Here is a 116,370-nt window from a genome sequence, read left to right as displayed (position 1 = left end):
CATAAGAGTCTGTCAATGTTATGAGCATCTGTGTGTGTAAGGATACAACCGTCCAGACAAGCATCATTCTTTAACATCATTCGTCCTTGAAAACTAACAGCAAGTAATTTTAGGTTTTTTTTAATGCAGTAGTTATCCTAACTTGAGCAACAAAGCAATCAAAGCTTTGTTACCATTTGGATCTTCTTATCTTTGCCAACTTGGACTTTCAGCTCTAACAAAAATTCAGTCCCCCCCAAAAAAAAAAAAAAATTGCAAATGGTAGATGATGAAATGCATGATTGCTTGTCAACTATCGAGACACGTTTTGAGTTAATTTGCACTCAAAAACAAGCACATCCATCGCATTGATTAGCAAGTCTATCTACTTTAGTTTCACTGTTGTTACAATTATGCATACATAGCTTAAAGAACTTTAAATAAGTAACTCAAATTTAATTTTGGTTTTGCAATTTTATAATCTCAATTATAGTGTGCCACGAAAAAACATTTGCTGTTTAGTGTGTTGGAGCTAAAGACACTGCAATAGACAGATTTTGTGATCATTTGATATACCATATCATTTGAGTTCCCCCTCCCCCCCCATTACTTTTGATTAACATCCTGCCTCTACCTCAACTAGTAGTTGGTCTGAACAACTATCTCTGCTCCATTTATTTTAAGTATTTATATACCACTTAAAGCCTAAGTGGTTTACATTCAGGTACTCAAGCATTTTTCCCTTTATGTCCTGGTGAGACAGGAAGGAGATAATGGTTACTGTGGATGGGCCATTTGGCCTTTATCTGCCATCATGTTTCTAGGTGACTTGCTCAGGGTCACAAAGAGCAGCATGGCTTTGAACCCACAACTTCAGGGTGCTGAGGCTATAGTTAATAACGACTGCGCCACACACTGCCAATCATTCTCCTTTCCACATCTCTGTTCCTCTATTATGCTAAGGTTAATTTATCTTCATGTCCTGTTAATGCATATTTTATTTTATATTATTATATATTATACAAATTGGTATCTGGGAGGGAGGGATGGGTTTCTTATATAATTATTTATTTGAAGTAAAACAAATAAGAATGTCAAGTGATGAATTAGGTATTTCTGAATGAATGTTGTACACTTGTTGTAATTTTTGAAAATGAATAAAGATATATAAAAAAAAATTTTTATATTATTTCCAAAGATTGTAACTTTTCCTTCCTTGTTCCTCCCTGGTCATGTCTTGTCTGTTATTCTTTTGTGTTAGTCTCCCTTTTTCCCCCACTTGTATTGTAAACTAGATGTATTTTATGACTTTGCAGTATATTGAAGAAGGATAATGATGACGATCCCTTGCTTTGTGTGATACTGTGGAGAGAAAGCGCTGATCACCTAGGGTGTGGTCTCTGTGATACAGAGAAAAGAAGCCTGCGCTACGCTATGGCCAAGATTTTTGCTCCACAGCAGCAACTAGGCAGTTCGGAGGGCACAGAAAGAAATTGTGTGTGTTTCTTACATTTATTTTATATATTTAATTGTTTTGCCCCTGGATAAAAGGGATTGAAACAACTGGGAATGGTTCTTGGTGCTTGTGTCATGTGATGCAGGGAGACACAAAGGGCTGCATTGCCCGGGGCTGTTTTTTGCCTGCAGAGTGTATCATTTGCTTCCAGCACAGAATCAGTTTGTCTCCGATACATCAACCCTGTTGATACATGAAAAATAAAACAGTCTGATTGTTGTGTTAGTCAACTTGAATGCAGACCTAAAGGTTAAAGTCTAATGTGATCTCTTTGTTTTGCACTAAATATATTTCTTGGCAAGTGTGTTCATTCTGCTACCCCTCAATATCTCGCCTTGTTTCTCTCTCCTTATACACCTCCCAGAGAACTCCATTCCTCAGATAAGCCACTCTTAGCTGTACCCAGTGGCATAGTAAAGGGGATAATGGGAGGGGCACAGTCATCCTTGGGGCGCTGGCACCCCTCCTGTTCTCCACCCCCCTGCCACATGCAAGTCCCCCTTCCCTGTACCTTTTTATCTTTGGCGTGAGCAGCCATGAGCTGCTCGTGTCGGCTTCGGCGCTCTCTGACATCACTTCCGGGACCAGCACCTAGGAAGTGACATCAGAGAGCGAGCCAAAGCTGACACGAGCAGCAACTTCATAGCTGCTCGCACCGAAGATAAAAAGGTATGGGGAAGGGGTGTCTGTGGGGCAGGGGGGTGGGGAAGACGACTTGCGCTGGGAAAATTAAAGAGGTATGCGGTAAGAGAAAGGGGGCATGTGCACAGCAGGGGGGCAGGAAGGAGCAGGCAGAGGTGGAGGAGGGGGTGCCACTGTCCCAGACACCACTCATTATGCCACGGTTGGCAGGACAAATGCTCCCCTCATGCAATCGGCAGCCCCCCTCCAAATATCTTGCATGCAAGAGGCAACCTAAGCTTTGACACACAGGTGAGATGCGCCTTCAATGCATGCGCAGCCACATTTGTAACGCTACTGGCACTCGCGGACTAGCTGGTAATTTTGGAGTGTCAAAAGTCGGTGCTTCATTTTGTGCATCACCAGGCGATGTCAAGAGCATTGCTCAGAGCGCTAGTTTGAATATTAATTACCTCATTGTTCCACATGTACATAGCAGAGTCAGAGGCTGCTAGGACGCATGGAAAAGGCTGTGGTGAGCCATTATGTGCAGCAGAAGGTACTTGAATGCTAAACCTGTAAGATCTGGTTGAGCGTTGATCATTAAAGGCACAGTGAATTTAGAGCATTTGGGCCTGGGAGTTTGGAGATCCTGTGTCAGCTGTTCCTACATATCCCAGCCACCCTGCCTTCCCCTCCCCCCTGCCTTTGGACATTGCCCAAGGCACACTAAACAATTCAGTGCTGCCTCTGCAGTGCAAAAATGGAGAGAGAAAAAAAATCTTCATCCCTGAGCTGCTGAGCTGGCAGGACAGTCTGCACAGCTTCAGGCCTAAATCAGGCTAAAGACAGAATGCTTGGTATTTCTATGAGAAGTGTAAATCTCCCTTTTTATTACCTCTATTCTACTGTATATTTATTTGTGTTTTGGGCAACGCTGTCTCTTTGGAACAGTTGAAATGCAACATACATTAAGCAGGAGCTAATGGGGGCAGGGGCTAGATTATTTCCACTCTTTCTCTGCCCTAGAGGTGTTGGAATTTAAAAACTGTGAAACAATGCAGTTACCTGGCATAGTGGAGTTCCCTCCCCCCCTCCCCCCTCCCCCCCGGGCCTACCGATAAACACATTTCTCATCCTTCTGCCCTCGGTCATGAAGATTTTGCATTATAACTTCGCTTCTGGAAAATTCTGTCAATCCAATAAAGAAGATTAGAGTCTGCAGAGGACTGTCCAAGGAATACTCTCAGTTAAAAACGAGATATAAGAGCATCCTCAGCAGTGGCTGGAGAAAAGCAGAGCTGCCAACTTACACAGCTCCAAGAGGGAGATTTTAGGCCACTCCTTGATGTTTCTCGATCCTAACCTGAGGCTTTATGGGACTGGCATCAGGGCCTACAAACACCACACAGTTTTGGGAATAGTAGATAGTGTGGAATAAAAATATTTTAAATAAAAATAAAGATGAGGTTAAAACTAGGACTAGCCAAAAAAAGTCTCTCTCCTGGAACTGGGTAACTGGGCAGCTCTGGAAAAGAGTAAAACCTAGGATGGGCACGAAGGATTAGGGTTGTCAATTAGCTCCAGATTCGCCTGACAGTTTTGATTTTTTTAGGAAATCCAGTTTGGATAGCACAACTACGAGGCCCTGTATGCAGGGCCGCCATCAGAAATTTCTGGGCCCCTTACTGAGCAATCCTATTGGGCCCCCCACGCACCCCTTCCCCCCCCGACCCCCCCTTCTTCCATGGGCCGAATACACACATACTTTTCTCTGTCGCCGCACTCTTTGACCAAAAGATTTGTAAGCCTGCAACCACGTCAAGGTAGACTCTTTCAGCAGGGCCCTAACCTAACCTAAACTAAACTAATCTATACCTATCTATTCTAAACTAACATATGTCTAATACTGAACTAATAACAAACTAACAAACATCTGCATAATAAATAACTAATAAATAATAGTGCTAGTAGCTATAATTCACTTTTGAATGTAAAATCTCAGTTAAGGATTTCTTTTGACCTTTGTAGGCCAGAAGTAGATCACAATTGCACAATATTTTTTGTAACAAGTATTAAATGTGTTTTTATAAATACTGTAAGCTTAATAAATATATCAGAAAAAACTACACATCTGAGCGCATATCTGAACATACACATCTGTATGATCCCATCCTCCTCTGCGCATTGCTATAGCTGCATCATGCATGTTAAAAATGTACGATATGTTGATATGTGCACCTTCCTTCCTTCCCATCCATCCTCCTCAGCCTGTCCTTACACATCCACAGTTGCATGTTAATGATGATGTATATGTTATGATGATAAATAAGTGCATATGAGCACATCATTAACATGCAGCTATGGATGAATATAAAAAAGAAACAATATTCTGTACAATTGTCAATTTATAAATCAGCGTCTTCTCCCCATTCTCTCTTCCCCATTTCCCTTCAGCGTCCTCAGCCCACTCTCTCTCCACTTTCCTTCAGCACACGCACATAAAAACAAGCAAGTAATTTATATCATTTTCATTCTATTCATTCATAGAAATTAAAGTCTAAATAATGCCAGTCACATAACAAAACATGATTAAATTCCCTGCACAGTCAAGCCTTCAAGGATTACTAGATGTCTTTCAGCAGTTTCCCTCCCTCCCTCCCCCTTACCTTTGTGGCCAAGTCAAAATGATCTACCAACAATAAAATTTTAAAAACACAAAGCACGCTGTACGCAGAGAAAATGTTAATTATCATTTATATTCCGCAGGTTTTAAAGAGGTCAAGGCAGATGACTTTATGCAATGTCACCTCAGTAACAACTATACAAAAATAGACAAATATGCCCCCTCCCTTTTTACTAAAACGCGACAGCGGTTTTTAGCGCAGGGAGCTGCGTTGAATGCCCCACGCTGCTCTCAACGCTCATAGGCTCCCTGCGCTAAAAAACGCTATTGCGGTTTAGTAAAAGGGGACCATAGTGCAAAATATAGACAGCATATATAAATTCTCAAAGCAGACACATTTTGATCACTAAATTGAAAATAAAACCATTTTTCCTACCTTTGGTAATTTCATCAGTCTCTGGTTGCACTTTATTCTTCTGACTGTGCATCCAATATTTCTTCCCTTCTTTCAGCCTCCTGTATGCTTCCTCTCCTCCAGACCTCATTCCCTCCCCAAACTTTTTCTTTGTTTCACCCTGCCCCTTCTTTCTTTTTCTCTCTCTCCATACCCCCTTTCTTTCTGTATGTCTGTTTTTCTCTCTCTCACCCTGCCCCCTTCTTTCTCTCTCCACACCCTCTTTCGTTCTGTATGTCTGTCTTTCTCTCTCTCTTTCCGTGCCCCATTTTTCTTTGTTTCACCCTGCCCCCTTTCTTTCTTTCTTTCTGGCTTCCTGTCCCCCCCTTTCTTTCTTTCTCCCTGCCCTCCCCTATGCCACCACCATTGGGAAAATGCTGCCACCGCCACTGGGGAATAGTCTGCCACTGCCGCCATCGGGAACAGGCCAGCGCCGAGATCGCCCTGCTTCTCTTCCCCATGGGGCCGACCAACTCTCGCCACCCGACGTCAATTCTAACGTCAGAGACGACGTTCTAAGCCAGCCAGGCAGCGATTGGCTGGCCCAGAACGTCCTCTCCGACGTCAGAATTGACGCGAGTGGCGAGAGTTGGCCGGCCCCACAGGGAAAAGCAGGGAGAACTTGGCGCCGGCCTGTTCCCGATGGCGGCAGTGGCACTCAAGTGACTAAAGAGCCGCAGTTTGCCGGCCTAGGGAGAACACTGGAGGGTGGCCAGCTGTGCACCCCCTTGGGACGTAAACCCAGGGCGGGGCGGACCGCCCCCCTACCCTGGTATGCCACTTTCTGTACCTCACTCCCTCCCTATGACCAAAAATTCTCCTTTCTTCTATTCCCCGTGTACACAACCATCTCTTTCCCTCCCTTCCTCTCTCCCAAGTCCATGCCTTCTGTGTCCAAAAACCCATTCCCTCCCCCACCTCAGCATCTCTTTCCCTCCCTTCCTCTCTCCCAAGTCCATGCCTTCTGTGTCCAAAAACCCATTCTCTCCCCACCTCAGCATCTCTTTCCCTCCCTTCCTCTCTCCCAAGTTCATGCCTTGTGTCCAAAACGCACTCCCTCCCCCCTTTTGTGTTCCGCGTTTGCCTCCCAGCCCATCTTTGCAACTTTCTCAGCAAAACGAAGCTCAAGCCGCGAGGCTTGTCTTCTGTTTCCTGCCCGGAGCTGACAGGGGGCCCGGGCTCCCCCAGGGTCCTAGGCCACAGTCTAGGGGGAGGGAAGGTCCGCCCCACGTGGACAGGAGAGAGCTGGACGGGGGACCGGCAGAGTTCAATACATCTCGAGCCGCGAGGCTCGTCTTCTGTTCCTGCCTGCCCTGCCGCGCACAAATAGCCGACCGGAAGTATTCTCCGACGTCAGCACTGACGTCGGAGGGCAGGCTTTGCTTAAGCCCTCCCTCCGATGTCAGCGCTGACATCGGGGAACACTTGCGATCGGCTATATGTGAGCGGCAGGGCAGGCAGGAACAGAAGACGAGCCTCGCGGCTCGAGATGTATTGAACTCCGCGGGTCCCCCGTCCAGCTCTCTCCTGTCCACGTGGGGCGGACCTCCCCTCCCCCTAGACTGTGGCCTAGGACCCTGGGGGAGCCCGGGCCCCCTGTCAGCTCCGGGCCCCTGAATGCAGGACTGGTGGTACTGCCCTGATGGCGGCCCTGCCTGTATGCAGTGGGGTAAAACCTGGACTGAATCAAACCCGGCAGGCATATATGAGCCAGTATCACAACTGTACAAAGGATACCCCAGTGCTGGGGAGCAAGGACTAAAGCTGGAAATGTGGAAGGGGCTGTTATACTGCAGGAAGGAGAAAAAAAGGGACACAATCTGGATAAGGAAAGACTAAAAAGGTTAGGGCTCTTTAGCTTGGAAAAGAGACAGTTGAAGGGAGATATGATTGAAGTCTACAAAATCCTGAATGGAGTAGAACGGGTACAAGTGGATCGATTTTTCACTCTGTCAAAAATTATAAAGACTAGGGGACACTCGAAGTTACACGGAAATACATTTAAAAACCAATAGGAGGAATTTTTTTTTCACTCAGATAATAGTTAAGCTCTGGAATGAGTTGCCAGAGGTTGTGGTAAGAGTGGATAGTGTAGCTGGTTTTAAGAAAGGTTTGGATAATTTCCTGGAGGAAAAGTCCATAGTCTGTTATTGAGACAGTCGTGGGGGAAACCACTGCTTGCCCTGGATCAGTACCATGGAATGTTGCTACTCCTTGGGTTTTGGTCAGGTACTAGGGACCTGGATTGGCCACCATGAGAACAGGCTACTGGGCTTGATGGACCATTGGTCTGACCCAGTAAGGCTATTCTTATGTTCTTATAAGCCTTTTTGAGACCTCTATCTGTCCTCAGATTGGAAGTCTTCATAGATAGCAAATATCACACTGCATTGCAGATGTAAGATGAAAACTAGGACTGGCTTAAAAAGTTCCAACTGGAACTGGGTAAGCTGGTAGCTACTGGAGTAATTCTATAAATGGTCACCTAGAAGTACTGTATGTGCCACTTACATGTTTCTTTGGTTCCAATAATCAGCAGTAATGCACCTATATATACTATGCAGTATTCTATAAGGTAGTGCCGATCTGGTATAATAATAATAATTTTATTTCTTATATACCGCTATACCATAAGTTCAAAGTGGTTTACAACAAGTTACATACAATGAAAGTAAGAGATGTTTACAACGAGATACATACAATGAGTGTATGAGATGTAAGGGGAACAGAAAAAGTACTTTTTGGGATACAAATTGCAAATGGAAGAGAACCAAGATGGTTTGAATCAAAAGGAAGTATCTAGTCAGAGATTGGGGTGCAGGGAAAAACAATTTGGGTGGAATACCTTTACAAATGGGAAGAAGGATGTTAATCTAAAATCAAGAGAATTGAGGATTGGGCAAGAATTGGGAATTAGAATTTGTTAAAGAGACGGGTCTTCAGTGATTTTCTGAAGACCTGCAAGGAGGACACTCTTACACATGGGTGGACCAAACAACATGCACAATTTATAGAATGTAATGTTATTAGTTGCACACATTGATTGGCACACCTAGCCATGCCCAACTTACACCAGCCATTGACCTGGTATAAGCAATTGTGCCTTACCTTTGGCATGCCAAAGTAGGATTGCATTAGTATTCTATAATGACATAGGCACACCTAAGAGCTGTTATAGAATTGGCGCTAAGCCAATATAGAAAATTCTTGCTTGTTTTTCCAAGGGCATATGGAGTAGCCCAATGGACAGACCATCAGGCTAAGAGTCAAGGAAACCAGGCTGAAAAACAACTGTAGCTCCTCATGATCCTAGGCAAGTCACTTAACCCTCCCTTGCCCTCAGGCAGAAATTCAGATTGTGAGTCCTCTGAAATTTGGCAGCTAAGATTTAATGCAAAGAAATCCAAAGTCTTGCATTTGGGCTGCAAAAATACAAGGGAACAGTACAATTTAGGAGGATAAGAACTTTTGTGCATGAAAGAGGAGCAGGACTTGGGTGTGATTGTATGTGATGATCTTAAGGTAGCCAAACAGGTTGAAAAGGTGATGACAAAAGCTAGAAGGATGCTAGAGTGCATAGGAAGAGGTATGACCAGTAGGAAAAAGACTCTGTTGAGACCTCATTTAGAATATTGTGTACAATTCTGGAGACCACACCTTCAAAAAGATATAAAAAGGTTGAAAGGCTACTAAAATGGTCAGTGGTCTTCATCATAAGGCATACGGGGGCAGACTTAAATATCTCAGTATGTATACTTTGGAAGAAAGGGGGAGATCTGATAGAGACATTTAAATACTTACATGGTATAAATGTGCATGAGGCAAATCTCTTTCATTTGAAAGGAAGTTCCAGAATGAGAGGGCATATGATGAAGTTAAGAGGTGTAATCTAAGGAAATACTTTTGTTTTTTACAGAAAAGGTGGTAGATACATTGTATAGGCTCAGAGTAGAGGTAGTGAAGACAAAGACTGTGTCTTTAAGGAAGAGGAGGAGATTGTTATTTTTAGGGAAAAGACCTTGGAACAAGTGTTTATGCGAAACATGAGTCTTGTCTGTTGATACATCCCCGATCCGAGTTCGATTCATTGAAGATTTTTTTTCAACGCAATTGAACATAAGTGAGATAACATTTCTAACACCAAGCTACATGTCAACTAAGCTTCCTTCATATGTGCCAAACAGACCACTCCACTCCCAGGAGGAAACATGCCTCCAAACACCCCCTGGTTGTGCCCTTGAACTACAGCGTGTCAGACGATGATCCTACTCCCATTTCATACCAATCTACTGGAATTAACTGCCCCCTCAGATCAGATCCCTCAAAGGACTCCTGAACTTTAGGAAAGCAATAAAAATTTACCTTTTCACCTAATCCTCTTCCTATTGCAATATGACTGAAAGGAAAATATTTGGAATTATGTGAAGTTAGGATGGACCCACTGTATTGTAAATAGTAAGTTGCAATTCCATTTTAACTGTATATTATGTATGTTACACTGTAACCCGTTCTGAGCTTATTGGGGAGAGCGGGGTAGAAAACAAAAAAAAAAAAAAGTAGATGCTGTGGATGGGCCACATTCGGCTTTTATCTGCCTTCATGTTTCTATGATAGAAAACATACCTGAAGATACACTGCTTCAGTTAGGCTTTGGATTTACAGGCAATACATTAATAAAAAATTAGAAGAATTAAAGATCACTCCATCTCTTCCTCATTAAGGGCCCTTTTCACTGCCGGGGTGGGGGTGGGGGGTTGCTTAACTTCGGTGACGGGAGGGAGTGGGTATCTCTCCTGCTGTCGTGTGTGTGTGTGTGTGTGTACATGGAGGGGGGAGTAGTGGGAGTAGGCATCTCTCCCACTGCTGTGGGGGGGGGGGGAGAGGGAAGCGGGCAGCCCTCCTGCCAATCTTTGATTTATGTTTTTAATATTTGCATTTATTCTGCACATGTGCCCATTGTTATCACCAGCACATGCAAATTTAGCGAATCTTCACTACTCTCCGCTAACCTCATTTGCATGTGAGGTTTTTGGAGAAGGTCTTGCCTTTTTGCAATCCTTACAATAACAGCTGCAGCAACGGTCCATTAGATTTTACAGTGAAGTTTTAAGAATCCAGGCCCAAAGTGTTTCATTTTATAGACACAAACTGGAGCAGTCTTTAGTGAACCAGATCATGTAATTCCTTCTTTAACGTTCAGTGTTGCTCCTTCATTTAGACTAGAGTTTGCATCACTAACCCATTGCCCTATAAAACTGCGCCAGACAAACTACAACTCCCAGCATCCCTCGTGCCGCGCCCTAATACTAAAGGGTTTTTTTTCATCTCTCTCCTCGTTGTGCAGGTCCTGTCGACCAATCAGCGATCGCCTGCAGGGCCTTTGTGGTAAAAAAAGGGAAGGGGGGAGCGGCTAGCTCGCTCTTATCTCTCGCGCGGTACTCGTGCTCCTTCCATTGTCCTCCACGTTGGTAGAGGAAACGTTCGCTGCCTCGCGCTCCAGGGAACGTTCTACTCCGTGCCAGGACCTTCCTTGTATCAGCCGCCGGCCGCTGCAGTAGCCCAGAATGAGGGAGATTGTGCACATCCAGGCCGGCCAGTGTGGCAACCAGATCGGGGCTAAGGTCAGCCAGCGCCCCTGCAGACCTTTCAGGCTTATATTGTTTTAAGTTTATCGCTTCTTAAAGACTCTGTCGCTTGGTATCTTTTGTATATACTGGTGCTGTCTATATAAGTGTTTATCCAATGTTGTTAAACCTGTAGAGAATGAATGTTGACTTGTATTTCTCACGTAACTTATTTTGCTTATAGGAGGTCACTGCATCTTAAATCCAAGACTTGACCGCTAAAAATATAAGCTATTGATTTTTTATTTATTTATTTATTTTTTTTGCGGGGAGGGGGCTCAAAATGTTTGGAGACGTTTTCAAACATTTCGATTTGAAAGAATGCAGAGGTTTCCGGTTACGTCTCAAGGTATTTGGGTTAAGGCGATAGGTAGAAAATGCCTTTAACTTATGGGGGGGGGGGAAGAGGGGTATAAAATAATTCTCCGATCTTGATCTACGTAGTGTAAAAGCGGATCTGAAAAGGAGGAAGATGTTAAAAGACGAAAAAGTTTACTGTAAAGAGGGACGTGGTGAATTTAATTTTTTTAATAGCGCCCCCCCTCCTAAAGTAAGATCAGCCCGCTTATTTTCTAACGCTAGGTTTTGTCATTGGATAACATGCGCTTAAATCGCTAACGTCTACACGTTTAGCGCCAAATGACCCCCTTTGCCGCATGGGAGGGATTTGAAAGTATAAAGATCTGTTGATTAATCTGATGTACCTTTTTTCTCCTTAACTATATAATTAGTTGGGTTGTTGTTTTTTTTCCTACAATATATACTTTATTTTTTTGCTATTTTAACTGGGGATATCAATTTTAACTAGGATCTGGTTTGCTGAACACATACTTAATAAAAAGTGAAAGGGCTGGAAATACAGGGGGGGGGGAATGCTCCGTATTTGTACATTTTTAGCGCCTTTGTATTTAAGGGAGTGGTACCGGAATGGCGTGGCATGAGCTCAAGGCATTATTTATTTATTTATATATATATATATATATTTTTTTTTTTTTTTTTGGGGGGGGGGGTAAAAAAGAATGTGAAAACATGGCAAGGGAGAAAATGCCTAAGCTCCCCCTTCCTAGAATTAATAATTGACAGATTGTAGCAAAGGTCTTTGGCCCGGGTGGGCAGGGGCTACAGAGTTGCAAAATGGAGAATTTCATTGTAACAAAAGAGGGCGGAGGGAGGCGAGATCAGCTTGTAGCAACTCCTATTCTGACATCTCGGGATAATGATCCCGTTTTCCACACCCTCTTGAAATCTATTATTAGTGACTGCAAACTGTTAATTGCGTTTGGATGTCGTATTTTTTTATTTTTTTAAAATCCTAATCGCTTCTCCAGATCACGCAGGAACCAAGGACCCGAGTGTGAAATGTGAAAACAAAATAAATTATGCAGCGTCTAATTGAGTTTAACTGACTAATTTGAGGAGGGTGGAAGACGGTATTTTAAAATAGGATGTATTAAAAAAAAAATAAAACTTGGCTGATGAAGGGTAGGAAGTTGAATCAGAAATGGCGGCAGTGTGAGAAGACGAGTCAGCCACGTCCCCCTCCCCCCCCCCTCCTGCCTCTCCCTTCCCTCCTCCTCCTTCCCCTCTTTCTCTTTTGTCTGCATAGAAAGCTCTGCAGAGCAGATTCACTTTTCTTTCATTAAAATGTTCATGAATTCTCTCCCAAGCCATCTATTTCCACTTCATTGCGACTTGATCCCCTTTCAGACTGACTATTCTAAGAGGTCCAAGCTGATTGTCTAGGATTGTGACTTGCTCCTAATCCATTATGGGCGTGGAAGGGGGGAAGTGAAATCTAGTAGAGCTAGAGGATGGAGAAGTTTTATCCAAAGAAATCACTCTATTAATAGATAATTACTATTTGTATTTTCTTTAAGCCTGTGGCTAGATGCCCTTATTTCAATTATAATTCAAATATATGCATTTTTAAAAGCTTGAAGGAAATAGATCCTTTGTAAAGGGGCTGTCTTTTGTTACCTTTCTGCCAAATTTTGATGCAATATGTAAATCCATCCCAGTTTAAACTTAAGTAAATTAAAATGTTTAGGTGGCTAATAAAACGCTGAGAGTGCATTTTTCTTAATTTAAATATGTATATATTTTTTTAAATATCCTTGATTCATGCAAGGATGTAGCTTGCAAAAAGACCTTAAGATACAGGGTGCAGAATAGATGCAGTTTGGAAGCTATGGTTTTTGAGGCAGGCTCTGCCTGGGACAAATTTTCTTTAAACCATGCTTTGGTTTACAAAGGTAGAAAATGTTTTGCAAAACGTATTGCCCGTGAAGTCCAAGATTGGCCCTTTCTGTGTTATGGGGATTCTGTTATTTCTCTTAATTTTTTCAAGTACTTCAAGTCATGGAGCTTCTGCTTAGAGGTTTAACCCAATGGCTGCAGTGATCCAAAGATGCCACCCTTGTTCTGACTCCTTTGGGGGTTGGAGAGTGTCATAATAGGTTTTGCCCCCTTAAATTAATTTTTCTGCAGATTCCTGGTACCTGAATAGGAGGGGCCCTTTCCTGTTTTGAGCTTTGGGACTCATTTGCATTAATGGATACTCATCTGCCCAGGATGGAGCATATGATAAAGGCACCTCCCACAAAACTCCCCTTTTCTTTTTTTTGTGGGGAGAGGTTCCAGAGTCCTGGTGAGACTCCTAACCCAGGCTGAGCCCAGGCATGTCTGGCTTTGATTAGAAATCTAAAATGTTCCCATACCATAGAGCTAAATGTTTTTACACTAGAAAAGGAGGAATACTAGCCCATGCACTGGGCATTTAAATACATTTTCAATCCTTTTATTCCTATATTGTCAAGAAATGACCACATTACCCATCCTTCTTAAAACTGCTCACTGGCTACCCATTACCCATCAAATCACATTCAAACTCTTGCTGCTTGTATTCAAGACAATTCATCGGTTACCCTCTTATCTAGACCAACTTTTAACACCTTACTGTACATACCCTCATGTAGACTGCTTATAAGAAAAAAAACAACCCTTAATTAGTTTTTCAGTCACTGGTCCTTCATTATAGAACGCTCTACCTCTCCAACTTAGGTTAGAAATGTCTCTTTGAAAAATTTAAAGCTAATCTAGAAACCTTTTCTTCAATAATGCTAACAATTCCTGATATCATTATCATCCCTCATTTATAGAGCTGAGACTCTGAACGCAGGATACAAATAGGTGCTTAACTAGTTAATTTTTTCTCTTCTCCTTTTTTCTTATTAAATATTGTAGTTCCCTCTTAAAATTATAATTCTATGTATTCTTTTGTCCTTTCTATCATTACAATATTGTATTCCACATTGATATCTCCCTTGAATTGTGCTATATTAAGTATATAAAATTTGGATGCACTTATCATGGATGCTAAAAATGCATCTTACCAGACAGGATTAAAACAAAAAAATTCAGCCCAGTAAATTCACTGGTTAAGAATAGGCATACATTCATATTTATATTTATAATTGGTAAGCTAAGGAGAAATTCCCCCCTGGGAGTGGCCAACTTTGGGAAAAGACCTAGAATGTGTACTGATTATTCCCTGCTGAGCTTTGTGACATCACAGCTGCTTTAAGCCAATAGGATGGGAGGGAAAGCGGGATCTAACACAAGCATGGTCTCGCCAGTTTGTAGAAAGACAAGGCGTTGGATCCATAAATGAAAATGGACTGATTTGGGGGGGGGGGGGTTGTTGATCATAGCCCCTATGGTTCAAGATAGGAGGCTGTGACATTTCTGGCTGCTGGGGGACGCATGTTTATGTATTTTCATCCTACCCCCAACTCCTTGACTTTGCTGATAGCCCAAGAGTAACCTAGTGCTAACTAGGTTTGATTGCACTCTGGAGGCTTGCATCAGCCCTGGGGGAGGATTGCAACTGGAGTGATGTGTGCAGGGTGGGATCTACTGTTTTTTCTGTCTTCATTGACACACTTATACAGTCTAATATGGTGAGTATACAGACATTACACCTCCACCCCCTCTTCCATGCTGACTTAAGCACAACCCATCCCTTTTTCACTGACTCATTCCTCCTCCCAGATGGGCTGCCCTTTTTGCTTGTGTAATGTTTTTGGACTCACCCTGTAGTGTTGGCAATGTGTAAGTTTGGGCTGTCGGGTTCATCTTCTGTTGATGAGACTTTGTATCCTGTAAAAAAAAAAAAAAAAAGTATAAACTGAGCAGATCAGAGCTGCAGTACATGCCTCTTTCAAATTTTAAATATGTCACTAAGTGGTTTACAATACTAAAATTAAAACTTTTAAATTAGAGGGAGAGGATAAACTGAATAAAGATAACAATGAGCATATTTACCCAATAGGAAAAAGATGCACAATGGGGAAGGTTACAATTGCAACAAATGGGAGAGGCAAGGACACAGGCCTAGGAGTGTTAATAGTAATTCCTCACAAGGAGGGAAATAGTAGGATCATACTCTGAAATACTAATCAGTGCAGCTCTTAAGAAAATTTTTTTTTGAAGGGACAAATTTTTCAAAGACCTTTCTGATCTACGAGTATAAACAATCAGAACAGAACATTGTGAATAAAGCATTCACAAATATCAACAGGAAATTCTGATAGTATATTAAGTAAACATTACCAAATGTTCCTTTCTTTCCCTTGTTTAAAAGTAGACTGAAAACCCACCTTTTGATATAGCTTTTAATCCTTAACCCGAATATTCCTCTGCCCTCCAACCCAGCCCACTGATTAAACGTTCCCCTTAACTGTATCCATGACATCCTGTTTGTCTTGGCTGTTTAGATTGTAAGCTCTTTCGAGCGGGGACTGGTAGCGCTATAGAAATAATTAATAAAATGAAGGGGTTGTAAGAAGATGCTGAGTGAAGTGTCCTTGCAGGGACATGGGAGATTTAGAGTGCTGGCTAGGAACAAAGGAAGACCAGAGAATTAGATGACAAAGGATATTAATGCCCCACAAGTTCCTGCTCAACCCTCTGCTCCACATTATAGAGGAAGTGATGCCAGAACAAACTAAATTGTCCCAAGGTTTTGCCACTTCCCCCTTTTCTTTTAAGGCAAAAGGGGGGTGTCGCCATAGTAAAGAAACTTAAAAATCCTCAGCTCTAGTTCCTCTGGCTTCCTGTTTCCTGGACAGCCCCACACTTGTAAAATTTGACTGATAGGGCAGAGGACAAAGAACTTGGAGCTAGATTTGCCACAATACTGTCCCTCACTTCCCACAGTCCTCTGCAGGAGCCAGTTGGGAGGGGGAAGAGAATGAGAATAGACTCATTGTCTGGCCAGGGCTGGATCTTGGCCCAGTGAGCTGTTTCCTGGCATCTTGTGACCATGCTGTGTGGGAAGATTATCACCCCCCCCCCCCCCCCCCAACAGCTGAAGTTGGGTGTTCTATAGAGGGCAGCTTGAGCTCTTTAAAAGTGTCAGGGAAGATGAGGGAAGGGGATGCCCATTAGAATTCTATAACACACTTAGTCATGGCTTTTGTTCATTCAGCTCAGGCCCTGTGTTCCTCTCCTCCCACGTATCTGCTTAAAATTCCTCCCAGCCTAAACTCGGCTTTTGTCTTGCTTCCTTTAAATTCCTGTCTGTGGAACTTTGGCCCTGGCCCTGCCTCGAAACTTTTTCAGATGTCTTCCACTGATGTCATTACATGCGCCTTAGCTTCAGAGCCACTGCAGCTGCCCTCGCCCCTTCTGTTATTCCACTGTCTCTAGTCTGCATCCATTTCTCCAATATTTTCAGGATAGGGATGCCTGTAACAGACTATGTGTGTGGTGGTGGGCTGACACCCCCTTCTTAAAGGGGGAGAAGATGCATGCTGGACATGAAGGGAGAGAAAGATGCCTAATGTGTAACATCACTGTGTGTTCTGACCTTTTGACCACCCCTTTTTTTTATTTTAAATACACTAGTTCTGGGAAGTGATCAGCGATGAACACGGTATCGACCCCACTGGCACCTATCATGGGGACAGTGACTTGCAGCTGGACAGAATCAGCGTGTATTACAATGAGGCCACAGGTAGGGTGCTGGCCTTGCTATTAAGGGTTGGGTGAAGAAGGGAGTTTCTGAGGACAGCCTAGGCAAGTAACACTTAAGTGAGCCCTGGGGCCCAACTCACTGGGTGGAGCTCAGGGCTGCCATTACTCCCAATTTTTGGGTAGTTTACTGGCTGCTATTGCTCATATATTAAATTACTACTGTGACAACTTCTAAATTATGGGATGTCTCTTCTGTAGCCATTACTGAACATGTTTGGCATATGTTGAAGGGTGTCTTAGTGGACAGGCATATGTACATCCTTCAATTGCATCACTCTATGAAATCCATTTTACTATGTGGGAAAACAAACAAACCATCTAGCAGGATGAGAAGTGGATTTTAAGCTTTTAACAATGACTGTGCAATTTGGTCTTTATAAGAGTGCTTTACTTTTTTCATGCTTTTTGTAGGTGGAAAATATGTCCCCCGTGCCATCCTGGTGGATTTGGAACCCGGAACCATGGATTCTGTCCGATCTGGACCCTTTGGACAGATCTTCAGACCTGACAACTTTGTCTTTGGTAAGACTTGGAGATGTGGCACTAGTGGGGAAAGGGGAGGTGGGGGGAGAGATTCTTTTGGATGGCAAAGCTATGTTGGTAACTTGAAAGAAAGTTCCCCCTATACACACACTTAATTCCATACAAGGAAAGAAAATTTAAGTTTATTAAAGCTGATGTGAAGAGATTTGGACAGAATCTAGAATTGGACCATGCCTTGGAAGGGTTGCTTATCTTTGTGGGTGGTTCTTATCCTGTGTTGAGAGGACTGAATAATCCCAGACATTTCAACTTAAAATTCAAAAACAACAAGAAACTGCTTGATCATAAAATGGGTTTGCTGGGTAGGAAACATATTAGTCTTGGATGTCTTCAGAACCACCACCTTATTAGAAATGGAGAAATCAAATGCATTTGGTAACATGGGAGGCAAAGGAGGCTCACTGTCTTTTTAAAAGATAAATGTATGGGTTTTTTTTTTTTTTTTCTTTTAATATGGGAATCCTGTTTTATAGACATTGTCCCTAGGTGTGAGAAGCCTTATTCTGTATAAGCTGCGTACTTAATTGGGAAAAGGCAGTAGTGACATAAGAAAGTATATTCTCTTGGGTGAAGCAGGGTGAATTTAGGAACAGGGAAGTTAAAAGAAACCAGACTTCTGTTTTTCCTGGAGTTCATAGTTAAACCTGAAGTGGGTGGGATAGGGGTTGGAGATTCTGTATTGTTGCTATGAAACAAGTGTACTGATAGTAATATTATGGTAGGGTGGTGAAAATTAAAAACAAAAAACCCTTCTCTTCCCAGCTTCTGGAGCCTGAGCATTTTTCTGAATTATAGTTAATCTGCAGTCACCTCTCTGGGTGTAATAATCCAGCATGTGACCATATTCATCTAACCTTAATTATCCTGCTCTGATTTCACTGGTCTTGTTTTCTACAGGCCAAAGTGGAGCAGGTAACAACTGGGCCAAGGGCCACTACACCGAGGGGGCTGAGCTGGTTGATTCTGTGCTGGATGTGGTGAGGAAAGAGGCAGAGAGCTGTGACTGTCTTCAAGGATTCCAGCTCACCCACTCGCTGGGTGGGGGTACAGGCTCTGGCATGGGCACGCTGCTGATCAGCAAAATCCGGGAAGAATATCCAGACCGCATCATGAACACCTTTAGTGTTGTGCCTTCGCCAAAGGTCTCGGACACTGTGGTGGAGCCCTACAATGCCACCTTGTCAGTCCATCAGTTGGTAGAAAACACAGACGAGACCTACTGTATAGACAACGAAGCTCTGTATGACATCTGCTTCCGTACCCTCAAGCTGACCACACCTACCTATGGTGACCTCAACCACCTGGTCTCTGCCACCATGAGCGGCGTAACTACCTGCCTTCGTTTCCCTGGCCAACTCAATGCTGATCTTCGCAAGTTGGCAGTAAACATGGTTCCCTTCCCCCGTCTCCACTTCTTCATGCCTGGCTTTGCTCCACTGACAAGCCGGGGCAGCCAGCAGTACCGAGCCCTGACAGTACCTGAGCTGACACAACAGGTCTTTGATGCAAAGAATATGATGGCAGCTTGTGATCCACGCCATGGCCGTTACCTCACGGTGGCAGCTGTCTTCCGTGGCCGGATGTCCATGAAGGAGGTGGATGAGCAGATGCTGAATGTGCAGAACAAGAACAGCAGCTACTTCGTGGAATGGATCCCCAACAATGTGAAGACCGCTGTTTGTGACATCCCACCCCGGGGGCTTAAGATGGCAGTCACCTTCATTGGCAACAGCACAGCCATCCAGGAGCTCTTCAAGCGCATCTCTGAGCAGTTCACAGCCATGTTCCGCCGTAAGGCTTTCCTCCACTGGTACACAGGTGAGGGCATGGATGAGATGGAGTTCACCGAAGCTGAGAGCAACATGAATGACCTGGTCTCGGAGTACCAGCAGTACCAGGATGCCACTGCTGAAGAAGAGGAAGACTTTGGGGAGGAAGCAGAGGAAGAAGCTTAAGCCAATGTTAAAATACATCAGCCATTTTTTTTATTTTATTTTTTTTAATTTTCTAAATTTTTGTTTTTCCTTTGCTTCAGTGTGACATCTGAAGTTTGTCTCCTTCTGAGCTTTTGTCCTTGGAGGGTGGGACAGGGATGGTTGGTTGAGTGGTCCAAAGATCAGTATTGTCAACGTGTGGGTTGGACTTTTTTCCTTATTTGTGTTTACCAATCTTAAATTATTGTTCAGAAATACCATTAAAGAGCTTTTTTTTGCACCCTGTTTCTCTTGCTTTTTAAACTTTAATCTTCTACTTCCTCTTGTTTGTCCATGTGACTAAAGGTGTACATGGGGGTGAGGTTTTTGTGCAGACACAGTAAAATTTCCCACTGTAGCCCTCACTTTAGGAAACTTAACCTTAAAGTTAAGTTCATAGGGGGAATTGTTCAGACAGGGTGGGAAAACACGTCACTTCCCCCACAAGTAGCTTATACATTCAGCCAACAGGTAACAAACTTGAAAACCTTGAGGTGATTGGACCCCAACGTGACTTTAGGACCTGCTCTGACTCTCAGCTGCATTTATCTATTTCATTTTGAAGTTGTTCATAGAACAATTCTACGTCCTCATCTTCTGCATCTGTCATTGGAGCATATACTTGGGTCAAGATGACCATTGATCTCATCAGCTTTCCTTGAAGATGGATTGACATGACTATCGCTGATAACATGAGAGCTTGTCGAGAATGGAATGCCACACCATTGTTCTGTGTTCATGACCAGAGTAGCAGATCCAATGCTCATTTGATTGAAAATGATCTTGTCCTGCCCATCGGAATTCACTGATCCCTATCAAATCAAAATTTTTTTATTTTTTTTTGCATTTGATCTTTAACAATTTCCAATTTTCCTTGATTTATGCTTCATATGTTCATGCTCCTATGTTGAGAATATATTTACAGCTTCTGATCTCCCTTTTCTGGCCAGCAACATGAGCATCCTGGAGGCTTTGATTTGTCAGCTTCACAATTACATATCTAAAAAAATAGGTTTTGGGCTAGTCAAGCAAGATCTTCCATCATCATCCCCATAGTTTTCAACATGTTTGGCCATATGATTGCAGGTCGCCTTCTTTACCTGGTTCCTTTTCGTCTTCCCAAACATGATGCCCTTCTACAATGATCTCTCTTCTGACTACTGCAACTATCCATTGTTGTGTCCAAACCTTGGATACTCTGTAGGCTATTCCTCACCATACTTCCCTCTTTTCCATAGCTGCTTTCAATTGCTTGCTGTTCATTCCCATATCATTCTTGATGGTATCCAGCCAATGGTGCTTTGGTCTCCCCTGCTTCCTTTTACCACTGATCAATCTGAATAGCACCTCCCAAATTGGTCAGTAGCTGTCTGGTAATCTTGCCTTCAAGGGACAACTCAGGGTTTATATAATCAATGCTTGATCTCTATTGAACCACTGATCAGTGAGTGACCCAAGAAAAATGAAGCTGTCAACCACTATTTCTTCATTGTTGATCTTTATGTGGACTTTCTTGTTGGTGCTAGTCATGATTTTGGTTGTCTTGATATTCATAAAAAGTCCCATCTTGTTTTTTTGTTTTTTTTTAGCTTCAGGATCAACTTCTTGAGGTAATCACTCTGCCAGCAGGGTAGTATTTGTGTATCTCAGATTCCTGATGGTTCTTAAGCCTATTTTCAGCCCAACACTCAAATCATCTAAGTTCAGCTTCTGTATCACCATACCTGGTTCTCATTGTAGTGTAGCTTCTTGATTATAGTAGAGCAATCTGATTAACTTAATCAGGTACTATCTCACTCTGTGCTTCTCAAAGCTTGTCATGCTGAACACAGTCAAGATTGTGTATAATAAATGAAACACAGAGAGCTTCTTCTGATACACCCTTGCCTTTTCTATAATCCACCAAGTTTGCAATGTGATCATGGGGTCCCTCTGCCCTTACAAATTCCAGCTTGGGCATCGGAGTTCTCAATCAAGGATGTTGCCCCAGTACATCTGGATGATCGTTAGAAGCATCTTGCTGGCATGGGGGGATCAGGGCAATTGTTTTATAGTTGGTACAGTCCTTTCTTCAGCAATGGGATAAAAACTGATCTTTTCCAGTCTTGGCCATGTGCAAGTCCTCCAGATCTTCTGCCATAGTGCTATCAGTGTGGCTGTTAGAGTGGTTTGAGCATCTCTGCAGGGATTACATCAGTGCCAGGTGCTTTGTTTGGCAGCTGCCTCTGTGCCCAATACTTCACTTTCCACTAGGTCTGGTTCAGCTTCTGCTTGACCACCAAACACTTCAGGGTAGTTGGTGCTGATTATATAATTCCTCTGTATTCTTTACATTCCTGCTTGATATCCTGGTCGCTAATTTCATTATCCATCAGAGTGGTTGACTGGCATGCTGAAAAGCTTTTTCACTTGTTTCACCATGTGAATAATTCTCTGGTGTAGCTCTTATAGGCTTTGAGGTTCATGTATCGAGCATTTAGGAAGCTCTTGTCTTTCTGGCTGCTTTTTTGAAATTGGCATTGTCGCTTCACCTCATTTAACCTGCCCTTGGCTTTTGCCTCTCTCCTCTTAGTGATTTGGAGGGTGGTTGCTACCCCATACTAGCTTCTTGTATGGCAGATGCTTTTGAGTAGTTTCAGTGCTGATTCCTTTGATCTCTGCCCACAGTTTGTCTGGGCCCCTCCTTCCTGCCTGAGCATGTTGAACCTGTTACTCACTTCAATTGCATGCTGCACAGGGATCTCACTGACATCAAAACTTCCTCTGTATATCTGGATGCTTGATCTTGTATAGTCTGACCCTGACTTTGGCTACAGAGCCATAGGCTGCACCCAGTAATCGTTTTCGCAGAGAAAATTGATCCCTTCCATTTTTGCTGGCAGATATAGTCAATTTGGTTGCGATGCTGCCCATTAGGGGATGTCCAGGTATTTGATTCTAAGCTTGTTATCTTGGCAGAACTGCACAAGGTGGTTCCCCTGACCACTCCTACATTTTCTCAAACATTTGGCACTGAAGTTGCCCATAATGTAGATGTCCTTTCTTGGGGTTCTATCGAGTGCACTTTGGACCTAGGTATAGAAGTCATGTTCTGTTCTTGACACGTCTGACTTGGATTATGGTTGTATTCAAAAGTTTCCCTCTGCTTTAGATGAACATGACCCTATTGTTGATTTTATAGAGGTATATGCATCTTGAGATCCTTTTGTGGGCCCCAATGACAACTCGCTCTCTCTTCTTTGACTCATTGCTTGAGTAATAAATGGTGTACCGTAGTCATCTGAGCTGAAGTGCCCAGATTCAATCCAGTGCAATTTACTGACTCCCACTAGGCCTATGCTGCTTCTTTCCATTTCCCTTTTAATGGTACCCAGCTTTCCAATGTTCATCCCTCTCACATTCTATGTTCCAATGGTATATTATTATTTGCAGCGCAGGTGCCCCTTTCATCATGGACTACATCAGCAATCAGGCCCCCATCTCACATCATCCTTGTCCTGATTACTTAAGGTCCCCCTTTACTCTTCCTCATTTGCTTGAACGATACTCTCCAGGCTGCAGGGTCCACATTCAAGCACCATATTTGAAGCATATTTATTCTGATCCATAGAGTTTCATGGTGAAGGTTTTATGGGGTAGAGGTCACCAGGACTTTCCCTAACCCATAGCACTTAGCCATATGACTGCCACAGTTGGTATGTCATATGTTGCCACGTCCACCATAATAGATCAAAAACTGAAACGAGAATTTGTTAACATTTTGAAGTTGTTTGTAGAACACTTCTACATCCTCATCTTCTGTGTCTGTTGTTGGAGTATATACTTAGCTCAAGATGAGTGATCACCTTTTCCTGTAGATGGATTGACATGACTATATCACTGATAAGATTGAGGATAATTGCTACACTGTTGTTCCTGTGTGCTTCATGACCAGAGTAGCAGAGCCAATGCTCCTTTGATTGAAAATGGTTTTGTCCTCTTCATTTAAGTTTCTTGATCATATCAAATCAATTTGTTTTTTTCTATTTACTTTTTAACAATTTCCAATTTTTCTTTACTTATGCCATGTAACATAGTAACATAGTAGATGACGGCAGATAAAGACCCGAATGGTCCATCCAGTCTGCCCAACCTGATTCAATTTAAAAAATTTTTTTTTTTTCTTCTTAGCTATTTCTGGGCGAGAATCCAAAGCTTTACCCGGTACTGTGCTTGGGTTCCAACTGCCGAAATCTCTGTTAAGACTTACTCCAGCCCATCTACACCCTCCCAGCCATTGAAGCCCTCCCCTGCCCATCCTCCTCCAAACGGCCATACACAGACACAGACCGTACAAGTCTGCCCAGTAACTGGCCTAGTTCAATCTTTAATATTATTTTCTGATTCTAAATCTTCTGTGTTCATCCCACGCTTCTTTGAACTCAGTCACAGTTTTACTCTCCACCACCTCTCCCGGGAGCGCATTCCAGGCATCCACCACCCTCTCCGTAAAGTAGAATTTCCTAACATTGCCCCTGAATCTACCACCCCTCAACCTCAAATTATGTCCTCTGGTTTTACCATTTTCCTTTCTCTGGAAAAGATTTTGTTCTACGTTAATACCCTTTAAGTATTTGAACGTCTGAATCATATCTCCCCTGTCTCTCCTTTCCTCTAGGGTATACATATTCAGGGCTTCCAGTCTCTCCTCATATGTCTTCTGGTGCAAGCCTCCTATCATTTTCGTCGCCCTCCTCTGGACCGCCTCAAGTCTTCTTACGTCTTTCGCCAGATACGGTCTCCAAAACTGAACACAATACTCCAAGTGGGGCCTCACCAATGACCTGTACAGGGGCATCAACACCTTCTTTCTTCTACTGACTACGCCTCTCTTTATACAGCCCAGAATCCTTCTGGCAGCAGCCACTGCCTTGTCACACTGTTTTTTCGCCTTTAGATCTTCGGACACTATCACCCCGAGGTCCCTCTCCCCGTCCGTGCATATCAGCTTCTCTCCTCCCAGCATATACGGTTCCTTCCTATTATTAATCCCCAAATGCATTACTCTGCATTTCTTTGCATTGAATTTTAGTTGCCAGGCATTAGACCATTCCTCTAACTTTTGCAGATCCTTTTTCATATTTTCCACTCCCTCTTCGGTGTCTACTCTGTTACAAATCTTGGTATCATCTGCAAAAAGGCACACTTTTCCTTCTAACCCTTCAGCAATGTCACTTACATACATATTGAACAGGATTGGCCCCAGCACCGAACCCTGAGGGACTCCACTAGTCACCTTTCCTTCCTCCATGTACGTTCCATGTGACTTTTGTTGATATCTTTACCGCTTCTGATTGTCCTTTTTCTGTCCAGCACCTTTGATCATCGGCTTCATAGACATTGGGTACATGCTGGCTGACAGCGCTTCCTTAGTAGCATAGTGAGTGTCCCTCAAGTTTTCTTGGCAAAATACAGAAGTAGATTGCTGGGCTCTTCTGTACACCATAAATGTAGTGTTGGTATTGTCACATCAAACGCATTCTTCCACCTACAACACTGCCCATTGGCTGCTGCCTCAATCTGACATCTCTACTATAACCTGTCTCCCTTGGGCAGCCATGCTGGTAGTGAAACTACTTGACAGCTTAATTTTTAGCTTCTCAGATGCACACAAGCCCATGTACTATGACTGGACTTTCCTTCTGTACTACCCTTTTAATAAAGGTCCAAAACTCTGCAGGCTCTTAATACTAGACTACGTTGCTCCTCAACTTTAGGTATTGGGGCCAGGTTGATCTTACAGGGTTATATACCGTAGGACTGTGAAGTTCTATGCGGTTTACAATGATTAGAAATGTTACAGATTGAGTAGAATTAAAATAGTTAAGGAACAGGGTCTATAAAGTTGATATAAATAGGATGGGTAAACAGAGCTAGCCTAAGCTTGGTTTGCCCCAATCTGAAGATGGGGGGCAAAGATTCAATGACTAGATCATTTCATTATCAGCTCTAGTGAAAGGCTGAATGTCATACAGCTTATTGGTGGTGCCAGCATATGGAATTATCTTTAGTGGGGGGAGAGGAGGAGGGGGGGGGTTGTGCCCTCATTTTTGTAATCTCTAACTACCCTAGCATAAAGGTCATCCTAGAAGGAGACATTTAAGGAAATTAAAGCAAGGATCTAGACTTCTTTTCTTGTTACTCCAACCCATACTCAATTCTTGCCACCATTTGGACATCTCTTTGGAGGGAGGAGTGTGGTTGTGCAGTACTGCTACACCTCCTTGGAGGGCCTGAGTTTGCCAAGCTTGTTGTGGAGGGAGGGAGCAGCACTTTAAAACTGCTGTTGATATCCCACCTTCTGACGTTAAGTTGAGCTTTTCAGTTTGTGTTCTTTATGTTTATCATTGTCTTGCTGCTTTTTTCTTTGTTTTACTACCTGCTTTTTTTCATATTGAAAATGACAACCTGTGATGGAATAAACTTTTTTTTAATAAATTTGTTTTGCCCTTTTTATTTTGGGAGGGAGGATGTTTTTAATAATAAACAGGTATAAAGTTTGGGGCACCCTCTGATGTATACTGGTGGACAAATACAGGCTCCATTTTGGTTTTCAGGCTAGAATGGGAGGAGTTAGTTTTGAGCTTGGTCATATCCCTCTTAACTGCCCTGGTAGAAGTTATATTAGCCTATAGTCACACAGCAAGAGCAGGCTTTTTTAAATGCTATCTGTGCCAAAAGTGGCATTTGGTTAACATAGAAGAGGTAAGTTAAATGTAACTCATGATGCCCAGTGAGTTACATTAAGACAAAAATTGAGCAATCGACCCTCCAGAGACAACCACTACTCCTTCACAAATTGGTGAACCTGGGATTGTCCTACTGGATGAGAGGAAATGTGGTTCCTGAAATCACTGCATCTGTACTCAAGGGTAAGAGTAAAAATTAGCCTGCTGCAGACATGAAGTGGGCAGACTTGACCAAAACTACACTGCGCTCTTAAGTCAGGTTCTGGAATCTTAAAGCCTTTATAATTAAACTTTTACCTTATAACATTGCTACTTTCCATTCAAAAATAAAACATCTAAATAAACCTGTAAAATTGGATAAGGGAAAGTTTCATGGTAAAGGTTACAATTATTACCGCATACCTCTTTTCCTAAAGTGTTGCGTGTGGCCTTAATTCCAATAAATCAAGAAAAAAGTGACATCTAAATAATCCATTACTATATATCCTTAATGAATATGCAGGAGATAAATTAGCATACAGCTCTATTTTACACATAATCATTGTTGATATACTGAAAACTTGATTAGCTGGGTTTGCCCCTAAGGATAGTATGGAGAACCAGTGGAGTAGAGACATCAGCTCTTACTTCACCAGGTAAGAGGTTCTCATCTCGTTTCTCAGACCCATAGATTTCTAAACTTGTCCTGCTAGAACAGCAGCTAGTCAGGTTTTCAGGACAGCAATGATGAAAATACATGAAATCAAACTTACATGGTATAAGAATCAGGGCTGTGGAGTCGGTAGATAAATGTTCCGACTCCTCAGTTTTTTGTACTTCTGACTCCGACTCCGTGTGAAACAAGATCTTCATCCGCGTAAAAAGATGTGCGTATGGTGGGAGAGCTTGGTTGGATGAATTTTTTGAGTCTACACCAGGTGATTTCTACCAACGAGGTATTGAAAACCTTGTTGAACATTGGAAATAAGTTGTAAACAACAACAAGGGAGAATACATTTATAAGTATTGGTGCTCCGAATTGTGCATTGCGTGCCATATAGTGAAGCACGTGTTCGTTTTGCGGTTACGTGAGGCACTGCATGCATTGGTCTTTATTCTTACAGTAGAGAAGTCATTAATTATAACTTTTTGTGAATTGGGACATTTAAACTTGCTTTTTTTTAATTCCAATCTAAATTTAATCGGAGTCTGAGTCGGTGCATTGTTTGGCAACTCCGACTCCAGGTACCCGAAATTTCCTCTGACTCCGACTCCACAGCTCTGATAAGAATCTCATGCACAATCATTGAGGATATCCTAAAAACTTGACTAGCTGCCTTCAGGACAGATTTGGAAATTAAAATTGACCCAGCCAGTGAGATTTTCAAGAAATTAAATTTGTGTGCATTGTAATATCTACATTAATTGTGGATATCCTGACTCAGACCTCTTGTCTAGGTCAACTTAGCCAACCTCATCCTTGAGATATACCCAGCCAGTCACATTTTCAAGCTATCCATAAGGAATATGCATCTAAGTTTGCATGCATTACCTCCATTCTCTGCAAACCTGACTGAGAAGTTGCATATTCATTGTGGAAATCTTGAAAAGCTGACTAGGTTGAGGCCCTTGTGGACTGAGATTGCCTAACCCTGATCTAGATCAGATCTCAACAAGGTGACTCCAAACAAAATGTGGGCTGGCCACCGTCACCCAGGATATAAAGGTAACCACAATGGCCTTGGCATAGGTTCTCATCCCTAACCTTAGGATATACCTTGCCAGTTAGGGTTTCAGGATATCCACACATTGACTATATATAAAATGAATTTGCATACACAATTGAGGTACTGCATGCATATTCATTGTAGATATTCTGAAACCCTGACTGGCTGAGTATGGAGTGGACTGAGAACTCCTGCACTCTAAGGCTGTGCAGTGGTGACAGTGTAATAGTCAAGTATATGTGTATGGGCCATAGTGAACCAGTTTATGAAATCATTGTAGCAGGAGACAATCTGCAAAAGCTAATGCAAAAACAAGATAGTTACTTTTCCAAAAACTACAGAAATAATCCTAAGTATATCCTGAACATATTATAACCCCCCCCTTTATTGGTACAATGCAACTATTAAGCACAAGAACATAAAAATTGCTGCTGCTGGGTCAAACCATCATGCCCAGCTGTCTGCTCCTGCGGCGGCCCATAGGTCAAAGACCAGTACCCCGACTGAGTCTAGCCTTACCTGCATATTTTCCGGTTCAGCAGGAACTTGTCAAATTTTATCTTGAATCCCTGGAGGGTGTTTCCCCCTATAACAGCCTCCGGCAGAGTGTTCCAGTTTTCCACCACTCTCTGGGTGAAGAACTTCCTTACGTCTGAACGGAATCTATCCCATTTCAACGTGAGAGAGTGCCCTAGTTCTCCTACCTTGGAGAGGGTGAACCACCTGTCTTTATCTACTAAGTCTATTCCCTTCATTATCTTGAACGTTTCAATCATGTCCCCTCTGTCTCTTTTCAAGGGAGAAGAGACCCTGTTTCTCTAATCTTTCACTGTACGGTAACTCCTCCAGCCCCTTAACCATTTTAGTGGCTCGTCTCTGGACCCTTTCGAGTAGTTCCTTGTCCTTCTTCAAGTATGGCGACCAGTGCTGGACGCAGTATCCCAGGTGGATGCGTACCATGGCCCGGTACAGCGGCATGATAACCTCTTCTGATCTGTTCATGATCCCCCTTCTTAATCATTCCTAGCATTCTGTTCATCCTTTTTGCCGCCGCCACACATTGTGCGGATGGCTTCATCGACTTATCGAACAGTACTCCCAAGTCTCTTTCCTGGGGGGTCTCTCCGAGTACTGCACCAAACATCCTGTATTCGTGCATAAGATTCTTGTTACTGATATGCATCACCTTACACTTATCCACGTTAAACCTCATTTGCCATGTCGCAGCCCATTTCTCAAGCGTGGTTATGTCACGTTGCAGGTCTTTGCAATCCTTCTGTGTCTTCACTACTCTGAATAACTTCGTATCGTCTGCAAATTTAATCACCTCGCTCGTCGTTCCAATTTCCAGGTCATTTATAAATATGTTGAAGAGCACGGGTCCAAACATCGAACCCTGCGGCACTCCACTCATGACGCTTTTCCAGTCCGAGTATTGTCCATTTATCCACCCTCTGTTTCCAATCTGCTAACCAGTTTTTAATCCATGCGAGTATTTCACCCTCGATTTCATGGCTCGCATGTGGGACCTTGTCGAACGCCTTCTGAAAGTCCAGATATACAATGTCTATCTGCCTGTTTACTCCCTCGAAGAAGTGCAGCAAGTTTGTCAAGCAAGATCTTCCTTTACTGAAGCCGTGCTGGCTGGTCCTCATCAGATAATGTCCGTCAAGGTGGTCAACGATGCGGTCCTTTATTAGCGCCTCTACCATCTTTCCCAGTACCAAGATCAGACTTACGGGTCTGTAGTTTCCCGTATCTCCCCTCAAACCTTTCTTGAAGACTGGTGTAACATTCACCACTTTCCAGTCTTCCGGAATCCTTCCCGGTTTGATCGACAGATTGGTTATCAGTTCCTCGACTACCCTCAGATGGATGCCACCCGGTCCAGGAGATTTATCATTTTTAAGCCTATCAATCTGCCTGTATACCTCTTCTAGACTGACCGTCAACTCAGTCAGTTTCCCATCTTTGTTTCCTGCATATAGTCTGTCTGCTTCCGGTATGTTGTGGATATCCTCTTCGGTAAATATAGACGCAAAAAATGTGTTCAGTTTGCCAGCGATGATTTTGTCCTCCTTTAGCACTCCAAAAACTTCATTGGCTACCCCTGGAAGCAAGAGCAAATTTGCTTGTCTTTGTTTCAAATCTATTCTAGATTTGGCCCCCTTATACCTGGTTTCCCATTTTAACTTGGATTGTTCCATCAGGCCTACATGCAGAGTACATATGTTTAGCCACCCAACAATAAAAGCCTGCCGATACAAAAGATACTGGGACAGAACTCTTGCTTTCCAAGCAGGTCAACAGAACGGTTGGCTAACATCATTAAGCACTCCTCATCCTATCTTAGCTTTAGAAAACTAGTTAAAACAAACTTGTTTAACCGATTTGTAACCAAGAACTCTTAAAGCTTTATCTCTGTATTCTACTTACATGTACTCTATGACCACACACTGACTATTACTCTGACTTTCTCCCTTTCTCTGATTACCTCTTTAACCTACCTACATGTATTCGACAACTTTCATTGTAATTATTTCACTGATTGTCCAGCTCTTCTTATTTATTCCATGGTCATCCAACGGCCCCACCGCTTCCTTCGTGGGTTGTTTCCCCTTAATATATCGAAAAAACAGCTTGAAGTTTTTTTGCCTCCAACGGGCTATTTTTTCCTCGTCTCTTTTGGCCCCTCTCACTGCCTTATGGCACCTGCCTTGATGTTGCTTGTGCTTTTTCCAGTTTTCATTCCTTAAATGAAGCCTTCTTGTCTCTGATAGCTTCTTTTACCGCTACAGTGAGCCACGCCGGTTCCTTGTTCGTTTTTCCTCTTGGATCCCTTGTTGATACGCGGTATATATAGATTTTGCACATCGGTGACTGTGTCCTTAAAAAGGGACCATGCTTGCTCCAGTAGTTTTACAGTGCTTATCCTCTTCTTAATCTTCTTCCCCACCATAAGTCTCATCCCTTCATAATTTCCTTTTCGGAAGTTCAAGGCCGGGGCCGTCGTTCTGGATTGATGTTTCACCCCCGTGTCCAGCTTGAAGCAAATCATATTGTGATCACTGCTTCCCAGCGTCCCTTCTACACTTTGTGCCGGTCCTCGTAGTCCATTTAGAATTAAGTCCAGAATTGCATTTCCTCTTGTATTTTCCTTGACAGATTGTTCCAGGAAGTAATCGCCTACAACTTCTAGGAACTTGGTCTCCCTACTGCAGCCAGAGGTGCCTAGGTTCCAGTCTATCACCAGATAATTGAAGTCATGATAATGGCGTTGCCTCCCTTGCAGTTGTGTTTAATCTCATCCGTTTCTTCGGACTGCCCTGGGGGTCGGCAGTAGATGCCGATCTTGGTTTCCGTTACATTTGTTCCTGGAATTTTGGCCCATAGAGACTCTATCTTATTTTTCGCTTCCGGCATCATAGGTGTTAACTCTGTGGGTACTTGGGACACCCCCAATATTATTATGTACTGTAATTTTAAATTTGGAGCTGAAATCTCCATGCTGCAGAGTAGTGCTGCCCGATTTAGGGAAAAATTGGCTCCTATGCTAGAAGTAAATATGAGACATTGAGATCATGCATAGTAGACCCTAGCTTGGAAATAATGTTTATTCTTGCCCTATGTGCAGGCTGAAAAACATACCCCACCCCAGGCTCAGAACTTAGAGGAACAAGAGAGAAGTTCACATTCCCCTTCTCCCCCCACAGCAATCTAGGAACATTGCATTAGATGCACACCTATTCAAATCTATTAATAGGACAGAATCTTTCTCCTATGTTAAAGTTCACCTAAGCCAAATGGATTTCTGTGGTCAAATCAACCATCACTGGACATGCCCTAGATACAGTCACATGATGCTTCATCACCTGGACCTCAAGGTAATAATACCCTTGCACCTCACCCATTAACCACTAAGGACCCCTGGTTCCTCTCACAACCATGATCACTCCATCACTGCCCTTCCCAGAATAATCTGGATATATGTTATTTGAAAACTGCCCATCCACCAGCTGTACTTTGTGTGACTGTCAGGATCTATTTTGCTGATTTAACACCAGCTGCTCTATGAGAACCCCCCCCCCCCCCAATAAGTTACTGCTGCTACGCTGGGTGGTTGCCTTATCCTGCCTAACGGTTGCGCCTGCCCTGTAGTTTCTACTTCTATAATCAGCTGAAAAGCCTGGCCCATGTGCTGTGACCATTATCCATCCACTTTACAAAAATGAGCAAACTAAGGCATTTTTTCATATCCTTGGTTAGGATACTTCTGTTCAAAATCAACCCACGCTGCATATCACATAACAGATTGGGCAATAGAATTGTACAGCTCTAACCAGCAGCACCCTAAGACACTCAAGGTATGAACACCACATGGACAGCTGTAGAGAAACCTCAGGAATGGAGAAAATAGCACCAATCCATCAAAATCTGAAGGAGCAAATACAGCATGAAGAGCTGCAGAAAGATTTCAGTGAAGTAGACATGCAAAGCATGAACACAGCACAAATAACATTTAAGGATCTCAAGGGAGGAGCGAGAGCCTTTTGCATAAATACAGTATAAATAAGTAAAGAGATTGGGTCAAAATAAAAAGAGAGAAAATGGAGAATAAGAATTAATGTTATTAAAAAAAGGAAGCAATATGGGCAACAGAAAAATCCTACACAAGAAAGGTTAATTGTAAATCTGAGGCGTAAGACAGTGTATAGGCCAAAATGTCTCTGGCACCCTTTCATTATTGTTAAAACACAAAGCTACGCTTCCTCGCTGCAGAGTCCGCTTCCTAATTTGGTTATACAGAATGTTGGCTTTATTTATTTTCCTAAGGTATAATTAGGTTTAAACTGACATGGCGCCCTCCCCCTCCTCACACCCCCTTGCAAGGTGAGACTATGCTAATGTTATTCCAACACCATCCTGCCTGACAGAGACAATGATGCTAGCATTGTGAAAATGCCTCTGCAGCTGCAAAATTTTTAGAACTGGTGGGGCGCAGCCACGAAGATACGTTATAAAAGAAAAACAGCTATAACAGCAAGATGGCTGGATAAAGAAATCTGCTCCCCTCACCTTCCCCCCTCTATGGCATCCAAACCAAGTTCCCAAAAATATTTGCAGCTTCTGAGGAAATCCAGACCATAAGAGCTGCTTTTATCCAAGAAAGAAATCTGATGCTCCCACAGATATAATTCACTTTCTTAGCAACAAATCTTAGCTCTTGTTGCTGAATATATTTATCTTCCTGAATCTTTTGGTATCTGATGCTCTAAGTGAAACTGAGCAAAATCGGTGAAGACCTTAAACGAGTGTTCAAAAAACCAAAATCCTTAGATTGACAAACAATGGTGTATAATACATAATAATATCAAAACAGGAAAAAGATCTCAAAAAACACCTGGGGGTCTAATCAATAGGACATCAATTTGGGGTTAGGGTATCATCATCGATCAAAATATGGATTTGTACAGAGAGGAAGGAGAAAGGGCAGTGGCGACTATGTAACATATAACTGGACAACTGTTTATTAATCGAAACTGGCATTAAAACAAGCTTCAGTATTTCTCCTGAAAAAGCCTGTTGGTGTGAAATGGATTTGGCCTCCGTCGGGTCTAAAAGATAAGTGCCTGTTGTCAGTTCAATTACAGCATGCCAGATTTATTGTTCTTTGTTACATTTTGATGGTTGCCAGCTCTTCATTTTCCATTTATATATGGGAGAAATTGGAATCTGATTTAAAATATTTATTCTTTAATCAGATAAGTGCATTATATTTTTACACACCGAGTGCTTTATAAAGAAAAATTGATAAATATACCAGAAAAGTAAATTTGGTAATCGGTGTGTAGAGGGTTTTGTGACCGATGATAGAGAACCTGTCCTGCGGAGTTAAACCTTCACAAGAATTGAATATTCTGTGTATGGTGCAGGCTTCTGAGGTCTTTCCCTCGTGATATATTCAAAACCAATTGCATAAGGAACCTAGTACTGTGTGTTGTGTGTTAAAATATTTATCAACAAAAAATATTTATAAATATAAGATATTGAAAAAGTATTTAAAAACAGATTAAATCATTTAATGAATCTTAACAGAGGTTCTTTCCCTCGCCCCCCCCCCACACACATAGTTCAGCATTCTCCCCCCCCCCCAAGGTGGCCAATAACCTCCATCTCCTTTCTACCCCCCACTCCCAAAGCTGTCTCATGGCCATTTCACCCTTTCCACCAGTCTAGTATCTCCTCTTTCCCCTTCACATTTCTACTCACTCCAGGTGGCCTGCATCTTCCTTTCCTTTTCCTACCCTACTTCCAGTTCAGCATCTCCCCTTCCCGAGTCCATATCTGTTCCCTCCCCCACAAATTCAACACCAAAGTACCTGCTTATGTGTACATCTGGTAGCGCTATATACATTTCCCCTTCCCTCCTCCAGTTATGTTCTACATCTCCCCACTTTTCCCCTCCCAGCCACCAATGCTATTGCTTTACATCTTTCTTGGACTGCTTCAAAAGTGGAGTTTCCAGTACATTCCCACACTCAAGTGCTTCTGGGCCTTGTCCTCTCAATGCATTTTCTTAGGGAGGGCAGAACATAGCTCTACTGGAAATCCTGGGCAATAAGAGCAGCAAAGGGAAGGGAGGGTGCTGGTTATGGGACTGAGGTAAGGAAGGAGAGACGAGGGGATGCTTTCTTGGTGCTGACTTCCTCCCATCCCCCCAAATGCTGCCAACCTAGGCAATACAGGTTCTGATTCTGGGGAGCAGTCTCACATGGAATAGGGCTGCACTTTAGGTAGTCATTGCAGCAACGATCCTCAGCCAGGGGCCCGCACTAGAGCTCCTTCCAGAACTCTGTAATCTGGCTCCTTAAATCCAGCCACTAGGGATTGCTATTGTACAATGACCAACCATCACATCTCCACTCAAGGACTTTGCATGCTTGCCTCCCAGGGCCAGTCTAAGGGCTATATGAGCAGGTCAACTGCATGGGGGAGCAAGGGAGATAGGGGCACAAAAACAGCTCATCCATTGTCTCCTCTGCTCGGCTTTGCTGCAGTGGGCAGGGTGTGGGGATACAAGGGGGTATGTTACAAAGTGTACACTTCCAGCTCAGGACGCAGCGATCCCTCAAGGATCAATCTGATTCTGTGTGTTTCTTCCCTCAAACTGAGCAGGAAAGGAAAGCTGGAAGAATTCACCAGCAGAGAGTTCCACCCTTGCTGGATCCCTTCATGCAGCACAACTACTTTAAAAAGTATCAAATTAATCCTTGGCTGTGTAGGGCAAGAGTAAATCTGAAATGTAACTGGATGAAACCAGAAAAACAACTGCTCAGAAAAAGGAAGTGAATGAGCAACTACATTGCTATGCAGTCAGACAGCATTAGAGCTATATTCAACCCTGATCCAGTCTTTTCATGGCATTTCAATACTACCACTTATAATTTCTGTAACACTACTACCATGTTTCCCCGAAAATAAGACCTACCCCTAGCTTGATTTTCGGGGTAGGTCTTAATATAATCCCTACCCCTGAAAATAAGCCCTAGTTACCAGCAGCAGCGCTTCCCCTGCCCCTTCCATCTATCCCTCCCATGCGAACCCCGACAGCGAGCTGAAATATATGAAAACAAATGGCAGTGTTGGCAGCACAGGCTGGATTGCGGCCTGCCCTTCTCACGCCCGGCTGTTCTGTGCCGCGTTGCTGATGATATCATCAGTGATGCGGCAGAGGAACAGCCGGACATGAGAAGGGCAGGCTGTTTCCAGGTATTTTGGCTCCCAGTCAGGGTTTGCATGGGAGGGAGAGATGGAAGGGTCAGCAGGGGGGGATAGAAAGATGCTGCAAAGGGGGATGGGAGGAAGGGAGGGATAGAAAGATACTGCACAAGGGGATTGGTGAGAGGGGAGGACAGATGCTGCACATGTGGGGGAGAGAAAGGAAATAGGAAGAATTGAGGTGGGGGAGATGATTATTGTATATGAAAAAAAAAAAAGACCTACCTGAAAATAAGACCTAGTGCCTTTTTTGGGCCCAAAATTAATATAAGACCGTGTCTTATAAATTCTGAAGGCACAAAAGACAATCTTGTTCCCAAACCCCCTCCTCCCCTTTTCAGGCACAATCCTACCACCACCACCCACAAACTTCAGAGGGACCCACAGTGTTATGCTAATTAGACTTTCTATTCCGCCTTTAACTATTCAGTTCAAGGTCAAATTACATTACTAGAGGTTCAGTCAGTTACCTAGGAAGTTTGACACGGACATTCAATAGAGTTGCTAGTACAGGTAGATCAGTATAAATATTAATACAGTTAGGTCATAGTTACAAGTAGGTCATTGTTGGCTCATTGTTATGTCCCAGGATTTGCAAATTACAGGCAGTCCCTGAGTTACAGACACCCGACTTAAGTACGACTCATACTTAAGAACACAGTTGTGGCTTCATTTGATTTCACTGAGTAGTTTTTTCAGGGGCATAGATTCCTACACTTCTCCTGTAGCAGATTCAGGCATTCCTTCAAAGCTAAGAGTGTCGCAAAGAAAAATACTTGCAAATCTGGTTTTTAGAACTAGTTGCTCACATGAAGAAAAAAAAAAGTTTTAGAACTGGTTGCTCAAATAAAGAAAAATCAAATTTGCACGTGCCCAGCCAGTCCTCAGATGGAGTATTGGTTCCCCACCACCACCTTAAAGGGAACCAACTACCACGGGCTGGAGTGCTCCTTGTGTGCTGGGGGGGGGGGGGGGCACTGAGTTTTGGGATAATCTGTATCCAATGCCCTTGACTAACAACTTTACTTTTCAAGATTTTTGATTGGCTGTAATTGGAATACCACAAATAATAAAACAATTCTGCAGGTGCACATAACAACATCACAATTAGAGGTCCACCGTGAACCAATGACAGTGTTACAGACCAGAAGGAACCCCCCAAAGGCCCAAACCACATCTTACTTCAGGAACAGAGATCAACGAACCGAGCCGGCCATGAAGAAGAACGCGCTTCCCGCCACCCCCTACGCCGCATGCGCAGCAACCGCCCGCCCAGGGGATGCCAGGAGCGTTGGTTGGTTCCCGGACTGTGACGTTCAACTATCTCGCCGCGGCGGTTGGTTAGCCGTCTGTGACGTTTTCGTGTTTGTTGCGCCTACGCGCGCGAGCGTGTTCGCCCCGGGAGCCGAATGCGGAAGTGGGGGCGGGGGTGGAAGGAGAGGGACGTTGGGGGCTTTACCGTCAACGGCGGCGTGCTGCAGGTATCCGTCTGTTTCTTTAAACCTGTTTTGGGGCGGCGTAGCGGGAAAGTTGGCGGACAAAGTTGAGTTCGGCCCGCGTGGCGCACCTTCCTGTTTTGCGCCTGCGCCGTTGCGATCGCACCCCAATCCTCGGGATACACTCAGCCAGACAGGTTTCCAGGATACCCATAATATATATATGCATAAAAAGAGATGTGCATGCAATAGAGGTAGTGCATGCAAATTTAGTTCATGCAGTCACTGAGGATATCTTGAAAACCAGACTTTCTTGGTGCATCTCGAGGACTAGATTGAGAACCTTCTGGTCTAAAGAAGTGATGGTCAGAGATGCCAAGTTACCATTTTTCAGGCCAGAGACCCTTTGGCTAGGCCTGGTTTTGAGCTCGTATCCCAAAGCAGGATGGGACTTGTAGTGCCTGATCCCTTCCATAGGTTGCAAAAATCCCATAATGCAACAGTTGGGGGGGGGGGTCAGAAATCCAGGACTATCCCAAATCTCCAGCCTGGGACTGGATAACTTGACATCTCTGGACAATGGTGTGCTTTGCAGTTAAAATTCTCCCTAACCCTAAAATGCAAGTTTTGCATTTGGTGTTCAGAAATCCAAGGCAACAATGGGAGTTTTCCAAGAACTCTTGGGGGGTGGAGGGTGTGTGTGCATAGCATGAATAGCGCCCTTCCATTTCATGTGCTGTCATTTTCTGTGTTTCTATATGTGTAGGGCTACCCCAAGCAAACAAATTTTGGCCAATCCCTTTGAAATTTTAAGATTTTGCTTAGCCCATGCATAGGGTTGGTTTCCTTAAAAAGTCTTAATTCCTCTGTTAAGGTGCAGTAAATCAATTTAGTTTTGGGTGCTAACCTTACTTGCCAGCTGGCGCCAGATTTGTCTGGTAGGTTGGACCCATCTATGGGTTTACCTCAGTGCAAGTAGGGACTTCTAGTATTTTTTTTTTTAAAGAACTTGCAAAAGGGAAATAACATACAAGTTTGTGCATACACAAGGGTCAGCATAGGACTGGATCAACCAGTTGTCAACTACATGACAAGGACCCTGGTGTTGAAGGACTGTGAATCCAAGATTAGTTGATACTAGCAAAAAGACCTTTTGCTGTGCAGGAGTTCAGAACTGGAACTCTCTGGTAGGACAGCTACGGATTTGTTGTGAGAGAGGTAGGTTTAGAAAATGATTGAAAACACAGTTATTTGTTGATGCTTTCTTTTAGACATATCTTTTTTTCTCTTTTTGTAAACCTGATGAACTGTTCATGATTTATAATTATGTTTTTATTTCGTGTCTATGATATGCTATTAACTATGCTGTTCAAACTTATTTTAGTATTTTTTAGCTATGAATTTTAAGGTTTGTTCATTGGGTTTTAAGATTATGTATGTATATTTTGTTAACCGTTGAGTTGTAAACGGTATAGAAATTTTTAAAATAGCTAAATAAATAAACCTGTGAGAGAATGGGGCAGGGAAGGAGTAAGGGGGATAATGGTGCACTACATTGTTTTCCCCCTTCTTTTAAATATCTTATGTCTTCCTAAGTATATGAATCAGATTTCTTTTCTAGACTATTGTCAGATTGAAAAACAAGAGAAATGTACACTTTAGAAGGATATACGAAAACTTTCTTGTGTAACGCAGAACAAGACATGACAGCTCCAGAAGTTGGTTGTAGGGTTGGAATTACAATCTTAGAGATAGTGTCAGAAGTGGATATACTGTATGCTTGGGCCCTGTGCCCCATCCACTGCAACAACAACAAATGTTCATTTTCTTGTTGACTAGAACAGTGGTTCCCAACCCTGTTCTGGAGGACCACCAGGCTAGTCAGGTTTTCAGGATAGCCCCAGGGATCTCAAAGTCCCTCCTTGAGGGTCGCAATCCAGTCGGGTTTTCAAGATTTCCCCAATGAATATGCATTGAAAGCAGTGCATGCGCATAGATCTCATGCATATTCATTGGGGAAATCCTGAAAACCCGACTGGATTGCGGCCCTCAAGGAGGGACTTTGAGAACCCTGATTTACATCCTTCGTTTTCTAATTAGAGATCCTCTATGTTTATGAATTCCATCACCATTTTCCTCTGCACCACTTCTCTCGTTGCTGCCTCGGCTATACCTGGATCACAGGAACTTTATGTTCTCTATATTGTGAAGGGACCCTGTGGTTCAGGGGTCTCAAAGTCCCTCCTTAAGGGCCGCAATCCAGTCGGGTTTTCAGGATTTCCCTAATGAATATGCATGAGATCTACGTGCATGCACTGCTTTCAGTGCATATTCATTGGGGAAATCCTGAAAACCCAACAGGATTGCGGCCCTCAAGGAGGGACTTTTAGACCCCTGCCCTAATGAATATGCCTGAGAGAGATCTGCATATAATAGGCATGTAAATCTGCACCATGCATATTCATTAGGGCTATCCTGAAAACTCGACTGGCCTGGTGGTCCTCCAGGACAGGGTTGGGAACCACTGGACTAGAATAGCCCTAAGTTATTCATACCTGATATCTCGCCTTTTCTCTTCCTTCTTTGTCCAGCTGAGATGGATCAGACACAGCTGCTGGACTGGGATGAAGAAAGCCTGACATGTGAGACTCTGGAGGGCAAAGATGGTAACAAGGAGCCTGTGGGAAGACTTCATGTCTTCAGCAACAATTATGGTCCAGAGAAAGGTGAGGAGTCTTAAGCTTATGGCAGCAGAGGAGTGCTTGATAAAATACATCATTTTCAGGATTTTCGTTCCTTTTATTATATTTGCTGGTCTAGTGGGTTACTAGGTTGCAGTGATAATTGCAGCTGAGGAAAACAGAAGGCTTATAGTTTGTTTTTAGTTTTATAAATCTTTATTCATTTTCTTATGTTACAACAAGTGTTTCAAATAAACTCATTAGAAACTTGAATATACACACTTGATTAACTCACATATTAACATCAAATTTAACATTTCTTTAGAAAAATTAATATTATATAAAGTTATAATATTATGCAAGAAATCTAAATTTATATAATTCTTATTGAATATAATAATCCCACACCCCTCTCTCCCTCCCAATTAATATATAATTATAGTTTGAAAAAGTACCTTTAGATCTATTTTAACCAGAAAGGAGAAACGTTGTATATACTGCTGCAAGACAAAATTTGCTTCAGTAACATTTAAGGAAACCGACACTTCCATTAGGTTCATAGACAACGGCGCGAAAGACAAAGGCGCGCGCCGAAGAAAATTAGGGGCTCCGACGGGGGTTTTTGTTGGGGAACCCCCCCACTTTACTTAATAGACATTGCGCCGGCGTTATGGAGTGTTTGGGGGGTTGTAACCCTCCACATTTTACTGTAAACTTAACTTTTTCCCTAAAAACAGGGAAAAAGTGAAGTTTTCATTAAAATGGGGGTTAAAACCCCCCACAACGCGGCGCAATGTCTATTAAGTAAAGTGGGGGGGTTCCCCCCATGCCCCCCCCGTCGGAGCCCTAAAAACAGTAATTTTGAGCGGCGCACACCTCCGCGCTATGCTCAATTGTCTGGGCGCGCCTTTGTCCCGGCGCGCTTTTGACCTGACACCCTTCCATTAAGATCTGGCAGTGACTGATCTTCCATAAGGGAAAAAGGGTTTTCTTACTATATATAGAAGATCTTGACTGGGGATTGGGGAATAAGCTTCCAAACAAGCTAAGGGAGGACTTAAGCTATTTAAAGATTAGGACAGAATGAAAAAGTCTGAAGTTTGTGCAAGATTTTGGAAATAAGAGCCGCAAGGAGTTGCACAAGAAAGCAATAGGGGAGTATTCCAATGGCTTCAATTACACGTGTTAAATTTTAATATCTCTATTGGATGATGTGTCATTTTATTACAGCTTGCCATGCTTTATTTTACAAAACATTATTTTTTGCCTTCACAAAAACCTTGAGGCACATTACAACTATTAAACCCTTATTTATCGCAGTACATTTAATCCACAGGCCCCCTTCCTTCCCCCTATTTTCCTATATTACTATTAAATAATGTTTAATTATCTTAAACTATGTTGATATTATAGACATTTTAGCATTACTATCTAGCCATTTTTGCACATTAAAATTGTTTGAGCGAAAACACAATAAAATATTGTTCAAATGATGCAATGAACACTGTGTCAGAACTTCACAGTCCTTGTGAATACTCAAGAGTGTCCAGCCCCAGCTTTAATACAGAGAAATTCTTAGCAGCCTTGTCGGTCGTTCCATGGGGGATTTGGGGATTAATAATAGGAAGGAACCGTATATGCTGGGAGGAGAGAAGCTGATATGCACGGACGGGGAGAGGGACCTTGGGGTGATAGTGTCCGAAGATCTAAAGGCGAAAAAACAGTGTGACAAGGCAGTGGCTGCTGCCAGAAGGATTCTGGGCTGTATAAAGAGAGGCGTAGTCAGTAGAAGGAAGAAGGTGTTGATGCCCCTGTACAGGTCATTGGTGAGGCCCCACTTGGAGTATTGTGTTCAGTTTTGGAGACCGTATCTAGCGAAAGACGTAAGAAGACTTGAGGCGATCCAGAGGAGGGCGACGAAAATGATAGGAGGCTTGCGCCAGAAGACGTATGAGGAGAGACTGGAAGCCCTGAATATGTATACCCTAGAGGAAAGGAGAGACAGGGGAGATATGATTCAGACGTTCAAATACTTAAAGGGTATTAACGTAGAACAAAATCTTTTCCAGAGAAAGGAAAATGGTAAAACCAGAGGACATAATTTGAGGTTGAGGGGTGGTAGATTCAGGGGCAATGTTAGGAAATTCTACTTTACGGAGAGGGTGGTGGATGCCTGGAATGCGCTCCCGAGAGAGGTGGTGGAGAGTAAAACTGTGACTGAGTTCAAAGAAGCGTGGGATGAACACAGAAGATTTAGAATCAGAAAATAATATTAAATATTGAACTAGGCCAGTTACTGGGCAGACTTGTACGGTCTGCGTCTGTGTATGGCCGTTTGGAGGAGGATGGGCAGGGGAGGGCTTCAATGGCTGGGAGGGTGTAGATGGGCTGGAGTAAGTCTTAACAGTGATTTCGGCAGTTGGAACCCAAGCACAGTACCGGGTAAAGCTTTGGATTCTCGCCCAGAAATAGCTAAGAAGAAAAAAAAAAAAAAATTTAAATTGAATCAGGTTGGGCAGACTGGATGGACCATTCGGGTCTTTATCTGCCGTCATCTACTATGTTACTATGTTACTATGTAACAGACTATCCCAGATCATCTACAGTGCTTTCTCAAGTCTGGCAGTTGCCTGTGGCTTTGGGTGGAGCTTGTGATAGGCCTCCAACATTGTTCCGCAGACATGGTAGTCCAGGGGGTTTAGGTTTGGCGATTTTGGAGGCCACTAGTCCTTTGTACAAAAATCGACCTCACTGTGACATCATTAAGTTTTTAAGTTTCAAGTTTTTATTGGTATTTAATGGATCGCTTATTTAATTTACTAAGCGATGTACAATTTAATAAATCAAAACAGACAAACAAAATAACTTCAAAGCTATTGGGTAAAACTTACATGAGTCGTGTGGAAAAGGGGGGAAAAGTTACAATTCTGTGATAGAGAAGAAGAAAAACACTGATGGGAAGAACAAAAGGAAGGGTGAATTTGATGTAAAACTTGAGACGTCATATTATTGGATGGAAGGTAAAAGATTGAATGCGTCTTTAAAAAGGTGAGTTTTAAAAATTTTTTTAAACGATGATAAGTCTTTTTCTTCTCTGATATACTGTGGTAAAAAGTTCCACAGTTGGCCATAACCGAGAACATGTCATGTCTTCTGGTGCCTATGATTTTCAGGGAAGGAATGGAAAGAAGGTTATGGGAAGTCGAACGGAGAAGCCGAGAGGAGTTGTACGGAATTAGCATCCTGGTGATAAATTGAGGCTCATTAAATCTCAGAGATTTAAAAACTAAGAATAATATTTCAAAAGTGATGCGATGGCTGATTGGGAGCCAATGGGAATTAATCAATAATGGCGTAACGTGATCATATTTTTTAGCATTGTAGATCAGTTTGACGGCCGTATTTTGTGTTAATTGGAGCCTTCTTTTTTCTTTTTGTGAAACGTTAAGTAGAAGAGAATTACAATAGTCAATTACCAGAGAATGAATAAAAATGTTTATGGATTTAGGCTCAAGGAATTTAGATATCGAGCGAATCAGGCGTAATTTTAAAAAACATGATTTAACTACAGTAATCTGGTATCCCTGGGGGGGGGGTTTCCCCTTCAAATAATCATAGTTTTATGTTCAGGAGCACCGTTTATTTGTTTTGTATTTACCATTAGTGTTAGCAAGTGTATTTACCATTAGTGCTAGCATTAGTGTTGTATTTACGATTAGTGTTAACAAGGAACTGGTGCTCCTCTCAGATACCTGATAGACAAAACCTCCTGTGCAAGTTGGACTATGTGCAATTGATGTTTAATTTGACAGCTTTACGTCGATGGGCCTTACTCCCGTAACATAAAGTCTGGGACATTTATGAGGCTTGGAGATCTGGTAACAGAGCTTAATTCTTCCCACCTTACTTGCTGCTCCTACTTATGTTGTATTTTTTTTGGAGGGTGGGGGTTTACTCTACATTGTTATTCTGTTTTGGTTTTTTTTCTGGGGGTGAAGGGGATGTGGAGAACTTGGGATGTTTCTTTTTTGTAATGCTGTTTGAAATTACTTTGTCTGAGCATATGGCTTTGTTATTGAAAATTCTAATAAAAGAAATTTGGAAAAAAAGGTAGTTTTACGGCGCAAATATTTTGGAACATGCAAGTCTGTAACTTTGCCGTGTTTCAAGATAATCTCATTCCACTTGACTCATAAACATAGTAACAACAAAGCTGTAAAATTTCACATTAAAATTCCAATCTGTTGCCGAGAAAACAGCAAAAAAACTAGGGGTTACTTTTTTTTTGTCTCACCCTGTAGATGTAGAATTATCTGCTCATAGAATCTTGTCCAGTTCAGTCTTTGTCAGAATCTATGGATTTCTGTCCATTTTGGTTGGTAAACCTTTATCTTTTATAAAGCTTTTTCTTGGGGGGGGGGGGGTGTGAGGTGGTTTCTGATGTTTTCTGGCTGTGGCAGTTCTATTCTAATGTTTCAGGCCTGTTCATTTTTTGAGCCCCAGGCACTACTTTATCCCGTGGTTTTACTTGATTGGCTACTTTTGTGGTGCCTTTATGACTTAGCTTGCAACCGATTGGTCATGCTTTTTGTTGCATCAAAGTGTTCCGAGTTCCAGAATAGCTTTGGCACACTTTGGGAATTGCATAGGCGCTCACACTATGACATTTTCAACAAGCAGAAGCATCAAAAGAGAAGTGTGAGGTGTGATTTTTTTTTTTTTTTTCCCCCATTATCTGGAAGCTTTACTGTGTTCCTTGTCTCTTAGATTTCCTGATCCACTGTGGGGAGAACATCATTGGGCGGCAGACCACTTGCCACATTCCTATCCCAGCCTCCTCCATTTCCAAGCGGCATGCAGTGATAGAGGCTGAGGCAGAGGGCTCTCACTTCATCTTTGACTGTGGCAGCTTGAACCGTACACGGTGGCGGAAAAGCACCTTAAAGCCCCAGGTTCGCTACGCCCTGGAAGACGGAGACCTGCTGCTGTTTGCAGATGTAGCCTGTCAGTACTTCATCCTTCCCCAACCAAATGAGAATGGGACGTGCCAAGCTGATGCCGCCAGGCAGGGGTTGAGTGGGAGCCCGCATGCAAAGGACAGCGATTCAGATGATTCACTGCTGGTGCCAGGAACACAAGGTGGCCCAGCCCGACTGCTGGCACTCGAGAAGACGCCTGCAGTAGGAGCAGTGAAGATGGGATATGGAGGTATATTAGCCAAGGACTCGGATGATGACACTGAAGAAAGTGACAGGAGCAGAAGTTATCCACAGCAGGAAGAGAGGGCAAGCCAAGGTGAGAGGAACTGTAGGCATATCAGGAAAATTGTATATCCTGGTGCTGGAATAGTGAGTGGTGATTTATGGCAGGATTGAGGTGTATTAGCAAAACTGTGTGTGTGTGGAGGGGGGGGATGCTCGGTGAAGAAATGAGGGGGAGCAAAGAAGGCAGGTATTGGATGTATGAATTATTATGGACCTTAGTTTCAGAAGAGGTCAGCTACAAGGGATGCATAGTGACTAGCATTGTTCCACAATGGTTGAGGTTTTTTTCTCCCCCACTAGGCCGATTTTTCTATACTGAAGCCTATTCTATGTTTGTCTGGCAGTTATTCTTTCTGCTGCTTTGGTGTTGGTCAGAACCAGCCACAGCCTGTGTTCATAACTGCCAAAGGGATCACCCATTTTAAACCCTCTGGAAGCCACTATCTCCTTTGAGAACCTGGTTTCTGCACATCCTGACTCTGACCACAAGGTGTCACTGCTGCCCATCAGCTAAGACTTTCACCTCAAGGTCTGTGAGTGCCTCAGCTGCCTCACCACAAATCTTTCTTCCTACTTTTTGTTGTTGTTTTTGTTTTGTTTTGTTTTAGTATTAAAAAAAAGATGAAATTGGAGGGCCTCCAGTGTGAAATATTGACTGACGGAGATTGGTTCTCCAGCGGATCCTGTGCTAACACCTTTGGCCAGTTGTGATGCTGATAGTTTGTCCCCTCTCTCTAGAATCCACTGTGTCAGCAGAAGGCAGGCATGTGCTCAACTCCAGTGCAGTGTTCACTCCCACCACCTCCACCATAGTACCTGAGAGGTAAGCTCTGCCTTGCCTTCACCATGTTGCTTTTAGACCAAAATGATGCAAGGCTTGAACGATGAGCTAAAAATATTCTGTCTAAAAGAAAGAAAGGAAAAGGGAGGGAAGACCAGTTCAAGGACATAGTGTGAAGGGATGGAGGCTTGAAAGGAATGCATTGAAAAGGCATCTTCCACTTAGATGGGGTGGGAAATTTCAGCAAACTTCCAGAGCAGGTGCTAGGAGCCATAACTCTAACTAGAATTCAACCATGCAGGGGTCAGACACAAAGTTGTAGATTGAACAAGATGTGTGATACATTCCTGTAGGCAATTTGAAATGGCAGACTGTAATCTAACTGGGGTCCAAAATGCTCTAAGTAACAAAAAGAACCAAGTTTGTCTCATAGATGCAGACACTGTACATCTCATTCTCCAAGACCAAATTCGTGGCCATTGAGATGCAGAAATTTGATGGTTAATCTCAATTCTCCAAATGTCTCTAAGACCAGTCCTTGGTTTTTTATTTATAAATACAGATATCAATTTATACCACTGTGCGGCCTGGTGTCCCAAGAAATCTGCCTGAAAGCATAAGGATTCCAGACTATACTGATTGTTAAGATTTTTCCATTCAGGGAACCCCTCCTGAATAGCCTGCTTCAGCTGCAACCATTTAAAGCTTTGTGATTTGTTTAGACAAATTTATGTTGCAACTGTGAAAAATCAAGCAGTTTACCATTTAAAATAACATCACCTAGAGTCCGTATACCTGCAATAATCCAATGCTTCCAAATGATTTTAAAACCGCCAATTTGAATCTTGGAGTTAAGCCATAAAGATTGATTTGTGTATTGGGTTTGGAGTTAAATTACTGACATAACACAATGTTTTCCATGTATCCATCAATATTCTGTTCTCTTTATATTTTCTAGTGATGTGTATGATTCAATTGATGTAATATTGTGTACTTGACGTAAGATGAAAAATGAATAAAGAATTGGAAAAAAAAAAGAAATGGCAGACTGATTGGCATCTTTACCTTTTAAGATCTTGTATGACTCTCTCCTTCTCTCTCTCTCATATCTCAGTGATACAGAGGAAGGGCAAGAGAACACCACTGAAAAGGACCAGCTGGAGCAGCAGAGAGGGGCAGCCAGACCAGAACAAAGACCCCAGGATCTCTTCCACCTGGACAGTGACACCGACGTGGAAGATGAAGACGTCAACAGCAAACATGAACAGAGACCATTTAGGAAGGGGGGCCCCAGCACAAGCCAAAACAATGACGTGGAGGAGAAAGGCGCAGAGCAGCCTGCCGCAGGACTCGAGAAACGCAGGATGCTCAGTTCAGGCCTGGATAGCGACACCGATACCGAAGGTGGCGAGACAGAAAGATCATCTTTGGAGCTGGGAGATAGCAGCGACACTGATGTGGAGGGAGAGAGAGAAAGAAGACCGGGTATAGGAGAGGGGGACAGCAGACATGCCAACACAAATCAGGACAGTGACACTGATATGGAAGGAGAAGGGACGGAGAGACCAGGTGCAGGGGAGGGTGACAGCAGACAGATCAACACAGACCAGGATAGTGACACAGATGAAGGGATAGAGAGACCAGGTGGAGGGGAAGTGGGCATCAGACAGACCACTGAATACCAAGATAGTGATACAGACATGGAGGGAGAAGGAATGCATAGACCAGGTGCAGCCGAAGGTTACAGCAGACAGGTCAGCACAGACCAGGACAGCGACACAGATGAAGGGATAGTGGGCATTAGACAGGCCACTGCACACCATCAGGACAGTGACACAGATGTAGAGGAAGAAGGGACTGAAAAATTGAGTACAGGAAAGGAGGACATCAGACAGACCACCGCAGATTTGGATACAGGTGTGGAAGGAGAAGGGATGGAGAGATTGAACACAGGGAAGGGGGGCATCGGGCAGATTGCTTCAGATTTGACCAGTGATACAAACGTGAAAGGAGACAGGACGGAAAGATTGAGCACAGGAGAGGGATGCATCAGACAAATTGCTGCAGATTTGGACAGTGATGCAGATGTGGAAGAAGATGGGACGGAGAGACTGAGCACAGAAAATGGTAGTCTCAGAAATGCCACCGCAGATTTGGACAATGATACAAACATGGAGGGAGAAGGGTCAAGAAGACTAGGCACAGGGGGAGAGGGCACCATAAAGCTCTGTGCCCAGCAGAACAGCGATACTGATGTGGAGGGAGCAGGGTTAAAAAGATTAAGTACGGAGGAGGAGCGCATCAGACAGCTGTGCATGCTCCACGACACAGATATGGAACAGGAGCTGGGCATTGGTGTGGCAGACCACTCTACTCCTGTGGAGCAGCGGCACATCCAGAGGAGACCCGGGCACCGTGATGCCAAAACAGAGAGCGAGGAAGAAACCAGCACAGACGGTAACATGAAGAGGGGTGCGACCTTACCTTAGCAGGGAAGGTGGTATGCGGGTCATCTGTGTGTACTAATGCTCTGAGGAATGGCTGAGGGCTGCTAATGTGTTAACCCTCATCGATCCTGGTACTGCTGGAAAGTGCCACCGGTATTTAGGATTGATAGGGGTGGGGGTATTTCTTATAAGAGATGCATTCTCTTATCTTCCAAAGATGTGGGCGGGAGGAAGGATGGCTAGGCATCCCTGTGGGATTTTCCCCTGCTGTTAAAAGGAACTCAGCATTCTTGATGATGATTCTTGGGTGTCGGGTCAAAAGCGCGCCGGGACAAAGGCGCACCCAGACAATTGAGCGCAGCGCGGGGGTGCGCGCCGCACAAAATTACTGTTTTTAGGGCTCCGACGGGGGGGCGGGGGGAACCCCCCCACTTTACTTAATAGAGATCGCGCCGTGGTGTGGGGGGTTGTAACCCCCCACATTTTACTGAAAACTTCACTTTTTCCCTGTTTTTAGGGAAAAAGTGAAGTTTACAGTAAAATGTGGACGGTTACAACCCCCCACACCACGGCGCGATCTCTATTAAGTAAAGTGGGGGGGCTCCCCAACAAAAACCCCCGTCGGATCCCCTAAAAACTGTAATTTTCTTCGGCGGGCGCCTCCGTCTTGCGCTCAGTTGTCGGCGCGCGCCTTTGTCTTTCGCAGGGTTCTCTATGAACCGGTTCTTGCTGTCCTGCACTGTGGGAAACTTGGTGAGTGTTGTGTGTGTGTGTGTGGAGGGGGTGCAACAGAAGGTGCTGTTTTTCAGATCTAAATGCTGTGATTTTCTTTTCTCCTTGCTTGTGCAGATGGCTCCAGCTTTGCTATGCTGGACACACAATGCTACCTCAATCCTGCTTCTAAGATTTGGGAGGAAGAGAGGGAGGCCTGCATAGGTCAGTCTCATGGAGAGGGGGAGGAATATGGTCATTATATGATTTTTATGGTGATTATTTTTTTAAAAAAAATTTTATTATTTTTTTCCCATAACAATAACAACCAATATGACAATATACCGTCAATTCAATCAACAAAACAGGAAGAGACCAATCGTATTGTTCCTTCACGGTAGTCCAAATGTACAAAGCAAACAGGAAAAATAAAACCCCCCTACCCAAAAGGAGCTCCATTATCGGGAATTCAAAATAAGACTATGGGCTCGAGGCGACATAGTATCCCAAGCAGGAGACCAGGTGTCTTGATACAATCGCCATCTTTTAGGGGAGTCCCACCTAGCATTCAAATATTCCATTTTCAACATGGAAAACATTTCATTTCTCCATAATGTAATCGAGAGGGCCTCCGATTTCCAGCCTGAACTTATACATTTTGTGGCTATCAAATTATTTATTTTATTTTTTTTTTAATTCTTTATTCATTTTATATTTTACATCAAGTGCACAGAAAATATCAACAATTAAAATAACACATCACTTGAAAGTCTACAACTTCTCTCGAAAATAAGATTTAAGCCCATCCCCCCACCAGATTAATATTAAATTATATATATAACTAGTCTTTAAGCCCGTTACATTAACGGGTGCTAGAATAGATGTGTCTGTCTGTCTGTTTCTTTATCTCTCTCTCTCTCCTTGGCCGCTGTCTATATCCTTCTGTTTCCCTCCCCCCCCCCCCTCCCCCCGGAGCAAAGCTGTCTGCCCCCAGGACACACCTCCCCCCTAAAGCAGCCATCTTTCCCTCTCCCTAACTGTCTCTCCATGGCCCTCTTCTGTCTCCTCCCCCCCCAGCAAAGCTGTCTGTCCCCAGCACACCTCCCCCCCAAGCAGCCCTCTTTCCCTCTCCCTATCTCTCCATGGCCCCTTCTGTCTCCCCCCAGCACACCCCTCCCCCCAAAGCAGCCCTCTTTCCCTCTCCCTATCTCTCCATGGCCCCTTCTGTCTCCCCCCCAGCACACCCCCTCCCTCCAAAGCAGCTCCCTTTCCCTTTCCCCTTCCCCCTGGCTCCCGGTATTGATTCCCTTCTTACCCTCCCAACATCCAGGTGTCTTCTGGCCTGCTCCTCTTCACCAAAGCAGCCTGCGATCGTGGTGGACGGCTTTAGCGAACCTCGCAGGCTGCTATCCAACTCGGTAGCATGTTCCCTCTGACGCGATCCCGTGCGTCAGAGGGAGCGTGCTACTGAAGCTGGAGAGCGGCCTGCGAGGTTCTTTAAAGCCGGCCACGATCGCAGGCTGCTCTGAAGAGGAGGATCAGTGGCGGCAGCGGCGAGTGAGGGCAGGAGGTGACACGGCGCCTCCTTCTGCAGGTGGAGAGCAGCTTGCGAGGTTTGCTACAGCGGCTGGCGAACCTCAGCAGGCCGCTTTGAAGAGGAGCGGGAGGGAGGAGTCGCTGGTGTCTTTGGCGCAGGCGCCCTGAGGACTGGCACAGAAGCACACCTCAGGGCGCCAGCGCTCACGAATTTTTAAGAGCGCATGCGCCTCTAGCATTTTATTATTATTGATATCAAATATACCTTATAACATTCCCATCACAACCAATAATGAAATTCTAAAAACCCACCCCCCATCCCACATTAATATTTATGTTAAATAGGGAAAAGAGATCTTTTATGGTGATATGTTTATCGGCTCTACTTCCTCCCCATCTGGTTCTCATCAAAAATCATCGTGCCTCGCCCTTTTCCTCCCTCTCTCCTTTACAAGACAACTGCTACTTCCCAGCCTATTGCTAAAGATGTTCTGGGTCTTCCCCAGGCTTCTGAAGATTTGAGGTAGCATTAGGGATTGCTTTGATTTGGCACCGGTAGTGCAGTTTTCTTTTCCCATTTACTGATACTTTCTCTCTTCCCAACAGACACAGAGGAGGAGGAAGCTACACAAATCTTCACCTCCAGAGCCTCCACTTCAGAGCTTTTCAAAAGTAAGCAACAGGGATCTTTAGATGCCACATTTTCCACAGATTCAAATGTATTTGCTGCTTTTAAATAGAGAAGTCAGCTGGTGGATAGACACGTAGAGAAGAACCAGAGACCCCCACCCTCCTTCAGCTTATCCATCCGAGATTTATTCTTGGCAGACAGAATTATCCCTTTACCAGTGCTGCATTTGGCCTCTATTTCTTCTCAGTGAGGGGGGAAAAGCCTATTCTGCAGCTGAGTCATTCCCATAATGCTTTTCTTTCCCTGACTTTCTCAACAGTCCTAATGTGCTCTCCTTACTGCTACTACTTTATAACATTTCTATAGTGCCGAAAGGCATACGCAGCACGTACGACAACATATTTGAGAGACGGTCCCCGCTCAGTATGAGTACCGTATTTTCACGTAGATAACGCGCGCCCGTGTGAAACGCGCACACGGGTATAGCGCGCAGGAAACCGAAATATATGTAAAAAAAAATTTGTATAATGCGCACACCCGTATACCGCGCATGCTGCCCCGACTCTCCCGTCGCCGCCCGACTCTCCTCTGGCCACCCCGACTCTCCTTTTGCCCGCCCCGACTCTCCTTTCGCCCAACGTCGGAGAAAGGGCGGGACCGCCGGAAGAGGAAGCAGCACAGGCGCAGGGCTCACAGAAGGGCCGGGACCGCCAAGAGGAAGCAGCAGGACACCGGTAGGAGCTTCTACATGATGGGGGGGGGGGGGTTTGGGAGGCTGTGGGGGTGCGAGCGGTCCTTCAGGGTGAGGGTGTGGGTGGGAGTGCGTGCAAGCGGTCCTTCAGGGTGGGGGTGCGAGCAGTCCTGCGGGGGGGGGGGGGGTGAATCGGACGTCGGGGGGGAGGGAACTATGTAAAAAAAAAATTGTAAAACGCGCTCAGGCGTATAACGCGCAAGGTTATGCACGGTTTGTAAAAATTGTGTATAACGCACGCGTTATATGCGTGAAAATACGGTAATGTATAGTAGATGACAGCAGATAAAGACCCGAATGGGCCATCCGGTCTGCTCAACCTTACCTACTCTTTTTTTTTTTTTTTTTTTTTTTTTTTTAAATTTTTATTTATAAATTTTCCATTCTTACAATATTTAATTCATACAATATATATTAATTATTACATATCTGAAATATTATCATTATTAATTCATAGTATTTAAAATATAATATGAAAAAGATTATTCAATAACATATAAAATATAATTCCCTCTCCCTTTTTATATAAATACTTCCATTAATTATTCAAATCCCACCCCATTCATATACTATTTTTATCATTGTGCTAAGAAACTAATCATTAGAATAATTTGTCAATGGTTGCCATATTTTCATGAAATTAAGAAGATTTCCCTGTTGTATCGCTAATATTTTTTCCATTTTATAAATATGACAAACAGAGTTCCACCAGAATGTATAATTCAATTTGGTATAGTCTTTCCAGTTTTGAGTAATTTGTTGCATGGCGACTCCTGTTAGTATTAATAATAGCTTATTATTGTTTGCTGAAATCGGACTCTTAGTTCTCATTGCAGTTCCAAATAATATGGTGTCATATGAGAGTCCTACGTGATTTTCTAGTAACTTATTAATTTGGGGCCAAATTGAATTCCAAAATGCGTTTACACAGGGACAGAAAAAGATTAAATGATCTAACGTCCCTATTTCCAATTTACAATGCCAGCATCTATTAGATCTAGTACTATCTATTTTTTGCAGGCGCGTTGGGGTCCAGAACACTCTATGTAATAAAAACAACCATGTTTGATTCATAGATGCTGACCTTGTAGATCTTAATCTCCAGGACCAAAATCGTGGCCATTGAGATTCAGAAATTGTCTGACCAATCTCAATACTCCAAATATCCCTAAGACCTGTTTTCTTTTTTTTATTTAAAAATCCGTATATCAATTTGTACCATTTTGCGGCTTGGTGACCCAAAAAATCCGTCTGGAAACATAGAACCTGTAAACTATATTGATTATTTAGATTTTTCCATTCAGGGAACCCTACCTGAATGGCCTGCTTCAATTGCATCCATTTAAAATATTGTGTTTTATTTAATCCAAATTTATTTTGCAATTGTGAAAAACTAAGCAGTGATCCTTCTGATATGACATCTTTCAATGTTCTTATTCCTGCATTTATCCATTGTTTCCAGACGATTTTAAATCCGCCAATCTTGATCCTGGAGTTTATCCATATTGATTGATTTAGAGATTTAGCAATAGGTTCTGATGATAAATTACTGATATATCTCAATGTTTTCCAAGTGTCAAATAAAATTCTGTGATCTTTGTATCTTTTAGGCATTGTTATAGTTATTAACTGTTCTGGATATAAAGGGAGCAGGAGCCGCCATTCTAAATACAGCCAATCTGGTACATTTTCCAAAAGGTCTGGGAGGATCCAATACATACCCTGTCTTAAAATATAGGCTTGATGATACCTATAAAAATTTGGAAAATTTACCCCCCCTTCCATAATTGGTCTTTGTAATGATACTAAAGCGATTCTTGGTCTTTTCCCACACCAAACAAATTTTGTAAGAATATTATTAAGTTTTTTATAAAATGACCCCTGAAAAAATATTGGAATCATACTCATTTGGTAACAAACCACAGGCAATATCATCATTTTAATTGTTTGAATTCTTCCCCACCAAGAAAGATGTAATGGATTCCATTGCTCACACATTTCTGTTATTTTTTTTAATAAAAGTTTTTCATTCTCTTTGACTGTGTCTTCAATTGTATTTTTAATCATAATTCCTAAGTATTTTATACCATCCTCTTTCCAAATAAATGAATATGGGTCAAATAATCCTTTGGTACAATGAACATTTATTGGGAGAATTTCAGATTTGTTCCAATTAATTTTATATCCAGAAAAAGTACCATATTTTTCTATTAAATTAAGTATACATGGAATAGTAGTTTCCGGTTCTCTTAAATATAATAATATATCATCTGCATATGCAGATAATTTAAATTCAAAACTGTTAAATGATATTCCCTTTATCTCCTTATCTTTGTTTATTGCAATTAATAAAGGTTCTAGGACAATATCAAAAAGTAAAGGAGACAGAGGGCATCCTTGTCTAACTCCCCTATGCAAGATAAATCTATTTGATAAATTATTGTTAATATATAATCTTGCTCCAGGAGAGCTATACAATGTCTGAATCATTTTAATAAAACCGGATCCTATGCCAAACCATTGTAAAGCTTGGTATATAAAATTCCATTCCACTCTGTCAAAGGCTTTTTCTGCATCTAAAGATATTAAAAAAACTGGATCATTTATATTTTTTGCTAAATTTAATGAGTGGAATGCTAATCTAGTATTATTTGATGAATGTCTTTTAGCAATGAATCCTGTTTGATGTACATCAATAATGAAAGGGAGAGCTTTTGCCAATCTTAATGCTAATACTTTAGCCATTAATTTGTTATCCACATTCAATAATGAAATAGGCCTGTAATTTGAAACCAGAGTAGGATCTTTGTTTGGTTTTGGTAAGACTATAATTATCGATTCTGCCATAGTACCAGAAATATTTTCATTCTTTATTTGATATTGATACAAATTTAACAGATGTGGTAATATGATATTTTGGAAAAATTTATAAAATTCAACCGTATACCCATCTCCACCTGGAGCGGATCCAGCTCTAAGAGACTTCAATGCTATTTCTAATTCTTTTAAAGATATAGGTTCTTCTAAACTTCCTTTTATATGATCTGGAATATTTGGTCCAATATATGAATTTAAAAAAGTTAATCCGTCTTGTTCTTTATTTTTATAAGAATTGGAAGTATATAATTCTTTGTAAAAATCAAGAAATTGTGTTATAATATCTTTTGTGTTGGTATGTGTGTTACCTTGTGTATCTTTAATTGCAATAATCTTAGATTTTCTTTTCTTTGCTTTTAGAAAGTTTGCTAATAATTTCCCCGCTTTATTTGAATTTCCATAATATTGTACTTGTTTGTTGAAAATGTCTTTCCTCACAATTTGAGAAGAAATCTCATTATATTTAACTTTTAATTTTAATAATTCTTGTAGTGTATTATTTTCCCATTTATCAATTAATTTATTTTCTAATAATTTAATTTGCTTTCCCATCTCAATAAATTGTTTTTTTTTTTGTTTGTTAATAAATGTTGAATATGAAATAATATTTCCTCTCATAGTTGCTTTAAAAGCATCCCATAAGATCTCAGCATTAATATCATCTGATTCATTAAATTGAAAGAATTCTTGCATTTTTATTTTAAAATCTTCAAGAAATTTTGAATCCGCTAATAAATCATTATTAAATCTCCAAATTAAATCAAAATTTTCAACATCATAATTTTGAAGATTAATCCACACACCAGCATGATCAGAAATTATAATGGGATCAATTACTGCTTTTAAGATACGCTGCGCTATATTATTAGAAACAAATATATAATCAATTCGTGAGAAAGATTTATGGACCTGAGAACAAAAAGAAAATTCCTGATCATTAAAATGAAGAATTCGCCATATATCTACCAAATCACAAGATATTATCAAATTATCTAAGCCTAATGATTTCATAACTTTACTTGGTTTTTTATCCAAAATCGGATCCATTACAGCATTGAAATCCCCTGCTACTATCAAATTAGATGTAGCCAGTGGTAAGAGCAATTGTTGAATTTGTTTAAAAAACTCCATTTGATTCGTATTAGGAGCATATAAATTGAATAAATTCAGGGTTGTATTTCCCAGAACCATCTCGATATGTACCCATCTACCTAAGGGATCATAATTAATTAATTTAAAATCTGCATTACATTTTTTGTTTATTAGAACAGCCACTCCAGCTTTTTTCTTTAAAGCCGGTGCAAATAAACATTTAGAAATCCATCCTCCAGATAATTTTTTTGATTCAATTTCCGAAAGATGGGTCTCTTGAATGAAGTAAATGTCCGCATTTTGATTTTTAAGGAACGATAATAATTTCTTTTTCTTAATAGGATGATTTAAACCATTGACATTCAGCGAATACATTTTTATATCCATCTAATTAATAGTTATGTTTTATCCAATATTCTATAAAAATTTACAAGATTATTTCCTAGCACATTCATTAAAAATTCATATCCTATCCCGCCCCTTATTTTCCCTCCCCTCCCTCCCATTATCATATTCTGATTTGGAACACGCATTGGTCATGCAAAACCTACATCTCCATCTCCAGGCAACTAATAATTCATTGTATTATTTAAAAAACATATTTCTAAATTCAATACATTCTTTATACTTCCACTCTTATATAATTGAAAATTATATCCATTTAATCTATAATATTTTATAAATTTACTAAGAATTATATATATTTGATTCATAAAATTAATTTCAATATCATGTATACATGTAATATTATATTCTTAATAAATAAACATATTACAATATAGCTCTATTTCTCTATATATATCTATAGATCTTCATATAAATTAAATATATTCATTTTTATAAAAATATATGAATATTAATATTAATAATAATGCAATTCAATCATTTTCATAGATCCTCTTCATAATAATTTAAATTGAATAAATATTCGAATAAAATATACATTTTATGTCAATAAATAAGTTTTATAATAAATTCATATTTTTTTAATTATCTACCAATCAATTACTTATTTTCTTATTTTTCATAATAAATTAATATGACTGAATAATTGAATCAAATAAAAATTTTTTATTAGATATCTATTTTATTAATTAATTCTGTCAATAATCAAATTATTTTCTTGTATATATTTCATAAAATTATAATTTTCTTATACAGAATTGAAATATTGTTTTTATAATGAATTAATATATTTCATTTTTAAATCTTATTCTCAATATATCAATAATAAATTTTTCCTATCAATATTTTTAATGATAATTTCATTGTAAATCATTTCATTATTCCTTAATCATAATAAGTTAATATGCTATATGATTGAATTAATTTTCTATTTTGATTAAAACATGTAATTTATATAAATTTTTTTTTTTTTTTTTTTTTATATATATTATATTTTTATTTTTTTTTATATTTTGTTTTATTAATGATTGTGGATGCTAATATTTTATTAATAATTAATTTAATAAAATAATATTATAATACTGCATCCACTATATCAATAAATATAAATTATATTTCCAGTTAATAACATTTCTTATATCTTAATTTTCTTTTTTTTTTAATAATCTTCTTTATTTTCCCTTTTTTTTCCATCTTCTTTCTTCTTTCTTCTTTCTTCTTTCTTCTTTCTTCAGCTGAATTGTTCTGTTTCTTATGTAAACATAGGTTCTTTTTGTGTCAGAAATTCTTTCAGTTTTGCCGGGTCTTGAAAATATATGGATTTATTTCCACTGGATACTCTCATAGTAGATGGATAATATAGTCCATATATGTATCCTTTTTCTTTCAGCTGCTGTCTGTACGTGAGGAATTGTTTTCTTATGTTTGCTGTATATTTAGCAAAATCCGGAACTAAAATCAGTTTTGATCCTTTATAGTTCAAGTTTTTATTTGCTTTTGCCATTTTTAATATTTCTTGAGCTTGTTGATACCTTAAAACCTTGAATATCAAAGGTCTTGGAGCAGCCTGATTTACTGGCTTTCTTGTGGGGATTCTGTGGGCTCTTTCAATTTCTAACGGCCATTTTGAATTGAGCTGAAGCAGTTTAGGTAAAAGATTTTCCAAGAATTGTACAGGATCTCCCCCTTCAATATTTTCAGCCAGCCCCAAAATTCTGATGTTCTTTCTTTTTCCTCGGTTTTCCATGTCCACCATTTGATTTTTTAAAGCTGCTATTTCTTTTTTTTCTTTGTCATATTCCTGTGTGAAAGAATCAAACCTCTCCATTTTTTCTTCCAGCACTGTCATTCTCAGTCTCTCCGTTTGGATTTCTTGTTTCATATTAAGAAGCTCTTCTTTTACTTCAGATATTTTATTGGAGTTTTCAGTCAGCATTAGTTTTATTTTAAACAGTTCAGTCATAATATCAGCCTTTTCAGTGATTTCTTCAGTCTCCATCGGGAACGGCACACTCGATGGTGACAGGGGAGTAACTTTTGTTCTTTTTGCTGATATTCCCGATGTTGAAGGTTTTTCAGCTTTCCCCTGCTTTATATTCGCCATCTCCGACGTTGTTTTATGTATTTTTTTTAGCGATTTGAAAAAGTAGAAGTTTTAATTTTGTTCCGTTTGTTGCCTGGATACGGGAGCGCTGCAGTTAGGCTGCCATATCGTGCGCGCTCCAAGCCACGCCTACTCTTTAAATTACTGATTTAATTTAAATTTGCTTTCTTCTTAGCTATTTCTGGGCCAGAACCCAAAGCTCTGCCCGGTTCTGTGCTTAGGTTCCATCTACTGAAATCTCCGTCAAATCTCGCTCCAGCCCATCTAAATCATCCCAGCCCTCGAAGTCCTTCCCAGCCCATCCTCAACCAAACGGCCATATACGGACACAGACCGTGCAAGTCTGCTCAGTACTGGCCTTAGTTCTTCAATATTTACTATTATTTTCTGATTCGAGATCCTCTGTGTTCACCCCACACTTTTTTGAACTCTTGTCACCATTTTCCTTTCCACCACCTTCCTCAGGAGCACATTCCAGGCATCCACCACCCTCTTCGCAAAGAAGAATTTCCCAACATTACTCTTGAGTCTACCACCCCTCGACCTCAAATTATGTCCTCTGGTTTTACCATTTTCCTTTCTCTGGAAAAGATTTTGTTCTACGCTCACAATCTAACAGACAACAGTAGCTACAATACTGCCTCACGCACAGAAAATGTTTTGGGAAATTATATTCAAAGTGGTTAAAAAGGAAGCTACAAGGAAGAGAAAGGTCTTGCATCTACAGATTCCCAGGCAGTAAGTGTGAAAAAATACAATGCTTGAGCAGCATTTTGCATGTTTAGCTAGTATTTCCCAGAACTGCTGTCACTACGTTAACCTTGGTACCTGTATTACCAGTCGTTTCCTTCTGGTTTTTTAAATTTTTAAAAAAATATTATCACTGTACATATCCTTTCTTCCTTATTACTACTACCAGACCAGGCCAGAACTGATGGTTTATCCTGGACAACCAGCAGATAGGAGTCGGAGCCAATCAAATTTGACTCTGCGATACTTGGGCACTGTGCAGATGGATTCTTTCAGAATTTTTCTGTCTCCAGCAGATGGTTGACAAGCATCCTGTGCAAGTGTTCTGGACTATTCTGCTCCTCGCGTGGTTAGAGAACTGAAGTCTTAGCCATTTAAGGTCCTTTTATGAACACTGTTTGAAGTTTACCCAGGGCGCATTCAGCTGAAGGGATAGTGACCGCTTGGGCAGAGCTTCTTATAGTCACTCCAGATATGGCTGTGGCAAGATCATGAAGAGCGAATTTAAAGTACCAACGATTCGGCTGTGATCAGTGAATACCGGTTGAGCTATTCTTGCAGGGGTGTCCAACCTTTTGGCTTCCCTGGGCCACATTGGCCGAAAAAATTTTTTCCTGGGGCCGCGCAAACGCTGCAGCAAGACAGAAGAGAGAGCCGGCAAGACGATAAACACCCGGGGGCAGCAGAAGAAAACACTGCATCGCCCTCGACCGGGGCCGCACAAAATACTTCACGGGGCCGCAGGTTGGACACCCCTGCTTACAGCTTCCTATTGTAAAAAAACTGTCAGCACCACAGTCATAGCAGTACTATACAAGCTAAGTACCATATGCTTTACATAATAAGCTGGTTTTGATGAAATAACATAAGATTAGAAGTATTGCTTTGAGAGGGAACTGAGAGATTTCCAACACTATAAATATTACTAAAAATAAAAAACAAAATACCGTAGTATAAAAAGAGAAATACAAAAATGTATAAGGAGAGAACATAAGATAGGTAATTAAAGACCAGTGATAATTCACGTCTGAGTAAGATTTTTATCAAACCCAGTCAGCTGTGAACACTTTCAGCCTACAAGAGTACATAAATCTCCACATTATGTGTCTTAAGTGCTTGAAAATTATCCCCGTAGCCTGTTTTGTGAAGGTTTTAACTTATTTTATATGAAATAATCTCACAAAATTCAGTAATAGTTTTTTTTTTTTTACTTTTAGAGCCATTTGTCCTGAGGCCTAGCGTGGGATTGCTGTCAACCTCAGGTGAGTGCTCCAAGATTGTGCAAACCTCCTAAGGAGGTTTGAAGCCTAGAGTAAATAAGCGGAAGCCGGCTCCTCTTCCCCTGAGATTGAGGAATGAGAGAGCTGTAAATTTCTCTCATTGTTAATGTCTGCTAATGATGTCAAGATGGGGGGCAGGGCTACCGTAGGCCTAAGGCAATCACATTGATTCATATCATCTCTGTAATAAGCTTGTCCTGTTCTCTAGAGTTAGGTTTCTCTTATTTGATAATAATCTGTGTTCTCCTTTTCGTTCTCATTCATTGAAGACTGTGCTTCTTCGGAGAATACAGATGAGTTGGCCGATGACCAGCTCGAAGTAGCAGAAACGCAGCCTTTCTGCGACAACCACGACCTCTGTTCCATTTCCAGCAAGGACAGAGCAGAGGACATTGAAGTGGAACCCACCCAGGCCTTCCTGCAACAAGGGGAAAGTGAAGACGTCTCTCAAGAGGAGACACAGCCTATTGCACTGTACTTGAGTCTCCGGGCAGCTTTGGAACCCCAGAGGCACCACTGTGGCCTTGATCCCATGAACGTTCTCCAGCGTCGAGCAGTTTCAGATAACCATGCCAATAGCACTGAATCTGAACCTCTATCTTCTCTGGAGAAAGGAGAGAAACCAAGGATTACCGCTCAGCCCAGTGCCCTCCCATTGAACATTTCTGAGGAGCAGACTCAGGCCTACGCCATTGAGATAGCAGAGGAAAATGTAACAGAATCTTCATTGCATCCGGAGGGGGAAATACCAAAGGAAAGCAGAGAGATGGAGTCTGCTTTCGATGATGAAACTCAGACCTATGATGTTAGTTTAGCAGAGGAGGTACAAGCAACTGAGACGCTGAAAGTGTGCAGGGAGGAGGCAGAATCACAGGAGCAAGAAATAGCAGAAAACTTATCAGAAACAGAGCAAGTTTCCAAAGACAATACTGTAACCACGCTCCCAAAATCTTCTGCTGCCACAGACAACGTCACACAACTGCTGACAGCATCAACCATGAATAATCACCTTCGCACAGCGAAATTGGTAGACACTCTGGATGGCCCAGATCCAAAGAGAGAGCGGGGAGAAGAGAAAGTGAACCCAGAGAAAGCCAGAACCTTCGAAAACACAGAACAAGACTTTGGGAATGATGCCACACAGGAAGTGGTCCCATTACCACCACTGGAAAAAGGTAAATGTGCCAGGGAAGGGATAATCTGTGTGATCTCTCACCAGTAGCTTGACACTGGAGGACAAAGAGAGCAGAAGAATGATTCAGCGTACCTACTCATTTATTGCTAGGCCACCTTGGTTTAGTTAAGCTTGTTTTTTTTTTTTACAAAATTTTTAATAGTTTATGTTATCCTAAGACAAGCAGGCAGCATACTCTCACATGTGGGTGACGACATCCACAGAGCCTGGCACAGACAGTGATTAGTGCACTGGCACTTTAAGAAATTCAAAGCTAACATGAAAGAGCGTTGTCTATTCAAAAAGGTTATTATAATAAATTTAAGGATGTGTGGGGACCTTTATTAAATTATAGTAATGAATAAGTTACACTTTTCCCAATCTTAATACACATATGGATTTTTTTGGGGGGGGATTTCTTTTTTTTTTTTTAATTCTTTATTCATTTTTGATTCTTACATCAAGTGACTTATACATAATAAAAACAATTTTCACATATCACTTGTATTTACAATCATATGTTCTTATAAAATAAAATAAATATCCCCTTCTTTATCCATATTCCTATCGGGATTTCTTGTTTTTCCATTAAGAATATTTTCATGTGGTACAGGGCTCTGGAATAACCTTACTACCCCACTGCGGACTCAGGTCTCCTTCCAACTATTCCCCCGCAATAATCCCCCCCCCCCGCCCTTCCCCCCCTCCAACTGCTCTCCCCCTTCCTCCCTCCCCTTATTAGGTTTCTTGCTCTCTCTCTCTTACCTTCCAACCTAACCTTTGACGTTGCTGGTAATTCTGACAAACTGTTAAAACGTCCCCTCATACCCTTCTTTGTTGCTTGTAACTGTGACAAAATGTTGTAAATCCGTGTGTCATCACAGATCTTAATTAACTGATGTGAACCGCCTAGAACTTCTTCGGTATGGCGGTATACAAGAATAAGTAATTATTTATGATTATTATTCCGTAAGCATCTGAAAACCAGTCTTTTCACAAAAACGTAATGCTCTCCTCCCCCCCCCCCCCCCCCCGTATTCTCAATCCACTAAACTCAATGTGCTATTCTCTTCCTTTATTAAACTTTTGTAAACCGTGCCGAGCTCTATTTTCATGGCGGTATATAAACTTAAGGTTTAGTTTGGTTTAGTTGTACAATGGTACCTTGGTTTACGAGTGCATCGGTTTGTGAGTGTTTTGCAAGACGAGCAAAACATTTGCAAAATCGGTGCCTCGGAAACCGAGCATGGCTCGATTTACGAGCACCCCCCCCCCCCCCGCAATCCAGCACCCCCCCCTGTGATCCGGCACCCCTGCCACGATCCGACCCCCTCCCCCCTGACACGATTGGACACCCCCCCGCCACGATCCGACACCCCCGCCATGATCCGACACCCCCCTCCCGACACAATTGGGCACCCCCCCTCCGCTTCTTACCCTCATCTGGGCACTCTTGAAGATCGGCCCTCGTCTGCTGGGCCTTGAGCATCTGAGCATGTGAGGGGGGGTGCCTGATCGCAGGGGGGGGCCTTCGAGGGGAGCAATGCCGGTTCTCGGGGGGGGGGGGAACGCATCAAAGCGAGTTTCCATTATTTCCTATGGGGAAACCCGCTTTGATAAATGAGCATTTTGGATTACGAGCATGCTCCTGGAACGGATTATACTCGTAATCCAAGGTACTACTGTATATGAATTTGGGAGGGGGGGGGTTAAATCTTCTTGGTGTATGATATTGAAGATTTTTCAAGTGATGTTGTATTATATTTGGTTGATATTTACTGTACACTTGATGTAAGTTTAAAAATGAATAAAGAAATTTAAAAAAAAGAAAGAAATTTGAAGCTTTCAGACTACCCGCTACGGCGCATGCGCAGGGGCCTTCCCACCCGATGAGGGTCCACGGTACCTCAGTTCCATAAACAAGCTAAGCAGCCAACTAGGGGAGGTGGGAGGAATGTGAATATCTGCCTGCTGTCTCTGGATAACACCTGTTACGGTAAGTAACTGTGCTTTTTTTAAAAAAAAAAATCAACATCCCTGATGTTAGATTTTCTTCCTTATATCCCACTCTTCAGCTATCCACGCTGTTTCTGCTTTTATGAGTATCAGTGTGAGAAGTGATGAATGATCAACATAGCAGCATCGTAATAGTCATCACTTCTTCTCTTCTTCTTTTCTTTTTCATCTTTTGGCACACCAAAGAGGGGGGGGAGGGTATTAGTAACAATTTTACATAATATGTTATAATACAGTGGTCTCAAACTCAAATCCTTTGCAGGGCCACATTTTGGATTTGTAGGTACTTGGAGGGCCGCAGGAAAAAAAGTTAATGTCTTATTAAAGAAATGAAAATTTTGCATGAGGTAAAACTCTTTATAGTTTATAAACCTCCCCTCCCCAAGGCCTGCATGTTCCCCCCTTCTTTGCAGCGTCCTCCAGCTTTTCCCCTGGCCTCCCCGTCTTAGTGGAAAATCAGAGGCGGGAAACTAAGAGGTGACACCAGGAAATTATTTTTCACTGAAAGGGTGGTTGATCGTTGGAATAGTCTTCCACTGCAGGTGATTGAGGCCAGCAGCGTGCCTGATTTTAAGGCCAAATGGGATCGACACGTGGGCTCTATTCACTAGGCAAAGGTAGGGGAGGGTCATTAGGGTGGGCAGACTAGATGGGCCGTGGCCCTTATCTGCCGTCTATTTCTATGTTTCTATAGTTTCAGCTAATTACCATGCCTGCAGAGAAGATCGCCGGTGCTGTAACATTCCTTGCAGGCTGCCATCGGCCTTCGCATGTTCCCTCTGCCGCGGTCCTGCTCCTCCTTTAACGTCAGGGGCAGGATCGCAGCAGAGGGAACATGATGCTGAGGATCGCTACAGCACTGGCAATCCTCTCTGCATGCTACTGTAATTATCTGAAGGTAAGAGCTGGAGGCCAGGGGGGAAGCCAGAGGACGCTGCAAAGAGCGGGCAGCACTAGTACAAACCGTGGGCCGCAAAATAGTACCTGAAGGGCCGCATGTGGCCCCTGGGCCGCGAGTTTGAGACCACTGTTATAATATGTGTATATTTTGATGTTTTAAGTTTTTTATTCATTTTTCATATAACAAGTGTACAATCTAAATTCATACAAATTCATTAAGTATACACTTGACATTCTTTCATATCTTACTGTAAATATAACATTTCATTATATACTTTTTTACTATAATTTTTAAACAGCATATAATACTTAATAAGTAATAAGTATGTCAACTATTACTCAATTATAACCCCCCTCCCTCCCCTTACTTTGGGAAATGCATACCATAAAACAAAATATAATGTTAAATTATTTATATTTTATGATGAATAAAATAAACCCACCCACCCCCCCTTATCAAATATCTTATTTTGGGAAAATTATATCATTCATTGCAAAAGTCTGTTAATGGTCCCCAAATCTTCTTAAACTTATCTATATACCCTTTTAGTGTTGCAAATGTATATATTTTGATTGGAAATAAGATGAAGGGTGGGTGGTAGGGTGGGGGTTAAACATATCACTAGATTTATATGTGGTAGATATCAAAGTGTTATTGTGTAATAACTTGTTGAAATATATTATTTTGTGCACTTATTGTCAAATTTGAAAATGAATAAAGAATTATTAAAAAAAAAACCATAGCAGCACCCTTCCAATGAAGTTCGTAAATGCTGAAGCAGCTAAATAAGAGGGACTTTCTGAAATGTTATGAGCACTACAATATTTATAATAAGAGAAGGGCTTGTGCTCATTTGGTTTGCTGAATTATGTAAGATCAGGATTTGCTAGTGCTACTGGTCTGAAGCATGGATTGTGGTCCTCTTTCCTCTGCCTAGTTTAATGTGGTCGAGAGGCAAATGTTTGAAGCAGAATGAATAAGCCTGGCTACGATTTTTTTGTCATTCTGCAGATGCTGACAGAACCCGAGAGAAGGAGAAAGTGGTGAAGAAGGGCAGGAAAAAAGAGAAGACGGAGAAGAAATGCTTGAAAGAGGAAGAGAAAACTACCAAAGCGACTTCGGATGCAGCGGGGATTGGGGAGTCTGGCGCTGTGCAGGTGAGAGGGATGCGTGCGAGGATAGCACCTCTGCTATTTATTCCAGGCAAAGAACTTAGACCACGGCTTATGTAACGATTCCCTAAGTGAGATAGTTACCTCATCTTGAGTATTCCTTGGCCTTCTCTTATCACCTGCAACTAAACTAAACTAAACCTTAGGTTTGTGTACCGCATCTTCTCCACGATCGTAGAGCTCGGCACGGTTTACAGGACTAAGATAAAATGGAACTCCAAAGGATGATTGTGGATTAAGGGTAAAGGAGAAGTAACATAGAAGATGACGGCAGAAAAGGGCTACAGCCCATCAAGTCTGCCCACTCTGCTTACCCACCCCCTGTCTATGCCCTAATGACCCAATTTCCTTATCTTGACCCTCGTAGGAATCCCACATGGGTATCCCATTTATTCTTAAAGTCTGGAACGCTGTCTGCCTCGATCACCTGCACTGGAAGCTTGTTCCAATGATCAACCACTCTCTCTGTGAAGAAATACTTTCTGGTGTCTGCAGGAGCCACTCTCTCCTCCTCTCCCTATTGGCTAAGGCTCTTAACATTTGCATCTCCTCTTCCTATAGGCTAAGGCTCTTTACACCTGCATTGTGATGTCATAGAACTTTCTGATTATAGAAACATGATGGCAGATAAAGGCCAAATGACCCATCATAGAAACATAGAAGATGACGGCAGAAAAGGGCTGCAGCCCATCAAGTCTGCCCACTCTGCTTACCCACCCCCTGTCTATGCCCTAATGACCCAATTTCCTTATCTTGACCCTCGTAGGGATCCCACATGGGTATCCCATTTATTCTTAAAGTCTGGCACGCTGTCTGCCTCGATCACCTGCAATGGAAGCTTGTTCCAATGATCAACCACTCTCTCTGTGAAGAAATACTTTCTGGTGTCGCCATGAAATTTTCCGCCCCTGAGTTTGAGCGGGTGCCCTCTTGTGGCCGAGGGTCCCTTGAGAAAGAAAATATCATCTTCCACTTCGACACATCCCGTGAGGTACTTAAATGTTTCGATCATGTCTCCCCTCTCCCTACGTTCCTCAAGAGTGTAGAGCTGCAATTTGTTCAGTCTCTCTTCGTACGAGAGACCCTTGAGCCACGAGATCATCCTGGTGGCCGTCCGTTGAACCGATTCAATTCTGCGCACATCTTTACTGTAATGTGGCCTCTTTACTGTAATGTGTAAGTAGGGGGTTTTGGGTACCGGAGAGGGGGGAGGTGTTACATTTTTGAGAAAAGCCAAATTTTCAGATGTTTTCGGAAGAGTTGGAAGGAGCTCGAATTTCGGAGAGGGGTTGTAAGGTTGTTCCAGAGCTCGGTGATTCTAAAGGGGAGGGATGTACCTAGTTTTCCAGCATGGGATATACCTTTTATCGAAGGGAAGGATAGTTTTAATTTTTGGGAGGATCTGGTGGAATTAGGATTAGAGGAATTCCAAGATAGTGGAATAACGGGAGGAAGAATGCCATGAAGGATCTTGAAAGTTAGGCAGGCACATTTGAAGTGGACCCTGGAGATTATTGGAAGCCAGTGAAGCTTGGACAGAAGTGGTGAGACGTGATCAGATTTACTTTTTGCGAAAATAAGCTTAGCCGCAGCATTCTGAATCCGCTGGAGTCTGAGGAGGCTTTTCTTAGTTAGGCTTAAGTAGATTCCTCTCCTCATTTCTCATTCCTCATTCCTCTCCTCCTCCCCACCCCTTCATAAAAGTGACTAAGCATAAAGATTTGTGTTTTTTTCTTTAGTAATCAATTACATTAGTCATTGCTTATATACCGCAAATAATAATAATAATAGCTTCTTGTACAATAACCTCTGGAAGCTTCACCATAGGGTCTTGCATCCTTTCCAGCCTGGGCTGCAGGGCTCCATTAAATTTTGTCTCCTCCCTCTGAGGACACCTTCCCTGGATACTTCCCATGATTCTCATTGTTCCTGCAGCCTTGCTGCTGGGTTTATTGTCTCTTCTGCTTGTGATTTATTTTTCAATTTCTAGTCTTTGAATTTTTCTGTAACGCAGGTATTGCCCAAGTGCTGCAGATTCACTCTGTGGGAGTGATCCTTTGGTGGGAGCTTCTGGGGGGTGCCCTGTCAGCTGAAACTGCAGTAAGCCCCCTAGACAACCTGCAGATCACATCGGGTCTCCAGATCGGGAGCCATCTCGCCCAGGGTTCGTCCGCTAAGGGCTAGAGTGCAGGCTGTGGAGGTACGCTGGGATCGGAACCGGACCGCATATCTTCCCTAATTTCCCTGAGGGGGCCTGGTGGTCGTTATCTGCGGTGACAGGGAAGGTGAGGCAGTCGGAAGACCTGAAAATCCAGTTTTATCAGTTCCTGAGGTACTGATCTCTCTTGCACTGTGTATTGCTAGCTGCCATTGAATTACATTGCAGCACAAGTCTCAGTGGTGTCTGTGTGCCCCTGAGTTTAGTGATTTTGGGGGAGTGCTAAAATTGGGGCTTTGGATGGTTTCCCTGCATGCTCTGGTCCCGTCCCCCCACCTGTAAAATTGCCATTTTTCCAGGGCCGTTTTAGAGCAAAATCGCCACTCGCGGCGGCCATCTTGGATTTTCATTAAAGTATGTTTTTTTGACTTAGAAGCTTCGTTTTTCCTCCAAACTTCACATATGGCCTCCTCAGGACAGGATGGCATGGATTCATGTTGTAAATGTGGCGGATGGCTGACGGATTCACAGCCATGCATTACATGCGCCGCAGCCCACAAGAGGTGTGAACCGTGCATGGATCCCACACTAGCCTACTCCAAAGAGGCCCTTCCTTCCTCCGATTCCACCGGAGATGCGATTGCAGTGTCCAGGATGTCTAAATTGGGTGCAGAGGGTGCTTCCGCAAAACGCAAGCGCAGTTCTGGGGAAAAGTCTCATAAATCTTCTAAGCATTCCAGATCTGAGTCCCGCAGAGCGGCTCTTGCCACCGGTGACTTATTTCCCACCGGAATTTGTAGATATGATGTATCAGGCTTTTATGAGAAAAAGGGCTATGCTTGTTTCTCCCAGTGCAGCAGTCTGTTCCACCTTTGGAGTCCAGCATGTCAATTTGTTTGGTGAGAGGCATGTCCTGTAGGCAGTTAGCCAGCACTCACACTTTTTGTCCTTGCCAGCGCCTCTCCTGCTCTAGCACCTCCCACTGGCAGCTCAGGGCCCCTGACGTCGACCTGATGCACAGACATTGACATGATGACGTCCACACATTTCCGGGTGCTGCTAAGTTAAAAAAAAATTTGATTTGAGGGACACTGCGCTAACCGCTGCGCCACACACTTCCAGGCTGGTCCGGTCCAGGGCTTTGAGCATCTGTGCACGCTCAAGGCCCTGCACTTGCCCAGTGCCATAACCGTGAGAAAGAGTTAAGAAGAGAGATGTGGTCATCACGGGGATGGGAGGATGGAGGAGAGCAATTCCGGGAGGGGGGATGGGGAAATCTAAATTTGGCTTTAAGATGAAATTTAAAGAGTTTTTAAGTGCTGAAGCAGGGGGGTAGGGGGCATTCTTAGAGATGAGCTGTTATTAGAAATAATAGGGTATGTTTGAGAAGAGATTTTTCAATTTTGGTTATGTAAAGTTGCCACTGATTTTGTACTACACAAGGGGTGGAAGGAGACTTCTTAGAGGTTGCGCAGTGTCTGTCGTCCAATCAAAGAGCCTGTAAGCCTCCAAAACTGAACACAAGTGTGGCCTTACCTATGAACAGGATCTGGGAAAATTCAAAAGTAATTTAAAAACATTTCTCTTTAAAGATGCCTTTGGTAACTAATTTAATAATCCTTAGGCCAAACTATTTTTACCGTATTATATTATGCCTTTTATTTGTTTCCCTTTTGTACTTTTCCCTTTTTGTTCTACTTTCCTATATTGATTTGTATTTCACATCCCCTCTTTCCTTGTGTTAGGAGTATGTTAAGTTAAACTTCAATCCCTAATGTTATTATATAAAGTTTTGTATTGTATTGTTTCCCACCAAATGTAATTTTAAACTGTTCATCGCTTAGAAATATGATTAAGCAATTAATCAAAAAAACCATTAAACTTGAAACTTGAAACCTATATGGGAGCATCCATCAACACCTCCCTTCTTCTGCTGGTTATACCACCTAGCATCCTTCTGGCTACAGCTACCCCCTTATCAAACTATTTAGATGCCTTTAGATCCAGTATCCTGTTTCCATAGTGGCCAATCCAGGTCACCTTCCCTTTATCTTAATGCATTACTCTCTCTCACACACAATACTACATATGTTTTCTTAGCTGCATTACTGATTCTCTCATTTACCAGCTGCCAGAGGAGGGAAGGTCATCAACCCCAGGCCCAGCGGAAGAGGATAAAGGAGGAACCCCCCAGGAAAAGAAGAGACGCAACAAAGGCGGTCTGCCTGGTGGTTACCAAAGGAAGCAGTCCAAGGTGCAAAAGGAGCCTGCCTCCATCCCTGGTGACCCTGGAAGCACAGTAGATGAGGCAGCAGCAGGTAAACCCAGTTATGATGGCATTGCTGGTGGTAGACCTTTTGGGGTCCAGGGAAAACATTTAGGAGGGAGTCCTAAAGCCTTTCAGTAGGTTTACGTGGCCTCCTGCTTTGGGTGGACATGAGGGTCCAGGAAAGTCAGCCTAGTTCCAGTGATATTGCAATTTTTCCATCTTCCAGCGCTAAATGGGGGTTGGGGGAAGGGGGAGCACAAAAAAGGGCAAACAAGAGAGAGGTATATTCTGCATCTCTTCTGTATCTCTTCTCTTGTTCCTTTATCATTAATCATTACTAAACTAAACTAAACTAAACCTTAGGTTTGTATACCGCACCATCTCCGCGTGAGCAGAGCTCGGCACGGTTTACAGAGGTTGAGAGGAAAGGAACTACAAGGAAGGGATATAGGAGAGGGACTGAGGAGATAGAGGGGGACAGGATACTAGAGCACGGGAGGTGATTAGGTTTTTGAAAAGAGCCAAGTTTTCAAGTGTTTGCGGAAGGATTGGAAGGAGCTAGAATTTCTGAGCGGGGATGAAAGGTTGTTCCAGAGTTCTGTGGTTCTAAAGGGGAGGGATGTTCCAAGTTTTCCTGCGCGGGATATACCTTTTATAGAAGGGAAAGATAGTTTCAGTTTTTGGGCGGATCTAGTCGAGAGCGGGTTTGAGGAGTTCCAGAAGAGTGGGATAACAGGAGGAAGGACGCCGTGTAGAATCTTGAAGGCTATGCAGGCACATTTGTAGAGGACTCTGGAGTAAACTGGGAGCCAGTGAAGCTTGGAGAGGAGTGGGGAAACGTGGTCGAACTTGCCTTTTGCGAAAATAAGCTTGGCCGCGGCGTTTTGAATTAGCTGATGAATTTAAGATATTTCCAATACAGTTGACATTTTCGAACCATGCCAACCTCTTCAATAGGGGCCTTCAAGAGAGACTGCTATTCAGTTCTCTCTCAATGTTTTCCCCTATTACTTCCTTGTTACATTCATATTATTAAATATTATTGTCATCATAAAGTTTCTTTCCAGACCAAACATGTTAGTCTTTTCTTTTTTTTTTTTTAAAGACCATCCTCTTCTTTAAATTACTTTAGCCAAAGTCTCATAAATAACATAAAGTCCAAATTGTTAAAATTAATTCTTTAAATAGACATTGGCTCAGAATTTGATAAGAAGTCCTTTAATTTTTCCGGGTCATCAAAATATAAGGACTTGACTCCAGTTGTCACTCATTTTTGCGGGGTAATACAAGCCGTATTTAAACCCCTTTTCTTTCAATGAAGTTGGAAGGGGGGATACCACAGAGAACTAGGATGAGAAGAATAAAGAGGATAGGAAAGGGAAGATGGCAGAGGAGGGACAAGAATAGAAAACGGCTGGGAGAAGGTCAGAAAGAGCGAGGTGTGGGCTCGGAAGGAGCTCGTGTGTGTGGACAATTTGTAGATCCTGCTAGGAAGAGATACGTGACTTTGGGGAGCTTCGGGATAGAGAATGACACGGTGACAAAATTCATCACCGTCCCCGTCCCCGCGGGAAATAATCCCATGTCATTTTCTAGTGTCTATTTGAACCTCGGTCCTTCTACTCCAGCATTCTTCAAAGCAAAGCTTGCGGGTCAGAGGTTGTGGCCATTCATACTCTGATTCTTATTTGAGCCAAGTATAGGATAATGAAGCCATTGTGACATCACTGATGAGGTTGGCTCTTAGGCACTGGTGGAATGAGGCATTATGACATCACAATATCTGCTCTGGAAACCAGAGACTGTCATTCTCTAGTGTAATGTAATGTAATGTAATGTAATTTATTTCTTATATACCGCTACATCCGTTAGGTTCTAAGCGGTTTACAGAAAATATACATTAAGATTAGAAATAAGAAAGGTACTTGAAAAATTCCCTTACTGTCCCGAAGGCTCACAATCTAACTAAAGTACCTGGAGGGTAATAGTGTCTATTTCAACCTCAGTCCTTCTACACCAGCATTCTTCAAAGCAAAGCTTGCGGGTCAGTGGTTGTGGCCATTCATACTCTGATTCTTCCCTCTCTCCTTAAAGAATGACATGAAGATGGTTTCCCGCGGTTATCCGCGGGGACGGGAACGGTTATGAATTTTGTCACCGTGTCATTCTCTACTTTGGGATAAATATGAGCTGTGTTCGAGGGATCTTTTCCCCTATCTTCAGGTGAAGCATTATATCTTAAGCTCTGGAATGTTGGGGGTGGGGGGAACTTGTTCTTGGGGAAGACACAATTTGAATGCTTGCTGGGTCCTACGATACGAAATATTCTTATTTAATGTGTAGATCGATTTTCTTCTTTGTACTTGTAGCGTGGAGTGCTGAAGAGCCACTGCACTCCTGTATTTTATGTTTTGCTATGCTTTCTTTAATAAAAGTTATCAATTTAAAAAAAAAAAAAAAGAAAGAAAGAGCATGATAGACAGAGCAGAGAGAAATGAAATGAACGAGTCCAAAACAAGACTCCTTTGGCTCGGTCCAAAACTAGACCAACTACCCTCCTCCATCTCACTGTCCTCTGGCTCCACTCTGCAGCTTGAGTTCTCAAGCAATGTTCTGGGCATCATCATTGATTCTACATTGTCCTTCAACGACCACCTCAATTCCTTGGTAAAAAAATGCTTTTTCAGCCTTCACATGCTGAGGAAAGTCAGATCCTGCTTTCATCAAAATCACTTTACCGTCCTTGTCCAATCCATCATACTTTCCAGATTGGACTATTGCAACTCTATTTACTTAAGCCTAACTAAGAAAAACCTCCATAGACTCCAGCGGATACAGAATGCCGCGGCCAAGCTCATCTTCGTAAAAAATAAATTTGACCACGTCTCTCCGCTTCTGTCCAAGCTTCACTGGCTTCCGATAATCGCCAGGATCCACATGCGCCTGCCTAGAAGATCACGTGATGCTGTGTGACCGATCGGCTCCGGAGCCCTGCCCCTCATCCAGCATAAAAATCGCGCCTAAAAACGAGCGGTTTTGCCCCCTTTTGCCAGCAACGGATCGGTAACGTATGGACAAATATTTAACTTCTCCGGGGGCACGGATGGCATCTAAAGCGGCGAAAAAAGACCGCGAAAAGACGTAACCCGGGGAGGACAAAATGGCGGCCGCGCCTCGTGCTGAGGCGGCGGCGTTCACCCCCGAGATGCTCACGGAGCTGCACAATGTTGTCTTACAGGCACTAGGGCCGAGGATGGAGCTTATTTCCACACAACTAACTAAACTGGAGTCCTTGCTGGAAGACAACTCCACCAGGGTAACTGAATTGGAGACGAGGGTCTCGGCGGTGGAAGATGGGGCCATGGCAATGGAATCCACAGTGGCTTCCCTCACTACGCAGCTACGCTTTTGTCAAGATAAGATTGAGGACTTGGAGAACCGTTCTCGCCGTGGGAACCTGCGTTTCATTGGACTACCCGAAACCATATCCGACACAGTGCTATTATCGGTGGTGGAGTCCTGGTTGGCCAGTGAGCTCCCCATGCCATCATCTTTGGGCCCAGCCCGCTTTGAGAGGGTACATAGAGTGGGTCCTAAAGTGGGTCCGGAACAAAGACCCAGAGTTGTCATTGGAAAACTACATAATCATCGTCATAAAGTGGAACTGCTGAGAGCCTTTCGTGCCCGACGAGAGCCTCCGACCTATGAAACCTTACCGGTGCGCATAGGCCAGGATTACTCTGCTGCGCTGACTGATCGGCGCAAAGTCTTTCACCCCCTACGCGCTAAGCTGGTAGAACAAAAGAGGCGTTTTATGTTTCTTTATCCTGCAGTACTGAAAATACATCAAAATGGGAAATGGCACGTGTTTGACTCTGCAGATTCAGCAAGGGAGTTCATTAATCGTGCTGAGTCCACTGCTGGAACTACTTGAGCATTGCATTCTGTCTTTATTGCAATGCTGGTATTGGGGGGTTTAACAAGTTACTGCTGGTTGTTTCTACGTTGTAGGTGCAGTATGTACAAATTTCTGAGGATGGCAGGGATCGGATAGCCTCACGGACGTGATTCGCTATCTTAGGCCCGGGAGGGTTTGAGGTTAGCCTTGTATTGGAGTAAGTGGGGGGATGGTACGGACAGAATGGGAGGGGAGGTTCGGGGGTGGGTTGGGTAGGGGTAGGGGGGGAGTGGGGCTTGGGTTTTGGAACATTGAACATGCAACACTTATTTCTGTTTTCCATTCCAGTGCAGTTTCTGATAATCCCAGATATTGAGCTTTCCTTGGTTGCACCTCTGCACAGCTTTGTTTTGTATTCTCCTTGGCCTGGCTGGGAGCCGGGGAGACTCTGTGAGTGGACCTGGGTGCCTGTTTGTTTATTTCATAATCCATGACTTCCCAAACTTTTCGACTATTATCCTGGAATGTATGTGGTATAACCTCCCCTGTTAAGAGAAGTAAGATTCTTCAGCGTCTTCAGCATCATAGGGCTGATTTAGCCTGTTTACAGGAGACAAGACTTTCTGATGCGGAACACGCCAAGCTTCTTAGAGGATGGGTGGGGCAGATTTTTTGCTCCTCCTTCTCCAATAAGAAGGCAGGGGTGGTGCTCTTGGTGCGTAGGGGATTTCCGGGCAGGGTGGAACAGCTTTATCGGGATGCCCTGGGAAGGATTTTACTGTGTAAGTACCTTCTTACTTCTCATTTATAATCTTAATGTATATTTTCTTCAAACCGCTTAGAACCTAAAGGATATAGCGGTATATAAGAAATAAATTACATTACATTACATTACTATGTCGGGGACCGTTGTTAATCTGTTAATGCTGTATGCCCCCAATCAATATGATCACTCATTTTTTACTTCTATTACGGGAATGGGAGTCCGTGATCCTATTAACCCTCTGATAGTGTTAGGAGATTTTAATCAGGTTCTGGACCCCAGTTTAGACCGAACGGGACCAGGCTCCTCTCAACATCATGGCCCCACGAAAGGTATTCCATACTTATGCGACACCTTAGACCTTATTGATCCATGGCGTGTACTTCACACCACGGAACGGGATTACACCCATCAGTCCCGTGCGCATCACACGTTTTCCCGTATAGATTACATACTGACGTCAACTGCTTATTTGCCCAAGATACAAGCATCAGAAGTGGGACCTCTTTCTGTGTCTGACCATTGCCCTATTTGGATAGATATCTTACGTGGCCCAGACAACATGCCCGGGAGTACATGGAAATTTCCGTCCTACTTATTTAAAAATCTGAATTTTCAGAAGTATCTTACACAAAAATGGAATGACTATGCGGCGTTTAATGCACAGCATCAGACCACACCCATGCTCTTTTGGGAGGCCGCTAAATCTGTACTTCGGGGGGATATCATTTCCTACGTCAGTGCCCATAGAGCCCGCCTTTCCCGGGGTCTTCTTCATTTAGAGGGTGAATACAAACGTCTGAAGCAAGCCCACCTTGCACACCCTTCCCCTCAATCTCAGGAGGCCATGGTAGCGGCGCAGACTGCCTTGAATACTTTATTACATGAACGCACGCAACATTATTTTCACTATTGTAAGTTTAAATTCTACAGGTTTGGGAACAGAGCAGGACGGCTTTTGGCTAATCTGACTAAACCTCACCGCCCTAATCGCCACATTTCCCGTATTTTGCTGCGTTCGGGTGAGGAGCTTACAACCACTCCTGCCATATCCGAGGGTTTTCTTAAACATTACATGGAATTTTATGCTTCCAGGGATGGGCAGGGGGGACCCAATGCGGAGGACTATTTAATGGACGCTGACGTACCCCGATTGACTTCACCTGATCGTAATTACTTGAATCGTCCTATACAGGGTAAGGAACTTCAGGGGGCGGTTAAACAACTTAAGGGTGGCACATCGCCAGGCCCCGACGGATTTTCTCCTGAGTTCTATAAACTTCTTTTTCCTTCCCTCTGTGGTCCTTTAGAGGCATATTATACAGCGGCCCTTGAGGGTGGGTCTTTTCCGTTGGGGGCTAATCAGGCATTTATCACATTAATACCTAAACCGGGCAAACTTGACACGGATATTGAATCTTATAGACCCATATCACTAATTAATGTGGACATCAAAATATTAGACAAAATACTGGCCAATAGATTGGCCACCCTGTTGCCCACTTTGATAGTACCGGAACAAGTGGGTTTTGTTCAACAACGCCACTCGGTACTCAATGTTCGTAGATTACTTACTGCTCTACAGCGCACAAGGGATTCTGATCTCCCGGGCATACTGGTGGGATTAGATGCAGCAAAGGCTTTCGATCAGGTTAATTGGGGATATCTATTCCAAGTGCTCACATACATGGGTTTTGATGGGTGGTTCCTGGATATGCTACACTTGCTTTATACTGATCCAACGGCCCGCATTCTGGTCAACGGTACTTGTACACCTGCTTTCCCGATAGCGGGCGGGATGCGGCAGGGGTAGCCCTCTTTCCCCTCTTCTTTTCTTACTCTATTTGGACCCTCTTCTACGTACAATAATGTGGGATGATATTGTCCAGGGCTTACCAGAGGGAGATTCCCAACTGAGAGTTTTAGCTTATGCAGATGATCTCTTATTAACTTTGGGATCTCCCGAACTCTCTCTTACTAGAGCTTTAGAGTTGCTGGATGAATTTAGTATGTACTCGGGCTTGGTACTAAATAAATCAAAGTCTACAGTCTTGCCCTTGACCCCGGAGGTACAGACACAGTGGAGGGGGCCTTTTCCTCTCACATGGGCATTGGGACATCTTACTTATTTGGGTGTTGTTATTTCCCCTGATCCTTCTAAACTATATGCTCTCAACATAGACCCTTTAGTTCTCTCCACAACCCAAAAACTGGAGAATTGGAGGGTTTATCCGCTTTCTTTAATGGGCAGAATAGCATTGTATAATATGATACTTGTGCCCCAATGGCTCTATGTGTTTCAAATGATACCTGTATTATTATCCTCACGTCATGATAAACTACTTGGGAAATGTTTGCAAAAGTTCTTGTGGAATGGGAAGAGGGCACGCATGTCTTTGGCTCATCTGGCGCGCCCTAGGGATCGCGGAGGATTTGGCCTCCAGAGTCTTCGTCTCTTGTCCCGGGCGTGCCAGATGAGACATTTGAATGACTGGTACCGGGGGACTAATCGTTTTTCAGCTTCCACACAGGAATTGTCACTTTGTGCTCCCTACCATTTTAGTTATCTGCTACATGTCTCTCACCTGCCACGGAAGACTTCATCAGCACGAGACTTATTTCTACTACCCTTGCGACGTCTTTGGAAATTATTATGTAAACAGATCCGGATTACCTCTCAGGTTACTCCTTACTTACCATTGCGGGGTAATGGTGACTTTGCAGCGGGCATGGACCCAGTTTCTTCTCTAGTGTGGACATTGCAAGCTAATCAATATATTTTTCAACTGGTACATTCCACTGGCGCTTTGAAGTCGTTTGAAGAACTTCAGCGGGACCATGGCTGGAGGCCTAATGACTGGCTATCTTACCTTCAACTTTCCTCTTATGTTGGCTCCTTGCCACGGGATTCTATAGTGGACCGTTGTATGGAACATCTATCTGAAGCGCTGAGTTTGTCTGCTCAGGTGCCGATTCCATTGCGATTTCATCATCGCCATCTTCAGGAATGTCTGGGCGAGCCTTCCTATGAATCTTATGCTTTAAAATGGTCACAGGATCTTTCTTGTAAGGTATCAGCCGCGATGATCCTTAGGGGGGTCTTTCGAACGGCTCGAATTTCGCACAGTGTGACTTTGTTTGAAATGAACTATAAATTTCTACATCGGTTGTACAGATCTACCACATACCAATTTCGAGCAAAGATGTGCTTGTCAGATTGCTGTCTTAAATGTTCTCATTCTCCATCTACTTTGGGACATCAGTTCTGGTTGTGTCCTCGGATTCAAGCTTTTTGGCAACAGCTGTGTATGCATATTCAAACCATGTGGAATTACAACTTTTCCTTAGATCAACGGATGCTGTTTACCCTTTAACATGTACCCCTGTCAGCTCCTAAGGGGTTTCGGAGTTTTCTGGCCCGTTCTATGCTATTGGGGAAGAAGACTATTCTACTTTACTGGATTTCGTCTGACTCTCCGACGCTTTCTCGTTGGCGGACTCTGATGATACAGCAAGCCTCTATGGAGCGACTTTGCTTTTCTATGTTAGAGTCTGCAATGGGAAGGTTGTTCTGTCCATGTTGGGCTCCTTTCTGGGATACTTTAACATCAAGAGCTCGAAGTCATTTGTTAAATATTTGACTCTATACGTGAGACTGTACTGGAGTGGATTTTTGTTCTGATTTGTTTGTTTGGGACATGGGAGGGGAGGTGGGGGTGGATGGGATGGGGGGGAGGGCTCAAGAATGTGTTGGTGAATTTGAGCAGAAATTTGGTATCCATGAATCTTGTTGTACACCAAGTATATTTGAGGGCTTTGTTCTTCCTTCATTGAAAAATTAATAAAATATATTTCTCAAAAAAAAAAAAAAATGCGCCTGCCTAGCTTTCAAAATCCTACATGGCATCCTCCCTCCCTGTATCCCTCTTTCTTGGAATTCCTCTAACCCTAATACCCACCAGATCCACCCACAAATTTAAACTATCCTTCCCCTCATTAGGAGGCATTTCCCATACAGGAAAACTAGGGACCTCCCTCCCCTTCAGAATCACCGAACTCTGGAACAAACTTTCCTCCCCTCTTCGGAACCTGAGCTCTCTCCAACTTTTCCGCAAACATCTGAAGACCTGGCCATTCTCAAAAATCTGATACCTATTCCATCTCTGGCACTCTAAGCCCTCTAAAAACCCTTCATACTTGGACCTCTAACCTTTCATTGTTAGTTCTTTTCTATCCCATCTCCTGTAAACCGTGCAGAGCTCTACGAATGTGGAGATGATGCAGTATACAAACCTAAGGTTTAGTTTAGTTTAGACCAGTGGTCTCAAACGCGCGGCCCGGGGGCCACATGCGGCCCGCCAGGTCCTATTTTGAGGCCCTCGGCATGTTTATCATAATCACAAAAGTAAAATAAAATAGTTTCTTGATCATATATCTCTTTAGCTATAAATTACAATATTATTATTTAGACTTAGCCAAAAGGAAAGATTTATAAACTATAAAGTTTTTTTTACCTCATGCAAAATTGTCATTTCTTTAATAAGACATTAACTATTTTTTCTGCGACCCTTCAAGTACCTACAAATCCAAAATGTGGCCCCTACAAAGGGTTTGAGTTTGAGACCATTGGTTTTGAACATAACCCAGGAGAAAGGGGACCTAGCACTGATGAGAGATGGTGAGGAAGGAAAAGGGGTTGGGGGTGAGAACAAACAAAGATGCACGAAAGAGAACACAGGAGGGGAGCATGGCATAGACGAGCAAGGAGCCCCTAATAAGATCACTGCCTGACTATATAAGCTAACCACAAAATACAAGATTTAAAAACAGTTACAAACACGTGCCCAAATGCAAAATATCCTTAGCCAGCACCTTGTGGCAGTTTGCGAAGATTTCTTTTTTAGTGCTTTATTTAATATCTGATTTTTTTTTCCTCGATTCTGATTGTATTTATTCATTATTCGGTTTGCATGGACACCACTCAGGAATATTTTTGGAATGGGCAGTTAATAAAACCCCGAATGCGTTTAAATTAGGCACAAAACTCAGCGAATCGGGTCTCTGGTGCACATTCGTCCATTTTTTCTTATGGATAAAAGAAAAGTATTTTCTTTTTTTTTAATTTTTATTTATTAATTTTTGAGTTCTTACAACAAGTGAATTAAACATATTATATTCAGTTATCATATGGCACTTGTATTTACAACAAATCCTCTTATAATATAGAATAAATCCCCCCCTTTCGTCAATGTTCCTATTTCCATATGATATACATTCCCATCCCACCCCTATATATCTATTACCCATGTGCTAAGATATCTCTGATCATTAGAATAATTAGTCAATGGTTCCCAAATTTTTTTAAAATTATGAAGATTCCCTTGTTGTAACGCTAACACCTTTTCCATTTTATATATATGACAAACTGAGTTCCACCAAAATGTATAATTTAATTTAGTATAATCCTTCCAATTTTGAGTAATTTTCAGATGAGTGCTTCTGATTTTTTTTGGCTCTTTCACATTTTTGCATTCTTTATTTTGAACGAGTGACTTTCATTTCTATACCATCGCCCAAGTGCCCATTTACGCAGTTATAAATTTTGAAGGTTTACCTTATAATTGAAGAAAAGGAAGCTTAGCCTTTAGAAGGCAGTCTAATTTTTAGGCTGCAGTGATGGCTTAACTCTATACGAGTATATGAGGATTTGTCCTACTTAAACTAGTTAATTCTTTAAGGATGTTTCGTGTTTGGGCCTATGCACAGGATTCTTGTTTCATGCTGTAATAAATGAACATATAAACTAGCAGTCTGAGAAATTGTTATTCCTACTGTAAGTTACTTTGTACAACTTGTTCACAGAGAGCAACAGCGGTGACAAGCAGGAGACCCCAGTGCCTTCACAAGTTGTGGAACCAAGGTCAAAGAGCACTCGGAGCACCAGGAGGAAGACGGCTCCTATAACAGAAGCGAAAGAAACTGGGCAGGAGCACCAGCCCTCGCCAGCTCCCTCCCGAACAACCAAGAGAACGAAGAAAGCTGTTTCTGAGAGCATGGCCAACAAAACGCCTGCTGAACTAGAGGCGCCCATCCTGACAAGAAGGACTCGGTCTCGGGTGGGCCTCGCAGGGACTGAAGATGTTCCCAAAGAAGTTGCAGCCCGTCCTAAACGCAGCAGAAAAAGTGCCATCGTGGGGAAAGAGGAGGTGAAGGAGGAGGAGACCCCCCCCCAGAATCTAGAATGTGTGAGAGAGAAGAGCCCCTTGGGTACAGAAGCAACAAAGGAACAGGCTCTTCTTGAAAGGTGCCGGATGGGAGCAGACATCACAGCTCTTCCTTATGAAGACGAGGAGGATAAGGGAGCAAGGACAGAAGCCACTGTTGCTTCTGAGGAGAAGCTTCCTGCAGCAGGGAGTCAAGAAACAACTGGAGCCAGGGGGACTCGGAAAAGGAGACCTGCAAGGCCAGCTCAGGAGGACGGAAGCGAGCCCATCAAGATCAATGCCAACATTGAGCAGAAAGGGAGGCGAACACGGGCAGGCACTAACAGCCAGAAGAGCACGAGCAAGGCAGCAGCGGCAGTGCCCTCGTCAGAAGAGAGTGAGATGGGACCAGAGAGAACAAGGAAGGGGTCGGCCTCTTCCAAGGCATCACAGGAGAGCCTGGATTTCGTGCACACCACACCAAGCAGGAGCTCTCAGAGGTCGAGGTTAACAGTAGCTGTGAGCGAAAATGACATCCCCAGCAAAAGAGACAAGAGAAGCAAGAGCAGCAGCCACGAGAGTAGCGAGAAACAGGTGAGCAATTTATGCACCCAGAGTTATCGCAGGAAACGATGCATCTGAGCCCTACTGGCAAACTGCTCCAGATTATTTAGTAGGCATAACAGGCCCATGCCTAAGGGCCTAGGGCAGAGTCTCGCAAACGTTCCGGCCGGCAGCACACTAAATCCAGTGCCCCGGCTGGAAGGCACCCAGAAGTGCGCGCAGACCCATCTGGCCACGACCCACTTCAGTGGAGGGATCCGGGAAGTGTAGGGAGAGGAGAGACGCTGGCCAGGAGGAGAGTCATCCGCACTGGCTGACTTCCTACAGGATGTGCCTCTTCCCGCGAGAGGCATGTCCTGTAGGCAGTCAGCCAGTGTGGATGATTCTCCTCACCAGTGTGCCGCGGCACACAGTTTGCGATACACTGGCCTAGGGGGAGTATTCAAAGGAAAAAAAAAAATTGTGCAGTAAGGGCCTGATTCTCTAACTGCATCCCGATTTTAGGCGGTGGTGGTCTCCTTAGGCATGAGGCAGTTGCCTTAAATGTAGGCCTGTAAAATGCTGGCCTGCATTTAAGGCGTCTGTCGGGAAAACTAGCCGCAATTTTCCAAAGGACGCCGTTGCGTGATTGACAGCGATCGGCGGCCTAAGAAAAGGCCCGGTATCGGGCCCTACATTTACATATGCTCTGCAGATTCTGAATCTGGTTTTCTCCCTTTTCCCTTCAAGGATCAAGATCTCGCCCCCTCTTCCCAGGAGTCATCGGCAGGTGGACGGAGGTTTCGAAAGCAGAGCACAGTTTCTTCCTCTGAAGGCAAAGCTGAGGACTCGGACGCTGTAGCCCCCCAAGAGGGGAGCACCCCCCGTCGCACCTGCCGCGCACTTGGCATCGGCAACAGCCCTGCGGCCAACAGGGACCCGGCAGTACCTAAGGTATGGCAGCCTTCGAGGAGCAGAAAGCAAGCCAGACATTACAGTAGCTCTGGCAAAATATCGCAGCTTGTGCTATCAGCCACAGGTGTTAACTACATGCCTTCTTATATGGGGGAAAAGCAGGATGTATGGGGGAAAAGCAGGATGTATGTGATGCAGCGGCATAGCGACTGAAGGAAGCACTTGGCATTGCTGAACAATGCACTCCCCCTGTCCCGTCTCCCCCCCCCCCCCCCCCCCGTTTCTTCCTTGCCATGTGCGCCTCAACAACCTGCTACTCGTGCTGGCCTCGGCTCTCCCTCTGATGTCACTTCCTGGTCCCATGGTTCCCTGCAGTATATACATTTTTAAATAAATAAATATCAAATCTCACTCAAATGCTCTTTAAAAAGGAGAATAGGTTTTTAACTTCCTGAATTTTTATTTATTCAAATATCTGGCCCGTTCTCCCAAAGGAGCTCAGAACGGGTTACAAATCAGGTACTCAAGCATTTTCGCTATCTGACCCGTTGAGCTCACAATCTATCTAATGTACCTGGGGGCAGTAGAGGATGAAGTGACTTACCCAGTGTCACAAGGCTAGTGCAGAGGTGCTGAGGCTGTAGCTCTAACCACTTCGCTACACTTCTCCTCCTGACATCATTGATGATATCTGCCTCAACTCTAAAGGAAGATCACTCTTGCACCGCTCTGTAGTCCAAAGTCATTACTACTAAACATTACTCAAAAAGAAAAGAAACGTCTACAGATCATTCAAAATCTTTAACCATCGCATTACCTTTAAAATTTTACTTTTAGTATTTAAAACTTTATCCACAAACGAACCGCAATTTACAAACAGGATCCTTATTCCATATAACTCTTCTCGCCCCCTTCGTTCATCGACCCAAGGTCTCCTGGTAGTCCCTTCTTTAAAAGTGATCGGCATGATATATTTTCAATAGTAGCCCCCCAAGTCTGGAATTCTCTTCCTCAATATATAAGAGACGAAAAAGATATTAGCCGTTTTAAAATCAATCTAAAAACCTTTCTGTTTAAAGATGCTTTTACCCTTTGAATGGAATAGTCACAGTGCAGTAGACCCTTTATCAAAAATAAAAAAGATACCCTTCCTAATGTTTTTTCCCTTTATTGTTTCCCTCTTTTTCTTAAAATTATTAATATTGTAACTTTATCCCTTCATTCCTCCACATCCAGTTATGTAGGTCTAACCCCTTTTTTGATTTGTTATTATTATTTTTTTTAAATTTATATGTCGTATGCATATCTTGTATTTTAATGTATGCATAAGTTTGGATTTTAATGTAATTCGCTTAGTATTTCATGTATAAGCGATTCATCAAATTTCTAATAAACTTGAAACTTGATGTTTTCCGGGATCTGGTAGCATGCAGTTCTCTTTCCTCAAAAAGAATTTAAAAAGTCCAAAAATCAATTGGCAAGCATAACGGTCCCAACAACGAAGGCGACTCCTCCATGGGACTCAGCCAGGCCATGGTAACCCCTAAGGCCCATCACTGGTACCCATAGGGGAATCAAAAGGTTCCCTGTGACCAGAGCCGTCTCCAACTTTGTCAGCACCAGGAGGCTCTGCAGTAGATGATCAATGAAAAAGGGCTCCTGCCGCTCTACTCCCACAACTCAGAAAAGCAGCAGCAGTGTCGAGCACGCCTCCTTGGAAGTAAACAGCATGATTATGACACTCGGGATATCCTGCCCTGTATGATCATAGCAGCAAAACAAGTACTTCTCTGCAATCCCCTTCAAGCTGCCCATCATCAGACACACTGCAGGGAGACGCCTAGGTCCTTACATGTTTAATGTACAGCCCTATAGAAATGATCAGTAGCAGAAGTAAACTGCTACCATTACCACAAGATTGGCTTGGATGCCCTTCTCCAAAAGGTGCCCAGTTTCAAGAGAAGACATTAAGCATCAAAGGAAGTGAAAGCTCCTGTTTCCAATAGGGCCCAACCCAGGTCCCAAGTACCTGGCAGAAACCTAAAGTGTAGCAACATACCAGTGCTGAGATTGTGATGTCATAATACCTCATTCCACCAATGCCTAAGAGCCAACCTCATCGGTGATGTCACAATTACTTGATCATCCTATACTTAAGAACATAAAAATTGCCATACTGGGACAGACCGAAGGTCCATCAAGCCCAGTATCCTGTTTCCAGCAGTGGCCAACCTAGGTCCCAAGTACCTAGGCTAGATCCCAAGTAGTAAAATAGATTTTATGCTGCTTATCCTAGGAATAAGCAATGGATTTCCCCAAGCCATCTCAATAATGACCTATTGATTTCTCTTTTAGGAAATTGTCCAAACTTTTTTTTAACCCTGCTAAGCTGATTTCATCACATTCTCAAGGCACCAGCATATACCTCTGTGATCCCAACTATTTTTCCAGATAAGTAATATTCCAATGAATCAGGCCTTGCCACTAAATAACTGAAAGACTTCTCTTTCTACTCAACCAATAATCAAATTATTGGTGCAATTAAAGGCACCTGCCAGTAGGAGACAGGCTACTGTATTTCAGAGGGATGTTGGGTGCTAAGAATTATAGAACAGGGCTACAAGCTAAACATCCAGCAAATACCACCCCCAAAGGGACCAGAGAGCCTCCAAAAATCCTATGCACTCATGTGAGACTTTTCTTAACCAAACAAAGCTATGGAGCTTCTGCCACTGGATCAATGGCATCTTCTTCAGATTTGTTTCTCATCCCAAAGGAAATGGGAGGATGCCGGCCTATCTTAGACCTCCACAATATCAGTATTTTCATGACAAGGCAAAAGTTCAAAATGTAGCAGACGTAGTATGAGTACTAAGGTGTTCCTGTGGGGGGCGGTGTTTAGCAATTGGTTAGCTTTTCTTTATCTAAGAAGTGTCAATAAAAGTTTGTTATTACATATTGATATCCAACATATTACTAATAACTAGAAAGATCATAGTAGGCTCAATTTTAAGTTTTGGTGGAATTCAGTATGTCACATATTTAGAATGGAAAGATCAATAGCGGTACAGAATGGAAATTATAAAAATTTTATTAAAATTTGGGAGCCATTAACGTCCTTTTGTCATGATTGATGCCATTTTTCTAATATTTTTCTATTAATTATGTAATATTTAGGGTTGGGTGGGGGGTGGGTTTCCATTATATGAAAATATAATAAGTAGAGGGATTCGAGGGTGGGAGGGGGAGGGTTATATTTTTAATTATAAGATATAATGATAAGATGCACAAGTGCTTAGATCTATTTTATTTATTATAAATTTTTGTACACTTGATGAAAGTTTTAAAATGAATAAAGAATTAAAAAAAAAAAAAAAAAGAAGTGTCCCACAAACTTTTTTATTGGGCGGCACAGTAAGCTCCTGGTTGCGGATGTTAATGTGATAATGTCACACGCATGCGCGAAGGCTCTCCAGATGGGGCCCTGAACCGCCAGTGGGGGGGTGCTGAAGCAGGAGAAGCGCCCACCATCAATGTTTTTCTGATTTCTCCTGATCCCTTCCCCTTTTCATTTTCAGTGCTTCTACTTGGGGTCCATCTGTACCCTTATTTTATCTTTCCTTCTTTCCACAGGTGATGTTCACAGGGGTGATCGATGAGGACGGGGAACAGGTGGTACGCAAGCTTGGCGGGGAACTGGCAGACTCGGTGTATGAGTGCACACACCTGGTCACTGATCGTGTGCGTCGCACTGTGAAACTTCTCTGTGCCTTGGCCCGCGGGATCCCTATCGTCACCTTGGATTGGCTGAGAAAGGTAACTGTTCATGATGTTTAAGGACCATTAGGGCACAAGGATTCCAGAGCTTAGGGTCATCCGAACTGGTAATTAAATTCTAGAAATTAGTGCTACGATATTTTTATCCACTGTAATTCATTTTATCAAGGAATCGCCCAGAAGGCAATCTGAAGGATCCAGATAATACAGAATACAGCTGCCAAAATCATTTGTAAAACAAAAAACTACAATCATGTGACACCTCTTTTTAAAAAAACCCTCATTGACTACCTATTGCTCACCGAATTACATTTAAAATATTATTCCTTACATTTAAAAATCAAATTACAAAAATCTTTAATTACACATTCTGGTGGAATTTGTTATGCCATATTTTTAAGATGGAAAGAGCAATAGCGTTACAAAAAGGGAATTATAATAACTTTGCAAAGATTTGGGGGCCATTGGAAAAGTATTGTGATGAATAGGCATCAACTCTATTCTTGTCCTTTTCTTTTTTAGATTTATATAGCACACTCAAGGGGGAGGGTGGATTTGGGGTGAAAGTTAAAAAGCTATGTTTCTAATATATTGCAGAATATAGTATAATGTTTTCTGGTTGAGAATTTGATGAAGGGTGGGTGGGGATTTTTATACTACAGTGGTACCTCGGTTTACGAGTGCACCGGTTTGCGAGTGTTTTGCAAGATGAGCAAAACATTTGCAAAATCGGTGCCTCGGAAACCGAACATGGCTCGATTTACGAGCACCCCCCCCCCCCCGCAATCCGGCACCCCCCCTTGCGATCTGGCACCCCCCCTGCCTCGAACCGGCACGCCCCCGCCACGATCAGACCCCCCCGCCACGATCCGACCCCCCCCAACACGATTGGGCACCCCCCCGCCACGATCCAACCCCCCCACGTTCTGAACGTGAACTCGCAGGCCTTGAGCATGCTCAGATGCTCAAGGCCCAGCAGAGAAGGAAGCCGATTTTCAAGAGTGCCCAGATGAGGGTAAGAAGCGGCAGGGGGGGTGCCCAGTTGTGGCGGGGGGGTGCCGGTTCGCAGGGGGAGGTGCCTGATCGCGGGGAGGGGGCCTTCGAGAGGAGCAATGCCGGTTCTCGGGGGGGGGGGGGGAACGCATCAAAGCGAGTTTCCATTATTTCCTATGGGGAAACTCGCTTTGATAAACGAGCATTTTGGATTACGAGCATGCTCCTGGAACGGATTATGCTCGTAATCCAAGGTACCACTGTATTAGATTTTATGTGTTAGATATTACAGTGCTATATTGGAATTATTTATGATGCACTTTTGTGCACTTGTTATTTGAGTTAAAAATGAATAAAGATATTTTTTAAAAAAAGGTAAAATCAAACCATTTGCCAGCATTCATAGATAGACTCCTAGTTTCATACACTACTTCAAGGTTACTCCGATTGACACAGCAAAAAAATACAATCATGTTTCTCCCCTCTTGCACAAAGCACATTAGTTATCAAATTCTATTACATACATTCAAGACACGTCAAAGTAAAGTGTAGTTACTTACCTGTAACGTAGGTTCTCCGTGGACAGCAGGATAGTCAGCCACATATGGGTGTTGTCCCAACACCTCCCAATTTGCGGATAAGCTCTCCAATAGCTCAGAGAGATTTTTTTTTTTTTTTTTTTCTCTGAGCACGTGCAGTGCCCGGGCCCCACTGGGCATGCCCGAGCCCTACCCATTTCCCCCTGCTTCCCCCTAATCCCCAGGATGCTCCTATCTGTGGCCGGGTCGGCCGTTTGGGGAGGCGGGTGGGTTGTGTGGCTGACTATCCTGCTGTCCACGGAGAACCTACGTTACAGGTAAGTAACTACACTTTCTCCTAGGACAAGCAGGATGAGTCAGGTGACTCATATGGGTGACTCCCTAGCCGAGGGATGTACCGACTGGACCTGCACCTTAGCGCTTTGTGCATCTGGCTGTGGAGGCCGAGCCGGGCAGGGTAATCAGGCAAAGCAGGTAAAGTTGTGGAAACAAGGTTTTAGATAAAGTGCTGTGTTAACTGAGCAATAATACTCACAGAACAATGAACTGGTCAATGACAATCAATGAACAGTGAGAAACCAACTGGTCAACAGTGACCATTCGTACTTGCATATGAGAATTCATACTTGCCTATTCCACATTCAGACTAGACAGGATTGCTGGAAGACCTACTTAACTCACAGAACAGTGAAATTGGTCAATGACAATCAATGAACAGTGAGAAAACCAACTGGTCAACGGTGACAATTCATAACTGGTCAATAGTGACAATTCGTACTTGCATGTGAGAATTCATACTTGCCTATTCCACATTCAGTCTAGGAAGGAGTGCTGGAAGACCTACTTAATCAATATCTATAACACCCTACTTGTACAGTGTTTGTCGATATTTATAACACCCTACTTGATCAGTGTTTGTCAAGGCTGTGCTAGTGGTTGCTGTCCCTCCCGGGAGGGAAGAACCACTTCCAAGACTGCTCGGCCGAATGCATTTGGAGCGTGGAATGCTATGTCGAGGCAGTAGTGCTTGGTGAAGGTGTGCATGGAGGACCAAGTGGCTGCATCGCAGATGTCCCCTATTGGTGTGTGGTGCAGATGTGCCGTTGTGTTGGCTATGGTTCTGCGCTGGTGGGCGTTGGCTCCCACCTGCGGTTGATGCTGCGCTTTTCTATAGGTGAAGGGGATGCACTCTTATATCCAGCGCGAGCGCCTGCGTTTGGTGGCCGGAAGTCCTGGTCTGTTTTGGTCGTAGGAGACGAACAATTGAGGCTTGTCTAATCTGCTGCATAGTCAGGTCCCGCACACAGTCCAGGAGGTGTTGCTGAGGTGGCAGTGTGCCTCCCTGTGGGGAGATGTAGAGTGCCGGGAGGCACGCTGAAACCGCCTTCGGCAAGAATCGGGGGTGGGTTCTGGGTACCACCCTGTTCTCATGAGGGAGTGTGTCGGTAGACACGATGGTCAGGGTTTTCCCAGCCAGGAATACGGGATCTGCCTCCCCCAAAGGTTTGAAGGGGTCGAGGTGAGATGATGCGGCACCAAGTTGAGGTCCCATCCAGGCGGTGGTGGTCTGACCGGTGGGTGCAGATTGGACAGTCCCTTCATGAAATTTTGTGATTACTGGATGCCTCGACACTGGTTTGCTGTCTAGGCCAGCGTGGTATGCCGTGATTGCACTTAGGTGGACCTTGATGGAAGTGGGTTTTAGGTCCCCCTGAGATAAGCTCAGTATGTACTGCAGGATGTCCGGTATGGGGCAGTTGTAGGGGTCTCGCTGCGTGTCTGTGCACTGGTAGCGGAACCTTCTCCCTTTCAACCCATAGCGTTTTCTGGTTGAAGGTCTTCTGGCTGCCATAAGAGTGTACTCCACGTCTTGTGGTAGGTTCATCCTCTCATCATCCATGCGGTCAGGGCTAAGGAACGCAGGTCGAGGTGGAGGGGGTAATGAGAACTGCACTGATCGGGAGCGGGGAGAGGTGGGTGAACCGCTATCCCTTGCCGGAACGGGAACCATGGTTGCAGGAGCCCGAACAGGGCAATCATGATCACCATTGCTCTGTCCTGAAGAATCTTCTGCAGGACTTAGGGTGTTCCAACTCACAGACAGACCGTTGGGGCTGAGACGGCGATGGGTTGATCTCTTTGCGCAGAAGGTCGAGTATTTTGAGTTCGGTTCGGTTGCAAACAGGTCGATGCTCGGTGTGCCCCAGGTGCTGAAGATCTTCTTCATCGCCGCTGGGTTGAGACACCACTCATCGGGATCCAGCTGGTGGCTGAGTCTTTCTGCCAGGTCGTTCTGCTCCCACAGGAGGTAAGTTGCCTGGAAGGGGCATTGAATGGAATTGGAGAACTCCCACATGTGGCAAGCTTCCTTGCATAGCGAGGTTGACCCTGTCCCTCCCTGTTTGTTGATATAGTGCGAGGCCACCTGGTTTTCTGTTTGGGTGAGGACTGCCCTGCCTGTTTGAAGGTTTCAAGGGCATTCCCTAAGGCCCTGAGCTCCAGTAGGTGGGTGGTCAGAGATTGGGTACACTGGTCCCAGTGACGTCTGAGGTGCCCTTTCAGGGATCACATGAGTAGTCTGGTGTGCTGCACAACAGAGACCGGAGCGTGCTGACGATGAGCTGCTGGCAGGGATGCACTGGGCCAGGGATGTCATGGCATCGATCTGGTAGTCCCGTAGGACGGCCTTGGTCTGCGTGGTGTCGATGACTGCCCAGATGAACGATATCCCCTGGGTGGGTATCAGGTGGGATTTCATGTAGTTGATGAGGAACCCCAGTTCTTGGAGGAGGGTTATGGTGGTTGACGGGGCTGCCAGCTGTCGAGATAAGATAGGACGCGCACCCCTTGAAGGCAAGGATGTGCCACTGCCACGCACTTTGTGAACGCTCTTGGAGCCTTTGAGAGTCCAAGGGGCAGGACCTTGTACTGGAGGCGTCTGTCTTGGCTTTAGAAGCGACGATGCCTCCTGTGGGCTGGGTGCATGGGATACTAGCCAATACTCGGGCTGTAACAGGGCCAAGACTGTACCCAGAGAGTGCATCTGGACCTTGTGTATGCATCTGTTGAGCTTACAGAGATCCAGGAATGAGCGTTGTCCTTGTCCATGGTGACGCGGGGGTTCCTGGAGTAGAAACATTACATTACATTACATTACATTACAGATTTCTATTCCGCTTGTGCCTTGCGGTTCTAAGCGGATTACAAATTAAGAGACTGTATAATTTCTGGAATAATACAGTATATAGAATCAGGAAAGTATCAAGTTACAATTGATTAGTCTGGACGTTTCCAGGAAGCATTTAGAGCATATAGTAGATAAATAGTAGGTTGTTGAAGTGAGTTGTACAATGTTTAGGTATAGTTATGGTGGTGGTGTTCGTGTGTGTATTTTCTGGTGCTATGTAGAGGTTAAGATGAAGGAAAGTATTTTTTGAAGAGATGAGTTTTGATTTCTTTTCGGAATTCCTTTATGTCTATTGAATTGATCAGTAGATTGGAGATGGTTGTGTCAATTTTTGCTGCCTGTGTAGCTAAAAGGCTGTCATATATTTTCTTGCGTCTTATACCTTTGAGAGGAGGGTAAGCGAATAGTTTTTGAGTTCTCCTTATTCTATGTGAGAGATTACGGTGTAGACTTTTGTTTAGGTAGTTGGGTGCTGTTCCGTGTGTTACTTTGTATAGTAGACAGTAGAATTTGAACTGGGATCTTGCTTTTATTGGTAGCCAGTGTGATTCAAGGTAAGCGTTGGTGATGTGGTCAAATTTGCTGAGGGAGTAGATGAGTCTGAGGGCCGTGTTCTGAACAGTTTGTAATTGTTTTATCATGTAGTTTGGGCATGATAGGTATAGGCTGTTGCAGTAGTCTACTATGCTTAGTACTAGGGATTGTACTACTATCTTGTATTGATCTTTGATGAAGAATTTTCTTATTTTTCTTAGGTTACGCATTGTGAAAAATGCTCTTTGGATGATTTTGTGGATTTGGGACTGCATTGTGCAATTTCTGTCTAGTTGAATTCCTAGGATCTTGAGTGTGCTTTGCATTGGGTACTTGATTGTGTTTAATTCCAGTTCTGTGCATGATGGTTTTTTTTCCTTCTCTAATAGTAGGAATTTAGTTTTTTTCCGAGTTCAGTTTCAGTTTATGACTTGACATCCATTTTTCTACCGTTTCCATTATTATATTCAGGTGGTTTGTGGATAGGGGGTCTTGTATGTTGAAGGGGATGAGGATTGTTATATCATCCGCATAGCTAAATGATATTGTGTTTAGGGCATCTAGGGTGTTGCCGAGGGATGCTATGAAGAGGTTGAATAATATAGGAGATAATGGTGATCCTTGTGGTACTCCGCATGGGTTTGACCATGGGTCGGATAGATGCTCTTTTGACTTGACTCTGTATGTTCGTGTTTTGAGGAAGCCTTGGAACCAGTTGTAAACCTTACCCGAGATTCCAATTGCATCTAATGTCTGGAGTAGTGTGGGGTGGTCAACTAGGTCAAATGCAGCAGAGAGATCGAGTTGAATGAGAAGTAGTTTGTTTCCTTTGCTAAGGTGTTGTCGGGCTGTGTCTAGTAGTGATATCAGTAGGGTTTCTGTGCTATGGTTAGATCTGAATCCAGATTGGGATGGATGTAGTATATGATGGTTTTCAAGGAAATTGGAGAGATATTGTGCGACTAGGCCTTCTGTTAGTTTGATATATAGAGGGATTGAGGCGATTGGTCTATAGTTTGTAGGATTGTCTATAGGACCTTTGGGATCTTTTAGGATAGGAGTAATTATGATTTCTCCTAGTTCCGGTGGGTAATGACCTTCCCTTAGTGTAGTTTGAAGCCATAGTGTGAGGTTGGCTTTAAATTTGGTGGAGGCTGTAGTTAGTAAGTATGGGGGACAATTGTTCAGGTCACATGATGATTTGCTGTATTTTTTGTAAAGTCTGTCTACGTCTGACCATTGTATCTTTGGGAAGGTTGTCCAGATCCTGTCTGCTGGGATTGCTTCATCTATTGTGGGGTTGATTTGTATTTCTTCTAAGTTGATTCGTGAATTGTTGAATGTGGATCTGGTTGTGATGATTTTGTGTTTGAAATGGTCCGCTAATTGGGTGGCTGTGGGAGTTTGGTTTCCTTGGGTGGCGAGACATGGTTTGGTGTCGGTGAGGTTTCTTACGATGTCGAAAAGTTTTTTAGTGTCTGGTTTTTCGGTGCCGATGAGTTTAGAGTAGAAGTTTTTTCGTTTTTCTTTTAGTTTGGTATTGTATAGTTTGATTTGGATTTTCCATTTATCTTTGGTATGATTGAGTTTCTGTTTTTTCCATGACCTTTCTAGTTGTCTGCATTTCCTTTTTAGTTGTAAGAGTTCGTCGTCGAACCATTTGTTGGATGGTCTGTCTATTTTGTTTTTGTTTTTTATTGGAGCTAGTTCGTTTAATGTAGTTTCACTGAGGGTCCGCCAACTGTTTATGAAGTCTTTGGGGTTGTTGGGGTCTATTTCTGGGTCGACTGTGTTCCAGAATGTGGTGGGTTCGTTTTTCGGTCTGATCTTGATGTGCGATTTTTTTGGGATGGGTTTGCTGTTATTTTGAGCCCAGTTGATAGAGAATGAATATTTGTAGTGGTCTGACCAGAGGGTAGGGTGCCAGGACTCATTTGAGATGTGAATATTTTGTGTGTTTTGGTTTGGAGGTGAGTAAGCTACTATATCAAGTTGATGTCCTTTTTCGTGTGTGGGTTCTGGGTTGAGAGTTTGGTAGGATAGGTGATATATCTGTTGCTTGTTTGTGCAGATGAGGACGGAGCTTACAGAAAAAGAACTCGCTAGGGTATGAAAAGGAGTTCCCGTGGGGACGGGGAAAAATTTGTCCTGATGTCATTCTCTAGTGATAGGTGCCCTACTGCCATCTAAATTGGTTTAATTGGCTTTAATCGGCACGGTAATTGACCATGTTTAAAACCAATTATCATGTTTTTTTTAGTGTAAATCATGTTTATTGATGCACAATCAGCAAATACACAAGACAAATCGGGAGTACAACCAGGTCAAGATCATCAAATGTACAACAAAACATTTTTTTTTTTTATTTCAAGTGATGTATTAAGTTAATTTATTACTTTCTGTACACTTAATGTAAATATAAAATGAATAAAGAATATAAAAAAAAGAAAACACAAAACAAAACAATTTTTCAAATAAGTCCCCATTCTAAACCCCACCCACTCCCAAGTACAAACACACCCTCCACCCCGGAAGCCCCCCCAACCCCTACCATACCCCCCCAAACTAGCAGAGAGACTACAGAGCAAGCTGTGTTCTTATGCCGCCCAACCAGCACCAAACAAGACAACCCCGCACCAACCCCCCCCCCCCCCAAAATCGAACCCCATCCTACCTAACAAACCACACTCACCAGTCCGGGGGTCGGCAACCCGCGGCTCCAGAGCCGCATGCGGCTCTTTTCCACCTTTGCTGCGGCTCCGGTAGTGTGTCACGCAGGCATGCAGCTTACAAGTCTGGTGTCGCAGCGGGAAATAGCCATGCTGAGCAGTGAGCTCAGCATGTACACAGATGAAAGCCTTGCTTGCTGATTGGTCCGGCGGCCCCGCCCCGCCGTGCCGCTGGACCAATCAGCAAGCAAGGCTTTCATCTGTGTACGTGCTGAGCTCACTGCTCAGCATGGCTATTCGCCGGACTTGTAAGCTGCATGCCTGCATCGCCAGAATTTAGGTAGGCTGTTTTCATCCCCGTGGGAGTCCCGTGGGCCAGGGGGCGTCCCCGTGGGTCAGGGGGGCATCCCCGTGGGAGTCCTGTGGGCCAGGGGGAACAGGGAGACAGAAAGAAAAAGTTGGGGGAGAGAATGAGGTCTGGAGGAGAGGAAACATACAGGAGGCTGAAAGAAAGGAAGATATAGTGAGATGGACACAAAGAAGGGTGATGCTGGAAAATAGGTGGAATGGTAATTCTGACAAACACAGAAGGGAAATGCTGGATCAAGGAGAGATGGGGCTCAGGCTGGATGGAATGAGGAGAAATGCCTTGTTGGCCCGGAACTTCCTCTCCTATGTCAGAATTGACGTCAGGGAGCGGAATGCTGGTCAGCGCGACACTTCTGCAGGGAAAGCTTGGGACGGCGGTGGCTTGGGGGCTATTCCCCGATGGCGGTGGCAGCAAACCGAGTGGCTTGGGGGAGGGCATGGAGAAAGAAAGAAAGGGGGCAGACAGAGACAGAAAGAAGGGGGAACAGGGAGACAGAAAGAAAAAGTTGGGAGAGAAATTGAGGTCTGGAGGAGAGGAAACATACAGGAGGCTGAAAGAAAGGAAGAAAGATTGGATGAACAGTCAGAAGAAGAAAGTGCAACCAGAGACTCATGAAATCACCAAACAGCAAAGGTAGGAAAATGATTTTATTTTCAATTTAGTGATCAAAATGTGTCTGTTTTGAGAATTTATATCTGCTGTCTATATTTTGCACTATGGCTCCCTTTTACTAAACCGCAATATCGTTTTTTAGCGCAGGGAGCCTATGAGCATTGAGAGCAGCTAACTGCATGATCCTGTATATAGCATTAAGATAAGAAACAATATATGCAGTGTTAGATTTGTTTTATAATGGTTTTGCGGCTCCAAGTTTTTTTTTCTTTTCGAAAACGGGTCCAAGTGGCTCTTTATGTCTTAAAGGTTGCAGACCCCTGCACCAGTCCATCCATACCCACCATCCACACTCAGCCAAACATCATACCATCCATCCCAGAGAAGCAGCCGAGGGCATATAGTATCATCATCTAAAAAGAGTTTGAGACCAGACCTCTGACCCTAGGGGAAAGCGATTGAATATAGGAGTCCCAGGCCAAAAACAGGGACTAGAAACCTCCTAAACACATTCCAACAGCCCTACCAAGGGAGATGGGTACAGAACACTCAACACCTGCGGGAGACTGAAAGAAGACTGAGGTAAATAGAGAAGAGAGTATATTATATACTGTCCCACGGTTTTGTTTTCAGTCTCCACCTGCTGGTCATGATTGGATATATACCCATTCGTAAAGATTAACCTCTACTGGTCTGGAGAGTGCTAAAGAAAAACTTTTTTAGCATGTTTTTTTTTTAACTAGGCACATCCAAAAAGGGTGCAGCAATCGCGTCTACAGAGGCACCTACTGCCGTCTAAGGTCAAAGTAGGCGTGGTTTCAGACGGAAATGACCTTAGTGCTGCTGTGGACACAACTCATGTCAAACATAGGCAGCGGGAATATAGGCCTTCAAAACCCTGGCCTATATTACCAGCGCTGTAGTGTGACCGCCAGTGTCACTGGAATTGCCATTCAACATATTAAATTCAGTTGGAAAAATCAGAGTAGATTAAATTACAGTTTTTGGTGTTCTGTATGTCATATTTATAAAATGGAAAGAACGTTAGCCACACAGAGAGGATATTTTGGTAAATTTCAAGAGGTTTGGGGACCATTAACAGACTTTTGTAATGAGTAGTAAACATTTTCCCTTCATAAGATAATTGAAATGAGGGGATAGGGATGGGTGGGAGGGATGATTTTTTGATATATTAATAGAACGTATATTGTATAATATAATATAAATGAATATTTTTGATGTGATAGGGATGGGAGGGGAAGTAACTTTCATGAATGGCAGTTGATGATAATAATAGTAATACAAGTGATGGTTTGTTTTTTTTCAATTCAAATGTTATTTCTTGATACCCTTGATGTAAGTTGTAAAATGAATAAAAATTATAAACCATAGGCGACCGCCAGTGTTGGCGCAGTTTGCAGAATCTGGCCTTTAAGTGCTTGTATGGAATGTTGCTACTATTTGGGTTTCTGCCAAGTACTTGTGATCCGGATTGGCCACTGCCAGAAACAGCAAACTGGGTGACCCAGTATGGCTAGTCTTATGTTCTTTTGTACAAGACGAGGTTATGAGATTAAGGTATCGTTTATTAAAACTTGATATATTGCCTTAGTTGCAGCACAATTCAAGGCGGTTTACAATAAAAACAATTTGTAAAACGGAAATAAAACGCCATTAATAAAATGAAACTCTACATCCATACCAAAAACATAAACATTCAAAATCTAATACTCCAAGAAAGGTCTGATCTCCCTTCCTTCCCGTGGTCCCCAGCTGCTTTGCTGTGTCGTTGAATCTTTGCTTGTTTTTTGTTTGCAGTGCGGGAGGAGTGACTGTTTCTTAAGTCCCTCTGGCTTCTTAGTAAAGGATGCCGAACAAGAGCGTAACTTCGGCTTCAGCCTGTCTATGTCACTGCAGAGAGCTCGCAGAGGCCGACTGTTTGAGGTAAGGATCCACCCACCCACACACACACGCTAGTCTGCTCAGTGCAGGGCTGGCTCACTCTATGGATCAGGTGAGGCCCCGGCCCAGAGCGGTGGTGATAAAGAGCGCCAAAATCCCAGTTTGGTCGACCTTCAGACTTCTAGAGGAACAGATAACCAGACTGCGATTTTGGCATCCTTTTATCATCATTGCTCTGAACCAGTGCTTCACTTGGTCCAGCAGGAAGGGGAGACCTGAGAAAGGGGGAAGATAACCAGATCACAGGTGGGGTGGAGGGAGAAAGATACCAGATTGTGGGTGGGAAGGAGGAGCATCAATGCAAAAGTTGGTTCAGGGTGCTACACTTCTTGAGCCAGCCCTGGCTCAGTGGTCTGTTATATTCCTGAGTAAACTAGAAATTGATTTTTTTTTTTTTTTTTAAATTCTTGCTTCTAAGAATTAGTTTTATTAGATTAGTGTATGTGTATATTCCTCCTTAATAACTTTTCTGTTTGTGTCTAAGCTGCACTGGATTTTCATGGAATGTTGGGGGGGGGGGCCCCCCGAGAGGATTCCAACAGGTGTGATGTTGGGAGGATCCATACATATCCATGGGCTCCACATATGTCCTGGAAAATAGATTCTTCCTTAGCATTCCTCCAGAGCAGTTCAGACGAGCGAGTTCTGCATTCAAGTTTCAAGTTTATTAATTTTTAATATACCGACCATCAACTGGTATCTAGCCAGTTTACAGTAAAATGTTAAAAATAGAGTTAAAAGGTTATATTTATAAAAGAGAAATTAATAAAAGTGTACATTAAAGACATGAACTGGACAAACTTGAGAGTGAGGATAAGGGGAAAGGGAGGGGTAAAGTTACATAATTAGAAGAGGAAGAGAAGAGAGTTTGAAAGAAAATGGAGGGAGAGGATAAAACATTTGGGATAGGGTCGCTTCATAGAAGTGGTTGGTTGTGTGGAAAAGAAATGATTCAAGAGCAGTTGAAAGCATCTTCAAATAAGAAAGTCTTTAAGCTTATCTTAAATCTATCAAGTTGTTTTTCATGATGGAGTTGATATGGTAAAGCATTCCATAATGTGTGTGGACTGGTTTGGAAGCCATGATAATGAAATTCATGCCATTATGGGTTTTTTCCATTTTTCTGAGGGGATAGAGGCAGGATCAGGCATTAGACCAGTGGTCTCCAACCTTTTCCATGTAAAGGGCAGCAGTGCGAATACAAGAAAGCTCTGAGGGCCAGCAAAAGATTTCAACCTTACCCATACTACTAATTTTGTAAACCACCTTGACCTGCTTGTTCAGAATGGGTATTAAAAATTAATACTAATATTGATTCTACAACACTTTCAACGATATATTTTAAACACTCGCTTTATCTTGGATTGTCTGCAATAGCAAATTCCACAAATGAAACAGCTGAGTAACACCCCCTACACACGCACACTTACAAAACCGTAGCAGCTTTTAGCGTTGACCATAGCGGTAACAGCTCCAGCACTCATAGGAATGCCGCAGCCAGCACCACGGTTTTGTAAAAGGGGGGGATTAGATGTTTGCAGTTACTATATCTAATCAAATCTTCTATTTGTGCATCGCTCATGCCTATACAGGCTCAAGGCGACTGTAAAGAGGTAAGAGGGGAGAGAAAGAGGAGGGAGAGAGAGGAGGTGGAGAGAAAAAGAGGGGAGAGAGGAGGAAGGGAAAGGGAGAGAAGAGGGTAAAGGAAATTAAGTATCGAACAGATGGGTTTTTAGTTTTCAAGTGGGCAAGATTGAAATTAACGCACTATATGACACTATATTATTTGGTACAGCAATGAGAACTCAGAGTCCGATTTCTGCAAATAATAACAAATTATTATTAATATTGACAGGGGTCGCCATGCAACAAATTACTCAAAATTGGAAAGATTATACTAAATTAAATTATACATTATCCCAGGACAAGCAGGCAGCATATTCCCACACATGGGTGACGTCACCGACGGAGCCCCGCAGCGGACAGCCTCGAAAGCATCTTGCTTGAAGATCTCGAGCTTTCGATTGCTGCATCGCGCATGCGCGCGTGCCTTCCCGCCCAAACTAGGGGGCGCATCTCCTGAGAGGATCCTCAGTTCAACGTTTTCCGCGGAGCCGAGAAGACTTGTCGACTTGGTTCCCGTAGCGTTGTGCCTTCTCTTCACCGCGGCTGAGTACTCTTTATTGTTTTCGGTCGCTGTGTTCGTAATTCTATTTCTACTTATATTTTATTTAAAAAAAAAAAAAAAAAAAAAGATACATCTTTTGGTTTTTCTTTAGCGTCGGGTTAGAAGATTGAGGCCTAGGCCTCTCTTCTCCGTTCTCGACACGGACTTTGTCCTATCTATGTCCCGGCCTGTTACCGGGTTTAAAAGGTGTTATCAGTGTGGTAGAACTATTTCCATCACTGATCCACATAGTCGGTGTATGATCTGTCTTGGGTCGACTCATCGCCCCGAAGATTGTATTCGCTGCCTCACTCTTCAACCTCGTGCTTTTAAACGTCGCTGCGACAGATTTTTGGAGCTTTTTCCTCGTATGGAGCCTGAAAAAGCTGTGGCCTCGGTCGAGGCATCTGTTAAATCCTCGACTCCGGGACCAACCTCGAGTACTAAAACCTCGACCTCGCCTCCTCGACAGGCCTCGGCCTCGAAGACCTCCGGGTCCTCGGCCTCGAAGGCCTCGACGATGTCCTCGAAGCCTGGATTGGGGGGTAAGTCTCCTGCTTCCTTTTCAGGTACCATCTCTAAGAAGCCGACAGAGTCTACTTCCATTCAGCCTGGGGCCCCAGGTTTGACTCCGTCTTCCAGACCTTCAAAACGTGCTTCCAAGTCCAGGGAATACTCTCGATCGAGGTCGCCCTCCTTGGAACGCACGAGACCTCCTGTGACTCCGAGTCCTTTGGTCTCCGTCCCCATGTTTGAGGATATGCTGAAGTCAATTCTGACTACGCAAATTTCCTCAATAGTGGCTCAGTTGGTACTGGTCTCGACTCTGTCTGCGCAACACCAGCCTGAGCATAAATCGGCACCCTCTCGGCGATCTCCTCGTCGCAGGTCTCGATCCAGGGTTTCCTCGTCAGACTCCTCATCTGAACATGGAGCTAAACAAGCATTACCTCGATCGAAGCACAGGTCTCGATCTTCGAAGCTTACCTCTACAAAGAGCTCGAAGCATTCTGATATTACTTCTAAAGCTCATACTACCATTGCCTCTTCAATATCGTCGAGGCATTCGAGGTCGAGGACACCACCTTCGAGGCATTTGTCTCGAGAAAAATCTCCTCTTACTAAACCTCGTACTCCGCGCACTTCTCCGACTCGGAGCCTTAAGCGGAAACATTCAGCCACTCCTCCTCTGACAGGCAGTGGAACATCTTCCATCACTTTACATCTTGAATCTGAGCCTCTATCTCAGTATTCACGCGAGGCTTCTCCATCTTTTTCAGTGACACATCGTTCTCGTTCTCTTTCTCCTGAGGAAGCCTCGACCTCGAAGTCTGCTTCTTTTGCTAAATTTGTCTTCGACATGGGACAGGCTCTTAATATTGATTTACATTCTGATTCAAAATACACGCCTGAATACCTTGCGGATATGGAACTTTCTCATCCTCCTAAGGAGACTTTACGTCTACCCATGACACCGGTGCTGAAGCAGACGTTTCTACGTAACATGGAGACTCCTTATTCTGTGACAGCTATTCCATCGAAGCTGGAGTCTAGGTATCGTACTGTTCCATGTAAAGGGTTTGAGAAATCCCAACTTTCTCATCAATCCCTAGTGGTGGAATCTTCCCTGAAGAAGGCTCACCCATCTAAGGTGTCTGCAACAGTTCCACCAGGACGCGAAGGGCGTACTATGGACAAGTTTGGGCGCAGACTTTATCAAAATTCTATGATGACAAATAGAATTTTGAATTATAACTATGTCTTTACTTCATATTTTAATCATTTTTTGAAGCAGTTGTCATCTTTTTGCCCAGACTGGCCCAAAGAACGCCTTTCTGAATATAAAAACATTATTCAATCTCTGTCTCAGTTACGTCTATTCATGTTGCAAGCATCTTATGATGCTTTTGAGCTATCCTCCAGAGTCTCGGCATTTGCAGTGGCTATGAGACGTCTTGCATGGCTCAGGATTGTAGATATGGATCCCAACTTACAAGATCGTTTAGCAAACCTGCCGTGTCAAGGTTCTGAGCTCTTTGATGACTCTATTGAAGCAGCTACTAAAAGGCTTTCTGAGCATGAGCGTTCCTTCGCCTCTTTGATTCGTCCGAAACCAAAACCTTCTCTGACTAGAGCTTACAGACCTCCAGCTCGTCGTTACCCCATGAAGTCCACACCGGCTTTTTCTAGGCCTCCACCTAGACGGCCACAACAACAACGTCCTCAAAAGCCTCAGACACCTGCTCCAACCAAAACAGCTCCGTCTTTTTGACGGTCCAGTGATGAGCATTCCAACCTCTTTGCATCCAAATTCCTCCCTACCAATCGGAGGTCGTCTTTCCCTTTTTTCATCTGTCTGGGAAACCATTACATCGGACCTTTGGGTCCTTACGATCATCCGAGAGGGATACTCTCTGCGCCTGCTTCAGGTGCCTCCAGATCACCCTCCAAGAGAGTGTCTTTCCAGTTCCTCGCAACTTCCTCTTCTTCTTCGGGAGGCTCGAGCTCTTCTTCACCTTCGAGCAGTGGAGGAAATTCCTCCTCCCGAACGCAACCAGGGGTTTTATTCCAGATATTTCCTGGTTCCAAAGAAGACGGGGGATTTGCGACCCATTCTGGATCTACGAGCTCTCAACAAATTTCTAGTCAAAGAAAAATTTTGCATGCTTTCTCTCCCGATCCTGTACTCCCTCATGGATCAAGGGGATTGGATGTGCTCACTGGATCTCAAAGAGGCTTATACTCACATTCCTATTCATCCAAATTTTCGCAAATATCTCAGGTTCAAGGTGGGGAACCTTCACCTTCAATACAAGGTTCTTCCATTTGGCCTAGCAACCTCTCCTCGGGTCTTCACCAAGTGTCTGGTTGTGGTAGCCGCGGCTCTTCGAGCCCAGGGATTGCAAGTTTTTCCTTACCTCGACGATTGGCTTATAAAAGCCCCTTCTCGTTCAGGGGTTACGCAAGCGACCCTTCAGACTATTTCTTTTCTTCAAAGTCTGGGGTTTCATATCAACTTCCCAAAATCTCACTTAGTTCCAACTCAATCGATTCAATTTATTGGGGCGGTGTTGGATTCCATCCGCATGAGAGCTTTTCTTCCTCTCAATCGACAGAATACTCTCTTAAACCTTTGTCATCATGTAACTTCCCTATCAACTATCAGAGCGCGTCAAATGATGGTCCTTCTCGGTCACATGGCATCTACAGTACATGTGACTCCTTTAGCAAGACTACATCTTCGCATCCCTCAGTGGACTCTGGCATCCCAATGGCAGCAAGCTCTAGATCCTCCTTCTCGCCATATAACGGTGACGCCTTCTTTAAAGAAGTCTCTCCGCTGGTGGATGCTCTCTTCAAATCTTTCCAGAGGTTTGCTGTTTCACCATCTTCCTCATCAGAAAGTTCTCACAACAGATTCGTCCGAGTACGCATGGGGAGCCCACGTAGATGGTCTCCGTACGCAAGGATTATGGACGGCCACAGATCGTCGATGTCATATCAATCTGTTGGAACTCAGAGCGATATTTCTGGCTCTCAAAGCTTTTCTTCACATCCTTCACGACCAAGTAGTCCTTGTTCGGACGGACAATCAAGTAGCAATGTATTATGTCAACAAACAGGGGGGAACGGGTTCCCATCCTCTGTGTCAGGAAGCTCTGAAGTTGTGGCATTGGGCGATTTCACACAACATCTTTCTTCGAGCCGTTTATATTCAGGGTATTCAGAATTGCCTTGCAGACAAATTGAGTCGTCTGCTTCAACCTCACGAATGGACGATCAACTCCCCCACACTTCGTCAAGTATTCAACCGATGGGGGACTCCTCGGGTGGATCTTTTTGCGTCACCCAACAACTTCAAACTTCCTCTGTTTTGTTCCCGCATCTTCTCCCCTCTTCGTCTCGAGGCGGATGCGTTTCTACTAGACTGGAGGAATCAGTTCCTTTACGCCTTTCCTCCTTTTCCTCTGATTCTCAAAACTCTTGTCAAATTGAAGTCGGATCATGCCACAATGATTCTCATAGCTCCTCGGTGGCCCCGACAACATTGGTTCTCTCTTCTTCTGCAACTCAGCATCAAGGAACCTCTTCTTCTGCCAGTTTTTCCTTCTCTGCTCACTCAGAGTCAGGGATCCTTACTTCATCCAAACCTGCAGTCTCTTCATTTGACAGCATGGTTCCTTTCCACCTGATGGATTCTGCTGAATTTTCTCAGTCTGTTCAGGATGTTTTTCTGGCTTCCAGAAAACCGTCAACTCGTCAATGTTATAGTCAAAAGTGGACCAGATTTTCTTCTTGGTGTTCCACTCATAATCTTCAGCCAACTTCTTCTTCTTTGGCTTCTGTTTTGGATTATTTACTTCATCTATCCCAGTCGGGTCTCCAATCCACATCTATTAGAGTTCATCTTAGTGCAATTGCTGCTTTTCATCAGCCTTTAGAGGGGAAATCACTCTCGGCACATCCTCTAGTTTCTCGTTTTATGAAAGGTCTTTTTAATCTCCATCCACCGATCAAACCTCCCCCTGTGGTATGGGATCTTAATGTGGTCTTGGCTCAACTGATGAAACCTCCTTTTGAACCTATTGACTTGGCTCATTTTCGATATCTTACTTGGAAAACTGTTTTCTTGATTGCTCTCACTTCAGCTCGTCGAGTTAGTGAGTTACAAGCTTTGGTTTCGGATCCACCTTTTACTGTTTTTCACCATGACAAGGTGGTACTCCGTACACATCCCAAATTCTTACCTAAGGTAGTTTCTGATTTTCATATCAATCAGTCTATTGTTCTACCCGTATTTTTTCCTAAGCCACATTCTCACCCTGGTGAGGCGGCTTTGCATACTTTGGATTGTAAACGTACGTTGGCTTTCTATCTTCAACGTACTCAACCTCACAGAAGTTCTCCTCAACTTTTTATTTCTTTTGATCCAAATAGATTGGGTCATCCCGTTTCGAAGCGTACTATCTCCAACTGGTTGGCTGCGTGTATTTCTTTCTGTTATGCTCAGGCTGGTCTTCCTCTACAGAGTCGAGTAACGGGCCATAAAGTCAGGGCTATGGCGGCTTCGGTTGCTTTCCTCAGATCAACTCCTATTGAGGAAATTTGTAAAGCTGCCACTTGGTCCTCGGTTCACACTTTTACTTCTCATTATTGTCTGGATACTTTATCCAGGAGGGATGGCCATTTTGGCCAATCTGTGTTACAGAATCTTTTTTCTTAAATTGCCAACTTCCCTCCTCCCTTTTGATTTAGCTTGGAGGTCACCCATGTGTGGGAATATGCTGCCTGCTTGTCCTGGGATAAAGCACAGTTACTTACCGTAACAGGTGTTATCCAGGGACAGCAGGCAGATATTCCCACAACCCTCCCACCTCCCCTGGTTGGCTTCTTAGCTTGGTATCTGAACTGAGGATCCTCTCAGGAGATGCGCCCCCTAGTTTGGGCGGGAAGGCACGCGCGCATGCGCGATGCAGCAATCGAAAGCTCGAGATCTTCAAGCAAGATGCTTTCGAGGCTGTCCGCTGCGGGGCTCCGTCGGTGACGTCACCCATGTGTGGGAATATCTGCCTGCTGTCCCTGGATAACACCTGTTACGGTAAGTAACTGTGCTTTTTGGTGGAATTCAGTTTGTCACATATATAAGATGGAAAAGGTGTTAGCGATACAACAAGGGAATCTTCATAACTTTAAAAAAATATGGGAACCATTGACTAATTATTCTAATGATCAGATATCATAGCACATGGGTAGAAGATATGTGGGGGTGGGGTGGGAAATGTATATCACATGGAATTAGGAATATTTTTTTTTAAATATTTTATGTATTCATTTTTGAATTCTTACAACAAGTGAATTAAACATAATATAATCAATTATCATATAGCACTTGTATTTACACACAAAACCTCTTATAATAATTAGGAATATTGATAAAAAAGGGGGTATTTATTTTATCTTACAAGATTATTTGATTGTAAATACAAGTGATATGTGAAAATTGTTGTAAGAATTCAAAATGAATAAAGAAAAAAAGAAATTAACGCACTTACAGGATTTGAAGAGCATTTCAACCACCTATTTGAGGGCTGTAATGGTGACCACTGTGGTAGACTATAGAACCACGGAGCCAGAAAGTGCAGTGGCCCAAGAACCAGGATAATTTGGTTTAGTTCCCACTGCTGCTCCTTGCAACTGGGCAAGTCAGCTAACCCTCCATTGCCCCAGGTACAAAATAAATACCTGTATATAATATGTAAACCACTTTGATTGTAACCACAGAAAGGAGGTACAGTCAAACCTCGGTTTGCGAGTAACCCTGTTTGCGAGTGTTTTGCAAGACGAGCAAAACACTCAGCAAACTTTTGACTCGCAAACCGAGTGTTGACTCGATTTGCGAGCACTCCCCCCCCCGATAACCGGCATTGCTTCCTCCCCCCGCTCGCAAAGGCCCCCTCGCTCCAACCGGCCCCCCCGCCAGTACAACTTAAATTTACCCACCTCCCTGTCTAGCACCGGCACGCAGGCACAGCTCGTGTGCCTAGAAGATCTTCCGGCTTCGGTTCATAGACAAAGCGCGCCTTTGTCCCGGTGCGCTTTTGACCCGACACCTCCGGCTTCTGCCTGCCTTGAGCATGCATCTGCGCATGCTCAAGGACTTCTAATTCTCCTTCTCGGCGAGAGGGAGAATAGAAGTCCTTGAGCATGCGCAGATGCATGCTCAAGGCAGGCAGAAGCCGGAGGTGTCAGGACAAAGGCGCGCTTTGTCTATGGAACCGAAGCCGGAAGATCTTCTAGGCACACGAGTTGTGCCTGCGTGCCGGTGCCGGTGCTGGTGCTAGATGGGGAGGTGGGTAAATTTAAGTTGTACTGGCGGGGGGGCCGGTTCGCGCGGTGGGGGGGGTGCCGGTTGGAGCGAGGGGGCCTTTGCGAGCGGGGGGGGGGGGAGCGATGCCGGTTATCGGGGGTGGGGGGATGGGAACGTATCAAAGCGAGTTTCCATTATTTCCTATGGGGAAACTCGCTTTGATAAACGAGCATTTTGGATTACGAGCATGCTCCTGGAACGGATTATGCTCGTAATCCAAGGTACCACTGTATATCAAATCCCATCCCCTTTCCTGACTTCTATGTGACCTTAAGCAGATGTCACTTTAAACTTACAGTATACCGAATTTACACAGTTCTTTCCTCTATCGTAGGGCTATGAGATCCACGTGACCCCCAATGTGAAACCAGAACCAGAGTACATGAAGGACATCATTCAGTGTAGTGGAGCCACCTTTTTGCCCAACATGCCCAGAACATACAAGGTAAGATATCAGCTCATGTACCTTTTTTTTATTTCTGAAGTCTGATGTATTGTTAGCTTCTTAAAAGACATGGTGGCCTGCAGGCTGTATGCCCCCTTTTTTATTGATTTTTTAAAACCTTTTTATTTTAGTTTGAATCAAACACAAGCTAAATTATGAGCAGATAACATAAGAATTGACATACTAGGACAGACCGAAGGCCCGTCAAGCCCGGGATCCTGTTTCCAACAGTGGCCAGGTCCTAAGTAGTAAGGAGAAATTAGGTTCTTACCTGCTAATTTACTTTCTTTTAGCTTCTCCAGACCAGTAGAGGTTAACTTTACGAATGGGTATATATCTAATCATGACCAGCAGGTGGAGACTGAAAACAAAACTTTGGGACAGTATATACTATCCTCCCTTCTCTATTTCCCTCAGTCTGCCGAATAGCCAAGCAGAACCAAGAACTGGAAAACAGGAAGAAAACAATACTCCGAACAGGAGTAACAAATAACATACCCAAATGCTGTTGGAAAATGCAGAGGAGAAATACCCGAAGGAAAATGTCCCCACAGCTCGCCAGCTAAGCCAGCCGAGCCACAGCCGCTGTTCTTTAATTCTCCCCGGCCCTAGAAAAATACTAGAACCCGCAGCAAAAAACAAAAACTGCCCGCGAAAACAGCCCCAACAACAACAACAACAACAGACAGGGTGGGGACCTCTACTGGTCTGGAGAAGCTAAAAGAAAGTAAATTAGCAGGTAAGAACCTAATTTCTCCTTCTTTAGCACTCTCCAGACCAGTAGAGGTTAACTTTACGAATGGGACGTACCAAAGCAGTCCCTCTCACGGGCGGGACCCCCGAAGGGCCGATACCAGAACACGCTCACCGAACACCGCGTCCCGACGCGCCTGAACATCTACCCGATAATGTCTAACAAAAGAATACAAGGAGGACCAAACCGCAGCCTTACAAATATCCACCGGAGGCACGAGCGACGACTCAGCCCAAGAAGCCGCCTGACCCCGAGTGGAACGAGCCTTGAGAAACTCCGGAACAGGCTGCTGTTTCAGAAGATAAGCGGAAGCAATCGTCTCCTTGATCCAGCGCGCAATAGTAGCCTTAGAAGCGCCAGCTCCCCGACGAGGACCAGCCAGGAGGACAAAGAGATGATCGGACTTCCGGAATTCCTGGGTCCGCTGCACATCAGAGCGAAGGACCCGACCGACATCCAACTTGCGCAGCTGCCGTTGCTCAGAAGAGCCCTCCCGACCACCCAAGACCGGGAGAACCACCGATTGATTGACATGAAAAGGAGAAACAACCTTCGGCAGAAAGGAAGGAACAGGCCGCAAGACGACCCGCTCCCTAGACAACTCCAAGAAGGGAGCCCTACAAGAGAAAGCCTGCAGCTCAGAAATACTCCTAGCAGAAGTAATGGCCACCAAAAAGACCGCCTTCAAAGTAAGGTCCTTCAAAGAACAGTCGTCCAAGGGCTCGAAAGGCGGGCGCACCAAAACAGAGAGAACCAGATTAAGATCCCAAGAGGGAACCGAGGGCCGTAGGGGAGGCCTAAGCAACTTGGCCGCCCGCAGAAACCGAATCACATTAGGAAGAGCCGATAAACGCTGACCTGACACCAACCCTCGAAAGGTCGACAGGGCCGCAAGATGAACCCGGAGAGAAGACCAAGCCAGGCCTCTATCCAGGCCATCCTGCAAGAACTCTAGAATGTTAGGCAGAGAAGCGCGAAAAGAGGTCACTCCCCGCGCCCGACACCATTCCTCAAAGAGACGCCAAACCCGCACATAAGCCCGAGAGGTAGAAAGCCTCCGGGACCCCAACAGTGTAGCGATCACCTTGTCTGAATATCCCTTCTTGCTAAGGTGACCCCTTTCAAGAGCCACGCCGTAAGACAGAAGAGAGACGGGTCGAACAAGGGAATGGGACCCTGCATCAGAAGGTCGTCCGATAGAGGCAGAGGAAGAGGAACCGCCACCAGGTGCCTCACCAGATCCGCATACCACGGACGTCGAGGCCAATCCGGAGCCACCAGCACCACCAAACCCGGATGGTGAACAATGCGAAGAAGCACTCTGCCCACCAGCGGCTAAGGAGGGAACACATACAACAGCCCCTCCGTTGGCCACGGCTGGACCAGAGCATCCAGACCCTCGGCCAGCCCTTCCCTGCGACGACTGAAGAAGCGGGGCACTTTGGCGTTGCCACTCGTGGCCATCAGGTCCATCAGGGGCTGCCCCCAATCTTGCACTATCAACCGAAACGCTCCGGCGCCGAGAAACCACTCTCCTGGATCCAGGAAGTGACGACTGAGGAAGTCTGCCTGAACATTTTCTACCCCGGCTATATGAGAAGCCGAGAGGTCCAGAAGATGGGACTCCGCCCAAACCATGAGCCGAGCCGCCTCCTGCGCCACAGGAGTGCTCTTGGTGCCCCCCTGACGATTGACATAAGCCACCGCCGTGGCATTGTCCGACAGGACTCTGACCGACTTGCCCAGCAAAAGGGAGTGGAAAGCTAACAGCGCCAGCCTGACCGCTCTGGTCTCCAACTCGTTGATCGACCAGGAGGCCTCCTCCGCGGACCAGGTGCCCCGAGCTGAGTGGCCCATAAACTGAGCCCCCCAACCGAGGAGACTCGCATCCGTAAGGAGCACCGTCCACTGCGGGAGATCCAAACCCACCCCCTGAACCAGGTGAGGGGTCCGGAGCCACCAGCGCAGACTGCAGCGCGCCAAGCCTCGCAGGGGAACCGGAACATCCAAATCTTGCCTCCGGGGAGACCACCTCCGGAGCAGAGCATACTGAAGAGGACGCATGTGGGCCCGCGCCCACCTCACCACGTCCAGGGACGCCGCCATTGACCCCAGGACTTGGAGGAAATCTCGCGCCCGAGGACACCGGGACGCCAAAAGCAGGCGAATCTGAGATTGCAATTTGCTCACCCGGGCCTCTGGAAGGAAGACCTTCCCCAAGGAGATGTCGAACATAACCCCAAGGCACTCCAGACGCTGAGCCGGGACCAACCGACTCTTGGAAAGGTTGACCACCCAGCCCAGCGACCGGAGAAACTCCACCACCCGAGCCGTAACCCGGGAGCTCTCCTGCAACGACTTTGCCCGAATCAACCAGTCGTCCAGGTAGGGGTGAACCAGGATGCCCACCGACCGCAAGGCTGCCGCGACGACCACCATTACCGTGGTGAACGTCCGAGGAGCCGTGGCCAGACCAAAGGGAAGCGCACAGAACTGAAAGTGCCGCCCCAAGATCGCAAAGCGAAGGAAGAGACGTAAGAAACTCCCCCGGCTGAACCGCCAGAATGACCGACCGCAGCGTTTCCATGCGGAAAGACGGAATCTTGAGAGCTCTGTTGACCCCTTTCAAATCCAGGATGGGCCGAAAGGTCCCCTCCTTTATGGCCACCACAAAGTAAATGGAGTACCTGCCGGTGCCCCACTCCGTAGGGGACACCGGCACCACTGCCTCGAGATCTAGCAAACGCTGAAGGGTCTGACGAAAAGCCTGCGTCTTCCATGGAGTCTGACATGGAGAAGCGAGGAAAAGGTCCGGCAGAGAGCGGGTAAACTCCAGAGTGTAACCGTCCCGCACCACCTCAAGGACCCACTGATCGGACGCGATCTCGGCCCATTTGGGGAAAAATTTGCGCAGCCGGGCCCCCACCGGAACCAAAGGGGGCGCCGGCAAGGAGTCATTGCGCAGGACGGGAAGCGGGGGAACCGGCGGAGGGATTCCCTGCCCCCCGACGGGCCCCCCGAAAGGGCTGCATGCGCTGGAAGAACCGACCCCGGGAAAAACCCTGAGCCGGGAAAGAAGCAGCCCCACGCCCCGGGCGATACTTGCGAAATTCCCGCAAACGCCCCCGGGCAGCCCCACACCTAGACGCAGGGCGGGCACGGTCCTCAGGCAGACGGGGCACCTTCAAGTCCGTCAGAGTCTGAATCAACTCATCTAATTCCTCTCCAAACAAAAAGACCCCCTAAAGGGAACTTTAGTAAACTTAGCTTTGGACGCAGAATCCGCCGCCCAAGCGCGCAGCCACAAAATACGCCGCGCGGCCATGCCATAGACTTAGCCGAAATCCGCACCAAGTCATAAAGAGCATCTGAGAGGAACGAGGCAGCCATCGCAATCTTCGCTACCTCCTGATCCACTAGAGACCAGTCATCAGACTCCCGATCCAGGACACGCTCAGCCCACCGAAACACGGCGCGAGCGACTAGCTCCCCACAAACAGCCGCCTGGACCCCAAAGGCAGAGACATCAAAATCATACTTAAGAAGAGTCTCTAACGCACGCGCCTCCGAGACCCTAAGAGCAGAACCGTCCATAACAGGCACGGTATGCCGCTTAGGAAGTGCCGAGACCACCGCGTTCCCCATTGGCGAAATTAAGGTAGCCCTACCTCCCTCCGGGACGGGATACCCAAGAGCCAAGGCGCACACCAAACGAAACTGCGCCCATAGGCCACTGCGCCAACACAAAATCCCGCAAATCCTGACGCACAGGAAAAGAGCGGGAAACCAGGACAGACCCCCTGAAGCAGAGGGGCCCCCATACGCGGGGTCTCCGGCGGCGCCACTGCAAAAATGCAGCACCAAGGAGACCTGCTACACAGGTCTAAAAGCTCATCCCTCTGAATAAAAAAGCGCACCACGGACGCATCTGCTCTGGAAGACGGGAAACCCGCCGCCCCGCTGCCAACAGGCGTCCCCTCTAGAGGATCCTGGAAGCCCGCCAAAGCAGCCAGGTCCTCAACCAGGCCAACACGCTCCTCCGCCCACCAATTCGCAATCCAAGCCCCCCCGCGGGCGCTTGGATGAGGGAGGAGGAAGAGGGGACGCCAAACGAAAAGAGGGAGGCAAAGCCATAGGGGGCGCGGAGGGAAACCCCCCCCCGAAACCCCCCAGGCGCACGTGGGACCCCCAAAAGTCCGCACAAAGAAAGAAAATAAATTGGGGGCAAAAAACCCCTGGGGGTCCCCAGGGACTCCCTGCCCCAGCAGGGGTCCATGCTGAAACCTGCCCCTGTGTTCGCCATACAGGGGGAAGGTCACCTGAGGTTGCAGACAAAATGGAGGGGCCAGACAAAGAAAATGGCGAAGTTCCCGCCAAAAATGCTCCCTCCATGGCCTGTAGCGGCTGAGAAGACTGAACAGTCCCAGCCGCTAAGACAGGCAAGTCGGCATCAGCTGTCAAAAAATCAGCTGAGAGGGAATCCTTCGGGGAATCCCTCCGTGGGCGGTTGTGGAAGACCGGGCTTCCCCACTGCTCCAAGCCGACTCGCGAGGCACCATCGGCGGGGAGCTCTGGGCGCCTGCAGCCGCTGCCGACGGAGCTCCACCACCTCACCGACCCAAACCGCCGAGTTCAGGCCGGCCGCGAGTGCCTCGCGGCTGGACTAAAATTGTGGCCTACTCCCCCGGAGAAGGGCACAATTGCTCCAGACGCGACCTAGCTATAAAAAAGTGCTGGTTACATGAAAAAATACAGCAAAATACAGTTTTCTTAAAGGGAAACAACCCTTCAGACCAGCACTACCTCAGGATTTTTTTTTTTTTTTTTTACAGAACAGACTCCACAGGCTCTCGAAGCAATATGCCTTGCTTGACTTAGGGGGCAAGGCTTACTGCTGAGGCTCCTCTAAAAAAATGTGGGGAGGTGGAGGAAGTGGGGGGAGGGACCCCGCTCGTGACCCGCCGGGTTTGACACCCCCGAGGTCGGACGGACCCCCAAACAGGGCCCGACCAAGCTCCGTCCGGCCAAAAACAGGGACAATAAACCCCTAAACAAATTCCAACAGCCCTACCAAGAGAGATGGGTACAGATCACTCAACACCTGCTGGAGACTGAAAGAAGACTGAGGGAAATAGAGAAGGGAGGATAGTATATACTGTCCCAAAGTTTTGTTTTCAGTCTCCACCTGCTGGTCATGATTAGATATATACCCATTCGTAAAGTTAACCTCTACTGGTCTGGAGAGTGCTAAAGAAAATAGATTTTATGTTGCTTGTCCTAGGAATAAGCAGTGGATTTCCCCAAGCCATCTCAATAATGGCCTATGGACTCTTTTAGGAAATTATCCAAACTTTTTTTAAACCCTGCTAACTGATTTCACCATATTCTCAAGGCACCAGCATATACATCTGTAATAATAATAATAATAGTTTATACACCGCAGTACCGTGAAGTTCTATGCGGTTTACAAAAGATTAAACGAAGGTACAAATTGGTTGAACTTAAGAGAGGTGGAAGAAAGTGAGGAGAGAGCGATGTACGGGTCAGTTGTCTAGATACTTCAGGAACAGGAGTGTTTTTAGACACTTCCTGAATTCCTCATAAGTAGTGGGCGAAAGCAATTGTTCTAGATCTTTACCCCATAATGCTGCTTGATGCGAGAGAAGGTGTTCATGGTGTTTTTCCAGATAATTAGTATTATCCTCTCACATCCTAATCTCTCCTCCCCATAACATCATTTTTCCAATCTCAGATATACAAGAGGTTTCCATTGTTTCTCAAACTGGTCCAGTTTATCATAGCACGGTTCATAGACAAAACCGCGGAAGACAAAGGCGCGCGCTGACAACTGAGCGCAAGACGGAGGCGCGCGCCGAAGAAAATGACAGTTTTTAAGGGCTCTGACGGGGGGTTTTGTTGGGGAGCCCCCCCCCCCACTTTACTTAATACAGATCGCGGCGGTGTTGTGGGTGGTTTGGGGGTTGTAACCCCCCCTCATTATACTGTAAACTTAACTTTTTCCTGGTTTTTAGGGAAAAAATGAAGTTTTCAGTAAAATGTGGGGGATTACATCCCCCCAAACCCCCTACAACGTGGCGCAATCTGTATAAAGTAAAGTAGAGGGGTTCCTCCCCCCACACACCCCCGTCGGAGCCCCTAAAAACAGTTATTTTCTTTGGCGTGCGCCTCCGCGCTGCGCTCAGTTGTCGGCGCGCGCCTTTGTCTTCCGCGGTTTTGACCTGATACCTCATAGCACACTTGTTAATTTCTCCATCAATATCACAATAGACAACCTTCACCCTCTACTGCAATATGCCCAGGCTCTCCTGCTTCCATCAGAAGACAATTTCACAAAATGCAGCTGACAGATCAATATAATTAAGGTGTAGTTGCATTTAATGCAGTGCTCCTCTAAACATCCTAGAAACATAGAAAGATGACGGCAGAAAAGGGCCACTGCCCATCAAGTCTGCCCACTCTATTGACCCACCCCACTGAGTCTGAGTGCTAGTGACCTAGTTCCTTAACTCGACCCTCGTAGGGATCCCACGTGGATGTCCCATTTATTCTTAAAATCGAGCATGCTGGTGGCCTTGATCACCTGCACCGGAAGTTTGTTCCAATGATCTACCACCCTTTCCGTGAAGAAATACTTCCTGGTGTCACCACTAAATTTCCCCCCTCTGAGTTTGAGCGGGTGCCCCCTTGTGACCGAGGGTCCCTTGGGAAAGAATATATCATTTTCCACCTCGACACGACCTGTGACGTACTTAAATGTCTCAATCATGTCACCCCTGTTTGGCAGGAGAAACGAATTGTCATCTCATGCCCAGAAGACCTCGCCAAATGCAAGCCTGCCTTCAATGCTGCCCTCCCTGTTGCCAACACAGAGTTCATGTTAACAGGGATCCTTCAACAGGTGATCGATCTCCAGGCTTATGCCCTGGAGGCAGCTGCTGAAGCCCAGGAGTCCAGCGGCAAACGGAGCAGCAAGAGGAGCGCTCTGAACATCGACACGGCAGCCACCATCACCGATACGAAATCAAAGAGACGACGCTGAGGGGTAAAAGCATTTTACGTCAAGAAAACACTCCCAGAAATAAATAAAATCTAGTGCCATGACTGTAGCTAAATTATTTTATTAGCCTTGTGTATATATATACATATATATATAAAAAAATAAACTAGTGCTTTCATTTTTTATTATTTTTGGGAAATAAAGAAAATAGAAATAATTCTTGAAGGGGTTTTTTTCTCACATGTGTTGGGGAGACATTGTTTTGAATATTTATTCCAAGAATGCTTGTAATAGAGGTCTGGTGTGTTTCCTAGCCAGTAGAAACTGGTTCACTTGCAGCAGCCCATAAAGTCACAGTTTAAACAGTCCCCTCCCTTGTCACAGATACTTACTGCAAAGACAGAATGGCCACTCTAGGTTAGGATTACCAGCCATCCAGATTTACCTAGACAATGGGTTCATAGACAAAATCGCGCGAGACAGTGACGCACAGACAACTGAGCGCAAGGTTGACGGCGCGCCGAAGAAAAGCACTATTTTAAAGGGTTCCGACGGGGGGGTGTTGGTGGGGAACCCCCCTATTTTACTTAACAGACATCGCGCTGGCGTTGTGGGGGGTTTGGAGGGTTGTAACCCCCCTCGTTATACTTGAAACCAAACTTTTTGCCTGTTTTTTAGGGAAAAAGGAGAAATTAGGTTCTTACCTGCTAATTTACTTTCTTTTAGCTTCTCCAGACCAGTAGAGGTTAACTTTACGATTGGGTATATATCTAATCATGACCAGCAGGTGGAGACTGAAAACAAAACTTTGGGACAGTATATCCTAGCCCCTCCTCTCTATTTCCCTCAGTCTGCCGAATAGCCAAGCAGAACCAAGAACTGGAAACAACAGAGAGAAAAAACAATACTCCGAAAGGAGTAACCAATAACATACCCAAAAAATGCTGTTGGAAAATGCAGAGGAGAAATTCCCGAAGGAAGAAGGTCCCCACAGCTCGCCAGCTAAGCCAGCCGAGCCACAGCCGCTGTTCTTCAATTCTCCCCGGCCCTAGAAAAATACTAGAACCCGCAGCAAAAACCAAAAACTGCCCGCGCAACAGCCCCAACAACAACAACAACAGACAGGGTGGGGACCTCTACTGGTCTGGAGAAGCTAAAAGAAAGTAAATTAGCAGGTAAGAACCTAATTTCTCCTTCTTTAGCACTCTCCAGACCAGTAGAGGTTAACTTTACGATTGGGACGTACCAAAGCAGTCCCTCTCACGGGCGGGACCCCCGAAGGGCCGATACCAGAACACGCTCACCGAACACCGCGTCCCGACGCGCCTGAACATCTACCCGATAATGCCGAACAAATGAATGCAAGGATGACCAAACCGCAGCCTTACAAATATCCACCGGAGGCACGAGCGACGACTCAGCCCAAGAAGCCGCCTGACCCCTAGTGGAATGAGCCTTGAGAAACTCCGGAACCGGCTTCTGACTCAGAAGATAAGCGGAAGCGATCGTCTCCTTGATCCAGCGCGCAATAGTAGCCTTAGAAGCGCCAGCCCCCCGACGAGGACCCGCCAGAAGCACAAAGAGATGATCGGAGCTCCGAAAATCCCGGGTCCGCTGCACATAAGCATGGAGGACCCGACCGACATCCAACTTGCGCAGCTGTCGTTGCTCAGAAGAACCCTCCCGACTACCCAAGACCGGGAGGACCACCGATTGATTGACATGAAAAGGAGAAACTACCTTCGGCAGAAAGGAAGGAACAGGCCGCAAAACAACCCGCTCCTTTGAAAACTCCAGGAAGGGAGCCCTACAAGAGAAAGCCTGTAGCTCCGACACCCGTCTAGCGGAAGTAATGGCCACCAAAAAGACCGACTTCAGCGTAAGGTCCTTCAACGAACAGCCATCCAACGGCTCGAAAGGAGGGCGCACTAGAACAGAGAGAACCAGATTGAGATCCCAAGAGGGAATCGAGGGCCTTATGGGAGGCCTGAGCAACTTGGCCGCCCTAAGAAAGCGAATCACATCAGGAATGGCTGACAAACGCTGACCTGTCACCAGCCCCCGAAAAGCCGACAGGGCCGCCAGATGAACCCGAAGAGAAGACCAGGCCAGGCCCCTATCCAGGCCATCCT

At 44.1% G+C, this 116,370-nt stretch overlaps 2 protein-coding genes across 6 annotated transcripts; both read left to right on the top strand.

Annotated features, from left to right (window-relative positions):
* The first annotated feature begins 10,582 nt into the window (after positions 1-10,582).
* Positions 10,583-19,618, top strand: TUBB (tubulin beta class I). Its single transcript, XM_033915437.1, has 4 exons — positions 10,583-10,817; positions 16,728-16,836; positions 17,268-17,378; positions 18,297-19,618. Exons 1-4 carry the CDS (start codon positions 10,761-10,763, stop codon positions 19,352-19,354), a joined length of 1,335 nt encoding a protein of 444 aa, XP_033771328.1. The 5' UTR covers positions 10,583-10,760; the 3' UTR covers positions 19,355-19,618.
* A 17,293-nt stretch (positions 19,619-36,911) lies between these two features.
* MDC1 (mediator of DNA damage checkpoint 1) lies at positions 36,912-114,457 on the top strand. 5 transcript variants are annotated; one of them, XM_033916199.1, is made up of 17 exons: positions 36,912-37,066; positions 39,613-39,747; positions 44,470-44,997; positions 45,705-45,789; positions 46,862-48,204; positions 49,044-49,130; positions 51,048-51,113; positions 60,269-60,313; positions 60,601-61,506; positions 65,434-65,579; positions 69,881-70,070; positions 80,545-81,479; positions 82,179-82,382; positions 85,977-86,159; positions 96,843-96,968; positions 106,356-106,466; positions 114,026-114,457. In XM_033916199.1, the coding sequence occupies exons 2-17, from the start codon at positions 39,618-39,620 to the stop codon at positions 114,278-114,280; spliced, it is 5,340 nt and encodes a 1,779-aa protein (XP_033772090.1). In that variant the 5' UTR covers positions 36,912-37,066; positions 39,613-39,617; the 3' UTR covers positions 114,281-114,457. The 5 variants fall into 5 exon arrangements, with proteins under 5 accessions (XP_033772090.1, XP_033772093.1, XP_033772092.1 ...); XM_033916200.1 differs by lacking the exon at positions 36,912-37,066 and adding an exon at positions 38,111-38,239; XM_033916202.1 differs by lacking the exon at positions 49,044-49,130.
* The last annotated feature ends 1,913 nt before the right edge of the window (positions 114,458-116,370 follow it).

This window comes from Geotrypetes seraphini, chromosome 12 (genome assembly GCF_902459505.1).
Source record: "Geotrypetes seraphini chromosome 12, aGeoSer1.1, whole genome shotgun sequence".
Lineage (NCBI taxonomy): Eukaryota > Metazoa > Chordata > Amphibia > Gymnophiona > Dermophiidae > Geotrypetes > Geotrypetes seraphini.
The sequence above is the reverse complement of the archived record's forward strand: the minus strand, read 5'-3'. Positions and strand labels throughout refer to the sequence as shown.

Coding starts and splice junctions, on each gene's coding strand:
- TUBB (XM_033915437.1), top strand. CDS start 10,761: ATGAGGGAGATTGTGCACATCCAGGCCGGCCAGTGTGGCAACCAGATC. Junction 16,837..17,267: donor GTATTACAATGAGGCCACAG/GTAGGGTGCTGG, acceptor TGCTTTTTGTAG/GTGGAAAATATGTCCCCCGT. Junction 17,379..18,296: donor ACCTGACAACTTTGTCTTTG/GTAAGACTTGGA, acceptor TGTTTTCTACAG/GCCAAAGTGGAGCAGGTAAC.
- MDC1 (XM_033916199.1), top strand. CDS start 39,618: ATGGATCAGACACAGCTGCTGGACTGGGATGAAGAAAGCCTGACATGT. Junction 82,383..85,976: donor GGGACCCGGCAGTACCTAAG/GTATGGCAGCCT, acceptor TTCTTTCCACAG/GTGATGTTCACAGGGGTGAT. Junction 106,467..114,025: donor ACATGCCCAGAACATACAAG/GTAAGATATCAG, acceptor CCTGTTTGGCAG/GAGAAACGAATTGTCATCTC.